Source organism: Drosophila biarmipes, unplaced genomic scaffold, assembly GCF_025231255.1.
Source record: "Drosophila biarmipes strain raj3 unplaced genomic scaffold, RU_DBia_V1.1 ptg000008l, whole genome shotgun sequence".
NCBI classification, from domain to species: Eukaryota; Metazoa; Arthropoda; class Insecta; order Diptera; family Drosophilidae; genus Drosophila; species Drosophila biarmipes.
This window is the reverse complement of record NW_026114529.1, coordinates 487385-608381: the sequence shown is the minus strand read 5'-3', so window position 1 is coordinate 608381 and position 120997 is coordinate 487385. Positions and strand designations below refer to the sequence as shown.

General features: G+C 36.4%; 1 protein-coding gene and 1 long non-coding RNA gene across 9 annotated transcripts; both read left to right on the top strand.

The window, feature by feature from the left end:
- The first annotated feature begins 34247 nt into the window (after nt 1–34247).
- Nucleotides 34248–34887, top strand: LOC127011753 (uncharacterized). Its single transcript, XR_007765032.1, has 2 exons — nt 34248–34446; nt 34521–34887. It is a non-coding gene; the product is annotated as an uncharacterized LOC127011753 (long non-coding RNA).
- Nucleotides 34888–35414: 527 nt separating this feature from the next.
- LOC108035596 (rap guanine nucleotide exchange factor 2) lies at nt 35415–97898 on the top strand. 8 transcript variants are annotated; one of them, XM_050889820.1, is made up of 7 exons: nt 35415–35593; nt 40882–40997; nt 41052–41297; nt 57660–61356; nt 61450–61590; nt 97220–97660; nt 97813–97898. In XM_050889820.1, exons 2-7 carry the CDS (start codon nt 40968–40970, stop codon nt 97878–97880), a joined length of 4623 nt encoding a protein of 1540 aa, XP_050745777.1. In that variant the 5' UTR covers nt 35415–35593; nt 40882–40967; the 3' UTR covers nt 97881–97898. The 8 variants fall into 8 exon arrangements, with proteins under 8 accessions (XP_050745777.1, XP_043947130.1, XP_043947127.1 ...); XM_044091195.2 differs by having other exon boundaries at nt 35415–35680; nt 97238–97660; XM_044091192.2 differs by having other exon boundaries at nt 35415–35680.
- The last annotated feature ends 23099 nt before the right edge of the window (nt 97899–120997 follow it).

Sequence of the window (120997 nt, the reverse complement as noted above, 5' to 3'; positions counted from 1 at the left end):
TAATTCTTAAATCAACATTATTAACAAGCAGTTTGTTTTGATTAAATATATCTCCATGAATTTTTTCGAATAATTCAACCAATCAACGATCTTAGAATACATTTCCCAGCTGTTATTCTTCCAAAATTTGGAAAATAACCTTGGGAGGCCAAGTGACTTTCAGAGGCATAACTCCCATAGTTTAAAATTGTTTGCAAATACGCTCTATAATGATAATTATTATCACGCTGCGATACCAGAATATTATTTAAATAAACTGAAGAACTTCTAAATATTGAATGTAAAATATTGTTTACTACACCGACAGCCTTTCCTTCGATAACGTTGTTATCAATTTTTCTAAGTTGCACTACAAGTCGTAGGTAAACACTTGATATGCAAACAAATTCGTTTGAGGAGGTGCCGTCCAAGGAAGCAATTGGATTATATGAGACTTCTTCAGTTCTTAGAATATAACTTTGTGGGGGGTGTGGTGCATACAAATCCAATTCACTTTTCATACATTCGATATGGTTACTCATTTTGCTTTAGAGAAAATATCGATAAAATTTAATTTTCTTGTTGACTCCTTTTTTTTATGATGCCTCTTGGTATGTTTACGTTTACGATGTAAATGATGATCCAAAAATTTCAGAAAGCAATGAACCTAAAAGAATAGGTAAAAATCCCCCTTTTTGAATAAGGACTTTTCTATTAGAGTTTAATGAACGTTTTGGACTCGCAAGATATCGCAAAGCATTTTTATACTTTTTTAGAGCATCTAGATGTGGTCCTTTTATTTTATTTATAGTTAAGAGACAAAATAACCAAGTGCTTGTAAAATGGAGCGGTTTTTATTCCACCCACAACTCACGGATTTCTGTAAATGAACTGTTGAAGTAATAAAACGCAAAACTAAAAATTTATATTTTTCCTTTATTTACATTTTTTTTATTCATTTAATGTTATTATACAAATATTTCTTATTACTATGTTGGGTTACTGCTTAATATATTTTCAATATTATAATGACCATGAGCAAATGTATTACAATTATCAGGTAAAATATATCTTTACCGTCCTTATAATTAAGACTAATTTTATTTATAATTTCTGTATAAAGAATGTGGGATCTACTATGAATTACTCGCTGAGCTCCATAAAATGATTTTTTATATTTTATACATTCGATATAATCTTCATGATTCAGTTTCTTAATAACTGATTTCTTAACTCCTTTTATTTTATTTATACAATAGTTTTCATTTCCGCCCTTATCAACTAAACAAGAGTATGCCTTAGCTTTAAGTCCCGCAAAGGATTTCATAACCCTACCGGCATGTTCATCCTTCATTTTTCCTGGCTCTCTGTTATTAGCCTGAACAATATTAAATTGGTTTTCCAGCCTATAATTTGAGGTATCGAAGCGTTCTGGATTGTATGTAACTGTTTGGTAAAAATCTTCTTCTGAAGAAAAAATAAATGAATCTGTATCCATATATATAATTTTCGAAGAAGGACTTTTAAGCAATAAAAAATTATAATAAAATTCATACATTAACCATTTTGATAATTCTAAAAGAGCAAACCCTATGTATATTGGTTTATCATACATAATTTGTGATGGTGTTGACTCAATTGCCGCTAGATCAGACCCGAATATTTCAACGCTATGGAAATCATGTCTAGCTATGCGTTGCTAAAACCTGGAGAATTCTGTCTTGACTTATAGTGTTTTACTAAAAGTATATTTCTACGCTTGGCTACATTTTCCATGGTTTTTCAATAACTGCATTATTCATTAATTTAAAAAAAATTTTTCAAAATCATTTCCCGCTAATTTTTGCTGATTAGTATTTAAGTCAATATAAGGCTTTAACCAACATGATTGGTTAAAGGATAAAATTCTATGTATTTTTTTACAACTAATCCATGTTCGAAACATAGCTGCAGCTGTTTTAAATGAATAATGTATTCGCTTCTATTTGTTTAATACCAAATCAATTTTTCCTGTTTACCGCCAGGAGGAACTTTATTTTCCGGACCGAAAGGCAAGTAGTTATGTGAATCATGCCGATCAGAAGGATATGCTAAATCTACTTCTAATATGTATCCCACATTTCTATCAATAGAAATATTTTTATAATCGAATGACTCTACATGATCCCTATTTAAAAATTTAAACCCGGAAAGGGGTAATGGTTGACTCATAGCCCACCCATATAAATTATTTGCGTCAATATAACTATGGAAGTTATTTGGTTTACTATGATTAAAGTTATTTAGGTATTTTTTATTAGCTACAGAAATTCTTTGGGTACATTGAGTTTACCCTCCTTGTATTGCTCTTTTAAAAAAATTGTACATGTCACCATCGCTAATTAATTCTGAATTTACATTGGTGTACTTGAGTATAGCATCCCAAGATATTGAGGGTGCTGTTACATAGTTAATAGGGTCTAACTTATTAATTCTCCTACAAATTTTCCTAAAATTTTTAAAGACATCAGAAATGTAAAACGTCACTTTCTAAATAAAGTTTTTTTTTTAAATAATCTCTAATAGTGTTACAATTAAAAGTTTCCCAAACCTTTTGAGCAAAATTGTAATCCTCGGTACTACTGAGAGAGTTATAAAACTTATCAATGCAGGAAGCTGGGTGGCATCAAATTTTTCAAAACTTTCTAAATAGTCGGAAAGACACCCTCCTATGCATTTGCATAAATTTTTCTCCCTGAAATTTCGTGCTTAGAACGTTTACGTTGTGCTTAGAACGTTTACGTTGTCGTTTAGATGTTAAATGAAGTGGTTTTTTCTAGTACCCCTCTTTTTATTTCTTTTGCCACTTCCATTTTGAAGTCGTGTAATTTTATCAATAGCTTTGTTTGATAGATTTTGTAAAGCAATTTTACTTTGTTCTTGAATTATATTTCTTAGCGGCTTTCTCCCAAATTCATTTATTACAGCCTTACAAGTCTCAGCGGCCTGATTTTTTATAGCAGTTATGCCCGAAAGAAAAAGTTTTTTATTGTAATTAAAAAGACCACTAAAAAGTTTCCGATTCCTCGTCCTTGTTGCACTATTCGGGGTGATACATAAAGACTTCCGTTGTTGCTTAATCCCCCGCCATCCTGATTTACATAATAATCCTGATAAGATTTCACCATGATGACTGTTTATGTTCTAAGTAAATATTTTTTGTGTATGTTTTATTTATAGAGTTTTTAGGTATGCTTTGCATATATAGGTAACCTTCTTCTAAAGTGAAGAGTAACGAAAAAATTGGTAAAAATGTTATATTTATTAGTTCATTTCCCCTATCATTGTTCAAAAATTTCTGATAGGAGTTAGTATACATTAAAATAACTTTGGTTAAATTGTGTTTATTTTTAATCATTTTTTAAAAGTTTTCCAAAACTTTTAGAAAGCAATAAACAGAATGGGTAAAAATCCCCCTTTTTGAATAAGGACTTTTCTATTAGAGTTTAATGAACGTTTTGGACTCGCAAGATATCGCAAAGCATTTTTATACTTTTTTAGAGCATCTAGATGTGGTCCTTTTATTTTATTTATAGTTAAGAGACAAAATAACCAAGTGCTTGTAAAATGGAGCGGTTTTGATTCCACCCACAACTCATGGATTTCTGTAAATGACCTGTTGAAGTAATAAAACGCAAAACTAAAATTTATATTTTTCCCTTATTTACATTTTTTTTATTCATTTAATGTTATTATACAAATATTTCTTATTACTATGTTGGGTTACTGCTTAATATATTTTCAATATTATAATGACCATGAGCAAATGTACTACAATTATCAGGTAAAATATATCTTTATCGTCCTTATAATTAAGACTAATTTTATTCATAATTTCTGTATAAAGAATGTGGGATCTACTATGAATTACTCGCTGAGCTCTATAAAATGATTTTTTATATTTTATACATTCGATATAATCTTCATGATTCAGTTTCTTAATAACTGATTTCTTAACTCCTTTTATTTTATTTATACAATAGTTTTCAATTCCGCCCTAATCAACTAAACAAGAGTATGCCTTAGCTTTAAGTCTCGCAAAGGATTTCATAACCCTACCGGCATGTTCATCCTTCATTTTTCCTGGCTCTCTGTTATTAGCCTGAACAATATTAAATTGGTTTTCCAGCCTATAATTTGAGGTATCGAAGCGTTCTGGATTGTATGTAACTGTTTGGTAAAAATCTTCTTCTGAAGAAAAAATAAATGAATCTGTATCCATATATATAATTTTCGAAGAAGGACTTTTAAGCAATAAAAAATTATAATAAAATTCATACATTAACCATTTTGATAATTCTAAAAGAGCAAACCCTATGTATATTGGTTTATCATACATAATTTGTGATGGTGTTGACTCAATTGCCGCTAGATCAGACCCGAATATTTCAACGCTATGGAAATCATGTCTAGCTATGCGTTGCTAAAACCTGGAGAATTCTGTCTTGACTTATAGTGTTTTACTAAAAGTATATTTCTACGCTTGGCTATATTTTCCATGGTTTTTCAATAACTGCATTATTCATTAATTTAAAAAAAATTTTTCAAAATCATTTCCCGCTAATTTTTGCTGATTAGTATTTAAGTCAATATAAGGCTTTAACCAACATGATTGGTTAAAGGATAAAATTCTATGTATTTTTTTTACAACTAATCCATGTTCGAAACATAGCTGCAGCTGTTTTAAATGAATAATGTATTCGCTTTTATTTATTTAATCCCAAATCAATTTTTCCTGTTTACCGCCAGGGGGAACTTTATTTTCCGGACAGAAAGGCAAGTAGTTATGTGAATCATGCCGATCAGAAGGATATGCTAAATCTACTTCTAATATGTATCCCACATTTCCATCAATAGAAATATTTTTATAATAGAATGACTCTACATGATCCCTATTTAAAAATTTAAGCCTGGAAAGGGGTAATGGTTGACTCATAGCCCACCCATATATATTATTTGCGTCAATATAACTATGGAAGTTATTTGGTTTACTGTGATAAAAGTTATTTAGGTATTTATTATTAGCTACAGAAATTCTTTGGGTACATTGAGTTTACCCTCCTCGTATTGCTCTTTTCAAAAAATTTTACATGTCTCCATCGCTAATTAATTCTAAATTTACATTGGTGTAAATCCCAAGATATTGAAGGTGCTATTACAAAGTTAATAGGGTCTAACTTATTAATTCTCCTACAAATTTCCCTAAAATTTTCAAAGACATCAGTCAAATTTAAAACGTCACTTTCTAAATAAAGTTTTAAATAATCTCTAATAGTGTTACAATTAAAAGTTTCCCAAACCTTTTGAGCAAAATGGTAAACCTCGGTACTACAATTTTCTTTACTGATGGAGTTATAAAACTTATCAGTGTCGGAAGCTGGGTGTCATCAAATTTTTCAAAACTTTTTAAATAGTCGTATGGAAAGACACCCTTCCTACGCATTTGCATACATTTTTTTTTCTGAAATTTCGTGCTTAAAACTTTAAAATGTTTGTCCTCCATTTAATTTAAAATTTTTTTTTAACTTAAATTTAAAAACCTAATTGAATCGATATATCTTATTTTGTATCTATTTGAGGCAGTTCTTTATTACAAAGTATAGGGCTTAAGTCGCTTTCTAATTCAGTAATAAATAAATGTATATCATATTTCGATAAATTATGAAAGACTACAGGAAAGAAGGGATCACTTAATTTATATTTTGGCTTACAAATATTATGAATAGGTCCCACGTAGTTTCCAGTAAATTGGTCGAAGTGTTTTTCCAGGTCGTCATCATGTATTTCTTTCTCACAGGCGCAGCAACTACCCTTCTGTTCATCGTCATTAATTGGATTTACAAAATTGGGTAATGCAGTCAGCGCCTATGATATTTAAACAAATTTATTAGTATGAAATATATGTAATTTTTTTATATTTTTTAAAACATACCTTCATATGTGTACAATTCGTTAAGAGCCTGATTATATTTATTCGCAATGTAAAATGGTACTGCACATGCAGTATGCTTTTGCACTTTTGTTGTCGACGAAGTAGTTGCTGAGTTTAGGCATGTGCTGTAATTTTCAAGAACAGCCTCAATGTCAGCATATATCACCACTGGAGGGGATAATTTTTTGTGAAAGCCCTTAAACGATGTTGTAGAAGGAGGCTACGGTGAAAAATTGTAAGCAGTTTTCACAAAAATATCCACCCGCCTTCGATTCGGAATGTTGCGAGAAACATAATCTTTTTACACTCGTAGGTGTAATGCATGACTTCTTGGCTTATATTGTTGATTCCTAATATATTTTTATGATTAGAACGAATAGATTTTGTTCTAAAGGTTGGCCCGATAATTTTTTCGCCATCTGCATCAGTTTCATAATTATTAATGCTGAAGTCATATTTTTTTCAAACTGAATAATTCCTTTATTTGTGATTGGAAACTCGATTTTCGAAAAATCCAATCTTATTCCATTATACACAATGATTTCATTATTAGTATTTATTTGGTATGTTGTGGACTTTGCCATTTTTTCTCTCGAATACTTTCTTTACTGTGTTGTTGAAAAGGTAATACTCTCATGGCTTTTATTAGCTAGATATGCTAGTACGCACCACATGAAACAAAATACGAGGTGTGTTCAAAAAGTAAGGTGACTTTGTATTTTCAAGAAAAACTATTAATTTATTTATCAATATTAATGTTGTCCCCTTCAAAGTAATACCCTTCAGATGCAATACACTTATGCCAACGGTTTTTCCAATCCTCAAAGCACTTCCCATAAGCACTTTTCGGTATAGCCTTTAGCTCTTCCAGCGATGCAGTCTTTATCTCTTAAATCGTTGCAAATCTCCGTCCTTTCATAGGTCTCTTTAGTTTTGGGAACAAAAAAAAGTCACATGGGGCCAAATCCGGTGAATATGGTGGCTGAGGCATTATGTTGTGTTGGTGTTGTTTTTGGCCAACAAAACTCTCACAAGCAAGGATGAGTGAGCAGGGGCATTATTGTGATGCAAAAGCCATGAATTCTTTTTCCACAATTCTGGACGTTTCTTTCGTATTGCTTCTTGCAAACGGCGCTTAACTTCCAGATAATACTGTTTATTGACCGTACGACCATATGGTAAGAACTCAGAATACAGTGATCAAAACTTTGACATTTGATCGAACTTTGCGTGCTTTTTTCGGTCTTGGCTCACCTGGGCTCTTCCATTGTGACGATTGGGCTTTGGTTTCGATATCATAACCATATACCCATGATTCTTCACCAGTTATGACCCTTTTGAGTAAATCTGGGTCGTCGTTGACGTCATCCAACAGTTCTTGTGCGATGCTCATGCGACGGTTGTTTTGGTCAAAATTCAGCAATTTTGGAACAAACTTCGCTGACACACGACTCATGCCCAAAACGTTTGAAAAAATTTCATTGCACGAGCCAAGCGATATACCGACATCTTCAACAACTTCTCTGATAGTGATTCGACGATTTTCCAAAACAATTTTCTTCACTGCTTGAACGTTTTCATCAGTTTTTGACGAGCTTGGGCGTCCAGAGCGAGGCTCGTCATTGGCATCTTCCCGGCCATCTTGGAAGAGTTTGTACCACTTGTAAACATTTTTTTTACTCAGAACAGTTTCACCGTATGCCACTGTCAACATTTCAAGTGTTTCGGAGCACTTAATTTTATTTTTGACACAAAATTTGATGCAAATCCTTTGATCCATATTTTTCGATAGAATAAAATCGCTGATAATCGAAAATATGTTCTCCGCGAAATTTGAAAAGTCACCTTACTTTTTGAACACACCTCGTACATCCGTATTTTGTACATTTATAAGCGCATTTCGTGCTCTTATTTTTTTAGGGGCCTGGATGTATCCGCTAGCAGGAATGTTTTCTAGCTTTATTATCGTAATTTCAAAATATGTAAAATTTCTAATTGTCCAACCAGAATCTTTTCCTTGGAACTCACTGCTTGATGTTAATAAACAATCTATTGCCGTATTTAACTCATTATCAATGTTTTCAGATTGGTAAACCGATTTGTATGCAGTCGTAAAATGTTGTTTTAATTGTATCTCCTTCTTCTCTGTGTTTAATGTAGGTACCATAAACTCTCAGACTGAATTTAATGGCCCTATATTCAATCATGCAATGCTTTAAAACTTCTATTATATTTTTTTGGCAAAGCTGGTAATAATCTTTTAAATCAATAGTATTTTGGACAGAACTATTAGTTCTATATGATTTTACTGGAAACTTAGTTTTAAAGCTAAGGTGATTAATATTTTGATTATTCTTGACCTCTCTGACCGATGCATTTCTATGCTTATCGGTCAATATATGCTGACGTTCTCTTGAGGCCAGATATTTTTCACCGCAAGTAGGACATAAAGGTTCAATTTTTAAATCCTTTTTGATCTCGGTAATTTTAATTTTTTTTGGGTTGATTAAGGATTTCCTTACCTTCCTCCAATCTTATTTGTTTTAGAGCATTAGCGGATGTTGAAGGATGGTCGTCTAAATTTTGTAGTCCTTAGTTTATTTGTTGTTGTTGTTTTTGATGGTGTTGCTGTTGCTGTTTTTGTTTTTGTTGTTGTTTTCCACCATTCATTAATAAAATGAATGCATTTTTGGGTTCTTCACAATTTTGATAATGCTCATCACAGTCATAATTGTTGACCTCAGTAGAGCAAAAGTCATATCTTATTTTTGACTTAGCCATTAAAACCTCGAAAGCATTTCGAGGCTTTGAGCACTTGGCATAATGAGCTTCAAACTCACTTATCTCCACATTTTTAGTGCACAAATCACCAACAATTGATGACTCCATTTTTCGGTTTTAGTTAGTAAACGTTTAAACACAACTTGAATTGTTATTGAATTATTAATTTGGGGGGTGAGATTTTTATAGTCTAGAATGTTCACTTAACAGGTTGTCATCTACAGGGAGTGCATACAGGCATGTTGTACTCCTAGAACCAATCCGATTGGTTCTCGAAAATAGAAAGCAGAACACCACCGCAGTCGAATGGTTATTAGAGGGAAAAGGCAGACAAGGATTGCTAGCAAATTAACGGGGGGTGAACGTGATGTAGGAGGGTTCAGTATGTAGGTAAATATCGATGGTGTATCGGCTATGGGATAGGTTACGCTTACGAAAGGTAATCTCTGTGTAAGCAAGATACCAAATTATTGACACTTTGGTTCGGGCCAACATTTGCGCAAGATGTTGCAGTGCAACCATTAGAATTTTCTCAAGGCTTAAGCTGAGAGTAGCTAGAATAAGGGGATCAGAGGTTTTTTCGACGGTTTTGTTTAAAATCATAATCAGTGTGTTTGCTATCCGTGGGAATCCTATCGTTTTATTGCATTTCAAAATATTGTGACCCCTCGCTATCTTCTGAGAATGTCCATGAGAAAGTGCACATGCATACCCACGAACCCTCGAGTCCTTGTGTGTGTGGGTCTGCTTGTGCGTGGTTGCTTGTGCGTAAGGTGTAAAATTCAAATATTTAATTTTTTTTTCAACATGTGCAATTTTAATTTTGAATTATACCATTGAAAAGGTCTTGAAAAATCCCATCATCGACGGTCGTCGGCATTTTTCACCTGTTTTTGGGTAGTAGAATAACATAACCCAAAAAATGCTGGTTCTGTTACCCGAAAGTGGCGTGATGAAAGCCCTCAAAGGGTTTTAAACAGTTTGAAAAGGTAAATATACAAGCAAACAAGTGAAACATGCCCTTATTTTTTTCAGATGCGGTGGATAGGCACCGAAAAGCAATGTTAAATATTAAAAACAAATTATTAAAAAAAAAAATAGACTTGCAAAAAAAAATTGTAATTCTACAGAAAATGTAAATTATACAATTTAAGTAAAATATAGTTAAAAGTAAATTAATATGTATGTATTTTAAATTCAATATTTGCAAAGGTGAAACTCGATGGAAAAATCTAGGACGTTTCCTTTGCAGTTGAAAGTCCCTGTAAAAATCTCGAATTTCCGATTGGATTTCCCTGGTACGTTTCCCTTACAAGTGAAACTCCCTGGAAATAATAAATACATTTTTTTAAATCAACTTCAAACAACATTTTTAGTCCATTTTGTAGCACATCCAATTGCAATTGCAAAAGGAGCTTTTGCTAAGGAAAGTTTGTAAATATGTAGGCTAGAAAATAAAAAATAAAAAAAATACAGTGTTTCGCCCAACTATTTCTTTGAGTAATCTGATTGCTGTTGCTTTCTACTATCTTGATTTTACTCAGAGTATAGACCCATTGGACGAATATTCATGTATTCAAAAACTACTTTAAGAAAAATTCTAAAGGAAATGTCCACAAACTTAAAATATATATGAACTTAGAATGCAGAGATATATTGGCTTACCAACGCTTTCGACCAATATTTCTTTAGAATTATTGGCTTGTGAGCAGGATAAAATTGACTTTATTCTGTCGTAGTGTTCCCAAGTAGAGAAAGTTTCTCCTAACGGACCCACTCTTTAAAGTTCCTATTAAATCCTACTAATAAATTTCATATAAAAATTTATTTTTTTTATAAACATTTATTCACTATTACAATTTGTATTTGTATTTACTTTGATTCGATTTATTCAAGTGCTCGATTCAGTTATCAAAAACGGACTGGGCTGCCTCGAGTTCATTGATTAATAATTAAACCGCGGCTTAAGAGATTTGTGAGATTCGGAAAATAGGATCATGCAATTTGCCAATTAAATTTGAAATCTAAATTCAATTCAACCATTCCAAAGATAGGAAATAATGACTGAATGCCACTTTTTTCAAAGTGCCAAAAATGCGATATTGTGACCCCCATAACTTAAAATTTCGCAAATCCGTTAAAATAAAGATTTTATTTTGTCGTTGTGAACTGGAAAAGCAAAAATGTCGATAAAAACCGGGAATAGATAGATATAGTTTCCGAATCATTTGATATAATATATTCGGATACTAAAAATTCGGTATACTTTTGAGCGGTGATGTATTCCAATACCTTTTGATGTAGACAATGAAGTGAAGTGTATATTATTATTTTTAGAGGTGTTATTTAAATGTATTACATGACCCATTTAAATGAGTGTCATTAAATTTATTTTGTCTATTTACGAAAATAGCTCCATCTTGGATTACATCTATATTTTTATTATTTTCTTAGGTTTTGTTACAAAAAGATTTTTCTCCATATAATACAAAAACCTTTTGAATTCAAGCTCAGTACTCAGATTGGAGTTTCACTAGAGTTCCATCTCTATTGACACACTTTTTGGTACCACTACTACAGGGAAATTATAAGCATTTGGCCTTATAAATTATTCTTTTACTTCACTTACGGTAATTTTTTTACCTCGTATGTACGTCCTAAAAGGAATCTGCATTAATTTCTTTATTGGAAGCTCATTGTTATTATTATAAATTCTCGTTTAAATATATATATTTAAATATATTCGTATTTCCCGTTGTTTATTGAAAATAAGGTTTTCTGAATGTCTGGTTCATTCATGAGAATCTGATGAAATCCAGATTCCAAGTCAATTGTTGAAAAGTATTTGGCTTTCCCAAGATATCTATGGATATCTATCTGGTATTGTGGAGTTCCGTCTTCATTGAAACCCTTTTTTGGTACTACTAGTACTGGTGAATTATAAGGACTTCTACTTGGCCTTATAATTTCTTCATTTAACATTCGATTTATTTCAGAATTTACAAAATCTGAAGCTGATTGAGCATAAGGGTATTGTTTGCTGTAAATGGCCCTATCATTACGGTGTTTATTTGAATGCTCTTCATTGATAATATTTAATATTTCGTTCCCCAGATCTTTTCTTCGATCTGCAGACGATATTTTTATGTTGTTTATTTTTTGATTCTCAACGACGGCGTGTTCAGAATTTTTAAATTCCAAACTTTTATTTTTGTCGGATTTCTCAACGACGGCGCGTTCAGGAATTGTAATTCCCAAACTTTTATTTTTGTCGGATATTTCAACGAAAAACTTCTATTATATTTTTTTGGCAAAGCTGGTAATAATCTTTTAAATCAATAGTATTTTGGACAGAACTATTAGTTCTATATGATTTTACTGGAAACTTAGTTTTAAAGCTAAGGTGATTAATATTTTGATTATTCTTGACCTCTCTGACCGATGCATTTCTATGCTTATCGGTCAATATATGCTGACGTTCTCTTGAGGCCAGATATTTTTCACCGCAAGTAGGACATAAAGGTTCAATTTTTAAATCCTTTTTGATCTCGGTAATTTTAATTTTTTTTGGGTTGATTAAGGATTTCCTTACCTTCCTCCAATCTTATTTGTTTTAGAGCATTAGCGGATGTTGAAGGATGGTCGTCTAAATTTTGTAGTCCTTAGTTTATTTGTTGTTGTTGTTTTTGATGGTGTTGCTGTTGCTGTTTTTGTTTTTGTTGTTGTTTTCCACCATTCATTAATAAAATGAATGCATTTTTGGGTTCTTCACAATTTTGATAATGCTCATCACAGTCATAATTGTTGACCTCAGTAGAGCAAAAGTCATATCTTATTTTTGACTTAGCCATTAAAACCTCGAAAGCATTTCGAGGCTTTGAGCACTTGGCATAATGAGCTTCAAACTCACTTATCTCCACATTTTTAGTGCACAAATCACCAACAATTGATGACTCCATTTTTCGGTTTTAGTTAGTAAACGTTTAAACACAACTTGAATTGTTATTGAATTATTAATTTGGGGGGTGAGATTTTTATAGTCTAGAATGTTCACTTAACAGGTTGTCATCTACAGGGAGTGCATACAGGCATGTTGTACTCCTAGAACCAATCCGATTGGTTCTCGAAAATAGAAAGCAGAACACCACCGCAGTCGAATGGTTATTAGAGGGAAAAGGCAGACAAGGATTGCTAGCAAATTAACGGGGGGTGAACGTGATGTAGGAGGGTTCAGTATGTAGGTAAATATCGATGGTGTATCGGCTATGGGATAGGTTACGCTTACGAAAGGTAATCTCTGTGTAAGCAAGATACCAAATTATTGACACTTTGGTTCGGGCCAACATTTGCGCAAGATGTTGCAGTGCAACCATTAGAATTTTCTCAAGGCTTAAGCTGAGAGTAGCTAGAATAAGGGGATCAGAGGTTTTTTCGACGGTTTTGTTTAAAATCATAATCAGTGTGTTTGCTATCCGTGGGAATCCTATCGTTTTATTGCATTTCAAAATATTGTGACCCCTCGCTATCTTCTGAGAATGTCCATGAGAAAGTGCACATGCATACCCACGAACCCTCGAGTCCTTGTGTGTGTGGGTCTGCTTGTGCGTGGTTGCTTGTGCGTAAGGTGTAAAATTCAAATATTTAATTTTTTTTTCAACATGTGCAATTTTAATTTTGAATTATACCATTGAAAAGGTCTTGAAAAATCCCATCATCGACGGTCGTCGGCATTTTTCACCTGTTTTTGGGTAGTAGAATAACATAACCCAAAAAATGCTGGTTCTGTTACCCGAAAGTGGCGTGATGAAAGCCCTCAAAGGGTTTTAAACAGTTTGAAAAGGTAAATATACAAGCAAACAAGTGAAACATGCCCTTATTTTTTTCAGATGCGGTGGATAGGCACCGAAAAGCAATGTTAAATATTAAAAACAAATTATTAAAAAAAAAAATAGACTTGCAAAAAAAAATTGTAATTCTACAGAAAATGTAAATTATACAATTTAAGTAAAATATAGTTAAAAGTAAATTAATATGTATGTATTTTAAATTCAATATTTGCAAAGGTGAAACTCGATGGAAAAATCTAGGACGTTTCCTTTGCAGTTGAAAGTCCCTGTAAAAATCTCGAATTTCCGATTGGATTTCCCTGGTACGTTTCCCTTACAAGTGAAACTCCCTGGAAATAATAAATACATTTTTTTAAATCAACTTCAAACAACATTTTTAGTCCATTTTGTAGCACATCCAATTGCAATTGCAAAAGGAGCTTTTGCTAAGGAAAGTTTGTAAATATGTAGGCTAGAAAATAAAAAATAAAAAAAATACAGTGTTTCGCCCAACTATTTCTTTGAGTAATCTGATTGCTGTTGCTTTCTACTATCTTGATTTTACTCAGAGTATAGACCCATTGGACGAATATTCATGTATTCAAAAACTACTTTAAGAAAAATTCTAAAGGAAATGTCCACAAACTTAAAATATATATGAACTTAGAATGCAGAGATATATTGGCTTACCAACGCTTTCGACCAATATTTCTTTAGAATTATTGGCTTGTGAGCAGGATAAAATTGACTTTATTCTGTCGTAGTGTTCCCAAGTAGAGAAAGTTTCTCCTAACGGACCCACTCTTTAAAGTTCCTATTAAATCCTACTAATAAATTTCATATAAAAATTTATTTTTTTTATAAACATTTATTCACTATTACAATTTGTATTTGTATTTACTTTGATTCGATTTATTCAAGTGCTCGATTCAGTTATCAAAAACGGACTGGGCTGCCTCGAGTTCATTGATTAATAATTAAACCGCGGCTTAAGAGATTTGTGAGATTCGGAAAATAGGATCATGCAATTTGCCAATTAAATTTGAAATCTAAATTCAATTCAACCATTCCAAAGATAGGAAATAATGACTGAATGCCACTTTTTTCAAAGTGCCAAAAATGCGATATTGTGACCCCCATAACTTAAAATTTCGCAAATCCGTTAAAATAAAGATTTTATTTTGTCGTTGTGAACTGGAAAAGCAAAAATGTCGATAAAAACCGGGAATAGATAGATATAGTTTCCGAATCATTTGATATAATATATTCGGATACTAAAAATTCGGTATACTTTTGAGCGGTGATGTATTCCAATACCTTTTGATGTAGACAATGAAGTGAAGTGTATATTATTATTTTTAGAGGTGTTATTTAAATGTATTACATGACCCATTTAAATGAGTGTCATTAAATTTATTTTGTCTATTTACGAAAATAGCTCCATCTTGGATTACATCTATATTTTTATTATTTTCTTAGGTTTTGTTACAAAAAGATTTTTCTCCATATAATACAAAAACCTTTTGAATTCAAGCTCAGTACTCAGATTGGAGTTTCACTAGAGTTCCATCTCTATTGACACACTTTTTGGTACCACTACTACAGGGAAATTATAAGCATTTGGCCTTATAAATTATTCTTTTACTTCACTTACGGTAATTTTTTTACCTCGTATGTACGTCCTAAAAGGAATCTGCATTAATTTCTTTATTGGAAGCTCATTGTTATTATTATAAATTCTCGTTTAAATATATATATTTAAATATATTCGTATTTCCCGTTGTTTATTGAAAATAAGGTTTTCTGAATGTCTGGTTCATTCATGAGAATCTGATGAAATCCAGATTCCAAGTCAATTGTTGAAAAGTATTTGGCTTTCCCAAGATATCTATGGATATCTATCTGGTATTGTGGAGTTCCGTCTTCATTGAAACCCTTTTTTGGTACTACTAGTACTGGTGAATTATAAGGACTTCTACTTGGCCTTATAATTTCTTCATTTAACATTCGATTTATTTCAGAATTTACAAAATCTGAAGCTGATTGAGCATAAGGGTATTGTTTGCTGTAAATGGCCCTATCATTACGGTGTTTATTTGAATGCTCTTCATTGATAATATTTAATATTTCGTTCCCCAGATCTTTTCTTCGATCTGCAGACGATATTTTTATGTTGTTTATTTTTTGATTCTCAACGACGGCGTGTTCAGAATTTTTAAATTCCAAACTTTTATTTTTGTCGGATTTCTCAACGACGGCGCGTTCAGGAATTGTAATTCCCAAACTTTTATTTTTGTCGGATATTTCAACGACGGCGTGTTCGGAATTTTTGAATTCTAAACTTTTGTTTTTGTCGGATTTTTCAACGACGGCGTGTTCAGGATTTGTATATTCCAAACTAGATTCGCCTTGATTACCCATTTCAGATTCGGATCTGATTTGATCTTTTTCATCAAAGTATTATTTTAATATAAATTCTTTTAGTGGAAAAATGGTGTTTTCCTTTGTTAAAGAATGTTGGTTTAATATGTTTCCGTTATCATAATTTAATTTTTCTTTTATTCCATTATATTTAATTACTCCCTTAGCTGTATCAATTACCGCTCCTATTTTTTTTAATAGGTTATAGCCGACCAGTAAATCTGAGTCTAGCCCATCTATTTCATAAAAAGTATATCGCGTATCAAAAATAGTTATTGTATGATAATATTTAATTATTGAATATACATTCACTGTGGATACTCTTTTGTAAATTGGAAGCTCGTTCTTATTTTTATAAATTCCTGTTCTTATCCTGTTCTTGCCCCAGTGTCAATTAAAATTTTTAACTTTTTATTTAATTTAGTATCATTTCTGATTAAGTAGGGTAAGCCTACTCCTGACTTTTGTCTAAAAAATGGTTCTCCTCAATGTTATTTAATCTCATCGTCTTGTTAGCTGGTTGGTTAACAGTTCCAGTTGGTACCCTTTTATTTTGGGCTTGGCCTTGCTGAGTGTTCTGGGTCTCAAATTTTTTTGTTTTATCCCACTTGTTCTGACCATAATTATTATTTTGATATTTATTATAACCTTGATTATAGTTGTTGTTAGCCTTATTTTGAACCTGGATAGACTCGTCTACCTCCATTGGTTTCGGGTTATTTTGTGGCTGCCTATAGGTGTTCCACTGTTTTTGTTGGTTATTATTAAATCTACCGTGGTTCCAAGAATTATTTTTATTCTGATTATAATAACCGTAAGTATTTTTCTTCTGGTAGTTGTCATGATTAAACCTTAAATTATTATTGTTTCGCTGGTTACTGTAACTATTGTTTTGCTGTCTTGTCTTGTGGTTGGTTGTGTTTGTCCATTTCCACTAGAGTTTGGCTCGCTTTGTTTTCTCTGAGTAGTAGAGAAACTATTTGCGAAATGAGTCCTCACGTTGTTGCTTTCCAATTCCTAAGCTATGACCATTTCATTTGGTAGGTCAGGTGGATTCATTGAGAAAATAGTATCTGAAATTTGGCCGTTGAGGCCGGTAATGAAAACTCTAAGAGCTGTCTTCTTATGTTTCACATTCATTTCCGCTGTTATAGGTTTGAGTTTGACTTAATTTTCTATTAACTCTACCATAATAATCCATTATGGATAATTTTCCCTGACTCAATACACTTAATTCCTGTTCAATAATGTGAATTGGTCGTTTGTCGTTAAAAACGAAGTCAAGTCTGGCCATTATGGCATCAAATTTAATACAGTACCGTTATGGGTTAAGGCGTCGTTTGCCATTCCTGTTATTTTGTTTCGTAATATAGATAAGGCAGAATAAAATCTTTCACTCCCTCTGGCATATTGCCCCATGGCTACTTCTGCCGATTCTCTCCAGCTTACATATTTATCCTCTTCACCTTTATATTCCCTAACAGATTTGATGATCTCATAAGATGTGTCTGATAATCCTCAACCGTTTTAATTTTGTGAGAAAGCTGCGATCTTAAGTTAACGATCTCCTCCTTTAATGGATTTAATTCAAAATTTACAATTTGCTTAATTAAATCTCCTACATTTAACATGGTGTTGTTTGTTATTGCCTGATGGCTTGAATTTTCTTGGGGCGGATTCATGTGGAGTCTTTTATTTGCTGCAGTCTGGCTTGTTGAAGCTTCTGGCATTTTGAGAACTTTTTCGAAATTTGAAATTAACTCTTCCACTTTGTATATTTATATTTCCTTTCTTACAAATTTTTAATATAATAATAATAATAAAAAATGTATGATAATAATAAAATAGTATTGCTCACGAATCGTCCTTATTTTTTTCTTCTCGTTGTTATTTTTCCTGTTGGGGTCGTCCTTATCCTGAATGATGATTCTGATTGGGGTCGTCCTTCTTTTTTTGTTTTTATATTTTGTCTCGGGGTCTTCCTTCCTTAATTCTGTTTTTAAATTAGGTCTTCCTTCTTTTCCAATATGTATATGGGGATTTCCCTTCCGCCTGTTTTCTTAGAATGTCTTTGTTGTCGATATTGAAGATTTTTTTTAAATTGTTTTTCACAATGTTTATTTTTTTGATGAAAAAATTTTTTGTCGCTTTTTGATTTTTATATTGTTCGAGCATTGAATTTATGTTACGATCACTACTTTGTAATTTGAGATTTCAAGGGGATTATATTATTAATTATTTTCCACCTTAGTTTTTTTGATCAACACAAACTTTTTATTTATTCGTCGGTTGTATCTGGTTTTTTTTGGCCGCGCTAAATTCCTTTTTTCACTTTAAAACTTGTTTGTGTTTATTTTAAAGCTTTGCTTTTTTAGAATTTTTTAATCGCACGGCCCCACGTTGGGCGCCAATTAAGTTTCTCACCTATGATTTAATTAAAAAAATCTATTTTTATTTATTAATCACTTAATCTCTACTACAATTTTTCAATAGGTCGAACTTAGTTAATTCACTGCTCGTTTACTTTTACTCGATTAGCACTACTGCTTGATTCGGATCTCAAAAACGTACTGCCTGATCTCTAGTTCAATGATCAATAATCAAACCTCGGCTTAAGAGAGTATATCCCCATGATAAAGAGAATGGCTCAAGAGAGTCGGAAAATATGATGATGCAATTTGCCAATTAAATTTGAAGTCCAGTCTTGGCCAGAAATTGGTGTTAACATTAGCGGAGTTTTAGGGACCGCTTTGGGGATCTTTTTGTTTATGTTAACGGACTTGGGGCTCGCTTTGGGGATCTTTTGTTTACGTTAGCGGACTGGATGTTTACAGCATCTGTTTGATTTGGACTGCGTGAAATTGATCTGGGCGGGAATGATTCGGAGGCCTGGTTGAAAGAAATAGCTGACCACGGGTTTATCTCGGGTCTATCAGAGTTATTTGGAAATTGGCTCTCGGCTCTAAGTTGTTTATAAATTGGGTAAAAGCTCCTAAATTATGTGTCATATAACTCCCCCTATACTAAATTGAATCGTCACGATTCATTGGAACTGATGGGTATATTGAATGTAATTGTTGGGTTAATTCGACAATGATATTTTCTTCTAGGGTATTTTCATTGTCGGGTATATTATTTATTTCATTATCGGAAATATTATTTTCTGGTTCAATTTCTATATGAATTTGCCATGGTTTGAATATTAAAAATTTTCTGAATTTGATTACAATCATAATAGTTAAATATATAAATGTGAATATGATTAATATTAACGTAACTGGTATTTGAGTTTGTTTAATTTGAATAATTGGATTTAGTATGTTAATATTATCGAATGTGAGTTTCTAATCATTAGATATAATATATTCGGATACTAAAAAATCTGTATATTTTCGAGCTGTGATGTATTCCAATATCTTATTGTCTACATTGGTGTAGGAAATATTATTAATTTTAGTGGTGCCATTAAAAGTTATTAAATATGACCCGTTTAAATGAGTGTCATTAACTGTATTTTCTCCATTTACAAAAATGGCTCCATCTTGGATTACATCTACATTTTTATTTTTTTCTCGGATTTTGATACAAAAGGATTTTTCTCCATTTAGTAATCTAGTGAAACAAGAGCCTTCTGGGTTAAGTGTCCAATAATTATTAAATATTTCTGTCTTAAAATTAGACATTACATAGTACTTATTTCTACATTTTGCTACGTGATTATCAATTAATAATTTTCCATCATTATCTGAAATGGATCTTAAATTGTAAACGTCACAACGATCGGTAATAATAGGGTATTTTATGTAAATTATAATAAGATCTTGATGCAAAGCGATTTTAAATTCAGATATATCTAAAAGGTCTGTTATAACTATCATAACAGGTCTATCTTCGTGCCTATAAATTTCTAGTATATCATCATTGTTTAGAATTTTAGTATTAAATACATCAATTTTGGCAAGTGTAATTGTGTCCATTAAATTCATAAGATCGTAAGTAAGCAAACGCAGACGATATTTTCTAAGCGGAATTTCTTGATTTTTAAAGGCGAATTGATCGTTATTATTTTGTATTAAATCATCGATTTTATTTTGGACTGTTATGAAATCATCATGATCTGGTGTTCCCGCAATCCATTTCCAAATGGTGCCTATTTCATTAATGCCTCTTTTTGATCTACTGGGTATAACTTGAGAGAGAAGTATTTTGATAATTTCTAAATCGTGGGAGATTTCCCAAAGAAAATTCTTGTTGTCGTGACCCTTTAGAAATTCTGTTTCAAGATTAATTATTTCTCTATAAAAGCTTATATTAGTTATATGAAATAAATCTGCGTGTGTTTCATAAATAACAACATCTTTGGTATCCTTGTAAAGAAGGAAATTATGGTTCGTGTAATCCATAATTTCGGATTTGGTTGTTGCTACTAGCAATAATAAGTACATTATTGAAATTATTATCTGTAATTTGAAACAAGTTATTTAATATTATCTTTATGAATCGTACGGTTTCTGTTATTTATAATAACTTTATTTGGGAGATTTTCCTTAACTACTTGTTTTTTATATCTAGAATTAAGCTTGTTCCTTTCCCCGTGTTTCTTTTCGTAAATTACCTCTCCTACGTGATAATTCTTATTTTGTCTATCTTTATTTTGAAAATGTAACATTTTCTCTTGGGCTTGCTGCAATAATTTAGGAATATCATCGTGTTTGATTTTATTGAATAATATATCAAAAGGTCGATGATTGGTTATTGAATGAATTGTTAAATTATATTTTTGTACTGCTCTAATTATAATTTCGGAATAATCAATTAAATTAAGCTCATCTTTAATGCAGCGAGCAATTTATGTTAAGGTAGAGTGTGCCCTTTCTATTTGTCCGTTAGACGTACTATGTCGAGAATCTGCAAAGAATAAAGATATCCCATTTCATGTTTGCGTTCAGCAAAATTTTAATAATGAGAATTAAATCTTTGTATTGTTGTTCAATTGTTTTTAAAAATATAATTATGTCATCCATATAAACGTGACATGTTTTACCCACTTGTTCTCTTAAAATATCATCCATCGCTCGTTGGAATATTCTTGGAGCGTTGGTCAAACCGAAAGGCATTCTTAGGAATTCGTATTTCCTGTTGTTTATTGAAAATGAGGTCTTCTGAATGTCTGGTTCATTCATGAGAATCTGGTGAAATCCAGATTCCAAGTCAATTGTTGAAAAGTATTTGGCTTTCCCAAGATTTGACAAAACACTGAAGGGTCCTGCATTGGATATCTTTCTGGTATTGTATTTTAATTAAGTTTTTTATAATCAATTACGAGTCTGAGTTTTGGAGTTCCGTCTTCATTGAAACCCTTTTTTGGTACTACTAGTACTGGTGAATTATAAGGACTTCTACTTGGCCTTATAATTTCTTCATTTAACATTTGATTTATTTCAGAATTTACATAATCTGAAGCTGATTGAGCATAAGGGTATTGTTTGCTGTAAATGGCCCTATCATTTACGGTGTTTATTTTACCGCGGGTATCTGTCCTAAATGGGATCTGCATATTTATTTTTGAATGCTCTTCATTGATAATATTTAATATTTCGTTCTCCAGATCTTTTCTTCGATCTGCAGACGATATTTTTATGTTGTTTATTTTTTGATTCTCAACGACGGCGTGTTCAGAATTTTTAAATTCCAAACTTTTATTTTTGTCGGATTTCTCAACGACAGCGCGTTCAGGATTTTTAATTCCCAAACTTTTATTTTTGTCGGATATTTCAACGACGGCGTGTCCGGAATTTTTGAATTCCAAACTTTTATTTTTGTCGGATTTTTCAACGACGGCGTGTTCAGGATTTGTATATCCCAAACTAGATTCGCTTTGATTACCCATTTCAGATTCGGATCTGATTTGAGCTTTTTCATCAAAGTATTATTTTAATATAAATTCTTTTAGTGGAAAAATGGTGTTTTCCTTTGTTAAAGAATGTTGGTTTAATATGTTTCCGTTATCATAATTTAATTTTTCTTTTATTCCATTATATTTAATTACTCCCTTAGCTGTATCAATTACCGCTCCTATTTTTTTTAATAGGTTATAGCCGACCAGTAAATCTGAGTCTAGCCCATCTATTTCATAAAAAGTATATCGCGTATCAAAAATAGTTATTGTATGATAATATTTAATTATTGAATATACATTCACTGTGGATACTCTTTTGTAAATTGGAAGCTCGTTCTTATTTTTATAAATTCCTGTTCTTATCCTGTTCTTGCCCCAGTGTCAATTAAAATTTTTAACTTTTTATTTAATTTAGTATCATTTCTGATTAAGTAGGGTAAGCCTACTCCTGACTTTTGTCTAAAAAATGGTTCTCCTCAATGTTATTTAATCTCATCGTCTTGTTAGCTGGTTGGTTAACAGTTCCAGTTGGTACCCTTTTATTTTGGGCTTGGCCTTGCTGAGTGTTCTGGGTCTCAAATTTTTTTGTTTTATCCCACTTGTTCTGACCATAATTATTATTTTGATATTTATTATAACCTTGATTATAGTTGTTGTTAGCCTTATTTTGAACCTGGATAGACTCGTCTACCTCCATTGGTTTCGGGTTATTTTGTGGCTGCCTATAGGTGTTCCACTGTTTTTGTTGGTTATTATTAAATCTACCGTGGTTCCAAGAATTATTTTTATTCTGATTATAATAACCGTAAGTATTTTTCTTCTGGTAGTTGTCATGATTAAACCTTAAATTATTATTGTTTCGCTGGTTACTGTAACTATTGTTTTGCTGTCTTGTCTTGTGGTTGGTTGTGTTTGTCCATTTCCACTAGAGTTTGGCTCGCTTTGTTTTCTCTGAGTAGTAGAGAAACTATTTGCGAAATGAGTCCTCACGTTGTTGCTTTCCAATTCCTAAGCTATGACCATTTCATTTGGTAGGTCAGGTGGATTCATTGAGAAAATAGTATCTGAAATTTGGCCGTTGAGGCCGGTAATGAAAACTCTAAGAGCTGTCTTCTTATGTTTCACATTCATTTCCGCTGTTATAGGTTTGAGTTTGACTTAATTTTCTATTAACTCTACCATAATAATCCATTATGGATAATTTTCCCTGACTCAATACACTTAATTCCTGTTCAATAATGTGAATTGGTCGTTTGTCGTTAAAAACGAAGTCAAGTCTGGCCATTATGGCATCAAATTTAATACAGTACCGTTATGGGTTAAGGCGTCGTTTGCCATTCCTGTTATTTTGTTTCGTAATATAGATAAGGCAGAATAAAATCTTTCACTCCCTCTGGCATATTGCCCCATGGCTACTTCTGCCGATTCTCTCCAGCTTACATATTTATCCTCTTCACCTTTATATTCCCTAACAGATTTGATGATCTCATAAGATGTGTCTGATAATCCTCAACCGTTTTAATTTTGTGAGAAAGCTGCGATCTTAAGTTAACGATCTCCTCCTTTAATGGATTTAATTCAAAATTTACAATTTGCTTAATTAAATCTCCTACATTTAACATGGTGTTGTTTGTTATTGCCTGATGGCTTGAATTTTCTTGGGGCGGATTCATGTGGAGTCTTTTATTTGCTGCAGTCTGGCTTGTTGAAGCTTCTGGCATTTTGAGAACTTTTTCGAAATTTGAAATTAACTCTTCCACTTTGTATATTTATATTTCCTTTCTTACAAATTTTTAATATAATAATAATAATAAAAAATGTATGATAATAATAAAATAGTATTGCTCACGAATCGTCCTTATTTTTTTCTTCTCGTTGTTATTTTTCCTGTTGGGGTCGTCCTTATCCTGAATGATGATTCTGATTGGGGTCGTCCTTCTTTTTTTGTTTTTATATTTTGTCTCGGGGTCTTCCTTCCTTAATTCTGTTTTTAAATTAGGTCTTCCTTCTTTTCCAATATGTATATGGGGATTTCCCTTCCGCCTGTTTTCTTAGAATGTCTTTGTTGTCGATATTGAAGATTTTTTTTAAATTGTTTTTCACAATGTTTATTTTTTTGATGAAAAAATTTTTTGTCGCTTTTTGATTTTTATATTGTTCGAGCATTGAATTTATGTTACGATCACTACTTTGTAATTTGAGATTTCAAGGGGATTATATTATTAATTATTTTCCACCTTAGTTTTTTTGATCAACACAAACTTTTTATTTATTCGTCGGTTGTATCTGGTTTTTTTTGGCCGCGCTAAATTCCTTTTTTCACTTTAAAACTTGTTTGTGTTTATTTTAAAGCTTTGCTTTTTTAGAATTTTTTAATCGCACGGCCCCACGTTGGGCGCCAATTAAGTTTCTCACCTATGATTTAATTAAAAAAATCTATTTTTATTTATTAATCACTTAATCTCTACTACAATTTTTCAATAGGTCGAACTTAGTTAATTCACTGCTCGTTTACTTTTACTCGATTAGCACTACTGCTTGATTCGGATCTCAAAAACGTACTGCCTGATCTCTAGTTCAATGATCAATAATCAAACCTCGGCTTAAGAGAGTATATCCCCATGATAAAGAGAATGGCTCAAGAGAGTCGGAAAATATGATGATGCAATTTGCCAATTAAATTTGAAGTCCAGTCTTGGCCAGAAATTGGTGTTAACATTAGCGGAGTTTTAGGGACCGCTTTGGGGATCTTTTTGTTTATGTTAACGGACTTGGGGCTCGCTTTGGGGATCTTTTGTTTACGTTAGCGGACTGGATGTTTACAGCATCTGTTTGATTTGGACTGCGTGAAATTGATCTGGGCGGGAATGATTCGGAGGCCTGGTTGAAAGAAATAGCTGACCACGGGTTTATCTCGGGTCTATCAGAGTTATTTGGAAATTGGCTCTCGGCTCTAAGTTGTTTATAAATTGGGTAAAAGCTCCTAAATTATGTGTCATATAACTCCCCCTATACTAAATTGAATCGTCACGATTCATTGGAACTGATGGGTATATTGAATGTAATTGTTGGGTTAATTCGACAATGATATTTTCTTCTAGGGTATTTTCATTGTCGGGTATATTATTTATTTCATTATCGGAAATATTATTTTCTGGTTCAATTTCTATATGAATTTGCCATGGTTTGAATATTAAAAATTTTCTGAATTTGATTACAATCATAATAGTTAAATATATAAATGTGAATATGATTAATATTAACGTAACTGGTATTTGAGTTTGTTTAATTTGAATAATTGGATTTAGTATGTTAATATTATCGAATGTGAGTTTCTAATCATTAGATATAATATATTCGGATACTAAAAAATCTGTATATTTTCGAGCTGTGATGTATTCCAATATCTTATTGTCTACATTGGTGTAGGAAATATTATTAATTTTAGTGGTGCCATTAAAAGTTATTAAATATGACCCGTTTAAATGAGTGTCATTAACTGTATTTTCTCCATTTACAAAAATGGCTCCATCTTGGATTACATCTACATTTTTATTTTTTTCTCGGATTTTGATACAAAAGGATTTTTCTCCATTTAGTAATCTAGTGAAACAAGAGCCTTCTGGGTTAAGTGTCCAATAATTATTAAATATTTCTGTCTTAAAATTAGACATTACATAGTACTTATTTCTACATTTTGCTACGTGATTATCAATTAATAATTTTCCATCATTATCTGAAATGGATCTTAAATTGTAAACGTCACAACGATCGGTAATAATAGGGTATTTTATGTAAATTATAATAAGATCTTGATGCAAAGCGATTTTAAATTCAGATATATCTAAAAGGTCTGTTATAACTATCATAACAGGTCTATCTTCGTGCCTATAAATTTCTAGTATATCATCATTGTTTAGAATTTTAGTATTAAATACATCAATTTTGGCAAGTGTAATTGTGTCCATTAAATTCATAAGATCGTAAGTAAGCAAACGCAGACGATATTTTCTAAGCGGAATTTCTTGATTTTTAAAGGCGAATTGATCGTTATTATTTTGTATTAAATCATCGATTTTATTTTGGACTGTTATGAAATCATCATGATCTGGTGTTCCCGCAATCCATTTCCAAATGGTGCCTATTTCATTAATGCCTCTTTTTGATCTACTGGGTATAACTTGAGAGAGAAGTATTTTGATAATTTCTAAATCGTGGGAGATTTCCCAAAGAAAATTCTTGTTGTCGTGACCCTTTAGAAATTCTGTTTCAAGATTAATTATTTCTCTATAAAAGCTTATATTAGTTATATGAAATAAATCTGCGTGTGTTTCATAAATAACAACATCTTTGGTATCCTTGTAAAGAAGGAAATTATGGTTCGTGTAATCCATAATTTCGGATTTGGTTGTTGCTACTAGCAATAATAAGTACATTATTGAAATTATTATCTGTAATTTGAAACAAGTTATTTAATATTATCTTTATGAATCGTACGGTTTCTGTTATTTATAATAACTTTATTTGGGAGATTTTCCTTAACTACTTGTTTTTTATATCTAGAATTAAGCTTGTTCCTTTCCCCGTGTTTCTTTTCGTAAATTACCTCTCCTACGTGATAATTCTTATTTTGTCTATCTTTATTTTGAAAATGTAACATTTTCTCTTGGGCTTGCTGCAATAATTTAGGAATATCATCGTGTTTGATTTTATTGAATAATATATCAAAAGGTCGATGATTGGTTATTGAATGAATTGTTAAATTATATTTTTGTACTGCTCTAATTATAATTTCGGAATAATCAATTAAATTAAGCTCATCTTTAATGCAGCGAGCAATTTATGTTAAGGTAGAGTGTGCCCTTTCTATTTGTCCGTTAGACGTACTATGTCGAGAATCTGCAAAGAATAAAGATATCCCATTTCATGTTTGCGTTCAGCAAAATTTTAATAATGAGAATTAAATCTTTGTATTGTTGTTCAATTGTTTTTAAAAATATAATTATGTCATCCATATAAACGTGACATGTTTTACCCACTTGTTCTCTTAAAATATCATCCATCGCTCGTTGGAATATTCTTGGAGCGTTGGTCAAACCGAAAGGCATTCTTAGGAATTCGTATTTCCTGTTGTTTATTGAAAATGAGGTCTTCTGAATGTCTGGTTCATTCATGAGAATCTGGTGAAATCCAGATTCCAAGTCAATTGTTGAAAAGTATTTGGCTTTCCCAAGATTTGACAAAACACTGAAGGGTCCTGCATTGGATATCTTTCTGGTATTGTATTTTAATTAAGTTTTTTATAATCAATTACGAGTCTGAGTTTTGGAGTTCCGTCTTCATTGAAACCCTTTTTTGGTACTACTAGTACTGGTGAATTATAAGGACTTCTACTTGGCCTTATAATTTCTTCATTTAACATTTGATTTATTTCAGAATTTACATAATCTGAAGCTGATTGAGCATAAGGGTATTGTTTGCTGTAAATGGCCCTATCATTTACGGTGTTTATTTTACCGCGGGTATCTGTCCTAAATGGGATCTGCATATTTATTTTTGAATGCTCTTCATTGATAATATTTAATATTTCGTTCTCCAGATCTTTTCTTCGATCTGCAGACGATATTTTTATGTTGTTTATTTTTTGATTCTCAACGACGGCGTGTTCAGAATTTTTAAATTCCAAACTTTTATTTTTGTCTGATTTCTCAACGACAGCGCGTTCAGGATTTTTAATTCCCAAACTTTTATTTTTGTCGGATATTTCAACGACGGCGTGTCCGGAATTTTTGAATTCCAAACTTTTATTTTTGTCGGATTTTTCAACGACGGCGTGTTCAGGATTTGTATATCCCAAACTAGATTCGCTTTGATTACCCATTTCAGATTCGGATCTGATTTGAGCTTTTTCATCAAATTAATTTTTTAATATAAATTCTTTTAATGGAAGAATGGTGTTTTCTTTTGTTAAAGAATGTTGGTTTAATATGTTTCCGTTATCATAATTTAATTTTTCTTTTATTCCATTATATTTAATTACTCCCTTAGCTGTATCAATTACCGCTCCTATTTTTTTAATAGGTTATAGCCGACCAGTAAATCTGAGTCTAGCCCATCTATTTCATAAAAAGTATATCGCGTATCAAAAATAGTTATTGTATGATAATATTTAATTATTGAATATACATTCACTGTGGATACTCTTTTGTAAATTGGAACTCGTTCTTATTTTTATAAATTCCTGTTCTTATCCTGTTCTTGCCCCAGTGTCAATTAATATTTTTAACTTTTTATTTAATTTAGTATCATTTCTGATTAAGTAAGGTAAGCCAACTCCTGACTTTTGTCAGATAGGCTCGTCTATCTCCATTGCGTCTGGCTTATTTTGTGGCTGCTTATTAATCTAATTATAATGGTTATTATAATAGTATTTTTGATATATACGAGTATAAGAGTATTTTTGTTCTGGTTGTTGTCTTGGTGAATCTTTAAATTATTATTGTTATTATAAGTTGAGAAACTATTTTCGAGCTTTCATGTTGTGTATTTTCACAAAATAAAAGTGAAATACACTCGTAACTTGATCTAGCTCCGCTAAACTTTTGGCACGGAATGTAAAGGTAATTTAAATGCCGTTTGAATGATGCACTACTTTTCTTAACCTACTAAGTATTTATTGAAAATTGCGAATATTTGTGAAAATCTACTTGTTAAACTTTTTTCCTCGTCTTGAAAATTTAAATATTTTGATACAAAAAGTTTGTTCAAACAAAATAATAGTAACTGCAACCATAACTTTTGTTATATTTTTTATGATTTTCAAAGGTGACAATGTCCGAAAAAAAATTGTATGGAAAGGAGAAAAATATGGCTTAAATGCATATTTCTAAACATTTTCAAAAATTATAAAAATATGAGAAGAATTATTTTTGAAAAATTATATAAAATTATATATTAAACAGCATTTAAATTACCTTTCCATTGATACCTTGTATAACCATTGCATTTGGTAAGTCAGGTCGATTCACTGAGAAAATTGTATCTGAAATACGGACGTTAAGACCGGTAATTATTTTATCCCAGCTTTATTTATTGGTGGACTTAATTATACCTGTCACTCGAAGAGTAAAACGGTAAAATAGATTCGTCGGAAAGGAATATCATCGTGTTTGATTTTATTGAATAATATATCAAAAGGTCGATGATTGGTTATTGAATGAATTAGGAATATCATCGTGTTTGATTTTATTGAATAATATATCAAAAGGTCGATGATTGGTTATTGAATGAATTGTTAAATTATATTTTTGTACTGCTCTAATTATAATTTCGGAATAATCAATTAAATTAAGCTCATCTTTAATGCAGCGAGCAATTTATGTTAAGGTAGAGTGTGCCCTTTCTATTTGTCCGTTAGACGTACTATGTCGAGAATCTGCAAAGAATAAAGATATCCCATTTCATGTTTGCATTTGGTAAGTCAGGTCGATTCACTGAGAAAATTGTATCTGAAATACGGACGTTAAGACCGGTAATTATTTTATCCCAGCTTTATTTATTGGTGGACTTAATTATACCTGTCACTCGAAGAGTAAAACGGTAAAATAGATTCGTCGGAAAGTATGTACAGGTAGAAGGCCGACCATTTATGCAAACAGAAGCAGCGGCTGTTTGAATTGGGCGCTGCGACACATATTGATTAATTAATAAAACTGATATTAAAAAAAAAAACAAGAAAGGAAGTCAACTTCGGCAAGCCGAAATTTGTATATCCTTGCAGTTATAAGAAATAATTATCTTTAGTAACACCATGTGAAATTTTAAAGGATTGTTGCTGACTTTAGTGATATAAAAAAAAAATTATTTCATTCTTTTTTTCAGACCATCTCTTTGTTCGAGTAGTCCGATTTTTATTAAATTAAATCCGAAATTCTTAAAAATATAAAAAAATATATTCCCAATACTATAAAATAATATGTCAAAGAGGCCCAAAGCTTGAATTTGTTTCATATTATTTTCCAAATTCGAATTAAATTTTATCAAAATCGGACTAATATATAATACAGCTGCCATAGAAACGATTGGAAAATTAGTCGGAAAATATGAAAAAAATTATAAATAACATTTTTAAAATTTTATGGAATTTCAAATTCAATTTAATAAAAATCTGACTACTCCAACATATAGATGTAAAAAAAATGGTCTATAAAAATATAAAATAATTTTTTTTAATATCACTGAAGTTAGCAACAAGTCTTAAAAATTTGACATGGTGTTTCCTATAACTGCAAGGGTAATCAAACTTCGGCTTGCCAAAGTAAACTTCCTTTCCTGTTTGAATTAAGTGTTTTTTTCTAATGGTTATATGTTTCGATGAATTTTGTGTTATTTCTTCCTTGTTACATTGATAGATCAGTGATTTTTTGTTACAATCACTATCTTGAAATTTTGATTTTTTTACTTAAAAACGTTTTAGTTATTGTTTTAAAGCCTATTTTTACAATTTTCTATCGAACGGCCACACGTTTGCCGCCAATAAAATTTTTCACTAGTAAATTTGGTAAAAAAAATCTATTTTTATTTTACTAATAATTTGGATGCTGTCATTGTTATTTAAAAATTAGCTCTTGGCTCAAAGTAGTTTATAAATTGTTTATAAATTGGCTAAGAGCATAATTGTTTTAAAGCCTATTTTTACAATTTTCTATCGAACGGCCACACGTTTGCCGCCAATAAAATTTTTCACTAGTAAATTTGGTAAAAAAAATCTATTTTTATTTTACTAATAATTTGGATGCTGTCATTGTTATTTAAAAATTAGCTCTTGGCTCAAAGTAGTTTATAAATTGTTTATAAATTGGCTAAGAGCATGCATAATTTTCCTAACTATATTTTCTATTTTGTTTGTTCCTCCAAACACCCGAAATCCTTCCAAGTTTTCTCCTCACAAAACCAACAGAAATTATGTGAATACTCTTACAAAGTAATTTTTACATTTGCTCTGAAGAGAGTCATTAAATATTAATTCATAAATAAATAAAACATAACGCAACCACCTGATCCGTATTCCACTTTTCACGCTTTTGTCAACTGTTCGGGTATCCATACAATAGACTTTGTGCCTCTCTTCCCCTATAGCCGTAGTATTTAAGCTAACAAAAACTGGCCCAGAAAATCAAAAAATTAAAAATTGTCCCGTTTTCCATATTCTACCGTTCCCCAATTGCCTTAAGCCACCGTCGCATATTGATTAATGTGGTAATATCTGCGTTACCATTTACGGTCACACTGGCATGATTGTAAAGAACAAATAAAATGGATATTACACTTCTAACAGCATATACAGTGGCTCGAAGCTTATTTCGTGCAAGAGAAAAATTAAATTTTAAATCGTCATTGCTGCTAAACTAGGAACGATATCAACAAAATTTAAACGAAGTAATTCAAATAAACTCTTAATTTATTAATATAACAAAACAAAATTACTTAATCTAAAAAAACAAAACAAATTTTCATATAAAACTAAAAAACAAGGCATTTCTGGCGTCGAAGCTTAATTCGTGCAAAGACTTTAAACTCAAAAAAAACATAAAAAAGGGACTTTTCAATCCGTTTTTTTTCTGTATACTTGTTTATTTGTATTCTTAAATAAACATTTTATACGTTTTCGGAGCTGGTTACACTAAAGTAAAATTTACCGGTAATTTTTGGCTATGGGTCCGCAAACAACGATCGAGCAAAGGGAATTAGTCCTTAAACACTTTAAGGATGGATAAACCCAGCGTGCCATAGCCGAAATGGTTTGCTTAAGCCCCAGTACGGTGCAATATATAATTCAAAGATTTGTTCGCGAAAATCGAGAGGAAGATAGGGGCCGAGTTGCGCCGAACAAAATTTTTAACGACCACGAGGAGCGCCGAATAGTCCGAAAAGTTAGGGAAACCCCCAAACTATCGGCTCCAAAAATCGCTGCAGAGATAGAAGAGGAAATGGGCAAAAAATGTTGCCCAGACACAATTCGCAACGTACTGCACAAGCATAATTTTAATGGTCGAGTTGCTCTAAAGAAACCATTCATCAGCGACAAGAACAGAATTGTTCGTTTCAAGTTCGCCAAGGAGATGGAGACTAAGCCGATTTCGTACTGGAATGACGTTATTTTTGCGGACGAATCCAAATACAACATTTTCGGGTCGGATGGGAGGCATTATGTTTGGCGGCGTCCGAATACGGAGCTAGATACAAAAAATCTAAAAGCTACGGTCAAGCACGGTGGAGGCCATGTTATGGTTTGGGGCTGTATGGCTGCGTCTGGGGTGAGAAACCTAGTCTTCATTGATGGCATTATGGATGCTAAGATGTATTTATATATTTTAAAAGAAAACTTACTACAAAGCGCAGAAAGCTTGGGAATACTGGACCGTTCCATTTTTTATCAAGACAACGACCCGAAGCACACTGCTGCCGATGTGAAGTTTTGGTTGGTCTGGAACTGTCCACACACCATAAAAACACCAGCACAATCCCCAGATTTAAACGTTATTGAAAATTTGTGGGAGATTTTGGACCAAGCGATCCGCAAAAGGAAAATTTCTAACAAAACTGAGCTAAAGAGTGCCTTATTGGAAGAGTGGCGTAAAATTCCTGTGGAAACAACAAAGAAATTAGTGGAGTCCATGGGAAATCGTCTTAAATCGGTTAAGAAACAAAAAGGCGGTCCAACAAAATATTAAATTTAAGAAAAAAAAAATGTTACAATATATTTAAGTGCTTGCACGAATTAAGCTTCGACGCCAGAAATGCCTTATTTTTAAGTTTTATATGAAAATTTGTTTTGTTTTTTTAGATTAAGGAATTTTGTTTTGTTATATTAATAAATGAAGAGTTTATTTGAATTATTGCGTTTAAATTTTGTTGATATCGTTCCTAGTTTGGCAGCAATGACAATTTAAAATTTAATTTTTCTCTTGCACGAAATAAGCTTCGAGCCACTGTAGACGAATGCTGTTGTTGTCACAGCGTTAGTTTTTAAGAACGAAGACGATAAGAAGGTACCAAGACCCTAGGGTTTATCTGCGCTTGGGCTAACGCTTTAAGAATGGGCAATTTTCAAAAGATGTAATATACGCATAAGCATTAAAAATATATTGTTTCGGACTTCCCTTGCCCGATGTCGCCTTTTGTTTCTAAGAATAAATTGGGGGATAAAAAACTCCAATATTAAAATATTGGTTACATAGTCATTAATGCTTTTCCTCTTTAATGCTATATAAAATTAATTATTTCTTGAGCTGAATTTCAGTATTTCGTTTTGACGCTTGAGGACTGACGTTCAAAAATCGAGCAAAAATTTGTGAAGTTTTTATGTGGATTTTTTGGTTTTGGACATTTTTGTGGGCTGAATACTAAGCCTTTAGACCTTATTGGACATGAATTGCGGTAAACCTTTAATAGATGCAAACTCAGCGCGTTCATAACGGCGACGGGCCCTAATATCGTCTTTCCACTGAAATCCATTCACCATCTAACGTTCGTTGAACGTAATGTAAACAGTGATGATTCGAAACTTTGAAAAATAAAATGCCCCGAAAAGATAGGTATGAACCAGTTAATTAATTAAATTAATTCAATGTTGCCCTTACTGATAAAATGAACGTAATCTTAATATAGAAAAAATATGTTGATATTAAATTTATATAAACTTTTTTAAAGTTTTTTGGATAATATTGGGCGACATCAGCTCTTATTTTTTCAGCATGCTGACTAAAATCTGCCGTCATATTAGGTCGGATTTCGTTGTTCGCGTAGTGTTATTGGATGTGCTCTGTGACATCAGAGTTTGACATTTGTCAAAAATTCAAACCGTTTGAACGGGTGGACTCCACGGGAAGGGAATATTATGCCATAATGGGCCTTGGGGGATATATATATATATATTATATATTTTTGCAGCTTCTAGTGAGTACTAAAGCTTTAAGCCTGTTACTCACTTTAAAAAAACCGCGACCTAACCATAGGTCTAAGCAAGGCGGCCAACGCCTTTCGTCGGGTCTGTTTATCAGCGCGGTACTTAAATGAGCTAAGGAAAAACTAGGAAGAACGACTCGACTATCAGATACCCGTTACTCTTTTTCAAGGAGCAAAAGGATAATAAAGGTATACAATATTTTAGGGCGCCATCTACCGCCTTTTTCAGTAGATGTTATGAGGGCGGCAAACAGATTTAAGCGTTTTGGCTATTTGTGGGCGTTAGAGTAGGCGTAGCACCTTTTTTTGGTGAGTATTGATGAGGCAAATACATTTCAGTTAAAATTTTGCTTCTATCATAAAAACTGTTGGCGCTACAGATTTTCGCGAACTGTGGGCGTTAGAGTGGTACCCCGCACTTGCGCTGCGTAGGAAGCCTAGGAATCTGCATGCCAAGTTTGAATATTCTTACTCTTATAGTTTCCGAGATCTCAGTGTTCATACGGACGGACGGAAAGAATGAGGCGAATAGGCGAATTACGACGGCGGTGCTCTCAACGCGGTACCCAGATGAGATAAGGAAACATTGAAAAAAAATTCAGGTTGGATATGTTATTGCTGAAGCGTTGTGGACGCCAGAACTTAAAAATGCCTTAAAAAAAACAATGCCAAGCAGCAGCAGTACAGATGGAAAGGGTGCCGTGTCCAAGCTGTTGCCCTAATTGCTGAACTTAGCCCACCGGAAGCAATACCACAAAGGGTGATTTCGCAGAATACTGGAAATGCTGGTGATAATTCAATCAAGAAGCTTATTAAGAAGAAGCATGATTAGTGGGACTTCGCTTCCCTCATAAATATCCTTCCGAAATGGTCCTTTCTTAAGAAAGTAAATTTTGGACAAAAGAATTTGGTTAGGAGGAAATAATACCGCCCTTTAAGTGACAGCTGGAGGAGCCATATAGATTCAGCAGATTCGTTTTTTTTTGTAATTGCTCCAGTTTTTTGTTTGTCAACAAATCAAAACAAGCAGCTTTTTATTTTCACTAAGGGTTTTTTTGACAAATGTGAAACTCCGATTCCCACACATCCACCACCACATCCACCACAGCTGATCTGGCTAATCTAACCAAACCTGTTGCTTCTTTGCATTTCATTTCCGGTTGTTGCAACGAGAAAACATCGCTTAACTATCGCAAAAAAGGGTCTGTTAAATTGAGAAGGGAACTAGCTGAAAAGTTTGCGTAATGCCAAAACCTTATGGATTATTCGTTCAACGGGTTATGGATGGATATTTCTGGGAAGACGCTGTAGCTCGCCTAAAGAAAAATATGAAAAGTTCTGAAATTGCACTGAAGTGCACCACCATTACTATTTTCGACTAGTGAAACTTTTAACCGATCAGAGTACTAGGCCTATATATTTGCCTAACGGTAACACAGTGCCGATTTATTTTGAGATCTCTGGATAGGTGGGTTTAATTATTGCCAAGGTTTAATTTTCAAACTCTAAATACTAAGTATATCGATACTTCAAAAATATTTAACAATCTGAGAATTCGATAGTCTTTTAGTCTTTGACATTTTTGTTCGGCGTGGTCACACTGTAAGACGCGCTGGACTGTTAGTTTTCTTTTCTATCTAAATTAGAATATCTTCCGCGATCCGAAAGATCATACAATAGCACCAGAAAAATTATCGACAAAGCAGCCAAAACTGGACGAGCTCAATGGATTTTCCATATTAAAGTTGTGTTAGTGAAAGAATTTCCAACTATGTGCTGCATTACATATGTAACCAAAAAATGACAGCTGGAAAAATGAATGTGCAGCTTTAATGAGTGCGTATAAAAACTAATTGCATTGGAGAAATACGGCCATGTATGATGTCTGTGTGACATGATGTTTGTTCGTGTACGGATGATGCCTTATTCGCCATACTTATTGGTTTTGCTACGCCCTTGTAAATGCCTTATCGAGGGTAAAATTGTCTACAATCGCTTTCTTTTTTGTGATATATTTGTGCTTTACTCTCTACCCTCACACGCGTCAACCAATTGCACACACCATCAATGTCCATATTTAATGAATCCTAAAAGTTACATATAACGATCGTCTCCGAAATTCCAAACTTGTCCTGGAAGTAACTCGTCGGGAAAAGTAAGACATTTGGCAAAACTTCTCAGAAGATAACTTAATGTTAACGATCTTCCAGAAATAAATATTACAAAAACATGGATGTCACTTCTGGAGAAGTGCATTCAGTAGTTGTGTTGACTCCTACACAATGCTATTGCTGCATACCTCTGCTTCTTTGTAATTGTCGAAGAGTTAGCAGCGCAGACTCCAATCCTTTAAAAATTTTTTGTAAAATGTTGACTTTTTTTTCAAAATTGTGTTAGTTTGAGTTAGTAAAGGCAAAATAAGAATAAATACTATAGCCATTTAATATCGTATTTATAAAACAGATTTCAAACCTTTTTTAAATTGTACAATCTTATTTTATTTTTAAAAGTTTATGGGCTCGGAAACGTCTCCTTCCCTGTGTTGCTCACTTCTGACTTAAATCATAATACCCTCTTTTTGCTTAAAAAAATTAAAGTTTTCAAGACAAGGAAAACAATTAAAAAAATTTTTTAACACATTCGTAATTTTAAATAATTACTTAACGGGTTAAGTTTATTACCTCTAAATTACCTTTCCATTGTGCCAAAACTTAAACAAGGCAAGTTAAAGTTACGAAAATATTTAACTTATATTTTGTGAAAAACTTTTGACCAACCCTGTACTCAATGCTATCGACTAGGGAGATATACAAGTATGTAAGCTTCTGTTCCCAAGAATGCAGACATTATCTTTTGAATGAATAGTTGAAACTGAATTATGGACATTGATAATCGAAACAAATCTCCCGCCTGTAGAGTTATGGGTTTTTTTCTGAGGCGTTAGATAGGGCGTGGCTCTCGGCTGAAACAAGCAGAAGCTAGAAGCTCAAAACTCTGCATTCCAAGTCCCAACTTTCTAGTTTTTTCCTGTTTTCAAGATATATGCAGACGGACAGTCGCATATGGCTACATCGATGCGACCAAAAGTACGCTACACTTTATGGGGTTGGAATAGTCTCCTTCACTACGTTGTAATTTTCTGACATCATTATGTTCACTGCTTACGTTTCCACATTATAGCGGTGGTATTAAACTATACTTAACCTATCTGGGAAAAAACAAGAAAAAAAGTCTATTTCAACAAGCCGAAGTTTATATGAAATACTATAATCAACATAAGTAACACCATTTTAAATTTTAAGGATTGTTACTAGCTTCAGTGATATTAAAAAAAAACTATTTTATTATTTCTCTGACATTTTCTTTGACAGCTATATGTTAGAGGCGTCCGATTTTTATTAAAATAATTCGAAAGTCTTAAAAGTATAACATATGATATTCCCAATATTATAAGATAATATGCCAAGAAACTCCGATGCTCTAATTTGTTTTATTTTCCCACCAATTTTCCGATCTTTCCTATGACATCTGTATGATATAGTCGTCCGATTTCGATAAAATGTAATTCGAAATTCAGAGCTAATTAAAAATGTTATTCCCAAGCTTAGAATGTTATATGCTAAAAAAACACTGAAGATACAATTTTTTAAAATTTTTTCCCCGATAGTTCCTATGGGAGCTATGAGATATAGTTGTCCGATCCGGCTGGATCCGACTTATATACTACCTGCAATAGAAAGAAGACTTTTGGGAAAGTTTCAGCCCGATAGCTTTAAAACTGAGAGACTAGATTGCGAAGAAACGGACGGACAGACCGATTCGTCTAGTGACGCTGATCAAGAATATATATACTTTATGGGGTCAGAAACGTCTCCTTCACTGCGTTGCAACTTCTGACTGAAATCATTATACTCTCTGCAAGGGTATAAAAAGATGTAATTTTAAAACATTTAAACATTTAACATTTTAAACATTTAGTTGTCCGATCCGGCTGGTTCCGACTTAAAAATTTCGAGGAATTTAATAATAATATATTTAATAATAATATATTAGTCAAGAGCACAGTACCGAAAAATAGATCATAAAACAAGGAAGAACGCTGTAGAGTGTAGAGTATTGTGGGCGTGGCAAAAGGTTATTGGCTCAAACGATAGGTGTCGACGAGACCAATACATTTCCGTTAAAATGTTGTTTCTAGCATAAAAGGCACAAACTTGCACTTGCACAGGAAGCCCAGGAATCTCAATGCCAAGTTCCACTACTCTAGCTCTTATACCTCAGTAAAATTGATATTTCATTCATATTTTGTTGATTTATTTTTTATCTTTTACTTGTCGCATTTTCTATCAATATTTTTTTTTCAATAGGTACTTGGTATTGAAATTTGATAAAAATGATTTATATTAAATTATAACATTTTTAATACATAAAAGAAGTAATTGATAAAATTCTTCAGCGAAAGTTGATATTTGTGCAAAATTGAAAAAGTGCAAAATATTAAGGAACTAAGTAATATTTTTAAACAAAATGACTAAAGATTATTATTTTAATATGGTATTAAATCTCCGTTTTGTTGTACTAGCAATTCTAAACGTTGGGGCATTGAGTTAACCAAGTTTTGGAGCGTGTTTGTGTCGATTGCATACCATTCTTTTAGAATGACTTCCTTCAAGACCTTCAGTGACTCAAACTGTCTTCCACCCTTGTAAACTTTTGATGACAGGATGCCCCAAAGGTTCTCAATTGGGTTCAAGTCCGGACTTATTGCTGGCCACTACAATAGGGGTATATTTCTCGATTCCAGGAACGACACCGTATAGGAGCGTTATCCTGTTGAAATATCCAGTCCTCGCTATGCAACTCTTCTGCAAATGGTTTAAGTTCACTTTCTAGGAGATCCGTATACATTTGCGCATTTATCCGTCCAGGTACAAAGCATATGGGAGACTTTCCTTTAGCACTGAAAGCGGCTCAAACCATAAGTGAGCCACCACCGTGATTTCGTTAATGGCAAGTCTGTCTGGGATGCCTAGGATCCCTATAATACTTTTGGTTACCGTCTGGGCCGTCCAAATTAAACTTTTTCTCATAGTTAAAAACTCCTTTTTCAAATTCATTTTCCCAAAATTTATACTTTTCATAAAATGCAAGCCTTTTTATGTCTTGGTAAGAGCTTTGGTTTGAGCACCTTTGCATCATACTGCAAGTTCAAATCTGTTTTGCAAATCTGTTGCACTCTTTGTCTGCTTATTGGCAACTGCGATTCCGCTTTTATTAATGAGCACAACTCATTGTCTTAGCTGTTGCCAAAGCTCGAATGTGCCGTTTAGTGCGCGCGTCTATTTTCGAAACGGCTCCCTTGCGGTTCGTTTGCTCATATTTCTCTGGGTTTTTTAAATAGTTTCCAATCGTATTGCGATGCCTATTAATTATCTTGACACTTGCGCCAATTTTACCGCCACACTCAGCAATTGTTTCAATTTGAGTCTTCTCTTTTTCACTTAATTCGAGTGCACGCGGCATTTTTAATCTATAATGTTAGAAATCTTGCAAAAAAGATCAAAAAAGATCAAAAGAAAAAATATGTATACTCAAAATTTTTACATATCTCCTTTAAAAATGTTCATGCGCGTCCGACTAAGAATGCTTTTTAAATTCTGTCAATTTTATTCTTTGATGACAATGATGGTGTGTCCCGAAATCTCGAGAAAATACTCTTCTAAATGCATGTAAATTATATTGAAGTTCATACTACTCTTTGTATTTTTTTAAGGCTGTTTACCATAAGTTATGAATGACTTAAGATATGAAGATACCTTATATGCAAGTCCGTAATCAATGTATTGGCAAGCGTATCACTAAAAATGATACAAATTTTCTTAGAAATCTTTAATCAAAACAAATGTTTTTTTTTCACAAATACCTATCCTTAGGATCAAAAACTAAGAACGTCTATACTAACATTTTTTGCCTACAGACTTGCAACTATAAAAAAAGTCCATTTTTCTTATCAATATCTATCTACATCCACTCACTTACATTTCTTATATAATTACGCCGCACAACCTTGTTGAGCGACCACCTCACGCCCCCTGTGACACCCACAAAACGACCAAAACTGCGGCTCTTAGATTTGAAGTGTTATCGCCCACTCCAAGACCAACATACCGCCTAAAACTGTGACATGAACAGTTTTAATAAGTTGAAGTTTAACTGAAACATACATTGAAATCACGGGTAGGTATCTCTTCACAATTTCCAATTGCTGAGTAACGGGAATAGTCAAAGAACCCGAGCGTTCTTCCCTGGTTATACCTAGTATTCGTAGAGTAAAAGGGTATAATAGATTCGTCGGAGAGAATGTAACAGGAGGAAGGAAGCGTTTCCGACCCATAAAGTATATATATTCTTGATCAGGATCACTATCCATGTCCGTGTGTCCGTATGAACGCTGAGATCTTGGAAACTATAAAAGCTAAAACAACGATACTTGGCATGCAGATTCCTGGGCTTCCTGAGCAGCGCAAGTTTGTTTCAGCGTGGTGCCACGCTCACTCTAACTCCCACAATCCGCGAAAATCTGTAGCGCCTACAGTTTTTATGATAGAAACAAAATTGGTGCCACGCCCACTCTAACGCCCACAAACGGATTAAACGCTTAAATCTGTCTCCCGCTCACATAACATTTACTGAAATAGCTGGTGCTAAATATAGCTTTGCTGCTAATATATTTCCATAACCCTTTTGCTCCCTTAAGCTGAGTAACGGATATCTGATAGTCGAGGCACTCGATGTTAAAATTTAACTGGTACTGATATACTACTAGTGCCTATGACGCCCGTGCCTTCTAGACAGAGTACCCACTCCAATATCTATCGGCGTGCAAAAAAAGGTGTAAATTGAACTCTTAGTAAGTTTAATTATATCTTGGCTGTCCCTCGTTTTTAGCCTTGTGCTTATTGTAAGTCTTAATTGTAAGTCTCCAGCAAGCCGAAACGTTCTATCTATGTTCTTATGTCCTTTCTTAACCTTTTCAGTTAAACCCGAAGTCTAGTCTATACCACATCTAAAAAGATGAGATTTGACATGTCGTAGGCAACACCCATATCGAAAACCACGCCTCATGGATCCTTATTACCATATAAGACATCATGTGAGAGCTTTCAGATTTGTATAATATAATTGTATATTGTTACCTTTTTTACAGTATCCACCCACAAGCACAGCAGGTTCGGAAGCGGCTGTAGGCAGTTTGTTAACAATTAACCTTCCGGAACTGCACCAAAAATGCAACCGAGGTTCGCAGTCCAGTGACACTAGTTCGGCGTACAGCGGCAGCGATACAATGGCTTCGAACTATGCCTCGTCACTGGAGGCCGAGGAGATTGATCTTTCCGGTTTGGTGGAGTCCGTCGTAGACTCTGACGAGGAAGATCTGGCAGAAAGCATGGATGTAAGTAGTCAGAAAAACGTAGGTTTCTTAATGTGAGTTAAGATTTTAAAATAGATCAAATTTTGTCTAAATAATATTATTTCAAAAGATATTTTTGTGCACTGGGGGAACATGTGGAACTTTAGTAAGCGGGTGCGTAAAAATTTGGCTGCTCAAGCTCTTACGGTTTTGCTTTGGGTATGGCTTATAAATCTTTATGGATATTCTAACCGAGTCGATCTAGCCATGACTATCTGTCAGTATGAGCGGTAAGATCTCTAGGTCTATCAAGTTATGAAAAGCAATTGAGATTTTAAAGATTCTGGCGCAGAGCAAGCTTAACAATTGTAAAAACATTAATTGACATAAACACAAGGGAGAACGCTTTAGTCGAGCGCCTTGACTATTAGATACCCGATACTTATATGAAAGGGAGATATATGTACATATAAGCAGAGTGTGCGTGGCAAACATTTTCTTTTTTATGTTGATCGATAAGTATTGATAAGATTAATACGTTTCAGTTAACATTTTTTCCCAACATAAAATCTGTGACTGCCACGGTTTTTGGCGGGTTGTGTGCGTTAAAGTGGGCTTGGCAAAATGTTTTTTTTTGGCTCAAACAATTGGTATCGACGAGACCAACACTTTTCAGTTACAATGTCGTAACGTGCATAAAAGATGCAGGCGCTACAGTGGGCATTACTTTGGGCGTGGCATCCTGATAAAATTATCTTACGCTGCACAGGAAGCCCAGGAATCTGCATACCACAGGTCCGGATAGACGGACATGGCTAGATCGACTAGTGATTCTGATGAAGAATATATAAATTAATTATAAGTCCTTTCTAAGGATTTATTTTAAGACGCACTGTACTGCATAAATGAGAAGACTTTGTAAATGCGAGGTTTGACCGTCACCGTTTATTTCCAAAATTCAACTTACTGCTAAGTACATAAATTCTTATAACGAAAGCTAACCCTATGCCCAGAAAGTACTGACCCCGCAGCCCGTGGTGTTAGGTAGCCGCCGTTGCATCGGAGTGCATTGCCCGCTGATTGCGCTGACCGAAGCTTGAGATTTTGGCAACGTCGTTGTGCAATGTCCGCCGGTGTCGCTGGCCTTGCATTACTTTTCGTGTTGCTGAGAGACCGTGTTAACTCCTCCCTTACTTAGATTAAGGACGTCCTCGGACTTCTTGAAACTGTCAATGATAGTTTGTAGGTCACGCTGGCGTCGGTTTCTCTGGCATCCCTGATAGAGCTTGTAAACAGATGACCAATCGATCGCAGCCATTCCAGATATTATTGGGCGTTTTTCCAGTCCCTTTTCTATTTCGCCAATGTAACGTAAGTTTTCCATACTTAATTTTTGCAAGTATGGTAAGCTCAGTATTTCTTGGTGGTCCGTAATATTAAGGATTTTTTTACTTAGCTCTTCAAGTTTTAATATAAGGTGTTATGTGTTGTTGTAAGGGCGTTGCTGCAGTATCGGTTTAATTTTTTATTTTTTTTATCTTCAGCAAAATTAAGAATAATGCCGTTGTTTTCAACGGGGTGCAAGATTATCTTCCTACAAGCTACGTACGGCTTAGGATACTTTAATATAAAGTGTAGAAAATTATTATTTAATAAAAACTTTAATTTGAGCAACTTCCATTAGATCAGTAATGATAACATTTGTAGAATGTTCATTGATTAAACTTTGTAAATCATTTGAACCTTAAATCGCGGGGTTGATTATTGCAAATTTCGCAAGTGTAACTGACAACATTAAGGCTTCGAGTTCGGAAATAATTATTATTCTTGATAGTAATTATACCCTTGCAGAGGGTATAAAGATCTCAGTCAGAAGTTTGCAACGCAGTGAAGGAGACGTTTCCGACCCCAAAAAGTATATATATTCTTGATCATCGTCACAAGACGAGTCGATCTAGCCATGACCGTCTGTCCGTCCGTCTGTCCGACCGTTTCTACGCATACTAGTCTATCAGTTTTGAAGCTATCAGGCTGAAACTTTCTTTCTATTTCAGGTAGTATATAAGTCGGAATCAGCCGGATCGGAGAACTATATCTTATAGCTCCCATTGGAACTATCGGGGAAAAAATTAAAAAAACATATCTTTCGTCTTTTTTAATATATACCTTTCCAGCTTGGATATAACATTTTTAAATTAGTTCTGAATTTCGAATTAAATTTTATCAAAATCGGACGACTATATCATATAGTTCCCATAGGAACAATCGAAAAATTAATGGTAAAATAATATTGAAAATTTATATCTTCGGTGTTTTTTTAACTTATAACCTCCTTCGCTTGGAAATAAAATTTTTTGTTTGGTTTTGAATTTTGAATTAAAATTTATCGAAATCGGACGACTATATCATATAGGAGAACATGAAATAAAAATTATATCTTCGGTGTTTTTTAACATATAACCTTATAAGCTTGAAAATAACATTTTTTAATTAGTTGTGAATTTCGAATTAAATTTTATCAAAATCGGACGACTATATCATATAGCTGTCATAGGAACGATCGGATAATAGGTGGGAAATAATGTGAAACAAATTATAGCTTTGGGGCTTTTTGACATATTATCTTATAATATTGAGAATATACATTTTTATATATTTTAGAACTTCGAATTCAATTTAGTAAAATTATTGATTATTTTTTACAACTGCAAGGGTATACAAACTTCGTCTTGCAGAAGTAAACTTCCTTTCTTTTTTATAACTGAAAGGGTATATAAACTTCGGCTTACCGAACAAATAGGCTATATTTTGGGCCAGAAAGAATCAGGCACACCAGTTTGGAAATTCCAGCGATCAAATTAAGTCTGAGGGAATTGTTCCGAACATTCGTATTAGAATTGGTCTGAAAAACTTTAATAAATCGAAGACGTAAGAAGATCTAGACCCTGGGGAGAATTACCCTCCGGAAAAAGGAAGGAAAGGACTAGAATAAAGAGAGGAAGTCTGAAAATCATAACAACGATTTAAATTAAAAACTTTTCATCCGTATCTGGACCAAGTGCCCCAATTCTTCGGATTACCGGCACGGAAGCGGCAATTCTATCCTCAAAAAAATGATATAACCAGTCTATAAAATAAAAAAAAAGCTATGTTTAAGAAATACCACATTTAAATATTTACTTTCGCATACTTATGCCATAAATTATGCAAATATCATCCATGTTAACGTAATAGTCCATCCATATTTAGTATATGACTGATGATCTAGTTACGATCGCCCCTACACAAACATAAGTTCTGATATCAACTTTTGTGACGAAAATATATTAAACGATCTTGATATCAGAACTTTTTATTTTGCTGTAGGGGCGATAGTCACTAGATTTTTACGTTGTCAAGTTGGATTTTTGTTTTATATCAGAAGTTTCATCACCTACTTTCACAAAAATCATAGAATTCAAGTTTGTTAAGAGGAAATGTTTGATTCTAAGACCCTAAAAGTGTTATAGGTTCTGAACTATGTGGCGAATTGACTTTTTAACATTGAAGTTATGGTCTACGAGTTGAAGGATTGTCGCAGTATACTCGTGTGGTTTTGGTTTTAGGAAAAAAAATTCACAAGTTTCATGATGGGCTCACGTATGCCTACTATGGCCCTATAAGCTAAACGTTGCACTATGGCAAAGTTTGAAAATTTTATAACACAGGTTAAGAATGATTTTTTTTCTAGGAGTGATTTTTTTTCGCTGGGCACAGTGGCAACTTTGGGGTTGATTTTGTCGGGACAAAGCATCGCCCACAAAATTTTCCTTTCCTGGCTTATAGAACACTTTTGCATTGTGTTCTTCAAGGAATGCAGTCCTTCGAAAGTAAGAGGTTGTTGGTATGTGAAAATTCGGATTTCTTCCGAGACAAATAGGTAATTTTGTAATTTTCCTATAGCCCAAACAATAGCTAAAAATTCCCTTTCGTAGCGTAGTTGAGCTCGCAGTCTTTTAGTGTGCAAGTTATCATCGAACAGCACCGATACAATCGGCCGTCAAATGGAAAGGATGTTAAAATTCTGGATACATTAATAGACATCTTTTGATGAAAAAGTGTTCCGCATGAGCGTGAACCCGCTGCGTTGGTCACATACGAGTATGTATGCTTACCAAGCCAATTTTTCCCTTGAGTTTGGACGTAAGTGGTGTTGCTATAGACGCGAAGTCTTTGACAAAACTTTGGTAATAACTGGCCAATCCTAGGAATGATCTGAGGCTGAACAAATTTTTGTTCAATGTATTCCTGTATGGTTTTTACTTTTATAGGTTCTGTTTTGTCTCCGTCTGCTGCAACTATAAAGCCTTAAAATTCAACACTTTCTTTGGAGAACTTGGTTTTTGGTAATGCCACTCTTATGTTGGCATCACACAGGCATTTAAGCACTGTATCGTTGGTGTCTTTCATGGTCCGCAGCGTTTTTAGAAAAAAATATCACGTGGTCTACACATTTTTCTGATCTGCTCGCTAAGCATATCGTAAATTGCCTTTGTAAAATGCTTTCGGCATTTTTTAGCCCAAATGGTAGACGGCAGAACTTATATTTTCGGAGTCATATTCGGCCAGGTAAGTCTGGTGGTACTACTTTAGGTCTAGGGTAGTGAATATGGTTGCCTTTCCTAAGCTCGTTTGAATCATGTGAATACTCGGCAGAGGGTAACAAAAGGAAATGGTTCGTAAATTCAGTTTCCTAAAATCGATCATTCGTCGTTTTTTATACCCTTTGAGAGGGTATAATTATTTCAGTCAGAAGTTGCCAACGCAATGAAAAAGACGTTTCCGACCCCATGAAGTATATATATTCTTGATCAGCATCGCTAGACGAGTCGATCTAACCATGTCCGTCTGTCCGTCCAAATCGGAATTATCGGAAATTTTTTTTAAAAATTATACCTTTTGTGTTTTTTAACATATAACCTCCTACGCTTGGAAATAACATTTTTTAATTTGTTGTGAAGTTCGAATTAAATGTTAAATGTTATATTACTAACATTGATTAATTCTTATAACTGCAAGGCTATACAAATTTCGGCTTGCCGAAGCTAACGTCCTTTCTTGTTTTTCGTATAAGTTTTCTGTATTAATCTGTTTTGGAGGAAAAGTGTCGTCCAAATCCTGACGTGTCGAAAAAATAAAAAAATAGAAGAAAAATAAAATTTATTGTAATTACCTCAAATTGTCCTTATGGACCACCCTTCCTTTTATTAAGACTGTGGTCGCCAAGTCTGCTTCTACAGTTTCCTCGGTGTACAAATTTAAAAGTTTTGTTTCCAACTTCTTGTTTGATTTTACGAGAACCTTGTCCCCAACCTGAAAATTACTGTCCTGTCTTGTTTTATTTAATATTTGTAGTGAATGTTCTGTGCATTTGAGACTTTATCCTTAATTTCTGTGTTAAGCTCTATGATTGACTAGTGAATTATGTCGATAGGTCGTTTATTTGTTAAAGAGTGAATGGTCCTATTGTATTCTATAGACGCAAGGAGTATTAATTCTACTGTGTCCTCAATACCTCTTTCGATTTTTAGACACCGTGCAATTTCTGCTAGTGTACTGTGGAATCTTTCCACTTGCCAGTTCGATGTAATGTGAAGCGGCGGTGCATTTGCACGTTAAACAGGTTGCTTAAAAGAGACATAATTGTTTCAGATTTTATAGAAGGCTCATTACCGCAATATATTGTTTTTGCTCGCCGATAGAAATTAATAAGTTGTAAAATCGCGGTTTGCACGGAAGCGATTGGTTGAACAATTAAACATTTGTCTATGCAAGTTAAAACGAATTTTTTGTCTGTCGAAAACATGTCAATGAGTATGATTTCGCGTGTGTATGAGGGAATGGGTGTTTCCCCGAGAAATTTTTTCTGAGGGTGTCTATCGTATTTTGTCTTCTGGCATATTTTACAATTTGCGACCACCTCACTTGCCATATGAATCATTTTGGGAAAAAAATAGTCTTGCAGAATCTGTTTCACGTTTTCCTGAGCGGCTCTATGAGTCCTGTTATGTTCTGACACCGTAATTTCTTTTTGTCTTTTTTTGTCTAGGATGTCAGTCACCATACGGTTCGTGTAACGGAATGTGGTTGTCGGGAAAGTTTCTATTAATTTATGTTGGATAAATGCCAGTACTGGTAGTTCGCATAAAATTGTATTGACTACGTCTTTTTTGACCACATCGCATACTCTCTGTATAAGTGAAGATAAGAGATGTCGAGTATTTTCACCAAACATAATGACCGTTCTAACTGAAGCAGTTTAGCTTTCTTCTATGATTATCTGGTTCCGAAAGCAGTTGACCAGTTTGTCTGTTTTTTCAATAGTGTAAATTTTTCACGCCATATAGGTAATTCCTGAGGCTTTTTAAGGCCCATACTATTGCTAATAACTCCCTTTCGTTAGTTGCAAAATTTTTTTTTCTGTCCCTTAAAATTTGTGATATCCTGGTTATGGGTTTTCCGTCCTGTGACAAGACTGCTCTCAAACCAAAAGACGAAGCATCTGTCGTCAAGTCGAACGCTTTTTTGTAGTTTGGATATATAGCATTACGTTTTCTGACGCGAGAACACTCTTAAGTTTTTTAAATGCCTGGCGTCGATTTTCGTCGAAGCTAACAGGTATTTTCTTTGATTGTCCTGCACTTTTGCCATTTTCTACTTTTAGGATGTCTATTAAAGGTTTTGCAATAGATGAAAAGTCTTTAATAAAACACCTATAGTAACTAGCTAGTCCGAGAAATGATCTGGCATTAAATAGTGTGGTCGGTTGTTCGTAGTTATGGATTGCGTTTACTTTGTTAGGGCGGGTTCTTATTCCTCCACTTGAAATAAATAAATAAATACTCAACATTTTCTTTAAAAAAATTGGATTTCTCGCGCGAAACTCACATGTTGGCCTCATATAATTTGTATAAGACCCATGCCATGTGTTTCACATGCTCGTGCATATTTTCCGAAAAAATAATTACGTCGTCGACATAGAGATAGCATAGTTTCCCTATTTGTTCCCTGAGCACATCGACGATGGCTCTCTGAAAAGTACTTGGTGCATTTTTCAATCCAAAGGGTAATTTACAGAACTCGTATTTTGCATTTCTTACTGAGAAGGCCGTTTTTCCTCTGTAGCATTCGGCGAGTAGTATGTGGTAAAAACCAGAATTTAAATCTAATGTGGTAAAGTATTTTGCCTTTCCTAAATTTGCCAAGATAAAAACTACGTTCGGGATAGGGTATTTGTCATCTATTGTCTTCGAATTAAGCTTTTTTAAGTCTACTACTAGGCGTTTTTGTGTTTTCCCGTTCATCGGTCCCTTTTTTATCTACATCCCAAACAGGGTTGTTTTATGGAGACCGAGAGGGTCGGATTATGCCGTCTCGTAACATCGCTTGTGTTTCTGTATTTAAAAAGTCGGACTCGCCCATCGGGTATGGGTACAATTTTGGAATTATCGGATCTTCATTTTCTGTCCAGATAGTACCAATAATGTCAGTATTGTACGGCAGCGCTTCGTTTGGCTCTGCAAATACACCCGTACGGTTTCCTAACATTTCCTGGAACTTTTCCATTATTTCATGTGGTACCTTTATATTCTCAACTTTTGTAAAATTTACATTTGCACACTTTAAAAATTTAATTTCCTACAAACTGCTGTTATTAACTTTTTTCTCTTAGGTCAAGTATGACGTCATTTTTTTTTTAGTAGTTTCAGTCCAATTATTCCATTAAACGTTGTTAAGTTTGTAAGTGGTAGCAAGAAAAATGTTGTATTTGTATTAAAAATGAGCATTATACATTTTGTATTTATTGTGTTGTGACCATGGATTGATTTTATAGAAAATTGTTTACGAAAATACCGTTTTTTAATTCTCTAATAGGTTTGATGTAATTCTTGGAAGCCCCTGTGTCAATTAAATTTTATTTTTTCTCCCTGCGATATCCCTTTCTATTAATGGGAGCAGGCAGTTATGCCGAAAAAATTTATTCTAACGGGTGTTTTTTTTAGAGGTATAGAACCTTAAGTTGCAATAAAACAACGATGGATTATTCGATTGACATTTTATTCGAAAGATAATCTTATGGCATTACATTTTATATAAGATTTTTGGCATATGGCCCCCACGGCTGGCTCGGATGTTGGACTACATCTGGACGTCCAATTTTCGATGACTTTTCCCAACATTTGCGGACGTATATCGGCAATAACACGGAAAATGTTGTATTCCAAATGGTCAAGCGTTTGTGGCTTATCCGCATAGACCAATGACTTAACATAGCCCCACAGAAAGTAGTCTAGCGGTGTTAAATCACAAGATCTTTTAGGCCAATTTACAGGTCCAAAACGTGAAATTAGGTGGTCACCAAACTTGTCTTTCAATAAATCGATTGTGTCACGAGCTGTGTGACATGTTGCACCGTCTTGTTTTAACCAGAGGTCCTGGACATCATGGCTGTTCAATTCAGGAATGAAAAAGATAGTAATCATGGCTCTATACCGATCACCATTGACTGTAACGTTCTGGCCATCATCGATTTTGAAGAAGTACGGACGAATGATTCCACCAGCTCATAAAGCTCACAAAACAGTCAGTTTTTCTGGATGTAACGGTGTTTCGACATACGAGGTGTGTTTAAAAAGTAAGGTGACTTTTCAAATTTCGCGGGCAACATATTTTCGATTATCGATTTTTTTGTTTTGTTATGTTGGTACACTCTTCCCTAACATCTGTACCAAGTTTCAATTGAATCCCCTTTTTTGTTTAGTTGTGAGAGGCGTAAAGGTAACAAGTTGTTTTGCGTGCTCAGCAATTTTTTGCTAGCGAAAAATATAGATCAAAGGATTTGCATCAAATTTTGTGTAAAAAATAAAATTTAGTGCTCCGAAATACTTGAAATGTTGACAGTGGCATACGGTGAAAGTGTTCTGAGTAAAAAAAATGTTTACAAGTGGTACAAACTCTTTCAAGATGGCCCGGAAGATGCCAATGATGAGCTTCGCTCTGGACGCCCAAGCACGTCAACAACTGATGAAAACGTTCAAGCAGTGTAGAAAATTGTTTTGAAAAATCGTCGAATCACTATCAGAGAAGTTGAAGACGTCGGTATATCGCTTGGCTCGTGCAATGAAATTTTTTCAAACGTTTTGGGCATGAGTCGTGTGTCAGCGAAGTTTGTTCCAAAATTGCTGAATTTTGACCAAAAGAACCGTCGCATGAGCACTGCAAGAGCTGTTGGATGACGTCAACGACGACCCAGATTTACTAAAAAGGGTCATAATGTCAAAGTTTTGATCACTGTATTCTTCAATAACCATGGCGTGGTGCATCACGAGTTCTTACCATATGGTCGTACGGTCAATAAACAGTATTATCTGGAAGTTATGCGCCGTTTGCGAGCAGCAATGCGAAAGAAACGTCCAGAATTGTGGAAAAACAATTCATGGCTTTTGCATCACGATAATGCCCCTGCTCACTCATATTTGCTTGTGAGGGATTTTTTGGCCAAAAACAACACCACAATAATGCCTCAGCCACCATATTCACCGGATTTGGCCCCATGTGACTTTTTCTTGTTCCCAAAACTAAAGAGACCTATGAAAGGACGGAGATTTGTAACGATTGAAGAGATAAAGACTGCATCGCTGGAAGAGCTCAAGGCTATACCGAAAAGTGCTTATGTATTTGGACGTTGGATTTTGTAAGCACGCAAGCCAAGATCCTTCCGCAAAATCTTCCATAAAGTGGATGGACACAGATCCAATTCCTGTGCTCGATGGCGGATGGACTTATTCGGGTCTTCCTCAATGCTACGCTCTACAGTAGCAATAGCTTCTTCTGTACGCACCGTACGGCGTCTCTGGGGATGCGAGTTATCAATAAGAGTAAACGTGGTGCGAAAACGTTCCATGGTTAATCGAATTAACTGCTCTGATGGACGATTTTGTCGACGATAAAATGGACGTAGAGCGCGATACGTATTCCGCACTGAACCATTACTTTCGAAATAAAATTTCACTATTTGAAAGCGGTGTTCAGGCGTGAGTCTATTCATGATGAATTGCCAAACCAAACTGAGAATAAATCATTTGACAGTTGTTAAATCGGTCGCAATTTGGACAGTGATGCCAACTTAAAGTTCTATACCTCTAAAAAAAACTCCCGATACTAGGTCATCGTAGATGTTCTCACATTCCTCTTCGGCTACTGTCGGATATTGATTATTGGTTTCATTTGATGGGTCGTTTTCTAAAGCCACACGATTTATCCTCTAGTGTTTTGGTCCTGTATATTTAGCGCTACTACTATTGGGCCTTTTAAAAGTCTGTCCCTGATTACTGTAACCGTTGGGTTTAATATTTTGGTGAGTGCTTAGAATTGTCTTGAAACGGTCCATTTTGCTGGTTGTGGGTTGGTTGTCAAAAGCGGGATACTAAAAGGATCCACGTCCATTGGTTGCGTCGGTTCCTGTCTGGGTGGCTGTGTTGGTGGTATTTTATTAAAATGGGGATTTTTACCATTTGGGTTAAACTTAGCGGCTGTCGTTGGACTTCTTTGTTCAGCCCTTTGGTGTTACGTGCGAAACTACTTGCGAAGATGTATCGCTCATGATTTTCGATTTTCTTGTGCCCGAAATGAATACTCGTAGCGCATCTGCTCTGTATTTTTCGTTCAGTTAGGTAGCTACGGTGTTGTCGTAGGTCATTATTGACTTGTTTATTAGCAGAGTCAGTTTTTTCTCCACTTCGTCATAGTACCGCAGAAGTGTCATGTTTCCTTGACATAATGCTGACATCTCCTGTTCTATTAAATATATCGGTCGTTTGTCCGCGTATGTAAAGTCAAGCCTGTTAATAATAGCTTTAAAATTTAAGGCCGTGTCGAACGACGAAAGAACCATATCGGCTGAGGCTTTTATTTTGTTTCGAAGAATGTCTAAAGCTTGGTAGTGTTGAAACTACCATCATATTTTTCGAATACTTTATAGGCGGTATGCGCCGCTTTCCTTTAACGTTTCGCAGCATGTGATACCTATTATGATTTCGGCATCCCTATACGTTTCTACTTCTGGTGTGCCGATATTTACATCACCTAATCGCTTATGAACTTCTTGTAATTTTTGCTCAAAGCTTTTTTCCTGCGCGGCGAGTGCGCTCGCAACTACGCCTTCTATAATGGATTTTAATTGTTCGCTGGTCAATGCCATATTTTAACTATTTTGTTGTGAACTTTCCGCGGTGTTCTACTATCTCACTAACACTCATACGATTCTAACTCAAGGAACAAAGAATTTTGTTCATTTGGTATTTAATTGTTTCTAAAAAAAATTTCCGGTCTTGCGTTTTTTTTTTTTTTTGACTAAGATTCTTGGAAAATCACTTATTTACAATTTTTAAAATATTTTGCCATTCGAAAATAGTGAGCGTATCAATGAACACTCTACTTACATGGTTTTTATTTAATTATAGAACTAAATGTTGTTGCTGCTGTCTGTCTTCCTTCTTTTAATTCAGCTTCGCTCTTGTAGTCGTTCCTGGTTTGTGTTAGTTTATTTGGTTGATTTGTTGTTTTTTTTTTTTAACGAATCGAACGCGTTTTAAATATTATTTTATTTAATGTTTTTATTTAAACGTGAAATCGAGGGTCTTACGATCGCGTTTTTTTTGTACAAAGGTCGAGGGTCTTATGACCAGTTTTTTTTTTATTTATTTAATACGGGCCGAGGGTCTTGCCCCACGTTGGGCGCCAATTAATTATAAGTCCTTTTTAAGAATTTATTTTAAGACGCACTGTACTGCACGAATGTCTTTGTAATTGCGAGGTTTGACCGTCACCGCTTATTTCCAAAATACAACTAACTTCTAAGTACATAAATTCTTATAACGAAACCTAGCCCAATGCCCAGAAAGTGCTGACCCGGCTGCCCGTGGTGTTAGGCAGCCGCCGTTGCATCGGAGTGGATTGGCCGCTGATTGCGTTTTCTCATGTTTTCGATGGACTAAAGTCTGTATCTAAACTATACAACACTAAGAAAAGTTGTTGCTTAACTATTATCTAAAATGTATTGTTAATAAAAGGAAAATAGTTTATATACAGATTGATAATGAGCTATGTGCTTCTTAGTGATCTTACGTTAATTTATGTAATTATATCGACATTTTCTTAGTTCCAATTAATCCATAGAACTGTTTGAGTAGTTTTATTCAAGCCATTCTTTGATTTAAAGTGCAGTATTCCCCATACTTTTTCTATTGAGTTTTAGCCAGGTGAGCATGTTGGCCAATTCATGAGGTCCGCGGAGCTGTCCTTTAAAAACTGATTTGAGGTCCGACTGTTGTGTATAGCAATCCTTTGATGAAAATTTTTGGACTCTCGGAATATATTTTAAAAATGAAAGAGTACGTTCTTTTAAACTGGTATTTGCTTTGTGCTTTTCATTTTAGCGCAATTCAACTTTGCTTGTTTTATAAATGGTTCCCAACACCATTAAAGAAACAAACAAATTTTATTTAGGAAAACATGAGTGGTTCCGTTCTTAACACTCTCGTGCAATAATGTAAGCCATGGGATCCATCCAAATTGAACTTCTTTTTATCCGAAAATATGAATTTTTTAAAGCAAAATTTTATTGAGTAGACTTCTGCATGAATGCATCCAAACGGCAAACAAGGAAGAACTCTATAGTCGAGTGCCTCGACTATAAGATACCCGTTACTCAGCTTGAGGTAGCAAAATAAAAATGGAGGTATATAAGCAGCAAAGAAATATTGGAAAGCGCCGGCTACTGTGGTATATATTATGTGGGCAGACAGTTTTAAGCGTTTTAGCCGTTTGGGGGCGTTAAAGTGGGCGTGTCAGACATTTTTTTTGCCAATAGAAAGGTTTTAATGAGACAAATTTACTTTACCAAAAAGAATTGTCTAGAATGACATCGGTTTGTGGGCGTTAGAGTGGGCGTGGAATCTGCATGCCAAGTTCGACTGTTCTATCTCTTTTAGTTTCCAAGATCTCAGCGTTCATACGGACGGACGGACAGCTAGATCGGACAGACATGGCTAGATCGACTAGGCTAGTGATCCTGATCAAGAATATATATACTTTATGGGGTCGGAAACGCTTCCTTCTACCTGTTACATACTCTCCGACGAAATAGTATGTCCTTTTACTTTACGAGTAACGGGTTTTTTTGTGCACAGTATATTTGCGTGTGAGTGAGTAGGGTAGTATTGTCTATTTTGATTGACAGTGCGCTCACTTATTCTACATACAAGTTGAGTTCCAAAGTAAACATGACTTTAAAAAAAAAAAGACGAAACAAATAGTTTTTTCGTCAAAATCAATTTATTTTATTCAAATTAGTCTCCTGCTTTAATACACCGTTTTGCACGGTCCAAAAGCATTTCGAACGAGTGTTTTAGCTCGTTGCCCGTTATGGCTGCCAGTATGCCGGTGCAAGCCTTTTGAATGGCCTCTACGACTGCATAACGCTTTCCTTTCATCGGCAAATGCATTTTTCCGAATAGGTAGAAGTCGCACGTTGCCATATCAGGTAAATACGCGGAGTGGTTGATGGTTAAAATGTGGTCAAATAATCGGACACAAGCGTCTATCGATGAGACGGCGCATTTAATGTTGGCTCTTTGTTCGAAGCTTATTTACGCACCGATGACAAAAACGTAATGACACTTAAAACGTAATTACATCACTTCCAATAGATGAAATGTTATGAAATTTTTACTGGAAGCCGATGAACGATAGAAGATTATAACGCACCAGTTGACATATAGATGGCGACACTAGTGGGCGCTAGATTAAAAAAGTCCTGTTTACTTTGGAACTCACCATGTACATTCATATATAGTTCTGATATGTATTTATGTCATAGAATAAATACTATTAAAAAATAAATTTGTATTTCGTTTCAAATGTATTTATTATAAAATAAACAATTTGAAATTACTAATAATTTAAAACTACTTAAATTAATTATTTTATGCTAGGAATGAAGGAACACTATTTTATTTTCCTCCGTCTGTCCGAATGGACGCTGAGATCTCGGAAACTATACAGTAGCTAAAAGAGTGGGATCTGTGGTATGCAGATTCCTTTGACCGTTTTGCGGTGTTTATTAAATTTTGGCAACAGAAAATGTGCTATCTTCTTCAGTCCTATATAGCATACTGTACAGTAAAGAATTAGTGCAGTAAATTTTAGATCACTACACTACTGTACAGATCCGTTATGCTACAAATGCGTACATTTATGTAGAAGTTTAGTCCACAGTCCCAGTCTGTATTGAAATTGTCTTTTGCGAATTAAGCCCGTGTTACATTATGTTTATGGTATTTTGGGTACTTATTTCATTTTAGATCTTGGAATTTCTTCTAAACGGTTTTAAATTCCCAAACTATCACTCTTGGATTTGGAGCTTTGATCTTTAACCAGTTCGTAAAATGTTACATAAATTATTTGTCTTTTAAAAAAGAAGACACTTTTAAAAACTTAAACGATTTAGGTTACCGTACTGGAAACAAAAACATTATTAATTAATATTAAAGATTTTGACTGTAATTATCTTTTAATAAGTGTCGTATAATTTGGTCAAATTCAACAAATTGAGAAAATCAAAAAAATTAGGGTACATCCCAAGAGAAAAGATAAATGCTAATATTTGTATACCTTTTACTCGTAAGACGGTACGCTATATTCGTATAAAGTATATATAAGGTATTATATATTAATTACCAGGATCACTAACCGAGTCATTCTGGCGATGTCCGTCTATCCGCTGAGATTTCGAACTCCTGCGCAGCGCATGTTTGCTTCAGCAGGGTGTCGCGCCCACACTAACGCCGACAATTCGCAATAGACTGTAGAGGTGCAGCGCCTTTTATGCTCTAAACAAAATTTTACCTGAAATGTTTTCTTATCGTTTGAGACAAAAAAAATTTTGCCAGATGCGCTTTACAATATCGCTTTGTCGCTTATATGTCTCAATTTTCCTTTTGCTATGTGGGTATGTGGTGGTTGAGGTACTCGACTATAGCGTTCTTCCTTGTTTTACTTTAAACTGTTCTTTTCATCTATTCCTAACATTGACTCCCTACAACCGACAGCAATTTAGTGACAAATTATTATGAGAAAGAAAAATAAAGCATTTTGTATCAAGAAAGGTACAAAAAAAAAAGATCTACTGTCCATCACTTTTAGCCGTTAGTTCCGCAACGCTTATGCTGATCTGTAGGAAGATGTCATTGAACTTTTAAAAACTATGCCTAATCTTATTTATCAGTGTAACAGTTGCGTCGAGAGCAAGGACTCGCACTTCAAGAAAGATAAGATTATGAACGAACTTAACTTAAACTTAAGTTTTTACAAACACTATCTCTCTTAATATGGACATATATCGATGGCTATTTTTACACAGCAGTGTTACAAATGCTGTTGTTTGTCGACTTGATGGGAGAAAATTATTGGCAATGTCACCTGTATAACTGCCAAATTAAGAAAAATATAATTAAAAGCAAAACTTTCCAAGTTTGACTTACAAATACATTTTGAATTGATATATAAATATAATATTTATTATATACATATTTATGAAGCACTTAAACTCGCGTTTCTTATGGTTTTGACAATGACAATGGGGTAGATTGTTTCATAGCCGAATCGCATGTATTTTTTTTATAGTGAAACTTGTAGTTAAACCTAAAAATTTGAACAAAAAGTAAGCAATTCAAAAAATATTTTTTAATATACTAAAGATTATTTAAAAATTTGGTTAATCATTACCTTCTAAAGTTTTTTTTTAGGTTTTCCTCTTTCCCCCCACCACCAATAAGCAATATAATTTACATACCTGTGATTCTGTGTGACTTTTTATAAAAAAAAGACGCGCACAACAGATTAAAACCTTGGCACCTCTAGTTAAAAACCAAAATAATGTTTATTTAGCTGGAATGTAATGTTCTTGCCACGCCCACACTAGCATTTAATGATATTATGATATCTGTTGATTTCCTTAGTCAAGCTTCTTCCCTGCTTAAAAACAAAATTTTCGGTGCGTTCGGCGCTACATGGACGGCAGAACTTTTTCATATCCCAAGAATATAGCTCCAATGGTACTTTGAACCTTAGACTTCAACAGCCTTTACTTCTGCTTATCTAAAATTTGCAGTATATATTTTTTGCTAAAAGTAGATATGCCCGCATATAAATTAACTTAGTAAAATGCACTTTATCTGAAAAAGAATAAGTAACACAAAACAGTAAGTTTTGAAAAATTTGGTTTAGTAATGAACCGTGTGCGTCAATTGATGACAATCTTTCCATTTTAATCGAATATCTTTTTCATAATTTTCATCAATTTAGAGTCTAACTGTGCGCGATGCAGTGCGTGATTGCCTGGAAAAGGACCCTGCGGAGCGAAGCGAGGAGGACTTAGAAGTGTTGCTTGAGTTTACGCAAGGCTTAAAGGCGTTTACAAATATCACAATGGCTGTAAGACGGGCGCTTTGTTCTGTGATGGTATTCGCCGTGGTGGACAAGGCAGGAACCGTAGTCATGTCAGATGGTGAAGAACTAGACTCATGGTCGGTGCTAATTAACGGGGCAGTGGAAATCGTGCATGCGAATGACAGACATGAGGAACTGCAGATGGGAGACTCCTTTGGCATCCTTCCCACGATGGACAAGCTGTACCATCGTGGTGTTATGAGAACCAAGTGCGACGACTGTCAATTTGTGTGCATCACGCAAACTGATTACTACCGTATTCAGCATCAAGGCGAGGAGAACATACGGCGACATGAAGACGAGCATGGGCTTGTGGTTATGGTCACCGAGCTTCGAAGCATTGGAGGCGGCTCTGACTCTGCTGGCGGTGGCGAATCTGTAACAGGAGTTTCGTCCTCGATACATATGAAACGCGGCCACGTCGTTATTCGTGGAACTCCGGATCGGCTGCTACAGCAGCTGGTCGAAGAAAACTCAATGACCGACCCTACATACGTGGAGGACTTTTTGCTCACACACCGTATTTTCATTCGAAATCCGCAAGAGGTGACCAGCAAGTTATTGCACTGGTTTGACCTTAATGAGGTGGATGCCCACAAGACGCAAGAACTGCGGGATCGCGTAACTCGCGTGGTGCTTCTCTGGGTGAACAACCACTTTACCGATTTTGAAGCAGACTTTGAGATGATGCAGTTTTTAGAAGTCTTTGAAGCTCTACTCGAGCGAAAGAAGTTGTTAAGTCAACTGCGTCTTTTACACATAGCATGCGCCGCGAAGGCCCGAATGCGCAACTGTACCCTTACTCGATCTTCACGTGACGAGCCGCTTAACTTTTGCATTGTAGGGGGCTATGAGCTTCGAGGCGTAGCCGTAGCTGCCGGAAACACACCAGTAGGCATATACATTTCACACGTTGAACTGGGCTCCAAAGCCCAATATGTTGGACTAAAGCGCGGGGATCAGATTCATGAAGTAAATGGACAGTCCCTGGACCATGTGACTAGCAAGAGAGCCCACGAGATCCTTATGGGCGCCACTCACTTGAGTATCAACGTAAAATGCAATCTGCTTGGTTTCAAGGAGATAATGCAGGCTTTGGAGCTTGGCGGATCCGAAAGTATTTCCGTAGGCAGCGGCAGCTTTAAGTTTTTGCGAAGCCCACGCCGTATCTGTGCCAATGATATTGCTAGGCTGCACGGTCGCTCGGATAGCACCAGCGACAAAATGTCTAGCGCTAACGTGACGAGCCGAGCGAACATGGTGCGCCTAAGTTCGGTTGATATGTTACTTGATCAGCCAGACTGCGCTCCATCGCAACCAACACCTGTGGGTTGGAGCGGAAACATGGCTTCCAACTTCATGCAACAGCTCATACAAACTGTTAACAGCTCTTCTAAAAAATCATCGGGATCTTCTATCCCCTTAAACTCAGATCAGCAAGATACGAAGGGAGGTTTTATGACTTTAGCGCCCAAAAGGCGTTTGCAGAAGGCGCTGGCAAAAATAAATTTGCTCAATAAACAACATAACGAAAATAGCTTAAATGATTCCCCTGAAACACTGCTAAACGATGTCAAGCCAAAACTCTCAGCGGTCACCTCATCAAATAACGGCTGCACTATTATTGGAAGTGGCCGACTCTACCAATCGCAATCAAATCCGGATTTACCTAGCCTCAAATATGACAGAGGCAGTGAAGCGGTACGATATGATATCGAAAGGTTACAGGTAAACTACCTATGTGCTAACAATCATCGGCAGCAAGCAGGCAGTACTTTAAACACAAACGCGACACAGTCTCATCTTCCCGACTACCCGGAACACGTGCTAAAGGTTTATAAGGCAGACCAGACATACAAGTACGTGCTTATTTACAAGGAGACAACGGCCCACGAGGTTGTAATGCTGACGCTGCAGGAGTTTGGAATACACGACCCCAGTTCAAACTTTTCGCTTTGCGAAGTTAGTGTAGGAGAAGGAGGAATGGTTAAGCAGCGCCGGCTCCCCGATCAGCTGCAGAATTTGGCAGAACGGATAAGCTTTGCGGCACGTTACTACCTCAAACTAAATGATAGTACCGAGCCGTTGGTTCCGGACGATTTGGCGTTAGAGCTAATTCGCGAGTCAAGTGTGCATTTCCTGCAGCTAAACGCCTATGAATTGGCTATTCAATTAACTATACAGGACTTCGCAAACTTTCGCCAAATCGAGTCCACTGAATATGTAGACGAATTGTTCGAGTTAAAGTCTCGCTACGGAGTGCCCATGCTTAGCAAGTTTGCTGAACTGGTCAATCGCGAAATGTTTTGGGTAGTGACTGAAATTTGCGCCGAACACAACATCGTTCGCCGCATGAAGATAGTCAAGCAATTTATCAAGATTGCGCGACACTGCAAAGAGTGCCGAAACTTCAACTCTATGTTTGCAATCGTTTCCGGCTTGGGACACGGCGCTGTTTCACGACTGCGTCAAACGTGGGAAAAGTTGCCTTCCAAATACCAGAGGTTGTTTAACGACCTGCAAGACCTAATGGATCCCTCGCGTAACATGAGCAAGTATCGGCAACTAGTGTCCGCCGAATTGCTGGCTCAGCACCCTATCATCCCGTTCTATCCGATAGTGAAAAAGGATCTTACCTTTATCCATCTGGGAAATGATACGACAGTAGACGGTCTTATCAACTTTGAGAAGCTGCGAATGCTGGCCAAGGAGGTACGTTTGCTGACCCACATGTGCAGTTCACCGTATGATCTGCTGTCCATCCTTGAGCTCAAAGGCCAATCTCCATCTAACGCCCTTTTCTCGCTTAATCAAATGACTGCCTCGCAGAGCAACGCCGCCTGCCCAGTTATCGCGCCCAACACCAGCCAGTCAACTATAAAGCGGCGTAAGAAGTCGGCGGCGGCGCCTAACCCCAGGAAGATGTTTGAGGAAGCACAGATGGTGCGTCGGGTGAAGGCATACCTCAACAGTCTCAAAATTTTCAGCGACGAGGACTTTTTGCACAAATGTTCTTTAGAATGCGAGGCGGCCCACGTATCCAATTTCTCGGGCAGCATCTCGCAAGGCAATACTTCAAACAGAAGCGGAGGTGGAAGTGGCGTGGGTAGCTTCAACCCCAATGCCGGTGATCAGTTGAGCATTTACTCGCATACTAGCTCCAGTTCAGCACCAAATTCTTCACTCTCTTTACGCAAAAGGCATCCAAGTTCACCTACTCTTTCGACTACAAGCTCAACCAGTTCCACTAGTGATCATCAAAGGAGACAGATGAACAACAACGGTCCAAAGTTCGGCACAGCCTCGCCGCAGGCAGTTAAGAAGATGCTATCGCTGTCAGAATCCTCTAAAATCCGCCCACACCACCCGTTTGTTCCGCGTTACGGATCCGTTATGGGTTCAGTTATTACACCTCTACATCACATGCATCCATCGCATGGTTTTAGCGCACCGTCAGCTGGGGGATTGACTATGCCAGCGTCAAGTGTTGTAGCAAATGCGCAGTGCACTTCGAGTCCTAGTCCCTGTTCCCATAGACGCTTAGCATCAGGAGGTAGGTAGATAAACAAAAATGCTCAATATATTTTAAACTTTAGACGGGGTTATCTTTATCTTATTAATGTTTGGTTATTTATCCCGGTCGTAGGAAACATACCCGCTCGCGCAATCCATGAGCGTTCGAGTTCTGACACTCCAGCACCGCCACTGCCCTCGGTTGATCTCTCTCTTGAGAGCAGCAGTGTAACTACACTACGCGATTTGCCATTTCGCAAATCTTTAACTTCCGGTAAGTGTCCCTTATTAAAAAAGTAGTTGAATAGCAATTAAATGTATGGTATTACCTGCACCTAAAACCTTATACCAAGTATGCTTGTAGATCACGTTAACAGTTTCTAAGTACTTAACCGTAATTTCAGAGGAACGTATTTTTGTGTTCTTAGTTAGTAATTACACTAAGATGAACGTATTATATTTCGAGCCTTAAACTCAAAATAAAAATCGGACTACTCTAAAAATATATATATCTAAAAAAAAATGATATAAAAAAGGAATGAAATAATTTATTTTAATATCACTGAAGGCAGCAACAATCCTTAAAAATATTACATGGTGTTACTAAAGTTGATTATTTCTTATAACTTTAGAAGTTTGCAAGTTGAGAGTGATTGAATTTTAGCTATTTAATGATGTTCTTTAGAAAAATCAGCGAGTTTTCCAACTGGTAAATTTGCCCATATTTTTACACCTTACTCGTAGAGTAAAAAGGTATACTAGATTCGTCGGAAAGTATGTAACAGGTAGAAGGAAGCGTTTTCGACCCCATAAAGTATATATATGATCATGATCCGACCGAGTCGATCTAGCCATGTCTGTACGTACAGAAAGTCCGTATGAACGCTGAGATCTTGGAAATTATAAGAGGCAAACTTGGCTTGCAGATTCCTGGCCTTCCTGCACAGCGCAAGTTTGTTTCAGCGGGGTGCCACGCCCACTCTAACTCCCGACAAAAACTGTAGCGCCTACAGTTTTTATGATAGAAAGAAAATTTAAATTGAAATGTGTTTGTTTCATAAATACCTATCGACCTACGTAATAAAATGTGCCACGCCCACTAAGGGCTTAAACGCTTAAATTTGCCCTAAAATATCGCTTTGCTGCTTATAGTATATCTCCATTTCCATTTTGCTCCCTTATGCTGAGTAACGGGTATCTAATAGTCGAGGCACTCGACTATAGCGTTCTTCCTTCCTCTTCCAAAAGGCAATGTTTTGTACGTCAAAAGTTAAGGAATCTCAAGTACTATACAGCTAAAAATTAAATTTGAAATCGTTAGAGCGTTTTTTGAGCAATCAGGAAAAAACTGAAAAAATCTGATTAATAAAACTTTTGGCCAAATTTTTGAACGGTGTTTATAGACGAATCATGTTGGAAAGACGTAAGTAGTATTTCGAAATATGGTAGAACTAATGTTGAGGTGTCATTCGAGGAGTATTTTAAGTGAGAATACAACTAGCTTAATAACGGTGGCTAATCATATAATTGATGTATGTATCATTGAACGAACACTGTAGATTTTCATTTCTTCGTGTATATATATATATCTATATATATATATATATCTCTTATCAAGAGAGATATACGAGGTGTGTTCAAAAAGTAAGGTGACTTTTCAAATTTCGCGGGCAACATATTTTCGATTATCGATTTTTTTGTTTTGTTATGTTGGTACACTCTTCCCTAACATCTGTACCAAGTTTCAATTGAATCCCCTTTTTTGTTTAGTTGTGAGAGGCGTAAAGGTAACAAGTTGTTTTGCGTGCTCAGCGATTTTTTGCTATCGAAAAATATGGATCAAAGGATTTGCATCAAATTTTGTGTAAAACATAAAATTAAGTGCTCCGAAATACTAGAAATGTTGACAGTGGCATACGGTGAAAGTGTTCTGAGTAAAAAAAATGTTTACAAGTGGTACAAACTCTTCCAAGATGGCCGGGAAGATGCCAATGACGATCCTCGCTCTGGACGCCCAAGCACGTCAAAAACTGATGAAAACGTTCAAGCAGTGAAGAAAATTGTTTTGGAAAATCGTCGAATCACTATCAGAGAAGTTGTTGAAGATGTCGGTATATCGCTTGGCTCGTGCCATGAAATTTTTTTTGGGCATGAGTCGTGTGTCAGCGAAGTTTGTTCCAAAATTGCTGAATTTTGACCAAAAGAACCGTCGCATGAGCATCGCTCAAGAGCTGTTGGATGACGTCAACGACGACCCAGATTTACTCAAAAGGGTCATAACTGGTGACGAATCATGGGTATATGGTTATGATATCGAAACCAAAGCCCAATCGTCACAATGGAAGAGCCCAGGTGAGCCAAGACCGAAAAAAGCACGCCAAGTTCGATCAAATGTCAAAGTTTTGATCACTGTGTTCTTCGATTACCATGGCGTGGTGCATCAGGAGTTCTTACCATATGGTCGTACGGTCAATAAACAGTATTATCTGGAAGCTATGCGCCGTTTGCGAGAAGAAATACGAAAGAAACGTCCAGAATTGTGGAAAAACAATTCATGGCTTTTGCATTACGATAATGCCCCTGCTCACTCATCTTTGCTTGTGAGAGATTTTTTGGCCAAAAACAACACCACAATAATGCTTCAGCCAGCATATTCACCGGATTTGGCCCCATGTGACTTTTTCTTGTTCCCAAAACTAAAGAGACCTATGAAAAGACGGAGATTTGCAACGATTTAAGAGATAAAGACTGCATCGCTGGAAGAGCTAAAGGCTATACCGAAAAGTGGGAAGTGCTTCGAGGATTGGAAAAACCGTTGGCATAAGTGTATTGTGTCTGAGGGGGATTACTTTGAAGGGGATAACATTAACCAAGGCCGAATGATTCTTATTTGTTCCATTGATCTGTTAAGCCTTTTGTGTTTTTACCGCTTTCTTTTCAAAATTGGATAGAATATAATTGAAGACTTCGCTTTTAAACGATTCGCCATTCTGAACACCCTTATTGAACAAACATATACAATTTTGTAACTCAACGTGGTTGCCGTCCAATTTTGGAGGTTTCATATGTGGTAGAATTCTACTTTGGCTTGTTAAAGAAATTAAACTAAGATTGTTTGCGAAAGTATAACAATTTCCTTTTTCTTCAGAACGAATCCTTAATTCGAATAATGTAATTCGTTTGTGTCCTTTTCCTCCGAGGGAGTTTTACCAATACGTTTTTGACTTCCACCCGTCATTCCTTTTCTGCGACGATTTTGTGGTAAGGGGCGCAGCAATGCTAAGATGCACCGCTTTATGAGCAGTGATGCTCACCGCTTTGTGGGTGTTGCGATGATAAAATGTGGGTTAGCGCTCACCGTTATGTAAATTTTCCGAAGACGAAAGAGGTCTGGGCGCACCTCTATGTGGGGTGCAGTTTGCTCAATGCAAATTTTGGTCACGTGCAGGTATGGAAAGAGGTCCGCTCTTATGTTCCAACAATGCAGCCATACTTATATGAAGAAAGAAGGAACAAGTCCGATTTTTTAATAAAATTAAATTGAAAAAAAAATGTTAAAAAAGTTAAATGTTAAAACAAGCACCAAGGTCAGTGAACGAATAGGCTATATTTTGGGCCAGAAAGAATCAGGCACACCAGTTTGGAAATTCCAGCGATCAAATTAAGTCTGAGGGAATTGTTCCGAACATTCGTATTAAAATTGGTCTGAAAAACTTTAATAAATCGAAGACGTAAGAAGATCTAGACCCTGGGGAGAATTGACCCTCCGGAAAAAGGAAGGAAAGGACTAGAATAAAGAGAGGAAGTCTGAAAATCATAACAACGATTTAAATTAAAAACTTTTCATCCGTATCTGGACCAAGTGCCCCAATTCTTCGGATTACCGGCACGGAAGCGGCAATTCTATCCTCAAAAAATGATATAACCAGTCGATAAAATAAAAAAAAGCTATGTTTAAGAAATACCACATTTAAATATTTACTTTCGCATACTTATGCCATAAATTATGCAAATATCATCCATGTTAACGTAATAGTCCATCCATATTTAGTATATAGACTGATGGAATTGTCCTCTTAACGAGGACAATCTAGTTACGATCGCCCCTACACAAACATAAGTTCTGATATCAACTTTTGTGACGAAAATATATTAAACGATCTTGATATCAGAACTTTTTATTTTGCTGTAGGGGCGATAGTCACTAGATTTTTACGTTGTCAAGTTGGATTTTTGTTTTATATCAGAAGTTTCATCACCTACTTTCACAAAAATCATAGAATTCAAGTTTGTTAAGAGGAAATGTTTGATTCTAAGACCCTAAAAGTGTTATAGGTTCTGAACTATGTGGCGAATTGACTTTTTAACATTGAAGTTATGGTCTACGAGTTGAAGGATTGTCGCAGTATACTCGTGTGGTTTTGGTTTTAGGAAAAAAAATTCACAAGTTTCATGATGGGCTCACGTATGCCTACTATGGCCCTATAAGCTAAACGTTGCACTATGGCAAAGTTTGAAAATTTGATAACACAGGTTAAGAATGATTTTTTTTCTAGGAGTGATTTTTTTTCGCTGGGCACAGTGGCAACTTTGGGGTTGATTTTGTAGGGACAAAGCATCGCCCACAAAATTTTCCTTTCCTGGCTTATAGAACACTTTTGCATTGTGTTCTTCAAGGAATGCAGTCCTTCGAAAGTAAGAGGTTGTTGGTATGTGAAAATTCGGATTTCTTCCGAGACAAATAGGTAATTTTGTAATTTTCCTATAGCCCAAACAATAGCTAAAAATTCCCTTTCGTAGCGTAGTTGAGCTCGCAGTCTTTTAGTGTGCAAGTTATCATCGAACAGCACCGATACAATCGGCCGTCAAATGGAAAGGATGTTAAAATTCTGGATACATTAATAGACATCTTTTGATGAAAAAGTGTTCCGCATGAGCGTGAACCCGCTGCGTTGGTCACATACGAGTATGTATGCTTACCAAGCCAATTTTTCCCTTGAGTATGGACGTAAGTGGTGTTGCTATAGACGCGAAGTCTTTGACAAAACTTTGGTAATAACTGGCCAATCCTAGGAATGATCTGAGGCTGAACAAATTTTTGTTCAATGTATTCCTGTATGGTTTTTACTTTTATAGGTTCTGTTTTGTCTCCGTCTGCTGTAACTATAAAGCTTTAAAATTCAACACTTTCTTTGAAGAACTTGGTTTTTGGTAATGCCACTCTTATGTTGGCATCACACAGGCATTTAAGCACTGTATCGTTGGTGTCTTTCATGGTCCGCAGTGTTTTTAGAAAAAAATATCACGTGGTCTACACATTTTTCTGATCTGCTCGCTAAGCATATCGTAAATTGCCTTTGTAAAATGCTTTCGGCATTTTTTAGCCCAAATGGTAGACGGCAGAACTTATATTTTCGGAGTCATATTCGGCCAGGTAAGTCTGGTGGTACTACTTTAGGTCTAGGGTAGTGAATATGGTTGCCTTTCCTAAGCTCGTTTGAATCATGTGAATACTCGGCAGAGGGTAACAAAAGGAAATGGTTCGTAAATTCAGTTTCCTAAAATCGATCATTCGTCGTTTTTTATACCCTTTGAGAGGGTATAATTATTTCAGTCAGAAGTTGCCAACGCAATGAAAAAGACGTTTCCGACCCCATGAAGTATATATATTCTTGATCAGCATCGCTAGACGAGTCGATCTAACCATGTCCGTCTGTCCGTCCAATTCGGAATTATCGGAATTTTTTTTTAAAAATTATACCTTTTGTGTTTTTTAACATATAACCTCCTACGCTTGGAAATAACATTTTTTAATTTGTTGTGAAGTTCGAATTAAATGTTATCAAAATCGGACGACTATATTATACAGTTGCCATAGAAACGATGATAGAATTGGTGGGAAAATAATATGAAACAAATTAAGCTTCGGAGTTCTTTTGACATATTATCAACCAAAAAGTTTCCATTTTGTATTTTTAAGAATCTCGAATTCAATTTAATAAAAATCGAACGATTCTAATACAAACATAATATCACTAAGGTAGCAACAATCCTTAAAAATTTAACATGGTATTACTAACATTGATTAATTCTTATAACTGCAAGGGTATACAAACTTCGGATTGGCGAAGCTAACTTCCTTTCATTTTTTTATTTGTTTTTTGAAAAATGGGTATGTTTTTCTTGGCTGCGCTCGACTTCGAAATTTGTCCCTTGTTTATCGGGCTCACGATGTTGGCTTTTGGGAAAATCAGTATTTGGATTTGTCTGCTTAATAGCCTTGGCATATGTGGCAGCGTACATACTTGTTTCATAATGCCTCATAAGATTGAGCGCAACTGCCTCCAAGCCACGTATTCATCCTGTATTGCGGAATCTTGAATCGACTTTATTATGTGTAACGCTATATAGCATATAATACATAGTACAGCTATTCTCTAATGTGTTTCGACTTCTGGCTGTTGGTTAACTGCACTATTATGATTTCAAAACTCGGCTCTGAGCCTTTGTTGCTTATCAAAGCGTCTATGCTAGCTGCGCATATAATGTCTATATTTTCTTCCTGTATTTCTGATGGTTGATATCCTTGGGGCTTTTGGTCCAATTCTTCTTCACTTTACAAATTTGCGTTTAATCTCCCCATATGACTCTAAGGTCAACATTAAACACTTAATACTATAAGGATGAAATTAATTTGAATCTGAGATTTTATATATTTATTTTTTATACCCGTTACACATATACTAAAAGGGTATACCAGATTCGTAACAGTCAGAAGTAAGCTTTTCCGACCCCATAAAGTATGTATATTCTTCATCAGGATCACTAGCCGAGTCAATATAGCCATGTCAGTCTGTCCGTATGAACCGCTGAGATCTCAATAACTATAAAAGCTGAAAGAGTGGAACTTGACATGCATATTCCTGGGATTTATAACAAAAACCAAAAAATTAACTGTACAAGAAAATCTGCTTGCATTAAAATAATTGCATAACAAAAAACCTAAAGAAAAAAAATAAAATTAAGTACTAAAAATTTAAAATTTATAAATTAAATACTCTTTTAATCTTTATTAAATATACTTCCTTTTTTATTTAAAAATAATCAACAGATTGTTACGAAAACCAAAAAATTAACTGTACAAGAAAATCGGCTTGCATTAAAATATTTGCATAACTAATATAGAAGTAGTACAAAAACGCTAAAAAAAAAAAATTAATTTTTAAAAAATTTAAATTGATAAAATAAATACTCTTTAAATTTTTATTAAATATATTTAATTTTTTATTTTAAAATAATCAACAGATTGTTAAATAACTCAAAAAAAGTTCTAACGGGAGCGAGCGAGAAGGCTGCGAAGTGCTTTCGTTGAAAATATCAGAGGGCTTATTACATTAAATTCGATATCTTAAAAACAAAAAATAGCTCCAACCTATAAAGAAAACGATTGTAGGTGACAAACGGGGCCATATTTTAAAATTAAACAAAACAAAATTTATTGTGGGGCAGAAGTTAAAAATTTTTTTAAATTAAAATTTGTGTTCATTTTAAACAAATTAAAAATGTTGTGTTTTTTAAAAAAATATTTAAAAAGACATGAAGTTAATCGGATAATTCTAATATAAACATAATATCACTAAGGTAGCAACAATCCTTAAAAATTTAACATGGTATTACTAACATTGATTAATTCTTATAACTGCAAGGGTATACAAACTTCGGATTGGCGAAGCTAACTTCCTTTCATTTTTTTATTTGTTTTTTGAAAAATGGGTATGTTTTTCTTGGCTGCGCTCGACTTCGAAATTTGTCCCTTGTTTATCGGGCTCACGATGTTGGCTTTTGGGAAAATCAGTATTTGGATTTGTCTGCTTAATAGCCTTGGCATATGTGGCAGCGTACATACTTGTTTCATAATGCCTCATAAGATTGAGCGCAACTGCCTCCAAGCCACGTATTCATCCTGTATTGCGGAATCTTGAATCGACTTTATTATGTGTAACGCTATATAGCATATAATACATAGTACAGCTATTCTCTAATGTGTTTCGACTTCTGGCTGTTGGTTAACTGCACTATTATGATTTCAAAACTCGGCTCTGAGCCTTTGTTGCTTATCAAAGCGTCTATGCTAGCTGCGCATATAATGTCTATATTTTCTTCCTGTATTTCTGATGGTTGATATCCTTGGGGCTTTTGGTCCAATTCTTCTTCACTTTACAAATTTGCGTTTAATCTCCCCATATGACTCTAAGGTCAACATTAAACACTTAATACTATAAGGATGAAATTAATTTGAATCTGAGATTTTATATATTTATTTTTTATACCCGTTACACATATACTAAAAGGGTATACCAGATTCGTAACAGTCAGAAGTAAGCTTTTCCGACCCCATAAAGTATGTATATTCTTCATCAGGATCACTAGCCGAGTCAATATAGCCATGTCAGTCTGTCCGTATGAACCGCTGAGATCTCAATAACTATAAAAGCTGAAAGAGTGGAACTTGACATGCATATTCCTGAGATTTATAACAAAAACCAAAAAATTAACTGTACAAGAAAATCTGCTTGCATTAAAATAATTGCATAACAAAAAACCTAAAAAAAAAAAAATAAAATTAAGTACTAAAAATTTAAAATTTATAAATTAAATATTCTTTTAATCTTTATTAAATATATTTCCTTTTTTATTTAAAAATAATCAACAGATTGTTACGAAAACCAAAAAATTAACTGTACAAGAAAATCGGCTTGCATTAAAATATTTGCATAACTAATATAGAAGTAGTACAAAAACGCTAAAAAAAAAAATTAATTTTTAAAAAATTTAAATTGATAAAATAAATACTCTTTAAATTTTTATTAAATATATTTAATTTTTTATTTTAAAATAATCAACAGATTGTTAAATAACTCAAAAAAAGTTCTAACGGGAGCGAGCGAGAAGGCTGCGAAGTGCTTTCGTTGAAAATATCAGAGGGCTTATTACATTAAATTCGATATCTTAAAAACAAAAAATAGCTCCAACCTATAAAGAAAACGATTGTAGGTGACAAACGGGGCCATATTTTAAAATTAAACAAAACAAAATTTATTGTGGGGCAGAAGTTAAAAAATTTTTTTAAATTAAAATTTGTGTTCATTTTAAACAAATTAAAAATGTTGTGTTTTTTAAAAAAATATTTAAAAAGACATGAAGTTAATCGGATAACAACAGATGGAGATATAAACTTGCAAACGAAGAATACTTTTTGACAACTACCTTACTTTTACAAAATTAAAAAAATGCAAAAAAAAAATTCTTTTCGGCCAAATCTTGAGAATAGTTCATATATGTATTTAATATAAATAACCAGACGTTTGGCGCCCGAATGTAAATAACAAAAATAGTTCATTGTTCGAGTAGTGTAAATATTTTTTTTCAGGAAAACAAATCAAATTGAATATTTGAAAAAATTATCGCCTATTTATAGAATTTTTTACTTTATTTTTCTCAGTGGAAATGTGTTTCTTAAATATTTCTTGCATTAAATATTGGGTCGTGACTTCGATAAGTTTAGCGCCAATTATGTATCATCTTTTATCGCGGTTGTCTGTCGCCGCTGTCCATGAGGAGGGGATAATGATGTCACTGCCTGACGTGGCCGGCTGGTCTTTTTGGTGGCCGAAGTTTAGGTTTGGAAAAATCTTTCCCCGACTGATGCGCTTGCCTCCTGGTTTGTGATGGGAGAACTTCTCTCCGTTACTAATGGTCCTTAAGGCTCAATAACCAATTAAATAATTAAGCAGCTTTCGCTGGAGTCAATTTAATAGAGCTATACGCTCTTTATTAATATAAATATAAGGAAGAACAATCGAGTGCCTCGGCTATTAGATACCCGTTACTCAGCTTAAGGAAGCAAAAGGATAATAAAGGTATACAATATTTTAGGGCGCCATCTACCACCTTTTTCAGTAGATGTTATGTGGGCGGCAAACAGATTTAAGCGTTTTGGCTATTTGTGGGCGTTAGAGTAGGCGTAGCACCTTTTTTTGGTGAGTATTGATGAGACAAATACATTTCAGTTAAAATTTTGCTTCTATCATAAAAACTGTTGGCGCTACAGATTTTCGCGGATTGTGGGCGTTAGAGTGGTACCCCGCACTTGCGCTGCGTAGGAAGCCTAGGAATCTGCATGCCATGTTTGAATATTCTTACTCATATAGTTTCCGAGATCTCAGTGTTCATACGGACGGACGGAAAGAATGAGGCAAATAGGCGGATTACGACGGCGGTGCTCTCAACGCGGTACCCAGATGAGATAAGGAAACATTGAAAAAAAATTCAGGTTGGATATGTTATTGCTGAAGCGTTGTGGACGCCAGAACTTAAAAATGCCTTAAAAAAAACAATGCCAAGCAGCAGCAGTACAGATGGAAAGGGTGCCGTGTCCAAGCTGTTGCCCTAATTGCTGAACTTAGCCCACCGGAAGCAATACCACAAAGAGTGATTTCGCAGAATACTGGAAATGCTGGTGATAATTCAATCAAGAAGCTTATTAAGAAGAAGCATGATTAGTGGGACTTCGCTTCCCTCATAAATATCCTTCCGGAATGGTCCTTTCCTAAGAAAGTAAATTTTGGACAAAAGAATTTGGTTAGGAGGAAATAATACCGCCCTTTAAGTGACAGCTGGAGGAGCCATATAGATTCAGCAGATTCGTTTTTTTTTTGTAATTGCTCCAGTTTTTTGTTTGTCAACAAATCAAAACAAGCAGCTTTTTATTTTGGTTTTCACTAAGGGTTTTTTTTGACAAATGTGAAACTCCGATTCCCACACATCCACCACCACATCCACCACAGCTGATCTGGCTAATCTAACCAAACCTGTTGCTTCTTTGCATTTTATTTCCGGTTTTTGCAACGAGAAAACATCGCTTAACTATCGCAAAAAAGGGTCTGTTAAATTGAGAAGGGAACTAACTGAAAAGTTTGCGTAATGCCAAAACCTTATGGATTATTCGTTCAACGGGTTATGGATGGATAGTTCTGGGAAGACGCTGTAGCTCGCCTAAAGAAAAATATGAAAAGTTCTGAAATTGCACTGAAGTGCACCACCATTACTATTTTCGACTAGTGAAACTTTTAACCGATCAGAGTACTAGGCCTATATATTTGCCTAACGGTAACACAGTGCCGATTAATTTTGAGATCTCTGGATAGGTGGGTTTAATTATTGCCAAGGTTTAATTTTCAAACTCTAAATACTAAGTATACCGATACTTCAAAAATATTTAACAATCTGAGAATTCGATAGTCTTTTTAGTCTGTAAGAGACTGTAAGACGCGCTGGACTGTTAGTTTTCTTTTCTATCTAAATTAGAATATCTTCCGCGATCCGAAAGATCATACAATAGCACCAGAAAAATTATCGACAAAGCAGCCAAAACTGGACGAGCTCAATGGATTTTCCATATTAAAGTTGTGTTAGTGAAAGAATTTCCAACTATGTGCTGCATTACATATGTAACCAAAAAATGACAGCTGGAAAAATGAATGTGCAGCTTTAATGAGTGCGTATAAAAACTAATTGCATTGGAGAAATACGGCCATGTATGATGTCTGTGTGACATGATGTTTGTTCGTGTACGGATGATGCCTTATTCGCCATACTTATTGGTTTTGCTACGCCCTTGTAAATGCCTTATCGAGGGTAAAATTGTCTACATTCGCTTTCTTTTTTGTGATATATTTGTGCTTTACTCTCTACCCTCACACGCGTCAACCAATTGCACACACCATCAATGTCCATATTTAATGAATCCTAAAAGTTACATATAACGATCGTCTCCGAAATTCCAAACTTGTCCTGGAAGTAACTCGTCGGGAAAAGTAAGACATTTGGCAAAACTTCTCAGAAGATAACTTAATGTTAACGATCTTCCAGAAATAAATATTACAAAAACATGGATGTCACTTCTGGAGAAGTGCATTCAGTAGTTGTGTTGACTCCTACACAATGCTATTGCTGCATACCTCTGCTTCTTTGTAATTGTCGAAGCGTTAGCAGCGCAGACTCCAATCCTTGAAAATTTTTTGTAAAATGTTGACTTTTTTTCAAAATTGTGTTAGTTTGAGTTAGTAAAGGCAAAATAAGAATAAATACTATAGCCATTTAATATCGTATTTATAAAACAGATTTCAAACCTTTTTTAAATTGTACAATCTTATTTTATTTTTAAAAGTTTATGGGCTCGGAAACGTCTCCTTCCCTGTGTTGCTCACTTCTGACTTAAATCATAATACCCTCTTTTTGCTTAAAAAAATTAAAGTTTTCAAGACAAGGAAAACAATTAAAAAAATTTTTTAACACATTCGTAATTTTAAATAATTACTTAACGGGTTAAGTTTATTACCTCTAAATTACCTTTCCATTGTGCCAAAACTTAAACAAGGCAAGTTAAAGTTACGAAAATATTTAACTTATATTTTGTGAAAAACTTTTAACCAACCCTGTACTCAATGCTATCGACTAGGGAGATATACAAGTATGTAAGCTTCTGTTCCCAAGAATGCAGACATTATCTTTTGAATGAATAGTTGAAACTGAATTATGGACATTGATAATCGAAACAAATCTCCCGCCTGTAGAGTTATGGGTTTTTTTTCTGAGGCGTTAGATAGGGCGTGGCTCTCGGCTGAAACAAGCAGAAGCTAGAAGCTCAAAACTCTGCATTCCAAGTCCCAACTTTCTAGTTTTTTCCTGTTTTCAAGATATATGCAGACGGACAGTCGCATATGGCTACATCGATGCGACCAAAAGTACGCTACACTTTATGGGGTTGGAATAGTCTCCTTCACTACGTTGTAATTTTCTGACATCATTATGTTCACTGCTTACGTTTCCACATTATAGCGGTGGTATTAAACTATACTTAACCTATCTGGGAAAAAACAAGAAAAAAAGTCTATTTCAACAAGCCGAAGTTTATATGAAATACTATAATCAACATAAGTAACACCATTTTAAATTTTAAGGATTGTTACTAGCTTCAGTGATATTAAAAAAAAACTATTTTATTATTTCTCTGACATTTTCTTTGACAGCTATATGTTAGAGGCGTCCGATTTTTATTAAAATAATTCGAAAGTCTTAAAAGTATAACATATGATATTCCCAATATTATAAGATAATATGCCAAGAAACTCCGATGCTCTAATTTGTTTTATTTTCCCACCAATTTTCCGATCTTTCCTATGACATCTGTATGATATAGTCGTCCGATTTCGATAAAATGTAATTCGAAATTCAGAGCTAATTAAAAATGTTATTCCCAAGCTTAGAAGGTTATATGCTAAAAAAAACACTGAAGATACAATTTTTTAAAAATTTTTCCCCGATAGTTCCTATGGGAGCTATGAGATATAGTTGTCCGATCCGGCTGGATCCGACTTATATACTACCTGCAATAGAAAGAAGACTTTTGGGAAAGTTTCAGCCCGATAGCTTTAAAACTGAGAGACTAGATTGCGAAGAAACGGACGGACAGACGCCGTCTAGTGACGCTGATCAAGAATATATATACTTTATGGGGTCAGAAACGTCTCCTTCACTGCGTTGCAACTTCTGACTGAAATCATTATACCCTCTGCAAGGGTATAAAAAGATGTAATTTTAAAACATTTAAACATTTAACATTTTAAACATTTAGTTGTCCGATCCGGCTGGTTCCGACTTAAAAAATTTCGAGGAATTTAATAATCCCTATTAGTCAGGAGCACAGTACCGAAAAATAGATCATAAAACAAGGAAGAACGCTGTAGAGTGTAGAGTATTGTGGGCGTGGCAAAAGGTTATTGGCTCAAACGATAGGTGTCGACGAGACCAATACAATACCAATACTGCTTTTATATCAGCAGCAAAGCGATATTTTAAGGCGCCACCCACCGGCTTTTTCAATAGATGTTATCTGGGCGGAAGAAGATATAAGCGTTTTGGCTATGTGTGGGCGTTGTAAGGGCGTGGCACCTTTTTTTGGAAAGTCGATAGACTTGATAAGACAAATACATTTCAGTTAAAATTTTGTTTCTATCATAAAAACTGTAGGCGCTACAGCTTTTCGCGGATTGTGGGCGTTAGAGTGGGCGGGGCCGCTGAAACAAACTTGTGCTTCACAGGAACTCCAAGAATCTGCATGCCAAGTTCTACGGTTCTAGCTTTTATAGTTTGTGAGATCTCAGCGTTCATACGGACAGACGGACATGGCTAGATCGACTCGGCTAGTGATCCTGATCAAGAATATATATATGGGGTCAGAAACTCTTCCTTATACCTGTTACATACTTTCCGACAAATCTAGTATACCCTTTTACTCTACGAGTAACGGGTATAATCAAACTGAACTTATAAGCTGTACCCTTGCTGAACGTGGCCGGTAAGCCCACCGCTTGTCATAAAAAATGCTAACACTAGCAGAATGTGCATAACTCATGATGCCAGGAACAGGCACGGCCCCTAAAGGAATCTATACTATACCAAGAAGCACCCAAGATTTCTGCCGACTTTTAAGTTACCCCATAACTATATTATTTGATACGTTTCTTAGAAACTGCTAAAGTTTATAGACTATTCAATCCTGATATACAAAATTCAATATGATAAAAATCGCAAAATATATCGACCTTAGAGTTGTCAGAGAGCGCTAATAATTGCGTAATTAGAACATGTGACCAAGGTGGGGATGACGAAGATTAATCGAGGGACGAACAATCTGAGGCTAGCGATATTAAGAACGATTTTATTGAGAGCGTTGGTAGAGATCAGCGAGGCCCAGTATGGTCATAGTTTATTCGTACATGGCCATGGCGGCCACGTAAGGAATACAACAAACTAAACGCTATTGGAGTTGCCAGCGTCCAAGTGCCGAGGCTTTGAACATGGGTAGAGGGAGTATTGACACATGCAGACTTGTTGATCTTTTTGTTATCGAGAGTATTTGCTGTTCAAGGTGACCTGCTTGGTAACGTGGTACGAAATAAAATGTTTATGTACCAAATGGACGGCTTAGCTGCGTATCTCAACAGTGACCTGCAAGATGCAGTCTACATGCGGCAGCCTGAGAGATTCGTGAACACAGCGTATCCAAAACGGGCGTTGAGGCGTCTGAAGCAGAGTGACCGTAAATGGAACTGGTTCCATTTGAATAATGGGACATTACTCCACAGCATATTGGTTTTGTACGATGCCCCATGCATTTATACCAAGAACATCAGAGAAAATGTTAATTTAATTGTTGTAAACTTTGATGATACAATTATTGATGATTGGTAATCGGTCATAATCAGTACATTGAAGGGCTGGTACGATAATATGGCATAGAAGATTGAAATGCAACACTTGTTGCGCCAGATCGGAGCGAATACTTAGGAGAGAGTTGGAGAGGGAGCGCGGAGTGCAATGCGAGCGATCGAAATGTACACATCTTGAAAAACTGTTGATTTAGACCAGACTTTGTCCATTCCGTGGCAAAGTTGACTCAGAGGTGCAGCGACCCCTATAAGGAACAAGAGGTGTCTGTTAAATGTGACCTTCGCTACATAAAAGTCACGTTAGGCTCGAAATTTCACTAAGCTTGAACTGTATAATAGCAGGATCACAAGCCGAGTCGATCTATCCATGTCCGTCTGACCGTCCGTCCTATCAGCTAAGGAGGCTACTTACGTCCTAAAGCTGATATCTGTAATGGGTTTCATGACGGATAATAGAGATAATAGGTTTCATTTCGTCAGAGATTTAAATAAGAATAAATCAGAGCTCAGATCAAAAACAGAAAAAAATATTCAAGCTCAGTCTGTGGTTGGGCAAATACTTTTTTGTTTTACTCGTGTTAAGTTTCTGAACGTTACTAGATTAAAAACACAAACAGCTTACGTTCAGTAAGTGAGCATAAGAATTTTTTTTTTCATTTTTTTATACCTGTTACTCGTAGAGGAAAAGAGTATACTAGATTCGACAGAAAGTATATATATAAAGTATATATATTCTAGCCATGTCTGTCAGTTCGTCCGTCGGCCTGTCCGTATGAACGCTGAGATTTCATAACTGTAGGAGCTAGAATATACAGACTTGGCATTCAGATTCCTGGGCTTCTTGCGCAGCGCAAGTTTGTTTCAGCGGGGTGACAGACCCACTATAACGCGCACAATCCGCGAAAATTTGTAGCTCCTTCTGTTTTTATGATAGAAACAAAATGTTAATTGAAATGTATTTATCTCATTAATACCTAACGCCTACTAACCGGCCAAAACTGTGGTGGCCAAAGTTGTCATGCTAGAAAATTTTTTTTTGCTAAAATGTATTTGTCTCATCAAATCCTTTCGATTGACTTAAAAAATGTTTGCCACGCCCACTCTATCACCCTCATACGGCTAGAATGCTTAAAACTGTCTGCAGCCCACATAACATTTACCGAAATAGCCGGTAGGTGGGGCTTTACAATATTCCTTTGCTGTTTATATATCTTTATTTTCTCCGTCAAGCTCAGTAACGGGTATCTGATAGTCGAGGCACTCGACTGTAGCGTTCTTCTTTTTTATTTTAGATGTCCGTATGTCCGTCTGCATGTCTGTCTGTCCGTTTTTACCCAAACAAGTGTCTCAGTCTTAAAGCTATCTGGCTAAAACTTTCTTTCAAAAGTCTTCTTTCTATTGCAGTTAGAATATAAGTTGGATCCAGACGGATCGGACAACTTATCTTATAGCTCCCATAGGAACTGTGGGAGAAAAAACTTTAAAAAAATTATATCTTCGCTGTTTTTTAACATATAACCTCCTACGCTTGGAAATAACAGTTTTAATTTGGTTTTGAATTTCGAATTAAATTTAATGAAAATCGAACAGCTATATCATATAGCTGCCATGGAAACAATCGGAAAATTAGTCGGAAAACATGAAATAATTATATCTGTGCCGTTTTTTAACATTTAAGTTTAAGTTCGGAAATAAAATTTTTTAATAATTATTAAAAATCGGTTATTAAAATCGGACGATTATATCATATAGCTGTCATAGGAACGATCGGAAAATTGGTAGGAAAAATATAATGAAACATATTATAGCTTTGGTGCTTTTTGACATATAACCTCCTACGCTTGGAAATAAATTTTATCAAAATCGGATAATCAATCAATTATGCCATAGAAACGATAAATTAGGCGGAAAATATGAAAAACAAATATTTCTTTCGTGTTTTTCACATATAACCTTCTAAAATAATATTTTTAAAAATTTTTAAGAGTTTTGAATTTAATTTAATAAAAATCTGACTATTCTAACATATACGAGGTGTGTTCAATAAGTAAGGTGACTTTGTATTTTCAAGAAAAACTATTAATTTATTTATCAATATTAATGTTGTCCCCTTCAAAGTAATCCCCCTCAGATACAATACATTTATGCCAACGGTTTTTCCAATCCTCAAAGCACTTTCCATAAGCACTTTTCGGTATAGCCTTGAGCTCTTCCAGCGATGCAGTCTTCAATCGTTGCAAATCTCCGTCCTTTCATATGTCTCTTTAGTTTTGGGAACAAAAAAAAGTCACATGGGGCCAAATCCGGTGAATATGGTGGCTGAGGCATTATTGTGGTGTTGTTTTTGGCCAACAAATCTCTCACAAGCAAGGATGAGTGAGCAGGGGCATTATCGTGATGCAAAAGCCATGAATTGTTTTTCCACAATTCTGGACGTTTCTTTCGTATTGCTTCTCGCAAACGGCGCATAACTTCCAGATAATACTGTTTATTGACCGTACGACCATATGGTAAGAACTCCTGATGCACCACGCCATGGTAATTGAAGAATACAGTGATCAAAACTTTGACATTTGATCGAACTTGGCGTGCGACGATTGGGCTTTGGTTTCGATATCATAACCATATACCCATGATTCGTCACCAGTTATGACCCTTTTGAGTAAATCTGGGTCGTCGTTGACGTCATCCAACAGCTCTTGAGCGATGCTCATGCGACGGTTCTTTTGGTCAAAATTCAGCAATTTTGGAACAAACTTCGCTGACACACGACTCATGCCCAAAACGTTTGAAAAAATTTCATTGCACGAGCCAAGCGATATACCGACGTCTTCAGCAACTTCTCTGATAGTGATTCGACGATTTTCCAAAACAATTTTCTTCACTGCTTGAAAGTTTTCATCAGTTGTTGACGTGCTTGGGCGTCCAGAGCGAGGCTCGTCATTGGCATCTTCCCGGCCATCTTGGAAGAGTTTGTACCACTTGTAAACATTTTTTTTACTCAGAACACTTTCACCGTATGCCACTGTCAACGTTTCAAGTATTTCGGAGCACTTAATTTTATGTTTTACACAAAATTTGATGCAAATCCTTTAATCCATATTTTTTGATAACAAAAAATCGCTGAGCACGCAAAACAACTTGTTACCTTTACGCCTCTCTCAACTAAACAAAAAAGGGGATTCAATTGAAACTTGGTACAGATGTTAGGGAAGAGTGTACCAACATAACAAAACAAAAAAATCGATAATCGAAAATATGTTGCCCGCGAAATTTGAAAAGTCACCTTACTTTTTGAACACACCTCGTAGATGTAAAAAAATGGTCTAAAATGAAATGAAATATTTTTTTTAACATCACTGAAGTCACTGAAGTCTGGTGTTACTAAACTTGATTATTTCTTATAACTTCAAAAGTATACAAACCGGCCAACCGAAGTTAACTTCCTTTCTTGTTCACAATACAAGTGTATTATAACCACCTGAGGTAGTTAAAAGGCTTTTGCAAAAAACTAGTCTAGAACCTAATTTTCGAACTCCGCGTATAAAAAAACTTAAATCTTACTGTGACTTTAAATAAAGTCATCGTTTAAAATTCTAACAATCCAAACATTGAATTAATACCTAGTAAAATTCATTATTAACTAATGTTATGGGTGATTTCAGAAGCAACTTCAACATAAAATTTTGTTCAATTTCATAAATTTACAAAATTGGCAAACGAATTATTAATATTTATTTTCTGTGAATGCCAGAACTAATAAAATATTTATAATCTATTCGAAATATACATTTTTTTGAAGCCAATACTGGGACAACTGTATTTTGACATTTGCAACATTTCTCAAAGGTTTGCAAGCGACATCAAATTTTTGTAGCTGAAAGAAAAGGCTTTCAAATGATACCACATTTATGGTAGTGGCTTTTTATTTAAAGCAGCTATGCCATCCAAACTTTACTTAATATCATAAATGCCCTGAGTTCTGAAATTGCACTGAAGTGCACCACCATTACTATTTTCGACTAGTGAAACTTTTAACCGATCAGAGTACTAGGCCTATATATTTGCCTAACGGTAACACAGTGCCGATTAATTTTGAGATCTCTGGATAGGTGGGTTTAATTATTGCCAAGGTTTAATTTTCAAACTCTAAATACTAAGTATACCGATACTTCAAAAATATTTAACAATCTGAGAATTCGATAGTCTTTTTAGTCTGTAAGAGACTGTAAGACGCGCTGGACTGTTAGTTTTCTTTTCTATCTAAATTAGAATATCTTCCGCGATCCGAAAGATCATACAATAGCACCAGAAAAATTATCGACAAAGCAGCCAAAACTGGACGAGCTCAATGGATTTTCCATATTAAAGTTGTGTTAGTGAAAGAATTTCCTACAATTACATATGTAACCAAAAAATGACAGCTGGAAAAATGAATGTGCAGCTTTAATGAGTGCGTATAAAAACTAATTGCATTGGAGAAATACGCCCATGTATGATGTCTGTGTGACATGATGTTTGTTCGTGTACGGATGATGCCTTATTCGCCATACTTATTGGTTTTGCTACGCCCTTGTAAATGCCTTATCGAGGGTAAAATTGTCTACATTCGCTTTCTTTTTTGTGATATATTTGTGCTTTACTCTCTACCCTCACACGCGTCAACCAATTGCACACACCATCAATGTCCATATTTAATGAATCCTAAAAGTTACATATAACGATCGTCTCCGAAATTCCAAACTTGTCCTGGAAGTAACTCGTCGGGAAAAGTAAGACATTTGGCAAAACTTCTCAGAAGATAACTTAATGTTAACGATCTTCCAGAAATAAATATTACAAAAACATGGATGTCACTTCTGGAGAAGTGCATTCAGTAGTTGTGTTGACTCCTACACAATGCTATTGCTGCATACCTCTGCTTCTTTGTAATTGTCGAAGCGTTAGCAGCGCAGACTCCAATCCTTGAAAATTTTTTGTAAAATGTTGACTTTTTTTCAAAATTGTGTTAGTTTGAGTTAGTAAAGGCAAAATAAGAATAAATACTATAGCCATTTAATATCGTATTTATAAAACAGATTTCAAACCTTTTTTAAATTGTACAATCTTATTTTATTTTTAAAAGTTTATGGGCTCGGAAACGTCTCCTTCCCTGTGTTGCTCACTTCTGACTTAAATTAAATTAAAATTAAATTAAAGTTTTCAAGACAAGGAAATCAATTAAAAAAATTTTTTAACACATTCGTAATTTTAAATAATTACTTAACGGGTTAAGTTTATTACCTCTAAATTACCTTTCCATTGTGCCAAAACTTAAACAAGGCAAGTTAAAGTTACGAAAATATTTAACTTATATTTTGTGAAAAACTTTTGACCAACCCTGTACTCAATGCTATCGACTAGGGAGATATACAAGTATGTAAGCTTCTGTTCCCAAGAATGCAGACATTATCTTTTGAATGAATAGTTGAAACTGAATTATGGACATTGATAATCGAAACAAATCTCCCGCCTGTAGAGTTATGGGTTTTTTTTCTGAGGCGTTAGATAGGGCGTGGCTCTCGGCTGAAACAAGCAGAAGCTAGAAGCTCAAAACTCTGCATTCCAAGTCCCAACTTTCTAGTTTTTTCCTGTTTTCAAGATATATGCAGACGGACAGTCGCATATGGCTACATCGATGCGACCAAAAGTACGCTACACTTTATGGGGTTGGAATAGTCTCCTTCACTACGTTGTAATTTTCTGACATCATTATGTTCACTGCTTACGTTTCCACATTATAGCGGTGGTATTGAACTATACTTAACCTATCTGGGAAAAAACAAGAAAAAAAGTCTATTTCAACAAGCCGAAGTTTATATGAAATACTATAATCAACATAAGTAACACCATTTTAAATTTTAAGGATTGTTACTAGCTTCAGTGATATTAAAAAAAAACTATTTTATTATTTCTCTGACATTTTCTTTGACAGCTATATGTTAGAGGCGTCCGATTTTTATTAAAATAATTCGAAAGTCTTAAAAGTATAACATATGATATTCCCAATATTATAAGATAATATGCCAAGAAACTCCGATGCTCTAATTTGTTTTATTTTCCCACCAATTTTCCGATCTTTCCTATGACATCTCGATTTCGATAAAATGTAATTCGAAATTCAGAGCTAATTAAAAATGTTATTCCCAAGCTTAGAAGGTTATATGCTAAAAAAAACACTGAAGATACAATTTTTAAAAAATTTTTCCCCGATAGTTCCTATGGGAGCTATGAGATATAGTTGTCCGATCCGGCTGGATCCGACTTATATACTACCTGCAATAGAAAGAAGACTTTTGGGAAAGTTTCAGCCCGATAGCTTTAAAACTGAGAGACTAGATTGCGAAGAAACGGACGGACAGACCGACTCGTCTAGTGACGCTGATCAAGAATATATATACTTTATGGGGTCAGAAACGTCTCCTTCACTGCGTTGCAACTTCTGACTGAAATCATTATACCCTCTGCAAGGGTATAAAAAGATGTAATTTTAAAACATTTAAACATTTAACATTTTAAACATTTAGTTGTCCGATCCGGCTGGTTCCGACTTAAAAAATTTCGAGGAATTTAATAATCCCTATTAGTCAGGAGCACAGTACCGAAAAATAGATCATAAAACAAGGAAGAACGCTGTAGAGTGTAGAGTATTGTGGGCGTGGCAAAAGGTTATTGGCTCAAACGATAGGTGTCGACGAGACCAATACAATACCAATACTGCTTTTATATCAGCAGCAAAGCGATATTTTAAGGCGCCACCCACCGGCTTTTTCAATAGATGTTATCTGGGCGGAAGAAGATATAAGCGTTTTGGCTATGTGTGGGCGTTGTAAGGGCGTGCACCTTTTTTTGGAAAGTCGATAGACTTGATAAGACAAATACATTTCAGTTAAAATTTTGTTTCTATCATAAAAACTGTAGGCGCTACAGCTTTTCGCGGATTGTGGGCGTTAGAGTGGGCGGGGCCGCTGAAACAAACTTGTGCTTCGCAGGAACTCCAAGAATCTGCATGCCAAGTTCTACGGTTCTAGCTTTTATAGTTTGTGAGATCTCAGCGTTCATACGGACAGACGGACATGGCTAGATCGACTCGGCTAGTGATCCTGATCAAGAATATATATATGGGGTCAGAAACTCTTCCTTATACCTGTTACATACTTTCCGACAAATCTAGTATACCCTTTTACTCTACGAGTAACGGGTATAATCAAACTGAACTTATAAGCTGTACCCTTGCTGAACGTGGCCGGTAAGCCCACCGCTTGTCATAAAAAATGCTAACACTAGCAGAATGTGCATAACTCATGATGCCAGGAACAGGCACGGCCCCTAAAGGAATCTATACTATACCAAGAAGCACCCAAGATTTCTGCCGACTTTTAAGTTACCCCATAACTATATTATTTGATACGTTTCTTAGAAACTGCTAAAGTTTATAGACTATTCAATCCTGATATACAAAATTCAATATGATAAAAATCGCAAAATATATCGACCTTAGAGTTGTCAGAGAGCGCTAATAATTGCGTAATTAGAACATGTGACCAAGGTGGGGATGACGAAGATTAATCGAGGGACGAACAATCTGAGGCTAGCGATATTAAGAACGATTTTATTGAGAGCGTTGGTAGAGATCAGCGAGGCCCAGTATGGTCATAGTTTATTCGTACATGGCCATGGCGGCCACGTAAGGAATACAACAAACTAAACGCTATTGGAGTTGCCAGCGTCCAAGTGCCGAGGCTTTGAACATGGGTAGAGGGAGTATTGACACATGCAGACTTGTTGATCTTTTTGTTATCGAGAGTATTTGCTGTTCAAGGTGACCTGTTTGGTAACGTGGTACGAAATAAAATGTTTATGTACCAAATGGACGGCTTAGCTGCGTATCTCAACAGTGACCTGCAAGATGCAGTCTACATGCGGCAGCCTGAGAGATTCGTGAACACAGCGTATCCAAAACGGGCGTTGAGGCGTCTGAAGCAGAGTGACCGTAAATGGAACTGGTTCCATTTGAATAATGGGACATTACTCCACAGCATATTGGTTTTGTACGATGCCCCATGCATTTATACCAAGAACATCAGAGAAAATGTTAATTTAATTGTTGTAAACTTTGATGATACAATTATTGATGATTGGTAATCGGTCATAATCAGTACATTGAAGGGCTGGTACGATAATATGGCATAGAAGATTGAAATGCAACACTTGTTGCGCCAGATCGGAGCGAATACTTAGGAGAGAGTTGGAGAGGGAGCGCGGAGTGCAATGCGAGCGATCGAAATGTACACATCTTGAAAAACTGTTGATTTAGACCAGACTTTGTCCATTCCGTGGCAAAGTTGACTCAGAGGTGCAGCGACCCCTATAAGGAACAAGAGGTGTCTGTTAAATGTGACCTTCGCTACATAAAAGTCACGTTAGGCTCGAAGCTTGACTTCACTAAGCTTGAACTGTATAATAGCAGGATCACAAGCCGAGTCGATCTATCCATGTCCGTCTGACCGTCCGTCCTATCAGCTAAGGAGGCTACTTACGTCCTAAAGCTGATATCTGTAATGGGTTTCATGACGGATAATAGAGATAATAGGTTTCATTTCGTCAGAGATTTAAATAAGAATAAATCAGAGCTCAGATCAAAAACAGAAAAAAATATTCAAGCTCAGTCTGTGGTTGGGCAAATACTTTTTTGTTTTACTCGTGTTAAGTTTCTGAACGTTACTAGATTAAAAACACAAACAGCTTACGTTCAGTAAGTGGGCATAAGAATTTTTTTTTCATTTTTTTATACCTGTTACTCGTAGAGGAAAAGAGTATACTAGATTCGACAGAAAGTATATATATAAAGTATATATATTCTAGCCATGTCTGTCAGTTCGTCCGTCGGCCTGTCCGTATGAACGCTGAGATTTCATAACTGTAGGAGCTAGAATATACAGACTTGGCATTCAGATTCCTGGGCTTCTTGCGCAGCGCAAGTTTGTTTCAGCGGGGTGACAGACCCACTATAACGCGCACAATCCGCGAAAATTTGTAGCTCCTTCTGTTTTTATGATAGAAACAAAATTTTAATTGAAATGTATTTATCTCATTAATACCTAACGCCTACTAACCGGCCAAAACTGTGGTGGCCAAAGTTGTCATGCTAGAAAATTTTTTTTTGCTAAAATGTATTTGTCTCATCAAATCCTTTCGATTGACTTAAAAAATGTTTGCCACGCCCACTCTATCACCCTCATACGGCTAGAATGCTTAAAACTGTCTGCAGCCCACATAACATTTACCGAAATAGCCGGTAGGTGGGGCTTTACAATATTCCTTTGCTGCTTATATATCTTTATTTTCTCCGTCAAGCTCAGTAACGGGTATCTGATAGTCGAGGCACTCGACTGTAGCGTTCTTCTTTTTTATTTTAGATGTCCGTATGTCCGTCTGCATGTCTGTCTGTCCGTTTTTACCCAAACAAGTGTCTCAGTCTTATAGCTATCTGGCTAAAACTTTCTTTCAAAAGTCTTCTTTCTATTGCAGTTAGAATATAAGTTGGATCCAGACGGATCGGACAACTTATCTTATAGCTCCCATAGGAACTGTGGGAGAAAAAACTTTAAAAAAATTATATCTTCGCTGTTTTTTAACATATAACCTCGTTTTAATTTGGTTTTGAATTTCGAATTAAATTTAATGAACAGCTATATCATATAGCTGCCATGGAAACAATCGGAAAATCGGAAAACATGAAATAATTATATCTGTGCCGTTTTTTAACATTTAAGTTTAAGTTCGGAAATAAAATTTTTTAATAATTATTAAAAATCGGTTATTAAAATCGGACGATTATATCATATAGCTGTCATAGGAACGATCGGAAAATTGGTAGGAAAAATATAATAAAACATATTATAGCTTTGGTGCTTTTTGACATATAACCTCCTACGCTTGGAAATAAATTTTATCAAAATCGGATAATCAATCAATTATGCCATAGAAACGATAAATTAGGCGGAAAATATGAAAAACAAATATTTCTTTCGTGTTTTTCACATATAACCTTCTAAAATAATATTTTTAAAAATTTTTAAGAGTTTTGAATTTAATTTAATAAAAATCTGACTATTCTAACATATACGAGGTGTGTTCAATAAGTAAGGTGACTTTGTATTTTCAAGAAAAACTATTAATTTATTTATCAATATTAATGTTGTCCCCTTCAAAGTAATCCCCCTCAGATACAATACATTTATGCCAACGGTTTTTCCAATCCTCAAAGCACTTTCCATAAGCACTTTTCGGTATAGCCTTGAGCTCTTCCAGCGATGCAGTCTTTATCTCTTCAATCGTTGCAAATCTCCGTCCTTTCATACGTCTCTTTAGTTTTGGGAACAAAAAAAAGTCACATGGGGCCAAATCCGGTGAATATGGTGGCTGAGGCATTATTGTGGTGTTGTTTTTGGCCAACAAATCTCTCACAAGCAAGGATGAGTGAGCAGGGGCATTATCGTGATGCAAAAGCCATGAATTGTTTTTCCACAATTCTGGACGTTTCTTTCGTATTGCTTCTCGCAAACGGCGCATAAATTGAAGAATACAGTGATCAAAACTTTGACATTTGATCGAACTTGGCGTGCTTTTTTCGGTCTTGGCTCACCTGGGCTCTTCCATTGTGACGATTGAGCTTTGGTTTCGATATCATAACCATATACCCATGATTCGTCACCAGTTATGACCCTTTTGAGTAAATCTGGGTCGTCGTTGACGTCATCCAACAGCTCTTGAGCGATGCTCATGCGACGGTTCTTTTGGTCAAAATTCAGCAATTTTGGAACAAACTTCGCTGACACACGACTCATGCCCAAAACGTTTGAAAAAATTTCATGGCACGAGACCAGCGATATACCGACATCTTCAGCAACTTCTCTGATAGTGATTCGACGATTTTCCAAAACAATTTTCTACACTGCTTGAACGTTTTCATCAGTTTTTGACGTGCTTGGGCGTCCAGAGCGAGGCTCGTCATTGGCATCTTCCCGGCCATCTTGGAAGAGTTTGTACCACTTGTAAACATTTTTTTTACTCAGAACACTTTCACCGTATGCCACTGTCAACGTTTCAAGTATTTCGGAGCACTTAATTTTATGTTTTACACAAAATTTGATGCAAATCCTTTAATCCATATTTTTTGATAACAAAAAATCGCTGAGCACGCAAAACAACTTGTTACCTTTACGCCTCTCTCAACTAAACAAAAAAGGGGATTCAATTGAAACTTGGTACAGATGTTAGGGAAGAGTGTACCAACATAACAAAACAAAAAAATCGATAATCGAAAATATGTTGCCCGCGAAATTTGAAAAGTCACCTTACTTTTTGAACACACCTCGTAGATGTAAAAAAATGGTCTAAAATGAAATGAAATATTTTTTTTAACATCACTGAAGTCACTGAAGTCTGGTGTTACTAAACTTGATTATTTCTTATAACTTCAAAAGTATAAAAACCGGCCAACCGAAGTTAACTTCCTTTCTTGTTCACAATACAAGTGTATTGAGGTAGTTAAAAGGCTATTGCAAAAAACTAGTCTAGAACCTAATTTTCGAACTCCGCGTATAAAAAAACTTAAATCTTACTGTGACTTTAAATAAAGTCATCGTTTAAAATTCTAACAATCCAAACATTGAATTAATACCTAGTAAAATTCATTATTAACTAATGTTATGGGTGATTTCAGAAGCAACTTCAACATAAAATTTTGTTCAATTTCATAAATTTACAAAATTGGCAAACGAATTATTAATATTTATTTTCTGTGAATGCCAGAACTAATAAAATATTTATAATCTATTCGAAATATACATTTTTTTGAAGCCAATACTGGGACAACTGTATTTTGACATTTGCAACATTTCTCAAAGGTTTGCAAGCGACATCAAATTTTTGTAGCTGAAAGAAAAGGCTTTCAAATGATACCACATTTATGGTAGTGGCTTTTTATTTAAAGCAGCTATGCCATCCAAACTTTACTTAATATCATAAATGCCCTGAGTTCTGAAATTGCACTGAAGTGCACCACCATTACTATTTTCGACTAGTGAAACTTTTAACCGATCAGAGTACTAGGCCTATATATTTGCCTAACGGTAACACAGTGCCGATTAATTTTGAGATCTCTGGATAGGTGGGTTTAATTATTGCCAAGGTTTAATTTTCAAACTCTAAATACTAAGTATACCGATACTTCAAAAATATTTAACAATCTGAGAATTCGATAGTCTTTTTAGTCTGTAAGAGACTGTAAGACGCGCTGGACTGTTAGTTTTCTTTTCTATCTAAATTAGAATATCTTCCGCGATCCGAAAGATCATACAATAGCACCAGAAAAATTATCGACAAAGCAGCCAAAACTGGACGAGCTCAATGGATTTTCCATATTAAAGTTGTGTTAGTGAAAGAATTTCCTACAATTACATATGTAACCAAAAAATGACAGCTGGAAAAATGAATGTGCAGCTTTAATGAGTGCGTATAAAAACTAATTGCATTGGAGAAATACGCCCATGTATGATGTCTGTGTGACATGATGTTTGTTCGTGTACGGATGATGCCTTATTCGCCATACTTATTGGTTTTGCTACGCCCTTGTAAATGCCTTATCGAGGGTAAAATTGTCTACATTCGCTTTCTTTTTTGTGATATATTTGTGCTTTACTCTCTACCCTCACACGCGTCAACCAATTGCACACACCATCAATGTCCATATTTAATGAATCCTAAAAGTTACATATAACGATCGTCTCCGAAATTCCAAACTTGTCCTGGAAGTAACTCGTCGGGAAAAGTAAGACATTTGGCAAAACTTCTCAGAAGATAACTTAATGTTAACGATCTTCCAGAAATAAATATTACAAAAACATGGATGTCACTTCTGGAGAAGTGCATTCAGTAGTTGTGTTGACTCCTACACAATGCTATTGCTGCATACCTCTGCTTCTTTGTAATTGTCGAAGCGTTAGCAGCGCAGACTCCAATCCTTGAAAATTTTTTGTAAAATGTTGACTTTTTTTCAAAATTGTGTTAGTTTGAGTTAGTAAAGGCAAAATAAGAATAAATACTATAGCCATTTAATATCGTATTTATAAAACAGATTTCAAACCTTTTTTAAATTGTACAATCTTATTTTATTTTTAAAAGTTTATGGGCTCGGAAACGTCTCCTTCCCTGTGTTGCTCACTTCTGACTTAAATCATAATACCCTCTTTTTGCTTAAAAAAATTAAAGTTTTCAAGACAAGGAAAACAATTAAAAAAATTTTTTAACACATTCGTAATTTTAAATAATTACTTAACGGGTTAAGTTTATTACCTCTAAATTACCTTTCCATTGTGCCAAAACTTAAACAAGGCAAGTTAAAGTTACGAAAATATTTAACTTATATTTTGTGAAAAACTTTTGACCAACCCTGTACTCAATGCTATCGACTAGGGAGATATACAAGTATGTAAGCTTCTGTTCCCAAGAATGCAGACATTATCTTTTGAATGAATAGTTGAAACTGAATTATGGACATTGATAATCGAAACAAATCTCCCGCCTGTAGAGTTATGGGTTTTTTTTCTGAGGCGTTAGATAGGGCGTGGCTCTCGGCTGAAACAAGCAGAAGCTAGAAGCTCAAAACTCTGCATTCCAAGTCCCAACTTTCTAGTTTTTTCCTGTTTTCAAGATATATGCAGACGGACAGTCGCATATGGCTACATCGATGCGACCAAAAGTACGCTACACTTTATGGGGTTGGAATAGTCTCCTTCACTACGTTGTAATTTTCTGACATCATTATGTTCACTGCTTACGTTTCCACATTATAGCGGTGGTATTGAACTATACTTAACCTATCTGGGAAAAAACAAGAAAAAAAGTCTATTTCAACAAGCCGAAGTTTATATGAAATACTATAATCAACATAAGTAACACCATTTTAAATTTTAAGGATTGTTACTAGCTTCAGTGATATTAAAAAAAAACTATTTTATTATTTCTCTGACATTTTTTTTGACAGCTATATGTTAGAGGCGTCCGATTTTTATTAAAATAATTCGAAAGTCTTAAAAGTATAACATATGATATTCCCAATATTATAAGATAATATGCCAAGAAACTCCGATGCTCTAATTTGTTTTATTTTCCCACCAATTTTCCGATCTTTCCTATGACATCTGTATGATATAGTCGTCCGATTTCGATAAAATGTAATTCGAAATTCAGAGCTAATTAAAAATGTTATTCCCAAGCTTAGAAGGTTATATGCTAAAAAACACTGAAGATACAATTTTTTAAAATTTTTTCCCCGATAGTTCCTATGGGAGCTATGAGATATAGTTGTCCGATCCGGCTGGATCCGACTTATATACTACCTGCAATAGAAAGAAGACTTTTGGGAAAGTTTCAGCCCGATAGCTTTAAAACTGAGAGACTAGATTGCGAAGAAACGGACGGACAGACCGACTCGTCTAGTGACGCTGATCAAGAATATATATACTTTATGGGGTCAGAAACGTCTCCTTCACTGCGTTGCAACTTCTGACTGAAATCATTATACCCTCTGCAAGGGTATAAAAAGATGTAATTTTAAAACATTTAAACATTTAACATTTTAAACATTTAGTTGTCCGATCCGGCTGGTTCCGACTTAAAAAATTTCGAGGAATTTAATAATCCCTATTAGTCAGGAGCATAGTACCGAAAAATAGATCATAAAACAAGGAAGAACGCTGTAGAGTGTAGAGTATTGTGGGCGTGGCAAAAGGTTATTGGCTCAAACGATAGGTGTCGACGAGACCAATACAATACCAATACTGCTTTTATATCAGCAGCAAAGCGATATTTTAAGGCGCCACCCACCGGCTTTTTCAATAGATGTTATCTGGGCGGAAGAAGATATAAGCGTTTTGGCTATGTGTGGGCGTTGTAAGGGCGTGGCACCTTTTTTTGGAAAGTCGATAGACTTGATAAGACAAATACATTTCAGTTAAAATTTTGTTTCTATCATAAAAACTGTAGGCGCTACAGCTTTTCGCGGATTGTGGGCGTTAGAGTGGGCGGGGCCGCTGAAACAAACTTGTGCTTCGCAGGAACTCCAAGAATCTGCATGCCAAGTTCTACGGTTCTAGCTTTTATAGTTTGTGAGATCTCAGCGTTCATACGGACAGACGGACATGGCTAGATCGACTCGGCTAGTGATCCTGATCAAGAATATATATATGGGGTCAGAAACTCTTCCTTATACCTGTTACATACTTTCCGACAAATCTAGTATACCCTTTTACTCTACGAGTAACGGGTATAATCAAACTGAACTTATAAGCTGTACCCTTGCTGAACGTGGCCGGTAAGCCCACCGCTTGTCATAAAAAATGCTAACACTAGCAGAATGTGCATAACTCATGATGCCAGGAACAGGCACGGCCCCTAAAGGAATCTATACTATACCAAGAAGCACCCAAGATTTCTGCCGACTTTTAAGTTACCCCATAACTATATTATTTGATACGTTTCTTAGAAACTGCTAAAGTTTATAGACTATTCAATCCTGATATACAAAATTCAATATGATTAAAATCGCAAAATATATCGACCTTAGAGTTGTCAGAGAGCGCTAATAATTGCGTAATTAGAACATGTGACCAAGGTGGGGATGACGAAGATTAATCGAGGGACGAACAATCTGAGGCTAGCGATATTAAGAACGATTTTATTGAGAGCGTTGGTAGAGATCAGCGAGGCCCAGTATGTTCATAGTTTATTCGTACATGGCCATGGCGGCCACGTAAGGAATACAAAAAACTAAACGCTATTGGAGTTGCCAGCGTCCAAGTGCCGAGGCTTTGAACATGGGTAGAGGGAGTATTGACACATGCAGACTTGTTGATCTTTTTGTTATCGAGAGTATTTGCTGTTCAAGGTGACCTGTTTGGTAACGTGGTACGAAATAAAATGTTTATGTACCAAATGGACGGCTTAGCTGCGTATCTCAACAGTGACCTGCAAGATGCAGTCTACATGCGGCAGCCTGAGAGATTCGTGAACACAGCGTATCCAAAACGGGCGTTGAGGCGTCTGAAGCAGAGTGACCGTAAATGGAACTGGTTCCATTTGAATAATGGGACATTACTCCACAGCATATTGGTTTTGTACGATGCCCCATGCATTTATACCAAGAACATCAGAGAAAATGTTAATTTAATTGTTGTAAACTTTGATGATACAATTATTGATGATTGGTAATCGGTCATAATCAGTACATTGAAGGGCTGGTACGATAATATGGCATAGAAGATTGAAATGCAACACTTGTTGCGCCAGATCGGAGCGAATACTTAGGAGAGAGTTGGAGAGGGAGCGCGGAGTGCAATGCGAGCGATCGAAATGTACACATCTTGAAAAACTGTTGATTTAGACCAGACTTTGTCCATTCCGTGGCAAAGTTGACTCAGAGGTGCAGCGACCCCTATAAGGAACAAGAGGTGTCTGTTAAATGTGACCTTCGCTACATAAAAGTCACGTTAGGCTCGAAATTTCACTAAGCTTGAACTGTATAATAGCAGGATCACAAGCCGAGTCGATCTATCCATGTCCGTCTGACCGTCCGTCCTATCAGCTAAGGAGGCTACTTACGTCCTAAAGCTGATATCTGTAATGGGTTTCATGACGGATAATAGAGATAATAGGTTTCATTTCGTCAGAGATTTAAATAAGAATAAATCAGAGCTCAGATCAAAAACAGAAAAAAATATTCAAGCTCAGTCTGTGGTTGGGCAAATACTTTTTTGTTTTACTCGTGTTAAGTTTCTGAACGTTACTAGATTAAAAACACAAACAGCTTACGTTCAGTAAGTGAGCATAAGAATTTTTTTTTCATTTTTTTATACCTGTTACTCGTAGAGGAAAAGAGTATACTAGATTCGACAGAAAGTATATATATAAAGTATATATATTCTAGCCATGTCTGTCAGTTCGTCCGTCGGCCTGTCCGTATGAACGCTGAGATTTCATAACTGTAGGAGCTAGAATATACAGACTTGGCATTCAGATTCCTGGGCTTCTTGCGCAGCGCAAGTTTGTTTCAGCGGGGTGACAGACCCACTATAACGCGCACAATCCGCGAAAATTTGTAGCTCCTTCTGTTTTTATGATAGAAACAAAATGTTAATTGAAATGTATTTATCTCATTAATACCTAACGCCTACTAACCGGCCAAAACTGTGGTGGCCAAAATTGTCATGCTAGAAAATTTTTTTTTGCTAAAATGTATTTGTCTCATCAAATCCTTTCGATTGACTTAAAAAATGTTTGCCACGCCCACTCTATCACCCTCATACGGCTAGAATGCTTAAAACTGTCTGCAGCCCACATAACATTTACCGAAATAGCCAGTAGGTGGGGCTTTACAATATTCCTTTGCTGCTTATATATCTTTATTTTCTCCGTCAAGCTCAGTAACGGGTATCTGATAGTCGAGGCACTCGACTGTAGCGTTCTTCTTTTTTATTTTAGATGTCCGTATGTCCGTCTGCATGTCTGTCTGTCCGTTTTTACCCAAACAAGTGTCTCAGTCTTAAAGCTATCTGGCTAAAACTTTCTTTCAAAAGTCTTCTTTCTATTGCAGTTAGAATATAAGTTGGATCCAGACGGATCGGACAACTTATCTTATAGCTCCCATAGGAACTGTGGGAGAAAAAACTTTAAAAAAATTATATCTTCGCTGTTTTTTAACATATAACCTCCTACGCTTGGAAATAACAGTTTTAATTTGGTTTTGAATTTCGAATTAAATTTAATGAAAATCGAACAGCTATATCATATAGCTGCCATGGAAACAATCGGAAAATTAGTCGGAAAACATGAAATAATTATATCTGTGCCGTTTTTTAACATTTAAGTTTAAGTTCGGAAATAAAATTTTTTAATAATTATTAAAAATCGGTTATTAAAATCGGACGATTATATCATATAGCTGTCATAGGAACGATCGGAAAATTGGTAGGAAAAATATAATGAAACATATTATAGCTTTGGTGCTTTTTGACATATAACCTCCTACGCTTGGAAATAAATTTTATCAAAATCGGATAATCAATCAATTATGCCATAGAAACGATAAATTAGGCGGAAAATATGAAAAACAAATATTTCTTTCGTGTTTTTCACATATAACCTTCTAAAATAATATTTTTAAAAATTTTTAAGAGTTTTGAATTTAATTTAATAAAAATCTGACTATTCTAACATATACGAGGTGTGTTCAATAAGTAAGGTGACTTTGTATTTTCAAGAAAAACTATTAATTTAATTATCAATATTAATGTTGTCCCCTTCAAAGTAATCCCCCTCAGATACAATACATTTATGCCAACGGTTTTTCCAATCCTCAAAGCACTTTCCATAAGCACTTTTCGGTATAGCCTTGAGCTCTTCCAGCGATGCAGTCTTCAATCGTTGCAAATCTCCGTCCTTTCATATGTCTCTTTAGTTTTGGGAACAAAAAAAAGTCACATGGGGCCAAATCCGGTGAATATGGTGGCTGAGGCATTATTGTGGTGTTGTTTTTGGCCAACAAATCTCTCACAAGCAAGGATGAGTGAGCAGGGGCATTATCGTGATGCAAAAGCCATGAATTGTTTTTCCACAATTCTGGACGTTTCTTTCGTATTGCTTCTCGCAAACGGCGCATAACTTCCAGATAATACTGTTTATTGACCGTACGACCATATGGTAAGAACTCCTGATGCACCACGCCATGGTAATTGAAGAATACAGTGATCAAAACTTTGACATTTGATCGAACTTGGCGTGCGACGATTGGGCTTTGGTTTCGATATCATAACCATATACCCATGATTCGTCACCAGTTATGACCCTTTTGAGTAAATCTGGGTCGTCGTTGACGTCATCCAACAGCTCTTGAGCGATGCTCATGCGACGGTTCTTTTGGTCAAAATTCAGCAATTTTGGAACAAACTTCGCTGACACACGACTCATGCCCAAAACGTTTGAAAAAATTTCATGGCACGAGACCAGCGATATACCGACATCTTCAACAACTTCTCTGATAGTGATTCGACGATTTTCCAAAACAATTTTCTTCACTGCTTGAACGTTTTCATCAGTTTTTGACGTGCTTGGGCGTCCAGAGCGAGGATCGTCATTGGCATCTTCCCGGCCATCTTGGAAGAGTTTGTACCACTTGTAAACATTTTTTTTACTCAGAACACTTTCACCGTATGCCACTGTCAACATTTCAAGTATTTCGGAGCACTTAATTTTATGTTTTACACAAAATTTGATGCAAATCCTTTAATCCATATTTTTTGATAACAAAAAATCGCTGAGCACGCAAAACAACTTGTTACCTTTACGCCTCTCTCAACTAAACAAAAAAGGGGATTCAATTGAAACTTGGTACAGATGTTAGGGAAGAGTGTACCAACATAACAAAACAAAAAAATCGATAATCGAAAATATGTTGCCCGCGAAATTTGAAAAGTCACCTTACTTTTTGAACACACCTCGTAGATGTAAAAAAATGGTCTAAAATGAAATGAAATATTTTTTTTAACATCACTGAAGTCACTGAAGTCTGGTGTTACTAAACTTGATTATTTCTTATAACTTCAAAAGTATACAAACCGGCCAACCGAAGTTAACTTCCTTTCTTGTTCACAATACAAGTGTATTATAACCCCCTGAGGTAGTTAAAAGGCTATTGCAAAAAACTAGTCTAGAACCTAATTTTCGAACTCCGCGTGTAAAAAAACTTAAATCTTACTGTGACTTTAAATAAAGTCATCGTTTAATATTCTAACAATCCAAACATTGAATTAATACCTAGTAAAATTCATTATTAACTAATGTTATGGGTGATTTCAGAAGCAACTTCAACATAAAATTTTGTTCAATTTCATAAATTTACAAAATTGGCAAACGAATTATTAATATTTATTTTCTGTGAATGCCAGAACTAATAAAATATTTATAATCTATTCGAAATATACATTTTTTTGACGCCAATACTGGGACAACTGTATTTTGACATTTGCAACATTTCTCAAAGGTTTGCAAGCGACATCAAATTTTTGTAGCTGAAAGAAAAGGCTTTCAAATGATACCACATTTATGGTAGTGGCTTTTTATTTAAAGCAGCTATGCCATCCAAACTTTACTTAATATCATAAATGCCCTGTCCCCTAGTAGTAGTTATTACCAGAATTTTTAAACTTATCTAAAAAGGAACGCTGAAATATTTTTAACTGCTGAAATATTTTTAAAAATTGTAAGATTACTTATGGTTAAACTCAGAAATCGTTCATTCGTGGACAAATATTTATACATCAATAGTTTCTCTTGAGACTCTGTTCCCTGCTTGCATTCGAAAAAATGTAGTTTTTAGTGGCCGGAATGGGTTTGGTTGGTTGTGGGCTGCATAAACGCACTCGCTTAAATACATGCACATGGAGCCATGAAATGAATCCTAAAAAAAAGGTCACAATTTCTCGCCCGCAATCTAAGAAATATTCTTTACAGTAATTTCAAACCCAACAGGTTCCATCTCGTCCTGTGACAGCGGCTACGTGCATCAGCAGTGTCAATATCACTTGCAGAACCAGCATCCAAAGTGCAGCTCGCAATACGAGCTATCCCCACCGGTCTATACTGCAGCTGACTGCCGCTTGCTTCAGCAAATATCAAAAAACGCGGTGACCCGTAACATAAGCAGTCCCTGTCAGGGCACAGATACACCACTCAGCACACCCCCGTCGACCCAGCCCGCAGCTACCATTCACCATTCCGAACCGCCGACGGCTACAGCATACATGCACGTACGCAGCCAATATCAGCAGCTCCAGCAACAAGAAATATTGGCCATGCCACCTCCGCCTTCACCGCTATACAATTTTCCCATGGCCAACCTCTACAGCCACCAGCAAGACAATACTGGCAGCAGACACCTAAACCGCATGCATGGTAAGCTGAACCCAATTCCAGATCGCTATCCAGCGGTAAAGCAAATGCATAGCAGGAGTCGAGTCAGGTCTTTATGAGAATGAGGAATATTTTTTTAAATATACCTTTAAAATCTTATGACATACCTTTTCATTTTCTTATTTCTTTCTCAGATATTCCGCGAAATCGTACAGATAGCACCAATTGTACAACATGCCCCATGACACCCATGAATAAATAGTAAATCAACAAGTTTTAACTGCAACACGCTTATTTAATTATTTGTAAGTATGGCGGTTTCTTTTCACAGGGTTATAAAAGACTGCATCAAATTTAATTTGGAGCAAAAACCAAATTTTAAGAATAATTGTAAATCCAAAACTAAAAGGCGGTTTGAAAAAGTTTGAGGCACTTTTCTAGTGCTTGGCCCCTTGGTTTTTACATCTTTTAAGGGTTTTATTTTAATAAGTTGTAATTGCCTAAAACATATTAATAAAGAACAAAGAACAAATTATTATGTTCTTTCCATCAGTATTCAACTATATATATATATACACATAATTTGTTCTTTGTTATAATAAATATAACATATTACATAATAATTTCTGCTTTGTTCATTACGATCACTTTTTAAGTCTTACCCCTAGTTATACCCTTGCAAAGGATATAATGATTTTAGTCAGAAGTCAGCAACGCTGTGAAGGAGACGTTTCTGACCACATAAAGTATATATATCCTTGATCAGCATCGCTAGACGAGTCGATTTAGCCATATCCGTCTGTCCGTTCGTCCGTTTCTACGCAAACTAGCCTCTCAGTTTTAAAGCTATCGGGCTGAAACTTCTTTCTTTGAAAGTAGTACGTAAGTAGCTCACTTAGGAATGATCGAAAAGAAAAGAATTTTAAAATATTATATCTTTGGTGTTTTTTTTTTCATAAAATAACGTCCTACGCTTTGAAATAACTTTTTTTAATTGGTTTTAAATTTCGAATTACATTTTATGAAAATCGGACAAGTAAGAGGGCATTCCGATAAGTACTTAGCCTCACCGCCCGATGGCGTCACTATCGCCAGAGAAATTTACTATCGTGTAGTACTCGTCGACGGCTACTGTCCAAATTTCCAAATGGATTTTAGAAAAATGGAGAAAGAGCAATATCCGTCTGTGATTCTGGAAGAGAAATCGCGCAGTGTAATCAAAGAGCGTTAGGATGCTGTGTACAGCATCGGTTACCACGGAAGATAACGTGACAAAAATCCACGATTCGATTGAAGATACGCGAGATAGCTAAGACAGTGGGTAGTCAAAAGACCGCGGTTATATCCTGCATTAAATTTTGTGTAGTCGTGCCGCGTTTGCTCACTCCGGACAATAAACGCAACCGTGAGACCACTTCAGAACAGTGTTTGACGCTGTTTATGCGCAATCCGAAGGAGTTTCTGCGTCGTTTCGTAACCGTCGACAAAACACTGGTACACACCAGAGTCCAAGGAACAGTCGAAACATTGGACTTCACCCGGCGAACCTGCTCCGAAGAAGGCGACCACTGTCCATCGGCCGCAAAGGTGATAGCCACCTTTTCTTCTTCGAATTCGCAAGGTGTGATCTACATCAACTACCTCGAGAAGTGCAAAACGGTCACAGGGCTGTACTATACCGAATTATTAGGCCGATTCGCCGCAAATTTGCTCGACGAAAAAAATATCTGAATTTCTGAAATTTATTTTATTAAAATCGGACGACTATATATAGCTGTCATAGGAAAGAAAATTGGTGGGAAAATAATATGAAACAAAATATAGCATCTGAGTTTTCTGATATTATTATCTTATAACATTGGGAATTTGAGACTTTTGAAATAAATTGAATAAAAATCGGACGAGTTTAACATATAGCTGTCAAAAAAACGGTCAGAGAAATAATGAAATACTTTTTTTTCTCAATATTGCTGAGGCCAGCAACAATCCTTAAAAATTACATATGGTGTTACTAACGTTGATTATTTCTTATAACTGCAAGGCTCTGCCACCTTCGGGTTGCCGAAGTTAAATTCCTTTCTTGTAGTGAATAGTGCTTAGCTATAGCTAATTTTATTTAAACGGTCAGAGAAATAATGAAATATTTTTTTATTTTTTTTATATCACTGAAGCTCCTCCTTGGCAATAATCCTTAAAAATTGTACATGGTGTTACAAACATTGTTTATTTCTTATAATTGCAAGGGTATACAAATATACTAACTTCGACTTGCCGAAGTTAACTTCCTTTCTCTTTTTTCTTAATAAATACATTGCGTCTGGTTTCCACTTTACATTTTTTTGTTTTAATTTTTAAAAGTATTCGTATTGTTTTCTATGGTTAAACCTAATCGGAGTTTTTTTTCGGCTTTAAAATCGATTAGTACATTTTAAGGGTATTAAAAGCATTAAAAAAACAAACAAATGTGACTAATCAAATAAAAAAATTTTTTTCAGCGTATAAAGTTGCAAAAACGGTATGGTTTTCAATTTACACAATTTTTAAAGGAAACCGCCGCAGGCAGAATCCCTATAAAAAATCTTTTGTAGTATTTTCGTCGGCATTCACAAATGTAAGAACAAAACAAAATAATGTGAATGCTAAGCACAACAAGAAGACAAGCAATTGGTATTAAAACACAAAAAAATCAACTCAAAGCAAAATGATTTGTTAAAAATTTTTTTGCAGTTACTATTATTATTGTTTATAAAAACTTTTTGAATAAAAAAATCTAACTTTTTAAGACGATAAAAAAAGTTTAAAAAGTAGTTTTTGACAAAAGTTGGTCCTTTTTAATAAGTACTGAATGAGTTGAGAAAAGTATTATATCATTTAAAAGGCATTTAAGTTACCTTTCCATTGATGCTAACATTTACAAGAAGTATGTAGTATATTACATTTTTGTTTCGTCAAAATAAATATACCGAACTGTGAATATCTTCCTCTTAATACTTGTATAAAAGTAATTCCTACTACATATAAAGTTCTTTACTCCCTATTTAAAATTGAATACCTTCGCTTTAATTCCAAATATTTAGTTTTTAAGCGCAAAAAGAAGTAACAAAACATTTATTGAAAATTTTTTTTTTACATATGTACCCAACAAAACCAACCGTGTAAAAACAGTTTAGCCCACAGAAATAAAAATAAATCAGCAAAGTACAATTTCTTCAAAAGACAGAAATTAGTTCGTAAAAGACAAACCTGAGATATAAAAAAACGTAAATAATTATTTTCAAAAACAAGCACAAATTTAATCTTTTGTGCCTCTATAAGTGTCTGTTATACATATATATAACACAAAATTTATAATTTAAATATACAAATTAAATACAAGAAACAACTATATGCTCGTATATACACAAATCCAAACCAAAATTTCAAAACGAAAATGAATTCATGTTTCGCGGAATACAAGAAAAATAATCTATAAATTAAGCGATTTAAAAAATATGTGTACCCTCGGCTTGTATTTCTAAGTTAGTCTAAATACCAAATTAACTTTTTAAGGCTCTGAAGTAAGCAATAAAAACTGCGTATTAAGTTGAATTATTTAATTATTTTTTTTTTGCATCAGAAGTGAGCTTTGTTAATATTTTACCCAAATTTTGATGCTAAAAATCTTATATTTTCTTTATTGTAATATTAAAAGGAAGAACGCTATAGTTGAAATCCTCGACAAATACTCGATCCTCAACTAGAGGGAGAAAAATGAAGATAAAGAGACACAACGTATTGCTGGTTGCAAACCAAGTTTGTAAAACGGCACCTACCTTCAATTTCAATGTATGCCGAACGATTCATAAGCGTTTGTCGGCGTTTAAGAAGGCGTGGAATTATGGATAACATTACAAAAAGAAAAAGAAAACTATTTCTTGTTATGCGCTATATTACAACAAAATTATTCTGTGTGGTGAACGTTGAATATACGAGGTGTGTTCAAAAAGTAAGGTGCCTTTTTAAATTTCGCGGGCAACATATTTTCGATTATCGATTTTTTGTTTTGTTATGTTGGTACACTCTTCCCTAACATCTGTACCAAGTTTCAATTGAATCCCCTTTTTGCTTAGTTGTGAGAGGCGTAAAGGTAAAAAGTTGTTTTGCGTGCTCAGCGATTTTTTGCTAGCGAAAAATATGGATCAAAGGATTTGCATCAAATTTTGTGTAAAAAATAAAATTAAGTGCTCCGAAACACTTGAAATGTTGACAGTGGCATACGGTGAAAGTGTTCTGAGTAAAAAAAATGTTTACAAGTGGTACAAACTCTTCTAAGATGGCCGGGAAGATGCCAATGATGAGCTTCGCTCTGGACGCCCAAGCACGTCAACAACTGATGAAAACTTTCAAGCAGTGAAGAAAATTGTTTTGGAAAATCGTCGAATCACTATCAGAGAAGTTGCTGAAGACGTCGGTATATCGCTTGGCTCGTGCAATGAAATTTTTTCAAACGTTTTGGGCATGAGTCGTGTGTCAGCGAAGTTTGTTCCAAAATTGCTGAATTTTGACCAAAAGAACCGTCGCATGAGCATCGCTCAAGAGCTGTTGGATGACGTCAACGACGACCCAGATTTACTCAAAAGGGTCATAACTGGTGACGAATCATGGGTATATGGTTATGATATCGAAACCAAAGCCCAATCGTCACATTGGAAGAGCCCAGGTGAGCCAAGACCGAAAAAAGCACGCCAAGTTCGATCAAATGTCAAAGTTTTGATCACTGTATTCTTCGATTACCATGGCGTGGTGCATCAGGAGTTCTTACCATATGGTCGTACGGTCAATAAACAGTATTATCTGGAAGCTATGCGCCGTGTGCGAGAAGCAATACGAATGAAACGTCCAGAATTGTGGAAAAACAATTCATGGCTTTTGGATCACGATAATGCCCCTGCTCACTCATCTTTGCTTGTGAGAGATTTTTTGGCCAAAAACAACACCACAATAATGCCTCAGCCACCATATTCACCGTGTTTGGCCCCATGTGACTTTTTCTTGTTCCCAAAACTAAAGAGACCTATGAAAGGACGGAGATTTGCAACGATTGAAAAGATAAAGACTGCATCGCTGGAAGAGCTAAAGGCTATACCGAAAAGTGCTTATGGGAAGTGCTTTGAGGATTGGAAAAACCGTTGGCATAAGTGTATTGTATCTGAGGGGTATTACTTTGAAGGGGACAACATTAATATTGATAAATAAATTAATAGTTTTTCTTGAAAATACAAAGTCGCCTTACTTTTTGAACACACCTCGTATACAGAATAACACATTTAGCAATCAAATAGTAAGCTCTATTTGATTTACCGACTATGGTAATCAGGCCTGTTCTACTTTTCACTCCGATGTGATTTATTTAACATTGACGAATTGCGTATTAACAGAGATACATTTTGGTTAATTTTTAAAGAGACTTATACAGCGTCCACGATGTACTCTTGTTTCTTATTTATGTGAGTAGCAACTACACAAATGTGTGTACAGCCGCTGTTGTACGCTGCACTTTACGTTTCGAAATCATTAGGATAATTACACTTTGCCCCGCTGTAGTCCCTAAGAATAGGCATTACTTGTTAACACCCTGCAAGCATTTTCTATCACGGAAGACACTGATTTCTAGAAGATGAAAACTATCGCCCGCGATATCGCATTCGGATCGCGGAAGTCTAGAAGTGTCTCCGAAGTGACTTCTAGAAGTTACTTAGAAGTGAATCTTGAATAAAAAACTTGTTTCAACATCTTCGGGAATATTTAGCATTTATTTTTTCTAGAAGGTCTTTGAGCGCTTGTAGACACGGTAATTGGCATGTCGGAAATGCTGCTTAAAAATTGTATTTCTGTCTAGCTCCGTTCACATAAGAAATTTAAAAATAACCATTTCTAAAATAAACAGAAACAAAATTTTTGTATATTAAAAACAAAAATAAATTTGAAGGAAATACCTTTTATAATTAGGTGGAGAATCTTTAAATGCTTATTTCACTGCAACCGCGCCAGGTTGAAGTAATCTTACAGCTTCACGAAATTTCGCACTCTTCATTGAGGTGGACATTTTAATGTGTTATACAATTTAAAAAAATTCCGAAAAACCAAGCAACACACAAATTTTATGCAAAACTGGACTGACCACAAGCAAATTGCGAAATAAACTGACGCTTGGACGAAAAACAACAGCTTAGGTAAAAAGGCAGATGAATTTTCAAAAATAAAGGGTAACGGCAATTATTATGTTGTGGCAATTATCGTGTCCTCCTTTTTCTCAGTAACTTTGTTTTTTTATCATCTATCTATCGTCCAGAAGTGCTTCTTCGCGATCGCGACCCTTTTTGTTTTTGTAAAATGTGTGGTATCGTCTTTCTATCTTCCAGAAGTGACTTCAGGACGATAGGTGATAGAATTATCGCCCTTTTGCTTGTAGGGCATATTAAGTGCACAAAATATAAGCAAGAAAATCCGAATTCCTATTTCTACTTTTTTTTGCAAATCGATCCTGTGAGAGCATTATATGCACATAACTTGTCGATATAATTACTAACTAATTATACAAATATTAAGAAATTGTTTAATTTTAGTTTACTACTATCTTGTTTATCGAAACTAAAATTATTTTGGCAATACTTATCTGATTTATCGTAGTAGGTTGTCAAAAAAGTTCTTCTGTGTTTTAATTGAATATTCAATTGTTCATAAAAGAGGATACAAAAACGCTAATCAGGTCAAATATGCGCAGAGCGCGTTCGCCATGGAAAGAAACTGGTGGTAACCACTAGGTGCGAGATCCAGACTATACGGTGGATGCAAAGAACCTCCCTTCCGAGCTCTTAGAGCTTCTGGCACTTCACCAAGGCGTTGTCTTGATGGAAGACAATTCAGCCTCTGTTGATCAAAGATGGCCTCTTCTGCTGCCTTTAAACGGTCCAGTTGTTGGCAGTACTGGTACAAATTGAGCGTTTGGCCATAGGAGAGTAGCTAATAGTGGATATTTTTTTGCAACTGGTTTTTCTAAACTGATTATTAATCCAATTTCTACAATTATTTTTTAATTACATTTCTTTTTTTGATGTTACTTATCTAATTGAATTTTATTTGTTTGTTGTTGTTGATATTTATATCACATCTAAACAAAAAATTGTTTTATTCGCCTTTGTTATTGGTGATTTCAGAACAGGAACAATAGGATATTCGACCTTTTTAAATAACTTCCATTTAAAAGCGTATTTGGGAATATGACAACCTTGTTTGACCTCTTTCGCTTTAAATATGTATATATATGTAATATAGTTTATTGAGTACGATATTTATATTATACAAATATTCGACTGGGCTTTGTATATTCGGGACTTGGTTAAATAAAATATACCACAACTGACAATGTTTTACGACATAACGATTTGACTTTTTCTTTTCAACTGTCCGGTTTTTTTCTTATCATCTGCTTCTTTTGTGTTGTGTGAAGTTTTCAACTTGATTCTTACATACCCTTGCAAAGAGTATAATGATTTCAGTCAGAAGTTTGCAATGCAGGAAGAAGACGTTTCCGACCCCATAAAGTATATATATTTTTGATCAGCATCACTAGACAAGTCGATCTAGCCATGTCTGTGTGTCCGTCTGTTTTGGCGCAAACTAGTCTCTTAGTTTTAAAGCTATCGGGGTGAAACTTTTCAAAAATCTTCTTTCTATTGCAGGTAGTATATAAGTCGGAACCAGCCGGATCGGACAACTATATCTTATAGTTCTCAGAGAAACTGTCGGGAAAAAAATAAAAAAAAGGATATCTGCGGTGTTTTTTAACATATAACCTCATACGCTTGTAAATAACATTTTTTTATTGTTTTTAAATTTCGAATTAAATTTTATCAAAATCGGACGACTGTATCATATAGCTCCCATAGGAACAATCGGCAAATTAGTGGTAAAATAATATTGAAAAATTAAATCTTTGGTATTATTTAACAAATAACCTCTTACGCTTGGAAATAACATTTTTTAATTAGTTGTGAACTTCGAATAAAATTTAATCAAAATCGTACGACTATATAATATACCTGCCATAGGAATGATGGGAAAATTGGTGGGAAAATTCATTGAAAAAATTATATCTTCGGTTTTTTTTTAATATACAACCTCCTGTGATTGTTTGTTCTAAATTTCGGATTTTATTTTGTCAAAATCGGACGACTCTGTAATGACATAGGAAAGATCCGAAACTGGGTGGCAAAATTAGATGAAAGAAATTATAGCTTCTGTGGTTTTTGACAGATTAACTATAATATTTGGAATATTTTTTTTTATATTTTTAAGATTTTGGAATTAAAATTTTTTTTAATGTCACCGTTCTCAGAAAGTCGCTGAACGAACTCACTTTGCTTGGAATATATGGGAATGAAATCGAATGGGTTGGTGCCGATCGGCAGACTTTCGCGTACCTGTTTGTGCGCTGGTTAAACGGTTGGCTGAGTCGCTGAGGTTTGGGTGGCGGCGGTGTGTCCGAAACAATGTGTGCGGTAACTCCTCCCCGCCTAGAGTGCAGAGAGGGCCACAAAGGAGAATTGGCCGGCTCTACAAAGGTAGGAATAGTCGGAGGATGAGGGAGAAAGATGGTCTTCGGTTTATGGCATAATTGGAGGATGGAAGTGAGTATAAAGATCAATGATATTGTCTTATCCATGGTGATGATCTTTTTAGCTGTTGGTAGGACTTCTAGGTCTTCTCCAGTGATAATGCTTTGATCGTTTGATTTTTGTTATCCTAACAACTGGTGGAAGGACGAAGGTGAAATGATTATGCTCCACCAATTCTTATCGCTGTATTCCATGCCGTTTATCCATACAGTACATATCTTGTAGCGTACTATGAAGGAACCATTCAAACGTGTGTTGTCGTAGCAGGTTGATTTAAGGGTTGCGTTTTTTCCGTTGAAAATAAAAATAAACCCTTTTTCCTGTATCCATTACTTCGCATTTTATTTCTTTTGCGTTCCTGACAATGTCTGCTAGGCATTTGCTGTTTTCAGTTTCCAAGTCCGTGTGGTTCTTTTGGCAGAAGAACTCCTGCTCCACCTTAAGACAGCTTTTGCGAAATTGATGTAAAGTGTTGTTGTGGTGTGCCAAATATTTAGGGGAAATGAAGAAGTGTTGGGGTATGATGTGGGTGAACTTATAAATTTTTGTATCTAAAATTGGTATCTTAACGCTAAACAATAATTTGGTGTTGAAAGTATAACACGATGCTATAAGAATATTATAGATGTGTTCATTTAACTGTAAGTTAATGTTCTGAATGCCTAGCATATTTCTTATAGTATTTATTTGTTGTTTGTTGAACAAGAATTTGGGATTAACCCCAATTTATTATATTATATTATTATTATGTTCCATTAGGGTGTCAATGCTAAAATGAATTCTATTTATGTATTGGAGTGTAAATTGTTTTCCCTATCTTCTCTATGTTATTTGAAAATAGTGTTTTGTTTTTGGTTAGTTCGTTATTGATGTGGTCCGTGATATTGTAGAGCCTAATAATGACTTGCTTATCGACATTTTTCTTAGCATTCTTTAGTGTGTGGGAGGTATCCTTTAGGGTCTTCATTTCTGCCAGGATATTTTGGCCATCGTTATGGACTAAATTATCCGATATTGATTTGAAAAAAGTTCCTTAGGCATTGATTAAACCCCTTTTCCTTCTCACGCGTGGGAGTAGAGTCTCTATTCTGTCCTTCAAGTGCTTTTATAATTTCTAGCGAAATTTTTAATGTTTCATCTAATCTAATGGCTTTTTATGTATACCTTATTCCGGAAAGGCATACTTTGAAATCATGGACATCCACGATGTTGTTCAAAATTGTATGGTTCTGAGTTATATGGACGTTTCCCAGATGATTGAATGCAAGAGGTGAGAATCCGCTGAGTCTTTCTAAAGAGAAGGACTACGCGGCGGAATGGGTTCTTCTGGAATGAAGCAGGTTTACTAAGTGTTAATGATTTTTCTGATTATTTTCATAATTTTTTATAACGTCGTCAGTTCCGACTTGGATTGGCGTTTAGTTTTGCTATTTAGTTCCTGGTATTCCGGATATAGTTTCCTTCTAAATTCGTTCAGTATGTGAGTTCTGTCGTGGTAAACGGGTTTTGAGCAGTGCTAGAGTGTATCGCATTGTTATATGTTGTCAATACTTCCGCGAATATTTCCGCATGGTCAGATTGGAGTTGAAGCTTCTATCTGCGGTTATCAATTATTCTATACAGCTCTGTGAAAGTCGTTCCCGAAAATTGTGCACCTTGGTCAAAGACCAAATTCTTCGGTAAGCCGAAAGTACTAACGAATAAAGGCCCTGTTGGTGCAGGTGGGGCTTGCATGAAGGGTCTGTGAGGTTGTCTATCGTATTTAAGTGTTAGGCAAATGCCACAGTCTTTGATTATTTGTCTTTGATAATTTGTGAGATGGTTAAAGGTGATTGCTATTAAGATGTTAAGATTGGATCCTTCTCTTTTGTTCGTCTAGATCAGGAAGGACGGTTAGAAGTGATGAGCAACGACAAATGTTATACAGGTTATTTCCTGTAAAATAGTTGTTGTATGCTTCTTCAATTATACAAAAGGACTTTGTCTGGTGCTAGTAGGGCATGCGTTTTGTTTGGTTTGAGAATAGTCTGAAGAATGTTAGCGATTGAGTCGAAATTGTACTCTGGTTCCGAGAAGTTACGTCTTATCTTATGGGGGAATGGAGTTATTAACTGTACTGGGACTAATGGTCCAATTTGAAAAATTGTTTGAATTTTGAAATAGTACAGAGGTTTCTGGACAACAGTTATTCTCGGTGGGTCTTCATTTACATTAAAATTTGGTTCTATTCTGCTGAGTGCATCAGCAACAACATTCTGGAATCCTTTTTTATAGACTACTTCGTATTCGTAAGCGGCCAGGGTGGTTTTCCACGGAAGTAATTTTTGGTTTTCACATTTTAGATTTTCCAACCAGACTAATGGTTTATGAACGGTCACTATTTTAAATCTGCGGCCAAAGAGGTAAGGTCAAAAGTGCTCTACAGACCAAACGATCGCAAGCATCTCTTTTTCTATTGTTGAATATCTAACTTCCGTTTCAGAGAGTTTTCGATTGGCAAATGAAATAGGTCTATCGTTGGTGTTTGGTCCCCGAGATAATACCGAACCTATGGCGTAATTACTCTCGTCTGTAGTCAACGTAAATGGTTAAGTGAAATCAGTGTAAGCTAGTATCGGATCATTACAGAGGAGATTCTTTGAATAAGGTACTGCTTCCTTAAACTCGCCGTCGATGAGTATTGATTTCTTGCCTTTCAGTTGTCTATTTATTTCCGCGAAGTCTTTTATGAACTTCCTGTAGCAGCCTAATAAGCCCAGGAACGACTTAATTTCCCTAACGGTTTTAGGGCAAGGGAAATTTTTGATTGCTTGGATCTTATCTGGGTTAGGTTTAAATCCTTCCTGTGTAACAATCTAAGGAAATTGGCTGGTTGTATTTTTATACCCGTTACTCGTAGAGTAAATGGGTATACTAGATTCGTCGGAAAGAATGTAACAGGTATGAGGAAGCGTTTCCGACCCCATAAAGTATATACATTCTTGATTAGGATCCCTAGCCGAGTCGATCTAGCGATGTCCGACTGTCCGTCTTACTGTCCATCCGTATGAACGCTGAGATCTCGGAAACTATAAGAGCTAGAACAGACTTGGCATGCAGATTCCTGGGCTTACTGTGCAAAAGGCTCCATTAGGGTGTCAATGTTAAAATTAATTCAACTTATGTATTGGAGTGTAAAAATGTTTACCCTGTTTTCTCTAAGTTATTTAAAAATAGTGTTTTGTGTTTTGTCTTTTGTAATTTCGTTAATTCGTTATTGATGTGGTCGTGGTCCGTGATATTGTAGAGCCTACTAATGATTTGTTTATCGAAATTTTTCTTGAGCATTCTTTAGTGTGTGAAAGGTATCCTTTAGGGTCTTAGTTGCTGCCAGGATATTTTGGCCATCGTTATCGTCTAAATTACCCGATATTGATTTGAAAATGGTTCCTTAACCAATTTTAAAACACCTTTTCTTACTCACGTGTGGGAGAAGAGTGTCTATTCTGTCCTCCAATTGTTGTAGTTTCCTTTATGTTATTTCTAGCGAAATTTCGATTGTTTCATTTAATCTAATCCTTATTCCGGAAAGGTATACTTTGAAATCATGGACATCCACAATGTGGTTCAAAATTGTATGGTTCTGAGTTATATGGACGTTTCCCAGATGAATGAATGCAAGAGGTGAGAATCCGTTGAGTCTTTCTAAAGAGAAGGACTACGCGGCGGAATGGGTTGTTCTGGAATGAAGCAGGTTTACTAAGTGTTAATGATTTTTCTGATTATTTTCCTAATTTTTTATAACGTTGTCAGTTCCGACTTGGATTGGCGTTTAGTTTTGCTATTTAGTTCCTGGAATTCCGGATATAGGTTCCTTCTAAATTCGTTTAGTTTTGACAAATAGTCATGGTGGTTGTCGAATTGTACTGTTTTTTCGAATATGTGAGTTCTGTCGTGGTAAAGTTCAAACGGTTTTTAAGCAGTGCTAGAGTGTATCGCATTGTTATATGTTGTCAATACTTCCGCGAATATTTCCGCATGGTCAGATTGGAGTTGAAGCTTCTTTCTACGGTTATCAATTATTCTATACAGCTCTGTGAATGTCAAGTGGAATGGAGGACCGTTTTCCGTTGATTGTTGAAATAAAGTTATGTGAATAGTTCTGTTGTATTGAGTCAGAAAATCGGTGAACAAGTTTCCCGAAAATTGTGCACCTTGGTCAAAGACCAAATTCTTCGGTAAGCCGAAGGTACTAACGAATAAAGGCCCTGTTTGTGTAGGTGGGGCTTGCATGAAGGGTCTGTGAGGTTGTCTATCGTATTTAAGTGTTAGTCAAATGCCACTGTCTTTCTTTCATGCGTGGAAAATAAATTTCCCTTTTGAGATGGTTAAGGGTGATTAGGGTGGTAAGATTGGATCCTTCTCTTTTGTTCGTCTAGATCAGTTAGCAAATATACATACATATAAGTGTTGATAGTCTATTTTATGTTTTGATCTCTCACTCTTGGCGCTAGCTGAAACAAAAGCGGTGCCGAAAATTAAGAGCAAGGGCTTTGCCGACAGTTAAAGAGAACATGCGCTGGTTGTTATATTAAATGTTAAACAAAGTAAACTATTTGTCCTTTTTTGCCTATGTGCTCTAACCATTTTAAATATTCTAGTACTTTTGTTGATTGGTTATGTTTAACAAACATCTTTTAATACAAAAGTTTTAAGTCTATTTTACGTTTTGCACTCTCTTTCTTAACGCAGGCTGTAACAAGTGCTGGTCAAAAACAAAAAAGCACAGTGATAATTACAGCGTTGTCCATGCTAAGAGAGAGTAGGTCAAATGCGCTGTTAACGCTAAGAGAGAGTACAGTGCACATTAACAATTTAAACTATTTTGTTATTTCTGTAAAAAAGGACCGAAATCCGTGCACTTAATTTGGCGGGCTATGTCTTTACAGCGCTGTAATAATTTCTGTTATGTCATTTAAAGTTATTCATGTATGATTACTTATGTTGTTTGTATGTATGATTAATCGATGACAATGACTATCAAGAAAATAGGTATTTCACTCCAATGCCCACAAACCGCCCCAGGAGTTGAGAAAATCAATGACACCAGGTCAGACCCGTTACTTTACGAGTATTATATTATTATACCCGTTACTCGTAGAGTAAAAGGGTATACTAGATTCGTCGGAAAGTATGTAACTGGCAGAAGAAAGCGTTTCCGACCCCATAAAGTATTTATATTCTTGATTAGAATCACAGGCCGAGTCGATCTAACCATGTCCGTCTGTCCGCATGAACTCTGAGATCTTGGAAACTATAAAACAGTCAAATTTGGCATGCAGATTCCTGGGCTTCCTGCGCAGCGCAAGTTTGTTTTAGCGGGGTGCCACGCCCACTCTAACGCCCACAATCCGCGAAAATCTGTAGCGCCTACAGTTTTCATGATGGAAACAAAATTTTAACTGAAATGTGACTGACCTAAAAAAAGTGTGCCACGCCCACTCTAACGCCCACAAACGGTTTATACGCTTAGATCTGTCTGCCGTCTACATAAAAGTCTACTAAAATGGCCAGTAGGTGGCGCCCTAAAATATAGTTTTTCTGCTCATAAAAATGTGCCTCGCCCACTCTAATGCATATAAGCGGTTTAAACGCTTAAATCTTTTTGCAGCCCACATAAAATTTCTCTTTTGCTCTCTTTAGCTGAGTAACGGGTATCTGATAGTCGAGGCACTCGACTATAGCGTTCTTCCTTTAGCTAAGTAACGGGTATCTGATAGTCGAGGCACTCGACTATAGCGTTTTTCCTTGTTTAGTTTGCTATTTGTAGTTTAGTGAACACTGACTTAATGTCTGTAACATGGATCTGTAGCGGAGGGGAGAATATAACAATGTCGTCAAGGTAACAAGGCAATTTTTTCCCATTAAGTCTCCCAGGACGTTGTCCATAACGCGCTGGAAGGGTGCACTTCAGTTCTTGAGACCGAAAGGCATCCGTTTTCAACGATAAATTCCGTTTCAATCTAATGAAAACCACTATCTAAATCAATTGTTGTGAAATATTTCATTTTCCCCATACTGTCTAATGTGTCTGCTATATTGGGAATTCGGTACCCATCTAAAGTGGTTGTTCCGTTTAATTTACGCAAATCTATTACCAATCGCCGCTTTTTCTGACCTCGTGAATCAGTTTTCTTAGGCACGACTCATATAGGTGCGCTCCAATGGGAATGACTATTTTTGATAATCTTCTGTTGAAGCATCCTTGAAATTTGTTTCCGAACTTCTTTGTGTATAGAAGGGTATTTATTTGATTTGGTATGTATGTCGTCTACTGTGGGAATCGAGTGTTTAACAACATTTGAAAACGTAAGTTGGCTATCCTCATTATAGAAAAGTTTCTTGAATTGTTTGAAAAGTTTAATTAAGTTTTCTGTTTCTTTATCGTTCAATTGTCCTGTTTGAATATCTAATTTTGACTGTGCGTCTGTGGGTTGTGGAGCTTCCCCCGCGAACATGCAGTTCAAATACTCGTAATCCTGTACAGGGGCCGTCTCCGCTTGTAGTGGTTTCTCTAATTACACTGTTTGGTCATAGTCTGACTTGTTGCAGACTTCAATGTGTGCAAAGCCAGCAACTGCGGTATAAAGTCCACCCGTTATTGATAAGTCATTACTTAAGGTTGTAGTTTCGAATAAGAAATCCCCCTGCATTAAATTTAAAGGAAGTGATAATCTCACCTTCGCGTTAAGTGGAACCGTGTGTGCTGTGTCTACTGCTTGTTAAGATTGGTAGAGAAGACTTCATAAATTCTGGGACAGAGTCTGCTATGTTTATTTTTGCATCTAATCTGCTTATGAAATCCATGCCCAAAAGGCCATTCAAATGTGGATGGAAGTCAAACGAAAAGAATTTTTCTGTTGTATTGATTTGTTTAATTTTATAATGTGGTCTTTTGTAACCAATGCCGGTTTTATAAAGGAGTAGGTGGACCCGGTGTCTATGAGAAATTTAAGCGGGTTTGTTGTAAAGAGTTTTGAAGATAAAAGAACATAAGGTAAATATTTTCCATTGGGCTTCCTTTTTAAGAAGCCGACTGGTTGTCCGAGACTTCTTGTAAAAAATTTGCGCCATCGTTGATGTTGCAAGGCAGTCGTTTGTCGTTGTTTTTTGATCCTGATTGATTTCGGAATGGGTTCTGTGCCCTAGGCGAATGAGTCTCCTGTCGGATTTGGGACTGCTGTCGCGTGTCGTTTCTCCTAGTGCTATTGCTACCTGATTGTCTCTGGTTCTGTTGGGTACGTTGATACGGGCGGTTCCGGTCTCCCGACTTTTCGCGGTGGCGGTAATTTTGTTGATCGTTAGCATTTTCGCGACGACGATTATTATGTAGGTCGTTAGAGTTCTCGCGGTGGCGATTATTCTGCGGACTGCCAAAGTTTTGGTAATAAAAATTCTGTTCTATTTGTGCCATTTCGTAAGCCTTTTCTTTAGATTCCGGATTTAGGGATCTAATTATTGTTTTTATTGGGCCGTTTCGTTCCCCAACAGCATTGAGGCAGATGTCGGAGTATAGGGCGTGTTTTGCCGTGAGGTTTTTGACGTCACGATTTGGATCATTAGTCGACGACACCAGTTACCTTTTCAACTTTGCTATTGCGAAGAATATATTATTAATGAAGAGTCCGCTTGGTAAGGTTTGAATTTCGCGAATCAATATAGCTTCTGTCTTCTCGCTAGTGTAAAGTCGTTTATGGTTTGCTTTGATTTCGTCCCAGATGAGTGGTGTACCACAAAGGGTCAATGCTTCATGTACCTTGCCTTTTACTCTATTCCGGATAGCCCTGAAAATCATTTGCCCGTACGGTGTCTTATCTACGCACCGAATGAACATAAGTAATTTCTCGACATCGGCTGTAAAAATTTCTAGGTTACCAGAGGGACCTTCGTTGATTGGCAAATGTTGTACAAACGCAAATTTATCCTGTAATGAACTGATTTGTTTACTTTCTATTCGCTACGAGATTTGTGCGGCTAGCTCAATAGATTGTGTGTCGTCGTCCCGCCAAATTTATATAAACGTGACCGCCCAGTAGTTCAGAAAAAACGCAGAGAATTCACGGGTACTTAGTGGCTTTATTGTGGATACAACTACAGACGGCTTGATAATTTGCTGTTCCTTGGCGTCTGCGACGGTTCTGGTTGTCTTGATATCCTCTGGCCTCGTCGGTGCGGTGTTCCAGTTTTGTAGCTCCCTAAAGATCCTTGTTCGCTGCTTGTCCTTGGCGCGTTGACTCGGTGACTGCTTGTTAACAACGGGCTTAGGGAAGCGTCACCGTTCTCAGACTAGGGTGAACAGACTGACGTGCTCTCCAGGATCACTCCTCTTGACACACGACCGCCTGTCCCTTTTTCTGTCCCGCATGGTCCCACTGGGGTTTCCGCTCAGATCGCGCGGACAGTCAAGACGAAATGCCAGAAAGCTGCCTCGCTCTTCACTTCGTTTCTACGCCTTGTGTAAACGAACGTTCCACCCTAGCCTCACCCTTTCGCTTACTGCCCGTGCCGTTCCTACGGGCACGATCTTCCTTGCATCGCTGTTGCGGTGTGGTGTCCTACTTGCTGATGGCGTTGTCCTGTGAACGGCTCCTGACTGGGTGGCTGTACGTAGCGTGACTTCTGGTGTTGGGTTTTCGGGCATACGCCGATCCGGGACTTCTCCCCATTCTGGCTCGTAACTCTCGGGGTTGATCGTAGGCTGGAAAATTCCACTCGAGACCGTACTGATCGACCGCTCTTGCTGATCGCGCCAGGACCTGCTCAATTCAACTAGACGCACGGGGCTCACGCCGGGACACGCCAAGGTAGTGCTTGGGGTGAGGTACACTGGGGTTCGACGGGCTTACCCCCGAGCTGACGATTTCTTATCGCCGGCCTTCACTGCTCCAAGTCTGGCAGACCCTCCAGGCGTAACGCCAGGACTTCGTTGGCAGGAATAAGCAGATTGCCTTGATGTTTCCCTGTTGTGGCCTTTGGACCTCAGCCACATGTGTTTCAGTTCGGAGATTCCTTGTAATCGCAATCCCGAACGTGTCGACGTAGCGATCTGGCTCCTTGTAGGCTCCCACGGCGCTGCTTTCGACGACTCGCCTTGTTGTGGCTCCCTCGTAGTTTACTTGGTTAGTTTTCTATTCACTCGACATCTGATCGACTACTTGTCTTAACTCTTCGACTCGACTCCTCGTGATCGACTGATTGTGATCGACACCGGGTCCAAAGTCTATGGCTCCTGTTCAACCCTCTTGTCCTTCGTGCACTGCTTCCCACCGACGTCTGCCTGATGCTGCCGTCCCGCTGGTTCCCGTGATTCGTATGGCATGCTTGTGTGCCGCTCCGCTGCCGAGATGTGACACCTACTCTCTTGGTCCAAAATTCACAGCCGCGTCCAAAGTCCGCTGGCATCCCGTTATTTCCTTTTGCACACAGCACTCTCGGTCTGCCCGCCAAGTCTCCGTTCTCTCTTTCTCCATCCTTGGTCTCCAAACTCTTTTTGCCTCCAAAGTCTCTTGTTCTCCAAACTCCAACGTTTTCCAAACTTCCAAGTTCTCCAAATTCTCATGTTCTCCATCCTTGATCTCCAAACTCTCACGTTCTCCAACCGCTCTTCGCCTCACCGTCACTATGCGAATTCGCCGCGTACCTGGTAAGCGGCCGGCCATCTGCTGCTGGGGTTTGTGTGGAGTTATTCAACACCTCACCTTCCCCCCTTACTTCGGGAAAGATTTAAAAGTCATCGCTCCTATTCTCCGGCGTTCCCTTGTGCATTCGAGTCCTTGCGCATCTCGTTCCGATTCCCTCAGTGCTCCCTCGACGCTTTTAACTTGTTGAGCTCCTACAGCGCTGGTCGTCCTTCGCATAGCAACTTCAAATCTGCCGTGCCAATTCTCCATCTGTTCCCACTGGGCACCGATACTAATCGGCTATCGATACCTAGAGGGCCTGTTCACGATATCGATATCGCAGGTGCGGCGTTGCAACTTGCTCGCCGCGATGTTTATCATGACCGATATTTCCATTTTGCTTGTGCCCATCGATCGCACTATTGTCCAGTGCCAATCGACCGCGTATCAAGGCGCCCCCCTTCTTGTTGTATGATGATTCTGCAAATTTTCAACTTCTAAGTGAGTTTTCAATTTCCTTTTCACACTTTTCTCTTATCCTTTCTTCGACTTTCCGGAGCGGAGAGGACTTAGCATTCACTTCGCAGCGGGTAAGTATGGTGGAGTTTTGTTTCTTTGCCTCCGCACTAACCTCTTTCTTTCGTTTCAGGTTGCTGCCATCATGTATGCCCCCTTTCTTGCCCCTGCTTTCAGCCGCGTCTCCGCCCCCACCGGCTCTTTGCTTCGGTGCGGGTTAAATTAAAATTCTTTATTTTAAATATTTGGCCGCGGTCTGCTATATAAACACCCTCACACCGCGAGCCCCAATCTTACTCGACCGCCCAGTAGTTCAGAAAGAAAGCAGAGAATTCACGGGTTTATTGCGGGTATAACTACAGACGGCTTGATAATTTGCTGGTCCTCGGCGTCTGCGACGGTTCTGGTTGTCTTGATATCCTCTCGCCTCGTCGACGCGGTGTTCCAGTTTTGTAGCTCCCTAAAGATCCTTGTTCGCTGCTTGTCCTTGTCGCGTTGACTCGGTGACTGCTTGTCAACAACGCGCTTAGGGAAGCGTCACCGTTCTCAGACTAGGGTGAACAGACTGACGTGCTCTCCAGGATCACTCCTCTTGACACACGACCGCCTGTCCCTTTTTCTGTCCCGCATGGTCCCACTGGGGTTTCCGCTCAGATCGCGCGGACAGTCAAGACGAAATGCCAGAAAGCTGCCTCGCTCTTCACTTCGTTTCTACGCCTTGTGTAATCGAACGTTCCACCCTAGCCTCACCCTTTCGCTTACTGCCCGTGCCGTTCCTACGGGCACGATCTTCCTTGCATCGCTGTTGCGGTGTGGTGTCCTGCTTGCTGATGGCGTTGTCCTGTGAACGGCTCCTGACTGGGTGGCTGTACGTTGCGTGACTTCTGGTGTTGGGTTCTCGGGCATACGCCGAACCGGGACTTCTCTCTATTCTGGCTCGTAACTCTCGGGGTTGGTCGTAGGCTGGAAAATTCCACTCGAGACCGTACTGATCGACCGCTCTCGCTGATCGCGCGAGGACCTGCTCAATTCAACTAGACGCACGGAGCTCACGCCGGGACACGCCAAGGTAGTGCTTGGGGTGAGGTACACTGGGGTTCGACAGGCTTACCCCCGAGCTGACGATTTCTTATCGCCGGCCTTCACTGCTCCAAGTCTGGCAGACCCTCCAGGCGTAACGCCAGGACTTCGTTGGCAGGAATAAGCAGATTGCCTTGATGTTTCCCTGTTGTGGCCTTTGGACCTCAGCCACATGTGTCTCAGTTCAGAGATTCCTTGTAATCGCAATCCCGAACGTGTCGACGTAGCGATCTGGCTCCTTGTAGGCTCCCACGGCGCTGCTTTCGACGACTCGCCTTGTTGTGGCTCCCTCGTAGTTTACTTGGTTAGTTTTCTATTCACTTGACATCTGATCTACTACTTGTCTTAACTCTTCGACTCGACTCCTCGTGATCGACTGATTGTGATCGACACCGGGTCCAAAGTCTATGGCTCCTGTTCAACCCTCTTGTCCTTCGTGCACTGCTTCCCACCGACGTCTGCCTGATGCTGCCGTCCCGCTGGTTCCCGTGATTCGTATGGCATGCTTGTGTGCCGCTCCGCTGCCGATATGTGGCACCTTCTCTCTTGGTCCAAAATTCACAGCCGCGTCCAAAGTCCGCTGGCATCCCGTTATTTCCTTTTGCACACAGCACTCTCGCTCTGCCCGCCAAGTCTCGGTTCTCTCTTTCTCCATCCTTGGTCTCCAAACTCTTTTTGCCTCCAAAGTCTCTTGTTCTCCAAACTCCAACGTTTTCCAAACTTCCAAACTTCCAAGTTCTCCAAATTCTCATGTTCTCCATCCTTGATCTCCAAACTCTCACGTTCTCCAACCGCTCTTCGCCTCACCGTCACTATGCGAATTCGCCGCGTACCTGGTAAGCGGCCGGCCATCTGATGCTGGGGTTTGTGTGGAGTTATTCAACTCCTCACATTCCCCCCTTACTTCGGGAAAGATTTAAAAGTCATCGCTCCTATTCTCCGGCGTTCCCTTGTGCATTCGAGTCCTTGCGCATCTCGTTCCGATTCCCTCAGTGCTCCCTCGACGCTTTTAACTTGTTGAGCTCCTACAGCGCTGGTCGTCCTTCGCATAGCAACTTCAAATCTGCCGTGCCAATTCTCCATCTGTTCCCACTGGGCACCGATACTAATCGGCTATCGATACCTAGAGGGCCTGTTCACGATATCGATATCGCAGGTGCGGCGTTGCCATTTGCTCGCCGCGATGTTTATCATGACCGATATTTCCATTTTGCTTGTGCCCATCGATCGCACTATTGTCCAGTGCCAATCGACCGCGTATCAAGGCGCCCCCCTTCTTGTTGTATGATGATTCTGCAAATTTTCAACTTCTAGGTGAGTTTTCAATTTCCTTTTCACACTTTTCTCTTATCCTTTCTTCGACTTTCCGGAGCGGAGAGGACTTAGCATTCACTTCGCAGCGGGTAAGTATGGTGGAGTTTTGTTTCTTTGCCTCCGCACTAACCTCTTTCTTTCGTTTCAGGGTACTGCCATCATGTATGCCCCCTTTCTTGCCCCTGCTTTCAGCCGCGTCTCCGCCCCCACCGGCTCTTTGCTTCGGTGCGGGTTAAATTAAATTTCTTTATTTTAAATATTTGACCTCGGTCTGCTCTATAAACACCCTCACACCGCGAGCCCCAATCTTACTCGACCGCCCAGTAGTTCAGAAAGAAAGCAGAGAATTCACGGGTTTATTGCGGGTATAACTACAGACGGCTTGATAATTTGCTGGTCCTCGGCGTCTGCGACGGTTCTGGTTGTCTTGATATCCTCTCGCCTCGTCGACGCGGTGTTCCAGTTTTATAGCTCCCTAAAGATCCTTGTTCGCTGCTTGTCCTTGGCGCGTTGACTCGGTGACTGCTTGGCAACAATTCAGACTCGCTTTAGGGTCAGCCGTGCGGGCTTATAGAAGCGTCACCGTTCTCAGACTAGGGTGAACAGACTGACGTGCTCTCCAGGATCACTCCTCTTGACACACGACCGCCTGTCCCTTTTTCTGTCCCGCATGGTCCCACTGGGGTTTCCGCTCAGATCGCGCGGACAGTCAAGACGAAATGGCAGGAAGCTGCCTCGCACTTCACTTCGTTTCTACGCCTTGTGTAATCGAACGTTCCACCCTAGCCTCACCCTTTCGCTTACTGCCCGTGCCGTTCCTACGGGCACGATCTTCATTGCATTGCTGTTGCGGTGTGGTGTCCTGCTTGCTGATGGCGTTGTCCTGTGAACGGCTCCTGACTGGGTGGCTGTACGTAGCGTGACTTCTGGTGTTGGGTTTTCGGGCATACGCCGATCCGGGACTTCTCCCCATTCTGGCTCGTAACTCTCGGGGTTGGTTGTAGGCTGGAAAATTCCACTCGAGACCGTACTGATCGACCGCTTTTGCTGATCGCGCCAGGAACTGCTCAATTCCACTAGACGCACGGAGCTCACGCCGGGACACGCCAAGGTAGTGCTTGGGGTGAGGTACACTGGGGTTCGACAGGCTTACCCCCGAGCTGACGATTTCTTATTGCCGGCCTTCACTGCTCCAAGTCTGGCAGACCCTCCAGGCGTAACGCCAGGACTTCGTTGGCAGGAATAAGCAGATTGCCTTGATGTTTCCGTGTTGTGGCCTTTGGACCTCAGCCACCTGTGTCTCAGTTCGGAGATTCCTTGTAATCCAAATCCCTACCGTGTCGACCCAGCGATCTTGCTCCTTGTAGGCTCCCACGGCGCTGCTTTCGACGACTCGCCTTGTTGTGGCTTCCTCGTAGTTTACTTGGTTAGTTTTCTATTCACTTGACATCTGATCGACTGCTTGTCTTAACTCTTCGACTCGACTCCTCGTGATCGACCGATTGTGATCGACACCGGGTCCAAAGTCCATGGCTCCTGTTCGACCCTCTTGTCCTTCGTGCGCTGCTTCCCACCGACGTCTGCCTGATGCTGCCGTCCCGCTGGTTCCCGTGATTCGTATGGCATGCTTGTGTGCCGCTCCGCTGCTGAGATGTGGCACCTTCTCTCTTGGTCCAAAATTCAAAACGGCGTCCCGTTATTTCCTTTTGCACACAGCACTCTCGCTCTGCCCGCCAAGTCTCGGTTCTCTCTTTCTCCATCCTTGGTCTCCAAACTCTCTTTGTCTCCAAAGTCTCTTGCTCTCCAAACTCCAATGTTTTCCACACTCCCAAGTTCTCCAAATTCTCGTGTTCTCCATCCTTGATTTCCAACCGCTCTTCGCCTCACCGTCACTATGCGAATTCGCCGCGTACCTGGTAAGCGGCCGGCCGGAGTTATTCAACTCCTCACATTCCCCCTTACTTCGGGAAAGATTTAAAAAGTCATCGCTCCTATTCTCCGGCGTTCCCTTGTGTATCCTAGCATTCGAGTCCTTGCGCATCTCGTTCCGATTCCCTCAGTGCTCCCTCGTTGCTCCCTCGACGTTCCCTCGACGCTTTTAACTTGTTGAGCTTCTACAGCGCTGGTCGTCCTCCGCATAGCAACTTCAAATC

What these genes read in the sequence shown, in the direction of transcription:
- LOC108035596 (XM_050889820.1), top strand. Translation starts at nt 40,968, where the DNA reads ATGGATCCTTATTACCATATAAGACATCAT. An exon ending in TAGACGCTTAGCATCAGGAG is followed by an intron (nt 61,357 to 61,449) that starts GTAGGTAGATAA and finishes TCCCGGTCGTAG; the next exon opens with GAAACATACCCGCTCGCGCA. An exon ending in ACACCTAAACCGCATGCATG is followed by an intron (nt 97,661 to 97,812) that starts GTAAGCTGAACC and finishes TTTCTTTCTCAG; the next exon opens with ATATTCCGCGAAATCGTACA.